Genomic DNA, 120023 nt, shown 5'->3' with positions numbered 1-120023 from the left:
TTTTGGCTATACGGTATTATTAAATTGTATACCGTTGGAAAGGCGTCCCCGACTTATGGTTTTCCGATAACGCCGGACCGTTTATATCCGAATTTTTAAATATTTTAAACGAGTTAACAGGAATAAAGTATAAATATGGAAACGCCCGCCACCTTTAAAATTAGGGCAGCGTCGAAATTACCAACGTTGAATTGGATTAGAAAATGCGTTTTTATATAGACAAATACCAAACGAACTGGCGACGGTATATTCCCGTTTTCGACTTCGGCCACAATTCGTCCGTTTACGCTTTTATCGGCATGGTACCGATCGAAGCAAAAATAGGAGTTCGCCTTCGAAACCCGCTTTTTCTACCTTTACACGAAGAAGATCTGGAGACCGGTTAGCAATATAAGGCGTTGGAAATGGTCCGCCAAGCCCGGTAAACCCAGGAATTGGCCCGCAATAATGGATTCGGAGCGCAGATAAAGCAATAAAAGCAGGTTAATAAAAAACGGCGACCGGTCGATTTTACGGTGGGAGATGCGGTTTACGTTAGTAAAAAGGGTCTTTCCACCGAAACTTTTACGACCAAATTGGATTCGCAAAATGTAGGACTATGGACGATTTTCGAGGAAAAGGGCTATAGCTTTATTTTCGATACCCCTGCCTGGTATAAAGGTAATAAATTGTTCCACGCCAGCCGATTGCGTAAGGCAGTAACGGATCTATTATTTTAACAGTATTAAAAACCGGAACCACCGGTCGAAATTAACGGAAAACCGGAATGGGAAGTGGAGCAAATATTGGCCTTACGTTTATTTGGACGAAAGAAGACGTTGCAATATTAGGTATCGTGGGTCGGATTCGACCCTAATAAAATATGGTATGAGGCCCGCGATTTGAAAAACTTACCAATATTGTTGGATACTTTTTACAGGGAGTATCCCGACGCAGCAGAACTTCCGGTAAATTTGCAACAGTGGATTAGGAGCGCAGCAGAGAATGTTTTTACGGAGGACGGACCCGAGGATAATGTTGCCGAGCACGATGCGAAAAAGACACGAAAGCGGAGGAAGGCCCCGAGGAGATATACGTAACAAATTTAAGATTTTGACCGCCTACGTCGATTAGGCTTTAAAGGGGGGTAATGTGAGGATTAGGCCCCTAGACCTACCTTTAGAATTACGATTCGGCTTTATACCGAGCCAGGGATCGGATAAGGATCCATTACCTCCGGATTTAAGCGCGTCTTTTGAGCGCGTCGTCGATTGTAATTTCTTTTTTCTCTTTAGTTTAGAATTTTCGTCGATAGCGCCTAATACACTGAGGTTCCCCAATGTATGCCTGGCCGTGACAATTTTTATATATAATTTTAAAATTTCTGCACGTAGGGAATAATATATACGTATATATTATATATATAAATTTTGGTTAATATATTACGTAATATAAGGTGTTAAATATTCGAATAGGTAAAATATTAAATATTTTTAATAAATTTTGCAATCGAAACGGGTTTATATTTTTACCAATTTTAACGGTATTAAAACCAGAATTTTAACGATTAAATAACCGGTATGAACAAACCTCCACGTGAGATTTTTTTTTAATATTGTTAAAATTGCGTATTTTATATATAAATTTAATATAATTTATATATTTTAAATTTTATTATATATTTATTTTAAATTAAATAAAAAAATAAACGTTGTTTTATTATTATATATAATTAATATAAAAAATTATTATTACCAAATTTGCTATTATATAACCTTTTATTAATAATTATATTAATTAATAAATATTTATATAAAATATTAAATTTAACGTATATTTATATAAATAAAAAAATAACGAACGATAATTTGGAAAAAAAACCGTATATTGGTGTTAATATAATTATATTTATTATTATATAAAAATAAAAAATTTATATATATTATTATTTATATATAAATTTTTAAATAGGGCGTTAAAAATAATAATATTACTATTTAATTTTATTTTCATTTTTGTATAACGTATATAAATATAAGGTTATAACCATTAAAAAGCCTTAATTCCAAACTTTATAAGGATATTTCTATTATACTTTTACCATTTTTATTTAATTAAATATTTATTAATAAATAAATACACAATGTTTTAACTATATCGCTAATGCGCATACAGTGCATACACAATACGTATACTGTGCGATAACCTCCATTTGCGCCGATAATCGACAACATGTCCTCAGACTAGAACGGGCGCGATCTTTTTGGCCAATTTGATTGGCCGAAAAGCCGTGTGGCTAAAAGGTACATGGAGCGCCCGGTCCACCCTGCAACGCAGGGGGGTCTAGTCTGAGCACTGAGACTACGAGCCCGCGGGCCCCCATTAACCCGCCAAAAAAACCCATGGGCCCTCACGGGCCCCCATCCCATTCCCATGGGTCAATGGGCCGGGCCGGGCCCCCAAGCTTTTCGGGCTTTGGCAGGCCTTAATTTTCTGTTCCACCGTCCAGAAGCTTGCTCTTTCCCAGTATGGAACACAACTCAGGTAGTGCGTGACATGGCTGGCGACGGACGCTGGGTGGTGATGTTCATCGCCGGGACACCAGACGTCAGGATTCAGGCAGTGCGCTCCAGGTCTCCGGCGAGCTCTTCCACCCCTTGGAGAAAAAAAGATTGGTTTCGAACATTGGTTGGTTGGTAAGGATTTGCGCAGAGATTTGACAGGATCCCTTTGCAGCTGAGCGTTGCGATCATCAAGTTGATTGAAAAGGAGGGGAATCGCGCGCGCAGGTTAACTGGTTGTGGAAGAGAGACAACGGTGAGTCCATATCGTCTATTGCATCAGTTCCAATGATGTGCGCAAGTGTTTGCTGCTTACCTCCATCCAATCGGGCTGTTTTGACGGGCGGGTGGCCCCTATGTGCACGGAATCATTGATTTTGGGAGGCAACGAGGGTGGTTGTTGCACCCATTTGGGGCTGTTCCCACGGGATCTGGACCTGGAAATGTTCTCTTGCAGATCAGCGTCGTAAAGATCAAAATACGACAAAAGCAAGCAAGGTTCTCGTAGGTAGAAGGAAAAATAACATCTCCCTTATGGGACCTTGACTTATTTATAAGCCGCTGTATGCGGATTATATGGGTAACTAACTACCCAAGGTAGCTTATCTACTGCCTTTTCTTCCAACCGATCACATCAGCTATCTACCTCTCTCGCCCGGGTATCTGTAGCCAACTCAATCTCCCACGTCTTATAGTCGAAACCCATTTCTAACGATAGCAACGTCACCTTGCTTTGGGCAGAAAAAAGTTCCATCAGGTGCATTTCCCAACATTGAAATGTGTGCCGTTGTCGTGTTGAGCCAGTCTTTGGGCAGGAAGAAGTGCTTTCGCAGTCCAAGTTGAGAGTGATTTGGAGTTGGACTTCCATTGGTTTCCGAGCTATTGCAAAACGATTCAATCTCGTCCGTCATCGAACTGATGGGGTTATAAGATAGTATCCAGCCGTCAAAGGCCAGAAAGACAAGGTTGTTACCGTTCGATCCGAGCAGTAACTTGACCTGGTCGCCTACGAAAGCTGGCAATCTTTTGGGATTATTAGGTTCGGCTTTGCATGAGGTGTCTAGAAGATAAAGATCCAGTCCGGCATGCGATGTTACCGCCCAAGGATTGTCGTTGGTCGACAGGGCTGCAAATCTGAACCTGCCGTTATCGATAGAGGCGGACCAGACTATCGCCTGGCTCTCTGTCGATTTTTGGAATTGCGAAAAATGGCGAGAGGTTGGCATGGACGGCGCATGAGGATGTAGAGGAGCGTCAGAGAAATCGGATGATTGCGACTGCTCGCGATGAGAATAGTCTCCCTGAACCTGATCAGTCAATGCTGTTACTTCAAGGCCAGTGCTCCAATCGTGCTCTCGGACAACCTTGCCATGCAGACAAAGCAGTCGATCAGGGTTTGTGGGGTGCAGCGCCCAGTGTCCCCTTTTTTGACCTTCCTTCCGTTCCAGCGGTGGGATGACTTCCTGCTTGGCCTTCAAATCCCAAATATGTTCTGCGTCATCTGTGCTCACCAGAAGTAGCCTCTCGTCGGGGCTGAACAGCACCTCCCTTGCAGGCTCCCTAAGACGACAGTCAAACACAGGGAAAACAGCCCATCTCCCAGTAAAACCTCGGGACTCATTGCGGGTGCGTTCCTTCTCGGGTGTGGGAGGTTTCAGATCCTTGATCTGCAGGCGCTTGCAGACTACATTCCCCGAGTCGTCACCAGAGATCATATACTTTCCAGATGGAGACCAGGACAAGAGATCAACGTTGGTATGCAAGGGGTGCGAATGCAACTTCCGTAGCCAGTTTCCCTCGTCAAGGGCATCATGGATCACGACGGAACCGTCCTCACGGGCGCAGGCAAAGAATTTATCCTCGGGCCCAATTGCGAGCGCAGTGATGGCTGCGTTCTCAACGGACGGAGTAGCTATAACCACGGGCTCTGTGACCGCGTAGCTGCCTGATGTGCTGGTGGCGTCATCGTTGTCGGGGTCCTCATCGGATCGCACCAGAGCATCCGGGCCCCAGACGTTACAAACTGAGCCTCGAATGTCGTAAAAACGTTGGCTGTCGGGGCTAAAGACAACACCGATGGACGGGTCGCCGCCGAGGCTGCAGCTTAGCCGGTACACGAGGTGCAGCTGGGGCAGAGTCCAAATGCTGATTGTACCTGTGTACTCTACCGTAAGAAGGAGGGATCCATCTTCAGAGAGCGAAATGTCCTTAGCTTTGACATTGGGATACTCTACAAGGTCATCGCTCGGCAGCCACCACTCCCAGAGTGAAGTGTCCTGGCAGAGAATCAGGAGTCGGTTATTGTCTGGATGCCACAGCAGCTGTTCTTGATACAGCAAGGGATCCTGCAGCGCTCGGGTTCGACAGCGCAGAGGCGCTCTGGTCAGGTTGCTCAGGTTCCAAACAATCGGTGGTCTCCCACGCCATGCCATTCCGACCTTGCTCAGATCAGCGCTGATGGCCTGTCTCCAGGGGCACCCCTGATAACTGGCATCCAGGCCCGCGAGGCTCATTTTAGAAATTTCTGAGGTACCGTCGTCGACTTGAATGATCTGGACAGTGCAGTTGTCAAAGGCAGCTACGATCTCGGCTTCTCCTGGTCCAAACCTCAGATGGCGCACGACGGCATCAGCTCCCTTGGGTATCTTGTGAAGCTTCTCTCCGGTGGCGACATCCCACACAACAAAGCAGCTGTATCCCACCACTGCGAGAGTCTGACCTCGACGACCAATCGCCATCATCGGGACGTACTCGTTATGCTTGAACCTGCGGACCTTTTCGCACGTCTGAACATTCCAGGCAGTGACGACGCCGGCGCTGCTAACCAGCGTGAAGAAGAGACCTTCAGCGGCAAGCACCTGGTTGCCAAACTCGTCATTGCCAACTAGCACGCTGGCTAGACAGTCGTCCCATGTCTCAGACCGAATACCACTGACAGAGAGACGTCTAAGATCCAGGCGAGCCGTCGGAAAGGAAGAGAAGTTAGACCCACCGGCACACTGTCCTCCGTAGACCTTGGCCACCATTGATGCACGGGGACACATCGGTGGCACATTGCGGTAGACCGCCGAGGGGCTGCTGACCAGGTTAGCGGCGAACTTGCCCGCGATGCGGATGAAGTCAACCGCCCAAGGTTGGATCCAGGCCAAAGAAATGCGAGACTCAGTGCCTATCGACCGGATCAGCTGCCGCGATTCTGACCTGGGCTGACGGGTCGATCTCTTAACAAACTTCTTGAGGTGCTTTGCTGTTTGAACTAGCTGTATCATGTTACCCGAGAGAGAAAGAGCCTCGATCCAGGATAGACAGTGGTTGAGCATGAATACCTCGAGGGCCTCTAGCAGTTCCAGGCTGTCCACAGGGGACTTTGATACGTGTTTGGCCCAGTGGTTGACTGCATAGCGTAAAAGGGGGAAGTCTCCACATATTTTCACCAGGTCATCACCCGTCGTCACCGGAATAGACGCAAATCTTGACTTCCACTGCTCGTCGCACAGGTATCTAAGGCATGTCTTGCCAATGGTTTCGTGTGCAAGCTGCTCGTCTATCCAACCCGAGCCATTGTCATCCTGACCCATGTCGTTGAGCAGAAACTCCCGAGCTGTCGTATGTATCAAAGAGATGCGCTGCTTTCCAGGCGGTGTTTGAATCTGTTCGATAGTGATGAAGTGGCCGCAGATCTGCGTCATTGACACGGCCAGGTTGAGAAACTCGCCAAATTCGGGTCTCAGCGCCGCCGCCATCTCGTCTACAAAGAGAGTGCGCACGCTGCATGTAACCCATTCCAGTACTCTCTTCGCTAATCTGCTATTCCTTGGGTTCTGCGTTTTGACGTTTTTGAGCATGTGTTTATACATTGCAGCCATGCCCCCCGGGACCTCTGTCAGTGCAACTAAAAGATCTGTCTTTATATGCCAGCTGTCTTGGATCAGGTCTAGAGCCAGCCGTGCCCAGAGAAAAGAGCCATGAGCCTTCTTGAGTATCTCGTCTCTGACAAAGGCCTGTGTCGGCGGGTCTCCCGGCACGACATTCTGCACCGCCCTGGTAATAAAGGCTCCCATATCGGCCTCGGTATCGGATGCCACCAAGAAGTAGGTGGTGCCCCTCGCCGGGTCCCACGTAGGGGCTGCCTTGAGGGGCCTGCTGGTCATCAAAACCTTGATTGGCGTCCGTGTAGATATTGAGGAGATGAGTGAAAGGATGATTCCGGGGCTATCAGATTCGTCCAGGCTGTCGAGGACCCAATATATAGGCCTTAATAGCTTTAACTTGAATAGGATGCCTTGAAAGTACCGCTCCCATAGTACTTCAAAGTCTAAAGTGGCAGCTGGCGAGCTCAAAGATTGGCCCGTCTTGTCTTCCAGTCGCAACACCGCGTCGCGGAACTCTGGAATAGACAAGGCCATTTGTGCCGCAAGTGCCCTAAGACAATAATGCTTTGTGCTCGTGAACTGGTTCGTGCGTTCAAAGAAATGATGCTGTACATCAAACCCCATTGACTGCAGTCTCCTGACGCTTAATCGAGATAGCACTGTTTTCCCAGTTCCAGGAAGTCCGACGAGCAGGAATCGGCGACAGTCAACCACCTGGCCAGTACTGCAGGACACCCATCGTTTAAATTCCTCTTTCTCAAAGAGCCAGCCTCCGGAGGATGTGTAGCTGATGTTATCGGCGTCAATAGGTGTAGTGATGTGTTGAGGAAGGTCCCTGATGCCAAAAATATCTCGAATTCTTTGGTCAATGTTTTCTTGACTCGGGTGTTCAGGCTCGTTTGAGAAATCTGCTTCCATTGAGGGAGGCCCTATAAAAAATCAGTATAACCGACAAAGCATGGCTTGTCTTATTCTTTATCTTCCCCGATGTTCAAAAACTCATAAAAACGCCTCGCAAACATAGGCATAAAATGGGGTTAGCATACCAATAGTAGTTAGTTCTGCCGCCCATGTTTTGAGGATACTCTTGACTTTTCTGAAATTTGGGTCTGATCTGTCCCTGAACTTGCAAATAGTATGATGGTCGGCGTCCATACCCGCCGATGTTTCCAGGGGAAACCCCAATACTGCGGATGACTTTTCCACAATCTGCAACTCGCGTCTCCAGTTGATGAGTTTCTATTACCCCAAAGCATGACTAAAAAATAGAACTGACCATTGCTTTTGTTAAACCTAGACTGGTCTTGAGCGTCTCAAAGAAAGAGCACAGTAATAGCCCGTCGCAATGCTGACGAAAGCTCTCATTGATGTCCTGTATTGTCTCCGAGTTGATGTCCAGGCCTGAGACATATGCCTTGGTCGTCCCTGTCGGAGTTGCCGCAAGGATGTTGTTGAGAGTCTTGGCGTATTGGGAGCCTCGATGTGGCGTAGCTAGGAAGAGGATTCCTCTGACCCTTGCCACCAGGTCCGCATATCGATCGTCATGCCTACCGAGGGTATAAGCCTTCTTTACCACCAGACCACCCATAGAGTGCACCACAAATATGATGGGACCGTGGGAGCCTCTGTCATCTTCGATGGCCGCCAGCAGCTGCATCAAAAGATCTTTGGCGAAGTCGAGAATTGTCAGGTTAGTGGCGGCACCCCGGAAGCTGGCATTGTAGCCAAAGGTCGAGATGCGAAACCTAGCCAGTGTAGGTTCCTCTTCAGGCAGCCAGTCCGGCCAAAAGAGCGCCGTGTCGCGGTTCCACGACCATGTCCTCCACGCGGAGCCGCCCAGTCCATGAACAAAAACTATGTCTCCAGCAGGCTCATCGACTGGTTGCACTATTTGTAGACCCAAGGGGTCCTCCGTAACACCGCTGCGGCTAGGTGCAGGACTTGTGGAAGACCGGGCCCCAAATGATGATGACGAGGTAAAGCTCCGGAACTGTGGTAGGAACCTTGACCGTGTTGGAAGATCGAGAGATTCTTGGACCTGGCCAAATGACTGCTCCATGTTTGCTGCCGTGCTGATGTTGCTAAATGAAGATGGCGAGGGCGACGCGTGGCGGGCGTCTGGGGATGCATAGTCGCCATCGAGGGAGTCCGAGGCCGAGGACTCTGATTTGAAACGGCCCCGGCGGAAGTTCTGTCCGGCTTTCAGTTTTGGATCGAAATCAGGAAAAATAATAGACAATACTCACCATCACGTCCTACGGAACTCTAAGGTGATACTTATTGCCAAGCTTTCGTTCAAGGCCCACTGTCGCAGTGTGTTGAGTAACCACAAGTGTGTGGGGGAAATCATTGCAACGGCCCCAAGCAAAATATTGGGGGACTAGATGAGTTAGGATGACGACTTTTGTTTCGTTTATTGACCCCGGACTCTCTTTGCAAGGGTTATACGCCGATGTTGCAATGGAATACCGCAGCTGCCAACGACATGGACTTGCAGCAAGAGGTGATCAATAATTGGCTTGGCCTGCAGATTGCAAGGATCAAAACCGTTGGTATGTTGATTGTGGATTCGCAGGCCAAGTAACTGTGACACACGTTCTTGAGCAGCCTGCCCGTTTCTGGTTGCGAAAAATGTCGAGCTGCCATGTCAGCAAAGATATAGCTTCGTACTGTTGACATCAGCCAATCGGTGCCAAGAGTTGAAGACGTTGACGCCCGGCGGGTTACCTGCAGACTTAGTGGTTCCCTAAGCGCCCCCCCCCCCCCCTCAAAAAAAGCTCAAATGGAGTTGGTTCCAGTCACTTTGCGTGTAAGCCCAAAAATAAACACCATTCGATGTCACCTAACCCCTGGACTTTGCATCAGCAGCGCCTATCACCCCGTTTCACGACACAAAAGGAAGCATTGTTGCACTCTGTGAGTCCAGCGCAACCGAGACAAGCAGATTTCACAAGATACCCTTCACGTATTCCTAAGAAACAGTCTGTCTCCGTCTTACAACGACGGTGTGCATATGATGGCCACCGCAGCAAGCTCCGTTGCGCCAGTAGTGATACTCAATCACGCCGACCAGGCAGCAGATTGCCCCTCAAACTCTACAAAATCCAAGTTCGTAATCAATAAGGACGATCAGGAATCACAACGCCACGAGAACAAACGTTCGGTGTCAGTCAGCATCAACCCCGCACAGAGCCAAGAAATCACCCCTACAGGTCCAATTCCGCCACCAGAGGTCACCAATACTATTCAAGTCGATGAAAATGTCATCAAGGGTGAGCAGTCAGATTGAAGTATATGTATCCTCTTGGTGCAACCATGTGACTAAAATCTTTTACTCGGAAAAAAACACAGTATTCCCTGATAAGGAAGCCAAAGTTTTGGGCGCGGTTGGATACGGGAAGTCGCTCTGGGGCATAACGGCAAAGATAGACGTTGAGCTTCCAGATGGACGGCAGCGAAGCTATTTCATGAAGGTATGGCGGGGATTTAATAACTTCAAGCCTCTCTCACTTTTCTTTCCAGCGATTAAGACTTCTAAAAAGCGCATCACTAAACATTTAATCGTACATAGGCCCTCAAACAGGGAGAGCTCAGCAGGGTGATTTGCGAAGGCGAGTTGAGAAGTCTGCAGGAAATCTACAAGACGACTCCTGGTTTTTGCCCTGAGCCATACGGCTGGGGAAACTTTGCCAGCGATCCCGAAATGTATTTTATACTGGTCGAATTCCGGAATATTGGAGCAAGTGTGAGTCGAACAAACTGTGTGGAAATGCTATCCAGGTCTTATTGCACGCAATCGGCCGCCTCTTATGCACATCGACAGCCACGGCTAATAATAGGTATTTTTGTCCGCCATGTCACCAGCCGGCCGAGCCTTCTAAGCTCGCAGCTAGCCTCGCCCGGCTTCACAGTAACTCTAGGTCTCCAACGGGCAAGTTTGGCTTCAGTATGCGGACTTGCCACACGCTGATCGACCAGGCTGTCGACTTTTGGTCCGATTCATGGGCAGCCGTATACGGAAGCCACCTAAGCCATGTCGTTGGATTGGCGAAGCCGTATCTCAAATGGCCCGAGTTTGACATCGTGGCCGACCTGACGGTCGAAAAAGTGGTGCCAAGGCTTTTGCTTCCACTACAAGCCGAAGGGCGGACTCTGAAGCCGTGTCTGGTTCATGGTGATTGCTGGGACGGAAACACTGCCATGGACGGCAGGACGGGGGAGGCCTTCATTTTTGATGTGTGCTCCTTCTACGCGCATAATGAGTACGATACGGGCAACTGGCGCACTCCCAGGCATCGCCTCAGTAATCCGGCCTACATCAAGGCTTACAAGAAGCTAATGCGACCCTCGGAGCCAGGTGAGCAACGATTTTTCCGCCCCTGCAGCTCTTTGCTATGCTGCCAATTCTCATATATACTGACTCGCTGACTTTCCTGTTCACAGTTGGGGAATGGGACGCTAGGAATATCCTTTATTCTCTACCTTTCAACCTTGGAAATGTCATGTTTGTACCTGGGTCCACTCAGAGACAAGTGTAAGTTCCTGCGTTCTCCGAACCTGCAACCGGTGACTCTGTTCTGTTCTCTGATACGGTATCTTGGTCATAGTGTCTATCAAGACATGATAAATCTCTGCAAGATGTTCTGTCCCCAAGATTTGGAGCAAGGTATGGCAAGTTTGGGGCTGGCAAATGAGTCCACCAATAGCCGTGACGGGGAAAATAACGCAAAAAGTTTGAGTCCATTCACGGTGGATTGCGAGGAAGATGAGGAAGAAGAAGAGGAAGAGGAGGAGGAAAAGTATGGAAGGAGGTTGTAAAGCCACCGCCACGGGGGCTTGATGAGATCCTCGGTGGTCTGGCGTTTAAATGCAGTGCAATTGAAAGCGCGGCTCCTCCATGTTGCTAACGGGCATTATGTTGCTCACCAACGAGCCACTCAAAGTTTTAGAATATATATTGATGAGCAGCCGGGACCACTATGACTGGATCAGGAGTAATACCAGATGATCAAAAGCAGATGTCGCTCACATGACTTTGTGATTTAATATATCTGAGATGGACCAACTATGGCAATAACAGATGCCGGTTTGACAGAACTGTCATCCTAGTCATGTCAGCATACGCTATGATGTTAATAAAGTGGTTCTGGTTCTAGACTAGACCTTGTACATATCACTACAGGCCGACCGATCGAGTAAGACAACCTGGGTGATGGATAAACAAGATTGATCATCACAGCACCCAACACGTCGAGGAAGGCCCGAGGTGACATTGACCCCAAGCATTTACTATGCGGTTGTTTTGCTCTTCGCCCCGAACCGTCGGGAAGTTTGCCTTTGCAGCAACTTGGTTTGGTTTGGGAGCAATTTTACTCGCTCTGTATTTGCCTGCAGCAGCAGCGGCCACCGAAGCGCCCCAGCAAAGCATGGCTCGCGACGCGGGAGCATACGCGGCCGAACCCGCGGTTCATGCCTGTGGAACATACCCCCTCTCACCTCAATAATTAATGGTGGGTTGATCAGCCTAGGATGGGGGCAATATTGAAAAAAAGGGGAAATAATAAGAGAGGCAGACAGATGTAGGTGTCGGTTCCGCGTAGAACACGATTGCGTTTGGATTTTTTTTCTTTTTCTTGCATCCGACACGCACAGACTAGGAATGCTGGCCTCCTCGGACCATGTAGATCAGATCACTTCTACTGGTGCGGTGAGGTAGATGAAAATAAAATAAAAAATGGGATGGGTTTTGGCGGCCATAAATCGGGCGAGGCGAAAACGAATTAAATTACCGTTTTGGGCGACGAGGAAGCTCGGCGTTCAAAAAACTCTGGGGTTGCGAGAGGGTAGGGCGATATTGGAGAATGTGATGTGACTCGATGTTCTCCTTGTTCTGTTGTTGGAGAGCATGGGTCAATCTTTCCAAGTCGCTTTGAAAACCAAATCTCATTCACATCTAATGAATTATAGTGTGCCAAGAAAACTAGTGTTTCCTCCCAACATGTCTCTCAAAAATAGCATCTGTCAAAGCCATGAGCACAGCACCACCACCACCACCACCACCACCATTTGTTTGTGACAGGTTCATTTGAAAAGAATTAAACTGCAAAGACAAGAAGAAGGGGAAGAAATGCATCAGCACAGCCAGGAGTTAGAAACTCGTTTCCAAAACAGTCCTGTCGCACTTGAATGTTCCTCCAACTGGGACAAGTCTTCAAACAAAAAAACAAACATCGGACGGTCGTCCTACACAATTAGTCGATTCGGTACGTACCAATCTTTCTTTTCCCACCCATCCAGGGTCGTAACACGCAAACCCAACGCGCGCAGAGACATCCTGGCAACCGATCCGAGCATATCCCCGATCATCATCAGCCAATTTTGACTCCAGTGATTATCGCCCAGCATCTGGAGAGTGGTGGGGTCTTCCACCAAGTACTGTGCTGTACGTCCACGAATAAGGTCGCTAGGTCACGTAGCCAAATCGTCCCAAGGTACAAACGCCTACTTTCTTTTCTTTTTCTTTTTTTTTTTTTTTTTTTTTCAGTTTGCTTGGGATTGTCCGGCAGTCGGAGCCCCGCCGTCCAAGCTTCCGACTCCAAAACATTTTAGGACTATTTGGGAGGGGGGCCTGCACAAAGGCAACACTTTCCAAGCTGGGAAGCATTTGGCAGCAGTAAACAAAATGATTTGGGACGACTGTGACAGGGACAAGAGGACATGCCCGTCCGTCCCGTCTCTTTTCTGTGCTTGGCTTCAGGGCCTCGACACAAGATGCCGTCATTCGCCGACTAGAGGCCTCAATAGGCTTTTTTCCGAGGCTTGTTTTTTTTTTTTCTTTACTCTTGTCCCGAGACTGGCATCTCTCTTTTTTTTTCTTTTCTTTTTTCGATTACTTCTTTTGGTGTTTTCCTTTGAACCTTTTTAGGTCATCATTACCCTTTACCCTGGATGTTTGACAATGTCCCCTGGTGCTCAGTAAAGGACTTGGTCAAAAGGACTTGGGTCACTACATCAAGTACCAAATGAGAAGAAAAAGATCACGCACAAATGCTCTTTCGCATACGGTGCTTGTGGCCGCCACCGGCCTGCTACTCTTGACTCTTCCGACGGGGGTTTTAAGCAGAAGGCTCTTTGAAGGAGATGCTAAGATCCCTGCCGACTTCAGAGAGGTGACAGGACCTTCTCCCTTGGGTGCGGCGTCCGCACCTCTCATCACACCGGCGCCGGTGGCGGTGACAGCGAAGGTGCGACGGGATGATGTCGACGACCTGGATGTTGACTACTACCAGGCAGCCTTTGGGCCGGGTCCTGGGCCTGGGCCTGGCCCTCCACGACCACGACCTCCAGGACAGCAGCAGCCACCACAGCAGCAACAGCCGCAACAACCAGGATCGCAACAGCCACCTTCACGGGGTCCAGATGATCAGATAGTCATGTCGCTATCTAGCGCGCTACTGGCCGCTCAGAGGAATCTCAGCCAGGCGTCTCAGACGTTTGAGCAGTCCATCAGCGAGCTTCAGGGATCCTTGGCCTTGGCGACGTCGGCAGCTCAGGCTGCCAGTTCAAACGCGGCTGAAGCGTCCACCTCGGCAGCCTCTGTTGCTGCATCGGCCTCTACCGCCCTGGCTGTCGCGAGGGCATCCATCAGCAACATTCAGGCGGCCGCATCTCAGTCATTGGCGGATGCAGAGACCCGGGCCAAGTTGGCTCAGGCGAGCGCCAACAGTGCCGAAGCAGATGCAAGGCAGGCAAGGGTAAGTCAAAGCCACTCCACTGGTTTATTTGCGTTGCTTTTTTTACTCTCTAGCGGCAAAAAAAAAGGAAAGAAGGAAGAGAAAAAAAAAGAGAATGTACACACGCAACGCCAAATACTCACATTAGAACTCTAGGCCGAGGCGGATAGCCGTGTATCACAAGCCCAGGGCGCCTCCGTATCCATCACTCAGGCCGCCATCGCCGTGGTCGCATCCGTCCTGGGCTCGGCTCTCATTACTTTGATAGTACTCTGGCTCCTCATGCGGTACCGGCGTAAGAAGAAAATAGAGAAGCTCGCCGAGGAGGAGGAAAAGGAGCAGATAGCGTTGGCTGCGGAGAAGCAGCGCCTGGCGGCCGAGGAGGCTAGGAGACGCGGACTGGAGCGGGGGGCAGCCGCCATGCTGATGCACTCCCGCCAACGGAACAGCGGGTCGTTTCAGTCACGGAACAGGGTGGGGAGTGTCGGCGTAGGGGGTGCGAACCGCAACTCTGTTGCGTCGCGTAGGGGCAGCATGGTCGGGCAGCGTGGCCCGGGGCCCGGGAGTGGCATCGGCGGACCCCCAACTAGGCCCCAATCTGGGTCGACCATGGCCAGCAGCAGCAGCCACACATACGTGAGCGACCATCCCATCAGCTTTCCCAGGGGGGCTGCACTGGCCGGGCCTCCTGGTTCTCGAAACAGAGATTCATTCAACAGTGAACATGGTTTGGTTGGCTATGCGATGAGCACAACGAGCGATCACACGTCGTCGAGGCCCGTCACGGCTGACATGTCGGCCGTGCCGGGAACGGGACGTTTCAACCTCGCCTTGGGGTCGCACCCAGTGGGCGGCGCGCCATCGTCCAACACGGATCTGAACCGGTCGTCATCCCATGGTTCGGACCGGAGCCGCCCTACGTCAAGGGCGCCATTCTTCCAGCAGCGACTTGGACGGTTGGAGGAGGAAGACCTACCCAGAACCAGTCTGGACCGACAACGACCTAGTCTCGACCGGCAACGAACCACCAGCCCAACTATTTTGCGGACAGCCGGGGACGAAACGGCAGCGACGGGATCGGGAAGGGTGGTGGATACTTCAAGCAGCGAAACTGCGGTGGATTCGGGGGTAGAAAGAAGGAGAGAAGATGGGAGCAAGGAGGATGGAGGGGGCAAATCAGAAGGACAGGAGCCACGAGGAGAAGCACAAGGGTAGGTGAGTGAGTAGGAACAAGCTGACCTTTCCAGTAGGTACAAGATAAATATTACAGTACAGTGGATAATGCAAATCAATACTAAAGCGACACATTGAATTAGAGATTGATGCCGTCACTGCACATGATTATGAAGCACTAACTACCTAAGCGAAGGGGGGAAATATCTCTGAAATGCTGAGACATATAAAAGGTCGAAAGATGTTGTTGGTTCGACAGAACACAACCATTCCAGAGACAAATTCAAAACGTGCCAATTTTTGTGTTGATTATTTTCGGGGGCTGGTGACCACCGGGAGAAATCATTCCCCAAAAGTAAAACGCAAGTGGGCGTGACAGCATGGTTGGACGGTATGTAAGCGGTCCAGGGTTTCTCAAACAAGGGCGAGATGCAAGGGAGCAAACAAGCACAGAAAAGAAGGCAAGAAAAGGCGAAGATGACAAAGAAAAAGAGTTGGGACTGTCACTTTTGCAAGCTCTTGGGACATTGGAGAAGTTTTGTTGTCCAACATTTTTCATCCTCATCAGAGACAAAAAAAAATCGATCGTCTGGTTCGAAACTTGCAACCAAGAATCATCATAAAAGACATGCATTTCTAATTCCCCAGATCACTACCAATCCAAAATTCCATTCATTTCTCAATCAAGCCAAGTCAAGCCAAGCCAAGCCAAGCCAACTTCCCTTACCGGCATATGTACAACCGGATGCTCCATAATATCCTGCACATTCTGCCAATCCCCATTCGCCTTTCCACCCTCACCAACTCCATCCCTCAGGCACGGCCGCATCGCCAAGCTGTCCATCAAACAGGGCAACGTCTCGGCCGTGTTTACGGCCCGGCTCATGGACCGATTCCTCCGCACCGCCCAAGCAAAGCTCCGGTGACATGCAGCGGCTAACGGTTAACCAAGGTAACTACGGTACCTACCGACCTAAACATCCCGTCCGAAAAAAAAGCCCACACGGCATTTCGTCACTCGACCTTCGCCATGCATGCATACTGTATTGAACATCCTAGCTGCTGTACCTGTCGATCGTCCCCATTCGTTCATTATGGGACGAACACCCCTTGAGCCCCTGTTCCAGAAGACATCTTTGCTCCGGCTACCTAGCCCATGATCTGCGCGCTGCCAACTCCGTACGTGATGATTCCAGCTCTCTTGTCAGTGTCAACGTCCCCAACGGCGCTTGGAACTGCCGCGAGAGGTGCGGTGGTTGTCTCTTCCCGTCTTGGGCCCCTGATCAATGACAGTTGTGCCCTAATGGGGCATTGATCTGGACCTTGGGAGCTGGCCTAACGTGAATATAAAAACTCGGTGGCTTCTTCCTGTTCCTTTCAAGTCATCTCTGAAGAAGTATCCCATTCAAGCCCTTCGCTGCTCTTTTAGAAACCGTTCCATTCTTTGAGTTGATCTCAGTCGTTATTTGACACCAAGTTAAAGAGTTCTGTGAACTTTGTTTAATTCGCTTCAGCCTCTTTAATTGCCTTTTATATTTCACTTATTCTTCTTGCTCTTCTACAACCGCCAAAATGCGCGCCGGAATTGTTGCTCTTCTCCTGACTGCGGCCACTGCCGTTGCTGCCATTCCAGTTCCGCAAAACGGCCAACATCAGATCTCGGTTCGCCAAAACAACAACCAGAACCAGAACAACCAGAACCAAAACAACCAAAACCAGAACAACAACAACCAGAACAATAACAACCAGAACAATAACAACCAGAACAACAACAACCAGAACAATAACAACCAGAACAACAACAACCAGAACAACAACAACCAGAACAACAACAACCAGAACAACAACAACCAGAACAACCAGGACCAAAACAACCAGGACCAAAACAACAACAATAACAACCAGAACCAGAACCAGGGCAACAATAACCAAAACAACCAGGACCAAAACAACAACAATCAGAACCAGGGCAACCAAAATCAGAACAACAACAATAACAACAACCAGAACCAAAACAACGGTGACAACAGCGGCAACAACAACAACAACAACCAGGGCAACGGCAACGCCGACAACGCCGACGCCGGTGGCGCAGCAGACTTTGGCACCTGCGTTCCCACCATCTCCTTCGAGTTCGGCCGTGGCAACAGGGATGCCGACGAGGGTACCTTCTTGCCTCTCGACCCGGCCATCCTCCAGGGACAGTCCGACGCCCTGAACCCCAACATCATCACCAACCGCGTCTGCGACCAGCTCGGTGCCCAGACTTGCGGTGCCAACCAGGCCGCCGTCGACCTCTGCCTCGACGCCAAGGCCCAGGTGGCCGCCGCCGGCACCAAGGATGCCACGACCGCCGACCTGTTCAACGGTCTGCTGGGCTTCTAGGCTCTAGGCTGACCTGTTACTTGCTGTCTTGAGCTGTTGTGGGCCCCACATTAAAAAAAAAAAAAAAAAAAGCCAGCAAAACACCAAAACTTGACGGCGACGACCTTCATGATAGCCTCACGCCATCCCACGCCTTATCATGGAGTTGGCCGGGTTCGAACCGACGACCCCATGCACCATGCACGTCGTTGAGCCATCCTGACGACCGGAATCATGTCCGAATCATGACAGACTCGATGCAAAGCATATGCGCTACCACTGCGCTACAACCCCATAGAAACGCTTGGATGATATGCATGTATCATCGTGAGGTTATGAGCAAGAGTCTAACTCGAAAACGGTGCGTTTGTGTGGGGTGGTTGGGCGTCTAGGGCTTTTAGGCTTGGCGAGAGGCGTCTTACTTAGTCAGGCAACGAATGAATGAAACTACCCTTGATTATTTGACAAGCATGACCATGCATCTACTCTATCTAGTTCGTATGTCTAGTGAAAGGCTTAATTACCATACGTAATACTATGTACTCTGTGCAAAATGTGCGCCTTGTGTCATGTCTAGTAACTTGATCAAGACCAGGCCGCTCACCCCGTACTCTTTCCTATTCCACCCCATACCACCGCTAGCTCTCCCCTTCTTGGAAATATCACCTCGCCCTTGTTTCCAACCCTTGCCTGCACATTGTGATTCCCACCGAGGTACTCGTGGGGGATGAAAAAGTGCTTCCGCCGCAGAGATTTGGCCCCGTACGCGAGGTGGTGCAGGTCCACCGTCCTGACCCACAACTGCGGGCCCAAATATACGGCCTTGCCGTTCCACACGCCGAGGAACATGCGGATTTGGTGCGGCCGGAGGTGTTCCAGCATGCGGAAAGAGTCCGACCAGCTACCGGCAGATCCCCGGCGGTCCAGGGGCGATGCTGGTTCCGAGGGCGATGGCGGGGAATTGATTGGAAATTGCGGCGGCGCCAGCAGGCCCGGCGACATGGATTGAACGTCGACGGCGACAGGAGTGGCTTGCTCGGCCAGCGCGGCAGAAGATGTTCGCTCGAGAATGACCAGTTGCGTTGTCGCCCTGGCGCCGGCGTACTCGACGACGACGTAGCCCGTGTCTGGATCCGTGAGGACACGTCGAACGCGTGAGCTTCCATTCTTGCTTTGTGCACTAACGGCGCTGTCGTCCGTGTTTGAACGCTTCAGTCTTTCACTCGGTCGGCTATTACCGTACCCGGGGCCTACTCTGAGATCATTCCCGCTGTTTCCCTTTGCGTTGATGAATGCCTCTATCGGCTTGTCGACAAGCTGGAACTGATCCTGATTGTCTTCACACGGTGTGAATCGCCAGCATAGGTCCGCGGGAGAAGCCCCTGAAGATGTGAGCTCCATGGTCCCGTCCTCTTTCAAGATCCAGATCTGGGTTGTCTTGCGGTTCGCGACGACAAGGCCTCGGCCAGAGTTGTTAAAGACAAGCTGTACCATCGGCACGGCCGTGTTGGGTTCCGTGGACGGAGGGTTGAGCCACTGCAGCTTGCCGATATGCACTGTGTCGATTTCCGTGGACCTCGCTTTGAGCGTTACCGCTATCTTGGCCACGGCGACAGCACCAGTCGAATCTCCACATGCTAGCAGATCCGTGTTGCCAAATGCAAGATGCGTAATGGCTCGGCCAGACTGTAAAGCGACTAGGTCTTGTATTTTCCGTCCTCCGATCAGGTCATACAGTCGTACGCCTCCATCCTCCTTGCCGACAAATGCCACACTTATATCGGGATGCAGCGCAGTGGCCGTGATCTCCCTTGGATCCTCCAAGTTTGACACCGCGGTTGGCTGTGGTAGTGCCACCGATGTGCCAGATGTTGAAGCGTCATCCTCCTCGTCGTGGTTTCGAACCAGAACTGCAGGTTCCCATACTACCGAATGGGTCTGTCGGAGGTCCAGAAGCCGCTTACCATCGTGGCTAAAGGCTAGCTCACGTACGGCAAACGAGTTGTACTTGATGACGTATAGCTGGGTGAGCGACTCGAAGTCCCAGATTTGAATATTACCGCGTCTGTCTCCAGTGGCCAACGTTTGACCATCTGGCGTTGCCGACAGTGCGTATGGCTCTGCCGTGACGGACCGTACCTCTGCCAACTCCATCCTGCTGTAGTCATACAAAACCAGCTGTCCCTCGCTGGTTTCGCTTCTGTAGGTGGCTACCATGAACTCTAGGTCTGGATTTGGATTAAACAGCATCGCCTCCACCTCTTGTGGACTTTTTTCTGGAGAGGAATCACGTTCCCATGTGCCTACATAATCTGCCGGTTCATCCCCTTCGATTTGCCATAGACTGATTTTACCCCCGTGCGCCAAGGCTACAAGAAGTCCATCCGGCGAGAAACTGCTACACGTGGGTGGGCCTGTGACGCAGAGGCTTTTGTCCTGATCCTGGTTGGCGGCATCACCAAAACCCAGAGTCACCTCGCAGTCATCATCATCCTCGTCTTCTCCATCGGCTCGCCATACGAGCAAGGAGTTATTGGAAGTTGTGGCCAGAATTTGGTCTTGGTCATCAAAAGAAAACTTTGTGCATGGATGCTCTAGGGTCCTGGTCCAGATCGGCTCCCACTCGTCGAGTTCAGTCATAGCCCAGAACCGGGTCAATGTGTTTCCTGACGTGATGAGATGATCTCCAACCGAGTTGAAAGAAACTGCAGTAACTTCTTCGCCGTGCTGAAGGGTGAAAAGTTCGATGTATGTAGTCGCACTGAATATTCTCACCATTCCTGAGGATTTCCCAATGGCCACAAATTTGGCGCCGACGGCTATTGCAGACGCTGTTGCTTGCGTGTGCTCAATATACGAGATGGCGTCAAACCAAAACTCGTCACTCAACCCTACCACTCGCAAATCGGATGCCCGCTCCGAGTAGTACTGCCGTCGAATACTAGAGGTCGTAGGACAGACGGCCGGAAGCAAGGTGGCTATGCTCTCCGGGGCGAACAAAAGATGATGTCCAAACTTGGCCACGATGCGGATCAGATCGATTCCCCAGTTCTGTACAAGACTGTACTCTGGTCCGACAGGAGCAACATGTTTTGATCGGCGTTCTACGAAGCGACGAATATTTGCCCCCGCCTCCTTGACGTAATCCAGCGAGTTGAACCTTCGGGCGATGTACTCGATCCAGGTCAAGACGTTGTTTCCTGCTAGAAATGTATGAATAGCTTCAAACACCTCGTCATTTTCGGGTCGACAGTTGACCAGATGCACCGAGAAGTTGGTGGTAGCGTAAGCCGCAAACGCAGACGTCCTTTCCACCAGAGTTCCTTTCCTTTTGGACATCTTGTTGCCACGCGCAGGCTGCATCTCCTTCCCTGCCAAGTACTTCAAACACACTTTGGCCAACCTGAGGTGTCCCTCCTCCTTGCGGATGGCAAACTCGGATGTAGTCGTTCTTGACAGTAGGAACTCTCGGACAGTTGAGTGTACCACCTGGACTGCCCCTTGCTTGTTGACCATCAGCAGCTGTCCACACAGTTTCTCGACGGTCCGGGAGATGGAGCCGACAATGCCACTAAGCTTGCTGTCTGTGTCGAGTGGCAGCCCCGCTTGCAACTCAGCTTCGGTGAGAGGTCTCACACAGCACACAGCCCAGGTGAGAAAGGCTTTGATCTGCGCCTTTCGCCTGTCGTCGGTTGTCTGCATGCTCATATTCTCCAGGATTGACTGGTACTGTGGCATCATGTCGGATGGCACCTCGGCAAGAATGTTATCGATTTCTTCCGAGTCGATTGCCTTTTCCATCTCCTTCAAGACGACCTTGGCCCAGAGAAAAGATCCTTGAGAGTCGCGTGCGATTCGACGAAGGAGCTCGTTTTTCAAGTCTGCATCATCTACCGGAAGTGCATCCCTATGTGTTTTGAGCAACTGTTCAATGTCTGAATTTGTGTCCTCGGGCGAGATCCCATCCTCAAAGGTTCGGAAATTGGGACCTGATAGTGATCTAATCTCACTGCGTATCTCGGGCGACGGGCGACTGGTCAAGAATATTCGAAGTGTTGGCCAGTTGGAGCTAGCAATCTTGAGCAGGGGAAAGAGTTTTCCAAAGTCAGAGCATTCGTCCAGAGCATCGATGACCCAGAATTGAGGGGCCGCCAAGGGGACTTTGAAGATGCAGTTGACAAATAGCTTTCTCCAGACCAGCTTCTCGTCGGTATCGTCAAGCTGTATGCTATTCCGCTGCAGCTCCCTCAGGGCATTCTTGACTCCTGGGTGCTTTCGTGCCATCTGTAATGCTATAGTACGAAGCATCCCAGACACAGTGTTCCTTTTCTTGTTTCCGTTCACGAAGAAGAAGCAGAAAACATTTTCTTGGCTGAGCATGCGAAAGACGGAGGCCGATAGGACCGACTTGCCAGTTCCAGGCGGGGCGTGCATCCAGTACAACCAGTGTTGTCGGGAGGTGTCTTGCCGCCATTGGTTGAAGTCTTCATGGGACTCTATCCAGCGACATGACCCTTGAACTTTGGGAGCCAGCACCGTTTCTAGCATCTCGTCTCTCGAATCCTCACAGTCCAAGTAGGTCTCTATCGGTGCAAGATCGTTCGGAGTCGGCTCCATTTCTAATGACTGACGTATTAGCAAAAATCACAGAGCTCTAAATAGTTGTGTCTTCAACATATCAACTAGCCAAAGTCTTCATTCACGACATACCACGTCCAAACAGCTCGTCCAGAACCATGATCAGATGATCTTTGAACGTTCTGAAGCAAGAATCATCTTCCGACTCAAATTTGCATATGCTGCGATGGTCAGCAGTCATCATGACGGTATTTTCATGTTTTGGACCACCTGAGAGCTCAGTATCAGCCGAGGCCAAAGATAGTAAGTATATAGATCTTTGGTGCAAAAAGCCACAACAATCTCACCTATGCAGGCCGCATCAATATCAACAATCAATCCCAGCTGATTCATCGGCCTAGTTTCGTAGAAGGAGTACAACATATATCTGTCGGCTATAAACTTGAAGCCGGCATTTATAGTCTGGTTGGATAAGGCGCCCTTTTTCAGGTCTTTGAGGTAGTCTTTAGCGCCAACGGGTCCCGCGCCGGCACGGAGTATTTTGTCAAGCCTCTCGGCCGAATCGGAGCCATGATGCGGTGTAGCCAAAAACATTAGGCACTTGATCCTATGAGCAAAGGCGTTGGGGTCGTCCTCCTCTAGAGCATCCTTGAAGGCAAGGCAGGCTTTCTTAATCACAAGGCCTCCCATAGAATGCCCTACCAGCACGATTGGTGTCCTGGCACCTCTGTTGAGGTGCGTGGACGATAGCAAGTGAGACCGAAGCGACTCTCCAAAGTTGCTAACACTAAGTTGCGACTCTTGAAAATCGGTCCAGTTGGCAGGATAGCCAAAGGTGTGTATTCTGACGTATTTGAACTCTGGATCCTGAGGTAGCCACTCCCCGGGCCAGAAATACCCTGGCTCGGGTTTTGCGCGCCATGTCTTGAGCGACCCACCATGTAGACCATGAACAAATATCAGGTCGACGAGCGCCTCAGGGGGGTCGTATACGCAAGTTAACCCTAAATTTCCTACACCATTGTGAAAGGAGTTGCGTCTCGGCCGATTTCCCGTTGTTCCAGAAGAGCTTGGTGGTGTACAAGGTTGAAGAGGTTGAGTGTGTTGATGGAATGTGAGTTTTCGGACGAACTGGCTCGCGAACGATCTTGTCCTTTGTGATGAGATCGCATCGTGATCTTGTTCATCGTCACCAGTCGATGCTGCCTAGACAAGGACTGTAATTAGCTGTAGTTTGACAACTTATTTATGAATAACATGAGTAAAACTCACAGAAGGACGTCGTTCTATCGGGCCACTGTTTGTCGGATTCTTCGGCCTGCTCACCTTGTATTCCATGGTGTCGCGGAGACACAAGGGATAAAGAACTTCAGCCCAGATGGAGAAAGTAGATGAGCAATACAATGAGAGGTTGAAACCAAGCGTTCAAAGAAAAGAAAGGTATGCATCTCAGTTGACTTCTCAATTCTTGTTCATTGCATGCCTAAACGTGGCTCAGCCTTGCCCACTCGGGCATTGGGACTAGCTACCTTGCCTACCTACGTACCTAATCGACAGAACGCCTACATACCTATTGTAGCAACCACTCCATCAACAAACCAGGAGTTGGTTTTCTCATCGTTCGGTAAAGGCCCCTGTGCATGATAGGGGCGGGGTAAGAGACCTCAGCTTGAAAGCAGACTGTTGTCGTCAGGCAACCCATCGAATCAAACCAACTAATGCAGGCTGGGGAACAAATTCTCGAGATAGAAACACATGGGCATAGACACGTTTGGCTTGGGGCCGCGATTTCGAGCGTGGTTAACGAGATGCAGGTCGTCTTGATTGGTCTACCCCGCATCGGGTGTAGACGAAATGACCCAAAGTACTGAATGCAGATGCAACGCGTAAGCAGTGGTCTCCTTCCGTGGCACAGCAGCTCTACCGACCGAGTTTCTTTTCTTTGTCGGTCGCGGTCGACGGCCAAGTTGCGTCCAGACAAATGACAAGCAGCGACTGGGAAAACAAAAGGAAGCATGAAGCAATCTCCCAGGTCTCGCGGATCTCGCGAGAGCGCTTAACGCTCCGAGGCCCTAGGCAACCAACCACTTGGCATTCGGTCTTCGTAAGAGTTGACCGAGCAGGGAATTAATTACCCATTGCATCCAACAACCCGAGGTTTTATCATTCAGACTGGGCAGAAGAAAATAAGAAGCATAGATAAAGACCAAAGACGAACATAAGCGATGGTAAACTGGTAAACCCTATGCATATACTGGTAAAGATTTTGATAAATATGAATCCAGCTTTCGCAAAACACGCGATGCACAATAGGAATACGCGCAACTCAAAAAACCGAAAGTGGAAGCGAGAGAATCAGTGAAGACCCACCCAAGCCACCGACCGTGGGCTCCACATAAATCGAGAGAGACCCTTTGACCTCCACTACGGTTCAGCGTAGTAATCCTGACAATCGATCATTCAAAGAAGCTCATTTTACTCGTCGCATTTTCAAGCCTAGACCAGAGTTAGTAATCTAGGTAGGTATCTAGCAGCCTTGCTTTTGGTTCACCTCTTTTTTTTTCAGTCAGATATAATTACTGTTATTCCTTCCTTGGCCTGCGTCTCTTCGCTGCGTTGCAGGTACAGTATGTTTCCCCCGGCCAGGTACATACAGTACCACATGTCGACTCTCAGCAAACTTTAAAACAACCCACCACCATAGACAAGTAAGTGTCTTGGGTCGCTGGGCAGATACCTATCACGCTTCCATGTAAACATTCAGAAGATACTCGGGAATGGAGGGAACTCAATCCTAGGAATTAAATTGAATAATTACTATACTAAACGAGCTAGAACCCCTACCTGGTTGGTTACGGAAATGTCGGCTCAGCGGGATGCAGATCAACTCTTGATTGGGAGCTGGGGTGTGGGTGTGGTCTTGTCGTAATAGACAAATCACCAGCCATTCTACTCATCCGGCGCAGCGGTCACCACCAAAGGGCATTTTCTGAGGGGAAGTTTTTTGAGCCTGCGATTTCGTGGGGGAAATGACATCACAGATCATCCCTTACGGTCAAGCTATGATGACGATACACAATAATGCTTGCTACGTTTGCACAGGTGGTGCAACAGAGAAAAAAAAACCAGGACTTGCCCGCCTGACAGCTCAATTCTGGAAGCCTTTCAATCAATTATTGTTGTCTTCCATTCCTATCTGACACCTCAGTCGTCATCAGGCCTGATAATAACTAATACGACGAAACCATGATCGCAACTCAACCTGAATACCGGCGTCAGGACTCCATGGGTGCGGGTCGTAAATTGGTCAAGAAACAGCCATCACCATCCCGCAGAAGGTCAAATTCTTTGTCGGGGCAAACTTCACCAATGGAGCCTGACAAGGAGAAGAAGTCCAAATTTAGGCTCTCCAACCCATTTTCATTCTCCTCTTCGACCAAGGAAAAGGAAAAAGAGAGGTTCGAGGACAAGACTAGCAGCAATCCAGCAGAACAGTTTGTATCTACTGATTCGGCATACGGGAGCGGAGGGAGTCTAACAAACCCGGCAACATCCACAACTGTTGCTCCGCCCAACAACACCTCTTTGACCTCGGACACTACACCTAGTACTAGCGCCGGCACTATCCCCACGCGGGGGAACGGCCTACTCAAGCCGCCTTCGACTCTCATTACTCCCCCAACACCTCCTGCACAGCCTGTCGCCCAGGTCGCCCCGGCGGCACCGTACACCACGGCCGCTAGTCAAGGCGAGCCCATCACTCAGCAGACTTACCACGATGCGAGGACTGGAAACACGGTCACAACGACTACTACAACCACAACCACAACCACCACTACTACGGGACCCAGCGGGTCTACAACAGTCCAGATGCCTTCCGTCCAGGCGAGTAGTAGTCCGTCACCTCCACCTGCGCATATCACTAGCCGTACAGGCTCGGACCCTCCTGCACCTGCACCACCGCAACCGGGGATGCAGGCTCCAGTGCCTCTTCCACCGCCTCCGGTCGGTCAAGGTCCAGCCGAGTCGTCGTCAGCATCCTCGACCTCTGCGGCAGCTGTCACATCTGTCGGTCACGAGAGGGAGAGTAGTGAACTGTCCCCGCCCGTACCAAACAGGAGCAACATCCGGAATCGAGTGGAGCTGTCTGCATCGCCGGGCCATGAGAAGAAGAACCCATTGACGGTGTCACCAATCGAGGAGGAAGCCACAATCTCAACCAACGAATCGTCACCTGAATCCGGTACCAAGACAGGGCTGCAGCCCAGACCCCTTTTTAATACACAGGGGCCTTTAACCCCGGAACAGCCCCCGCCCCTGCCGCCCAAGAAGCCTTTGCAGCAAAAGTCAACTTTGAGCAACCTGAAGAATGCAGCGGTTGGCATCCATGTAAGAAATTTACTTTTTTTTTCTTTTTTTTTCCCAAGTGAAGCACGCACATAAATGCTGATCAGGTATCTACAGGGAGTGGCTGAGACTCTCCGCGGCACCATAAATGACGCTGTAGACAGACGCTTTGGTGACGATGACTTTTCAAGGAACAAAAATCAGGCTGCTATCGAGGCGGGGCGGGCTGAGATGGCAGCTGCGAGGGAAAGGGGACGGTTACGACAACTACAAGAGACGCAGCAGCAACAGCAGGGCCAATCTCCCTATGGACATCAACACCAACAGCAAGATGACAACAGCGCATTTGTCCACGTCGAGCCCGACGCTAATGAAGATTACTACCATCCGTCAAGCCACGCCGGCCGACAAGGCTCGTTCGGAGAGGCCGGGGCCATGAGCAGCAGCACCCCTAGTGGTGGCACCCCCAGCAGCATGGGCAGTGCAAGCAGTGGCGGATATCCTCCGGCTGGTCAGGGTGCGGCGTCCGGTGCGTACGACAACGGTAGCGGGGGAACTGGCTCCCAAGGGGGTCTGGAGAGGGGCAAGGGGAGACTGGGGAGCTTTGTCAAGATGATGAGGCATGGGCCTATGAGTGCAGAGGTGATGCCAGAAAGACGAGACAGGGACGCCAGGTTGAGTGTGGTGAATGAGTAACGCCAAGGTGTTCTGGCTTGGGAGTTTCTGGGGCTTCATTTTGATGTTGGGTAAAACTTCCTTTGGTTTTTTTGGGTTTTCTTTTTTTTTGGGTTAATAATCTGGGCAAAACGGAACCCCATGTGAAATGAATTTCATAGAGAACATGAACCCTTGCTTTAAGACTGCTTATCACGGTGGAAATGCAGAGTAGCAGTTTACGAGGCTGGCCAAGACTGTGCCGAGGGATATGGGGTGTTGGTTAATATTTAAAAATTACCAGGTCGACTGCATTACTCCAAGAAGCCGAATAAGAATGTGGCCGATAATGGCCGAAAGGTGATTTCATGCTCAGAATATTTCCTACGAACCCAAGCGCTATCTTACTCAGTATCTAGACCAGAAATGCAATCAACATTTGCTACTGTCAGTTGGGTGCTGGTTATCTCTTGTTGCTGACTGTAAAAGTGATGCAACCCACTCGAGAGAGGAAGACATGGTTCTCACGCAAGAACTAAAAGCTGCCTGGGGGAAGGGGCACAAGGGGGTTGCAAGTCATGGGAAAAAAAAAAAAAAAAAAAAAAAAAAAAAGTTGTAAATCAAGGTAACAAACCCTGTCGCGAACGCTGCAGTCAGGCTGTGAGTTGTGAACTGCAAATTCTTTCCCATGCCAACAAACAATAGCCCCTTCCTTCATCCAACAATGTCGGGGAGATTCTTGGTTCCGACGCCAGCAGAAAATAACTTGTACCGTACATCTACCTCTCTTCGAATCGGTTGACCAGGCGAATGAGAGCAATCGTTCTTTGCGCTGCGCCGCAACACAAGAACCACGAGCAAACACGTCCTGGCTGAAAGCTGCTCCCTGCAGCGTTCAGGTGGGCCCCGATTTGCCCTATGAGCGGAGGCCAGGGGAGGCTGGTGGGCTAAATCGAGCCCGCCAAGGGTTTTATCGGCAGCGCTGTTGTAGTAATCTTAGCCCCGGCTCAGCCTGCCTGGCGCCCCCCTCCACGGCAGTCACGCATGAATCCACTCTAAACCATCACCAACAGCAAATCCTCTTTGAGGCACAGCTTCTGCAGAGTAAACAAGGGGCGCTTCGCTGCGGTAAGCAAAGGGACCGGCCTGGTTTTGATATTAAAGATGTCGCCTTCTTCGTCTTTTGGGGTCTGGAAATGTTTTCTATCATTATCCAACATTTTCTCAAATTATATCTTATTCTTGGGATATTCTCAAGACTTTTCTTGTGTTGACATATATTTTGACCCTTGAGGTGTTATTCGCAGCTTGAAGCGTGCCGATTTCTTTACTTTCTCTCTCTAGTCTTCTTTCCCTTTCAAATCTTGTACAACCCTTGAGGTATTTTTTTCTTTGCTTCCATTCCTGAAAAAGAAGATTCATCACCATCACCATGGACGGGGCGTACTCTTTCAAGCCAGGAGGTCCACGACCTGGAGCCCGGCCTCTTTCTAGGGTGCTTCGCGTTATCACCGTGCTTTTCACCATCTTTACATTCCTCGCCGTTTTGTTGATCTTTATATCAGGAGTTTCTACCCGTGAGGAAAACAACAAGATCTTGATCAACATGTCTGAGCTCTCTCTGGTAGAGGTAAGCAGTTTAATTTTACCACGTTGAAAATCTTTCTTTTGCTATTACTAAACAATATCCATTCCCTCTTTACAGTTCAGCGGCATTATCCCCAAGAACGGCGGGAACGGCACCGATGCTTATCAGGTCAAGATGTACCACTTCCTAGCCGGCTTTGGCTGGGAGTATGCAAACGCGACCAAGAAGGAACAAACTGGTGGCTTGATCTACACCGGCGCCGACAACCTCAAGGTACCCGAGGATTTCCGCAGAGTCGCTGAGAAGCTCGACCTGCCCAAGTCGGACTATCAATGCCTCGGCCGTAGCACCGTGGACTGCACCAACCCCTTCTTCCAGCCGTGGAAGTTCAAGAGCGGCAACGACGAGTACTCGACCACGGTGCACTGGATCTTTTGCTTCATGGTCTTCCTGACCATCTTCATCACCCTCGTCAAGGAGCTCTTCATCAGCTGTGCCAAGAGCACCATGGGCTGCCACTGTCCCTTTGGCAAGTCGCTCTGCCCGGCCCCCAAGTGCTCCCGCGATCGCCTCAAGTACCTGGCCCCCTCGGTTTGGGACAGCTACCGATGCTACTGGTACACCTTCTCGGCCAGCATGACCATCGCCTGCGCCACCACTTTGACCGTTCGCTCCCACTTCCTGGCCAAGGATCTCAGGGACCGCAAGATCGCCTCTGCTCAGATCGGCCGCGGTTTTCTAATCATCATGTGGGGAGCCGCCATCGTCATGACCGTTGGCGCGCTGCTCATGTACATCAGCAGGGCCCTCAACAGGCGTTCCGAGCGCGGCCTGACTTTCCCCTCTCCAGAAAAGAGCCCTGCCTTTGTCCCCGTCACGCAATTCCAGCCCACCCATGGCTACCCGCCGCAGCCACAGGTCTTCAACCAGGCCCAGCCCGTCCAGCAGCCGGTGTACAGCCATCAGCCCCAGTGGAAGCAGACGTCGCATGTGAATGTTCATTAGGCGTCACACGGTACCTGCAAGAGTCAAACTGTGCTCGGTTGACGTGTTGTTCAAGATATGTACGCATATCGAGGAGAGCTCCGACTTTGCAGAGGTTTGAATGGCTCTAGCATCATTCTGCAAAGATACAGCAATCTTCAAAAATTTCTCCTTCATTCTTGGCCTGGTCAAGCGTTTCGTTGTTTTTGACGCAAAAAGTTTCGGGCATGGGTTCAGGGTAGATTCTTTTATATGGCGTCTCAGAATGTTCATTTGATGAGCTTTGTGTTGTCGTTACAGTTTTGATTCGGATGGCGGTTCGCTATCATGCCCTATACCCCCAAGTCGGTGTTCTCGTATTTTATAGCTTTAGTTGAACAGTTCACTTCGGTTTCAATGCATTGCTTTACTTTGACTGAAATACGATCATCTCCGTTGTAATGACCTACCATTTACACCATCGTTTTCAGTCTTGAGGCTTTCCTAAATACGAAAGAGCTCCTTTAGGAACGGCGCATATATTTGAGTATCATTTTTACTGGGGCTCTGGGGTGATTTGCTATAGAGCTTATGTAAATCTTCTTCCTTCCATCTTTACATAGCAGAGCAATCCTACCTCCCCGAGGGATAAATGATAACCTGTCTCTAATGCATCACGGCTTATTTCATGTCTAGTCAGCAACATTCAACTGTCCACAATCATCTTACTGGCTTGAAGGAGCTGTGATGAGACAAAGAGAGAAAGATTCGATTGTCTAATCAAGCTATAAAAGGTGTCCTATTCCTCCAGTCATTATAACAGCAGCGTACTGCAGACCCAACCTGGATTTAAGTGCTCCTGCAGCCCTGACTTGCCATATAGATTAGCTATATTGTGTCGGTTCAAGATGGTGGTCGTCAAGGTTGGAGTTCAAATCCAATTTTTGGTGCCTTTTTACTGGAGCGAAGGGGGACAAAATAACCAAGGGCCCAGCGACACAGCCGAAAGCTTTGCCAGAAGGCTCCCTCCGCTGACCAAAATCCCCTTCTGGGTTGTTCAAGATCCATCAAAAGATGATGCTGCCGCAATACGCCGACGACATGTAGCGCTAAAAGTCAGGAACACCATGTAGGTCCTCTGTAAAAACCCAAGACATTCCGAGTATGCTGCAGCCTGGTCAGGAGCAACCACTCTGATAAACAGTAGCCTCACCCCAAACCTCAATGACAATGGCAAGGGGCCCCTAGTCAAGACAGCGAGATCAAATCCCATCCCAGGACCGAACAGCACCCGGGACAGATGGTGCATCCATCAGGAAGAAAACTGCATACGAGAAGCGAAGACAAACGCCGACGTCAGCAATAGCCAGTACCTGCATGACTGGTGCGGCCTGCAGATATGCTCACCACTGATGCAGATAGACTCGCTGCCTGACTTTGGAGACATGACCACTGCCCTAGTGAACCTGCGCGAAAACTTCTGCATCCGGCTCAACTCGAGCTGCGGTACACACCTACACGTCAGCATCGGCAGCGACGGGTGGCGAAACGATCTGGTGGCGCTCAAGAAGATGGCTACGCTACTCTGGCTGGGCGAGGCGCACCTCGAGGTTCTCATCCACCCGGTCCGTCGCAGGACCAACGCCGACCTCCGCCGCATCACCGAGTCCTCGACCCTGGCAGGCCTGCGCATGCGCAAGCGCCACTGGAATGTGGGAAAGGTGGGTGGGCCAAGCAACAGGTGGTTCCAACATCTCCGTACCAGCCACAGGCTCCTCTGCTCAGACCAATGGGCGCGCATCGCCTTCATCTGGAAGCAGACGACGGCCGATAAGCTGCAATCGCTACTCCAGGTGCCGGCCAGGGGGAGCCAGGCCAAGGCCAATTTCGTCTTTGACATGAAGAAAGAGAGTAGGGGAGGCAAGGGCACTGTCGAGTTCCGCCAGATGGAAAGCACAATTCACCCGGAGATCATCGAGAAATGGGGCATCGTCGTGACTTGTCTCGCTCGTACGGCAGTCGACGGTAACAACTTTGGCCTGTTTGTTGACATCTGCGAGGGACTGGCCTGCGATGGGCATGCCGATTATCACCACGTCAAGTTCTTGAGTGACGTTGGTGTTGACCATTCCACCCTGAGTGCTTTGGCTATCAAGGAGACAATAGCCGAAGAGGAGCACAAAGTCGTCAACGCCCTCTTCACGAGGGGTGCATTCGGCACCAACGACCCTAGTATCCCGCTGCCCTACCGTGTGAAACAAGGTGCTGAGTCCGAACTGATGCACGACAAAACCTTTTTTGGCAATGAACCCTGTCTGTCAGAGGACGGGGTGAGAATGTATAGCATATAGGTAAGGGTACCAATAGGCCATGCTAGCGTGTAATACAGATTCGCATTGTGATGGGAAAACATACTGGATTAAAGTCAAGACTAGATAGTCAGCTCATAGTCTCAAATAACTTGTGTGATTTTGACCTTTTGTCACTTGATTCTCATTGAAGTTATCAGTTCCTTATATTACGACCAAATGAAGCTGCATTTCTCATGCTCTGTGGAACAGAGGGTTTCTCTGGCATGATGAAAGATAATCTGACATCAACAGATTTTTTTGCGCTGTGTTCCCCATCGTTTGACCTGAAAAAAGATTTGATGCATTGATGATTGGGGGTATCATACTTTGTCGCCAAGCTGAAAAAGAAAATATGCAGTCGTACAAAAATGTCAGACATAGCTGGAGCCCAGAGCTGAAATCATCGTCATCTTTCAATCATGAGCTTGTGGTTAGGCATCTCCAATGGCATCAGAGTCATGATCTTGAGCATCTTCCAACAGTGACAGTCTGTTTCATCCACAGATTGCCGCTCACATATCCCCGAAGGCCTATCACGGCCTTTCCCGAGTAATCCCATGAGTACCGTGTCACTAGGGACGGTCAGTCACGGTCCATCGTCGCTTGGAGGCGCTAGTGTCGCGCACCACGTCCGGCCTTTCCGCCGTGGATGGAAGCTGTGGAACCACGTCCTTTTCATCATCTTCGCCCTCGCCCGCCATACTAATCTTCTCATTGTTTTTCCCATGGATGGTACCACCGTTTCCAATATCCGCTCTCCGCAGATCAATCAACTCCGCTTCCTCGTCATCAATGCACTCGTCGTCTACCTTCTGAGAAGGTTTCGGAGACCACAAACCAAGTGACGGCGTGCGAGAGAGACCTGAGGGTGTGAAGGAGGGCGAGACTGTATCTTGGCGGCCCGCAGATTTCTGCAAACCTTCCCTGAAGGATGCGATGGAACGACCAGAAGATACCTTCCTGCTCATGCCACCACTACCTGAGTTCCAGTCACTCCCGTTGCTAGCAGTTCCGGAAGAGAAGGAGTGGTGGTTCGCACGAGCCCTGCTATTGCTATTACCATCAAACATGCCTCCCGGCGGCGGTGAGCGTAACGAGTTCGCGGGTGCCAATGGTCGCAGGTGTTCCACATTTGCTTTCAGCTTTAGATCGTACCTGTGGTGCATTCGAGCACCCTCGTGATTACTCGATGGCGAGCTGCTCTTCGACTTCAGGGTTGCAAGCGAAATCGACGACAAGGACACGTCCATCAACGCAGGCTTGTGCTCGATGGCCCCGATCATGGCATTGCAACCGGCACCATGAGAGACGAGAATCACCACCGTCTCAATGTCGTCCTCATTACCGCCCTCAACCCTCGTCTCACTTGCATTTGCCGCATTTGGTCTGATGGCTTCGCTGGTCACTGCTGTTGCCGGTTCCTCCTCAACGGTGTACCAATCCACCAATTTCTGCAACCCCTTGCTGAAACGCTTGTGCATATCGGACCATTCCTCGGGCAGTTCGCCACCATCACCCCAGTCGTAAGGGGGGCGCATCGAATCCCACTGGTAGTCAACAACCACGCAAGCGTCTTTGGCATGGTTCACATATCCCTCCGGGATGGGCGCATTCTTGGATATAGAGAACGAGGGCACGGGTGGGTCGTAAGCTCCAACCTCAGCATCGGAAGCAGCCGGCGGCGCTGTTGAAGGCCTCTGAGTCTCAATCGTCCCCCGATGACTGTGAACCCAATCGACTCCCTGCCGTGATTCGAGCTGCGGTAAGGCCTTCTCCATGTTATCCATGTTCTCCAGTGGCGCTGAAGTGGACCCATTCCCAGCCGCACTTATTGGCGCCGCCGACAACGGACTCGGGCCGACCCGTGCGCCAGCTGAACCCCAGAGATGGCCACTGCTCGTGTTTTGGACCAAAGAATTTGAGTGTGCTCGAGTCTGGATGTGCGGGTAACTGTGGTAGTTCTCGGGCTTTAGCAGGGTTGCCTTGGCGCTTGCCAGCATCATGACAGATCCAGGTGGTGGGGTTATGAGCTCAAAGTAGGTTGGTGATAACCACTCGCCGAGCCAGGCGTCTATACGCAAGATAGCCTTCTTGCCCACAGGTCTCGACTTTTGTGGCTTGTTTCCTGTGGCACCCGCGTCCTGGCCGATCTGGCTTAGTTGCAACGGCGACAAGGCCCTTCTAGCCTCGGCCAGCAACGACGGCCTCGATGCCAACCCTGAACTGATGGCTATCGAAGTCTGTATACAACGAAGGAACGGCGATGTGTGGATGACAACTCGAAAGCATTTTTTGCGGCGCGTCTTCTTTTCCGGTTCCGAGGCATCGTGCTCTTGGGCACGCTTACGCAGGATGGCTGCGATTTGCTCGCCGGTGATTCTTGACTGTGTCCATCCGGTATATGTGAGAGGAGGGTCGTATGGTGTTGGAGATGTGAGGTGCCATTGTTTATCTGCGGCATCGAGTCGATGACCGTGTCTAGTGGCGGGGGGATTGTCAGCTGATGCCTATGCTGCAAACCGAGTTTCGACGACACATGTGACTGCAAATGCATACCGGACGACAAAGATGCAGGAAGGCTGAGGCATGATGGTGTTTTTGCGACTAAATTTGGCACACAAGAATCTGAGTTTGCTGTCAGATCAGGGATGGCAGCGGGGAGAAGGATGCCGCTTCTGGGTTGCGGTGGGATAGTCGAGCTTTGTATAGAGGGCCAGGTTGAATGGCTCCTCTGGGTGAAGGTTGCAGGCAGCTCTATTTGGACTTGAATGCAAGCTGTGTAATGCGTTGTAAAGTAAACAAACGACCGTGTATCTACCTATTGGTAGTCAGTCGCGCTATCAAATTTCAGACAGTTCAACACGGAACTGGGGCGGGGATTCGTCTGTGATCAAGGTGGGCATGGATGAGGGATGATGGGGAAGTTGTCTGTGAATCAGCAGACAAAAAAGATTGAAACGTCATGGGCGGGCACAAAACAATATTCTGGGGCTGCCTACCTAGGTACGGCAAGCTAATTTTCTGGGATGAGTATTTAGTGACGGAAGAATTAACCCCACCAACAACTTGGAACAGAAGGAGCCCACATGGAGCTTTGTTTGGTCACAAAATTCCTGTAGCGGCTACTACTATAGCTGCACATTCTCCTCTTCGAGGGGAAATGCAATTCTGCAGCGGGCTCTTCTCTTGAATCTCGAGCATGTGATTGATGTGGGCTGTGAGGGAGCCCAGGTTACATTAGCTCGGTACGTCGGAGCTGGACTTTCGGTAAGCAACGTTGTTATATGCACGGCAGCTTACAATTAGACTAGGAAACTCATGTCAAAGAACGACCGGTATTGGTAGATGTCGCCAAAAGAAAAAAAAAACAGATACATACATGGTAGGCTTGATAGGGTACCTAATATTACTTTCGCCCAGTTAAACATCCTCTACAAAAGTTCAGCAAAAGAGCAGTACCTCGAAGTGGCTTGGGGCTTGCTTGCTAAGCTGCAAGGATCAAAGTTAAGGTCCATACCAGCTGCCAGCCAACCCCTGGCTTGTGGGGCGAGCTACTCTCGGGACGGTACCTTGAGGGTATGGTGTAGTCTCAATGCTCAGACTAGACCACCCCTGCTTCGCAATGGTGGACCGAGCGCTCCATGTACCTTTCAGCCACATGGCTTTTCGGCCGATTTGATTGGCTGAAAAGCCATGTGACTGAAAGGTATATGGAGCGCCCGGTCCACCCTGCAACGTAGGGGGGTCTAGTCTGAGCACTGAGACTACATAGTATCACTTTTTCTGCCCAGGTTCGCCAGGCAAGTTGAGGCTGCTTGATATCGCAACATTTAATCGTTTCGCACACCATAGTAGATTCGAATGGAAGACAATCCCATAATTATGGGCAATGGCTACAATGCAAGGGGTAAGTATTGGGCACGTTCCTATTCACGTCTGTACCATTACATCTTTTCTGCAGTTACAACATCTGCAGATAGTTACAGAAGCATCCAATAAGAGCCATTAGAAGAGAGTATAGCCTTTCAGATCCTGTGGCACTAGCGAAGATTTTCCTAGCTACAATCCCGATGCGCCAGCCAAGGATCTGGTTCCTCACGAAGCCGAAAGCGAGTAGCGAATAGCTCAAGAGGTTTCTTCCAGCCTAGTCTTCCTTCTTTCGTTTTCACAATACGCAGCCACAACTCTCTCTTGTTGACCAGTCCAGTCGGCGCCATGCAACCCAGGGTTCTCATGTCTTTTGGGCCTTTTGCCATGGTAAGAACGGTAGCGTTCATCGCCGCGATCCATTCTGCGTCATTTGTACCTTCCAAAAACAGATTGTTACCCCATTCTTCCGACAAGTTAGCGCCATCGACAAGGTCAGCGAGGTTCATCCGATCGTTCCTTTCGAGGAGGCTCTGCACCAAAATTGGAAGTTTTGGGTATGGAAGGTCGTTGGTGCTCCTAACAATATTCTCTGGCGTGATTTCGATATGCATATCGAAAGAAGGGAGCAGAACGAAACGAACGTCGATGCCAACCCTTTTAAGTCGAGGATAGGTGTGAATAAGGGACATTGGTTGCGGCATGATCGGGTTGGCAGGTTCGTAGTCGGGAGATCTCTCGAAAATAAGTTTGGCTTGCTCCATCTGCTCCGTAGGCACGCAGATTTCCCAGTCCTAAAAGAGTTAAATTAAAGCTTGGCCTCTTTGTAAATTTGTGAATAACATACATCCCTAACCCTTCCAGCGCCGTAAAAAATGAGCGCAGAGACCCCAAGGACGCAACACGGAATCCCTTGAGCTTCTAAAGTCCGGGTAAACTCCAAAGCCTCGAGAGTTCCATGGCCGCCAAATGAGGCGAGGTCATCTGTGTCCTCGGGATAGGTGTCTTCTGTTTCCGTATTCTCTGGGGAAAGGCTGCGCCGCTGGAGGAAAGGAGGCGGCCATGTTGCCATTTTTTCTTCCCCTGTCATTTGAATGACGTGGGCCTGGTGCGCGCTTAATCGTGGGAAGCAAGGAGAGGATATGGGGTTTAATAGTCTCAATGTTCAGACTAGACCACCCCTGCTTCGCAGTGGTGGACCGGACGCTCCATGTACTTTTCAGCCACACGGTTTTTCGACCAATCAAATTGGCCGAAAAGATCGCACCTCTGAACCAGAGTGATCTTTGGTTGGACCCACAGGTACAAGCAAAGCCACGAATTGAGCCACGGCTCAATTAGTGGAGCTCGCGTTCAGGGATGAGCCCTGAGACTAGGAAATGGGGGCAATCCATTATTAATCCAATCAATTAATCGCGACGTAGACATACATCATTACGATCGTTGTTCCAGTTACGATTGCCCGCGACATGCTTTTACCGATACTGCACTAGCACCAGAATGCCTCGATAGAACTTTCGCTCCCATCTAGAGCACCTAACGCCGTTTTACAGCTCGATTCTCCAACCGATCGATCACTTTGGGCGACCTGAAGATGCAGCTCTCTCGTCTACTAGAATTGCCAACGCTGTTGGCCGCGGCTCTCCTCGCCGCCGCGCCTCCCGTCACAGCAGAACACACTAGCAACTGGGCCGTCCTCGTTTGCACTTCGCGTTTCTGGTTCAACTATCGCCATCTGGCAAATGTTTTGTCCATGTATCGCACCGTCAAACGCCTTGGAATTCCCGACTCGCAAATCATCCTTATGCTGCCTGATGACATGGCATGCAACCCACGGAACGCCTTCCCCGGAACCGTCTACTCTAACGCCGAACGCGCCGTCGACTTGTATGGCGACAATATTGAGGTTGACTACCGCGGGTACGAGGTCACGGTTGAGAATTTCATCAGGCTGTTGACAGATAGGGTGGGCGACGAGATGCCGCGGAGTAAGCGGCTCTTGACCGATGACCGCAGCAATATCCTAGTCTATATGACGGGCCACGGCGGCAACGAGTTTCTCAAGTTCCAGGACGCAGAGGAAATAGGGGCCTTTGATCTTGCAGATGCCTTTGAGCAAATGTGGGAAAAGAAGAGGTAGGAAAACTGGTCTTCTTCTATCATTGCCATGACATTACATACATACCCTCGCTAAAAGGCCACCCCTGACTGACATGAGTTCTACGCCAGATATAACGAGATACTTTTCATGATCGACACTTGCCAAGCCAACACAATGCTTACCAAGCTCTACTCGCCAAACATCATTGCGACCGGATCCTCTGAACTGGACCAGTCCTCATACTCGCATCACGCCGATAATGATGTTGGTGTTGCCGTTATCGACCGCTATACATATTACAACCTCGACTTTCTTGAGAATGAAGTCAAGGACATCAACAGCAAGAAGACGATTGGTGACCTTTTCGACAGTTATACTTTTGAAAAGATCCACTCACACGCTGGCATGCGCTACGACCTCTTCCCAGGCGGAGCGGACGCAGCACGAGCAAAGCTGCTGACCGACTTCTTTGGGAATGTGCAAAACGTAGAGGTTGATGGGAACGTAACCACGGGCTTGGACGAGGACTTGATTGCCTTGAGCAAGAAAATCGCTGCGCTCAAAGCCAAGGCTGAATCCGAGGAATCTGCTGCCGTCGCGGAGAATCGTGAGGCTTCGGCCGCTGCTGCGCCAAAAGACAACCAGTCTCTTCCCAAGAGGTCTCAGATCACCAAGCCTCTTACTGATGACAACTATTGGACCAAGAAGATTATCAGCGCTACTGCAATTTCTGGGTGCGCTTTGCTCTGGGGCTTGAGCTCTTATTTGTAGATCCAGCTTACAGAATTTCAGCGACAACATTTGATCACTTCCTGGGCATGGTATGACGAACTTAGTTCTACTGCATGAGGAAACGGATCGCATTTAGAGTATGGTGTGCCAAGTTACATTTGGTAACACCGTCATGCTCACATCTAGTCGTGCCCCAAGACTTTCGAGAAAGCCACCACTACGAAGAGTATCTGAAACAAACAAGTCTCCTTTGACATAAGTGCGAGGCGATGGAGAGCGAGCTCTGCTGGATTGGTTCAGTTCGAGAAGCACAGGGTCGCGGCAGTCAACAACAGACTGGGCCGACGGGTCTTGAAGTGAGTACTCAGGGTAGGGCAGGCTTGAGATTATCAGTGGCATGCGCGCACCTTTTTCTTTCAAGATGTCATGGATGCATCTACTACTGTACCTTGTTTGGACAATCCTATGCAGCTGGCCAACACCTCAAGAAAGGAAGGCTGAGGAGACGGGAAACGAAGAGTTGATGAACTAAAAGAGCCTTTTTTTTCGTATGCAACGAATAAGCTTTTTTGTAAATATTATCAAATTAAGTATTCACATTCATGTTCGTTTTGAGAACATTGACCCTTCAGCAGTCAAGAAGGCTGGTAGACAAAATACTCAGATTGCCAAATTTAAGGGGAGGATCGTTGCAGGGTTTGACTTCGAATCGCAACTACGACATTTTCCCCCCGCATTTGTCAATTTTTTTTTTTTTTTTAGCAGTGGGTGAACGAACAACAGAGAAGGAAAAAAAAAAAAAAGGTACATGCACAACTAGCACCCAGAAGTCAAACATTTTGACCACCAATCATGACAAACAAATCAATAATCAAATTTTGAATGCCCCCTGATCCGAAAGGACCAGTGAATTATTGACTATGGATACGGAGGTAAGTTAGTGTTTGGCTATGGACTCATTGATCAAGAACTCTCGAGTCTATCTACTTTCAAGCAGATGGAGAAAAAGATATTATTTGAGCTCCCAGGCAAAGAAAGAAAGAAAGTGATAAAGGCACGAGAAGATATCAGGAGATTTTTATCCTCATCATCTGCACTTGCAAATTCTCATACAAAACCAACGTCGGCGATATTGGCAACCCAACCACGGGTCTGGCGCGTGGCATTCTCTTCCGTCAGTTTTAGACTGACTTTCCCATCACCCAGGCACTCCAGCTCAAAACCATCGAGTTACGCAGTAGGCCTTTTAACAAGCGCGCAATTGCATGGTCTGCTGATGCTGAGCTGGCTGTGGCGGCCGACGACTCGGTCTTGGTGTTTATGCCCCAATTCCCACGGTTCCATGTCGACTTTGCCGAACAGAGGCGCAAGCAGGCTGCCGCCGCTGGCTCCTCATGGCTCGAGGGAATCGACAAGATCCAGCCACTGAAGCCCCAATACGCCGATGGCCAACGCAGGATACCCATATCGCTGCCAAGGGTAAGTCCACGGGTGAACTTTCACCTGTTTGCCACGTCGGGCGTCGACAGCCCCTACGACGGCTGGGTCGATCATGGTACCGAGGACAGCTCTGGCGCAGGTAATGGGGAGGGTAGTGGAAGCGAGGATGACTTTGAAGAAGATGCGTTGCCCGATGACGAGATACCCAAGAACGCCTGGAGAAAGATGCCAAATTTGAGGAATCGAAACAATCCTTTCAATGTCACGGGCGCGGGATCGGGCTTGTTCACCAGCGTCGGCTCGTCACTTAATCAAGTTCTCTCCCTCGCTTGGTCTCCCCCAATAGGCCGCAACGATCGCTGTCTACTGGCAGTCCACAGCGCTGCGGGCTACATAGCCGTGTATGGCGAGCCCTTGGTCGCTGCAGAAGACGAACATCGTGGCCACCATCTCGGGAGCATGTACAGCACGGAGGGCTGGGAGGTCCTTTGGGGCGTGGGCGAGCGCCTATCGGTTCCAAAGCAGGCAACCTGGGGAGAGTGTTATCGGTCATTCACCTGGAGCCAAGAGATATGGCCTGGAAAAGCCTTGATGGCCGTTATGACGGATGATTTGGAGATTGCAATCTTGGCGGTGCACGCGCGCGTATCCGTAGATCAGGAAGACGGAGTCGTGGGAGCCGGGTGGCAGATCGAAGAGGTGACAAGATTCGACGCCAAGGGCCCTCATCCTCCGGGCCATGTCCACGACCTCGACTATGTCCCTGACAAGTCGACAGTGGGATTGAGCTTCGGACCCAGCTCTAGCAGTGGTGAGGATACACAGGAACTATTGCTGGGATATATCTCGCGAGGTTACGTTGGCTTCCGCAAGGTCGCAGTCAGACGACAATGGTTCAGGGAAACCGATGAGTCTTTTGTCAAAGTTGCCGAGAATGATTCGGATGGGAGATGCATGTTCCTGGCCCCGGATGCATTTTTGTCATTTGAGGATAAGGTGAGGATGATCTTGTCCTTGTTCTATTCATTGCATCGGATGTCAAAATTGCACCTCCTATATGTGCTAACATTTATACCTGGTCCAAAAGGCGTGGACAGTTCAAGGTCAAAAGATCTGCCGAGGCGTTATCGCCACTCCAATGGTACCAAAGCTCTTCGAGGTTAACATGTCGATTGAAACATCACGAATTCAACCACATGCCCTGACGCAGTGCGGTTGTCTGTATCCTGGGCCTCAAGAAATATCAAAAAGCCCAATACAAGGTAGCTACTCTCCCGGGTCTGGTTTCCTTTTTCATTTTTTTGCTAGCCTGATCGTGTAAATCGTTAACGAACCACAGACCTTGTTGTGCACCCGAATCTGCAAGGAAGCAGTATAGATCAGCCACCAGCCTACACCCTGGTTCGTCTCTCGGCGACACAAGCGTCCAAGGGCTGGTTTGAGACGACACTTTCGTCAACGCGCAGCACGGCTGGTCCCAATCCAAAATGGGCTGGGGCCATCTCCCGTATCCTCGACATATCCATGCCCAAACACATGTTGGGCAAAACAGGAGCCGAGGGCTTGGGTATTGGCGATGGTGACGATGACGAAGACGAAGACAAGAACGACGAAAATGACAACGACATGGACGATGATGATGAAGATGAGGACGCAGAGGGCGAGGAGGACGTCGACGTGATGCAGAACCATCTCAAGCAGATGGATGCTCCGGCCTCATCAGCGGATGATGACAGCATCCCCATCTGGCGCGCCCGTCTGTACGGCATCGCCCTATCTCCCGGAGGTGGTTGTAGCGCGGTCGTTTGGGCCAAGATGGCGGCCGCGGTCGTGGAGCGTGGAGCCTGGCATCAGGCACGCAGCACACTCTCGTTTCACTGTCATGCTATGCCTTGGGCCGAGGAAGAGGACAAGGTCGAGGTCAACAGTGGCCCACACATCGCAAGGCTATCGACAGAGGCCAAGATGTTTGAGTGGATGTATGGACGTGGACCAGACGTTGTTGGAGTAACCAGACCAAACGAGGGTGATGAAGGTATTCCTGTCATCAAAAGGGCGTGCGAGGGCATCGTCAGTTCGTGTGCGTATTGCCGGCAGCCGTTGGTACGCGAGGGGCTCTTTTTTGTGTGTCCCAAGAGACACAGCTTCGGTACGTCTATCCAATTACACTCTTGTCAGTCTTAGGAAACCGATTCGGCTCGATACTGACACAAAGCTCGCAGAGATCTGCACTATCAGCAGTTTGCCGATCCTTAAACACGGTTCATCTCGGGTTTGTGGCGTCTGTGGAAAGCGTAGCCTGAGGGCCGAGGCGATAACAAGCTTATTACCTGATCATCATGATGCTAATCTTACGGATGCGCTGCTATCTGTAGTCAGATGTGTGATGTGTGGTGGGAAGTTTGTGGACTGATGAGTCGGACGAGTTGTAAATGACATCTGAGCAATGCAATACACGGAGCCGTAGGGATTCTTGGGCTTGTATGAGAGACGAACCCCCTCCCCAGGACTTTGAGGGAGAGCACTGGCTTGATAAACACAACATAATGAACAAAAGCTCTGGTCAGGTAATCTAAGGCCGTGTCTATGTGCTAAACAATCGATCTATTAGACATTCAATCCAAAAAAAAATAATAAAAGAAATATCGGGATCTTTTATCCGTAGGTTACGCTGTAACCGAAAACGAGGATGAGTCCCACACCCTATATTCCCCACACGCCAGAACATGCCGGAATCCCCTTAGTGCCAACGTCCAACCCCATTATGTAAACAAGAGACCTGGCTTGTTTCAATCAAACACCTTGTTCATGGCTTGGTGAGCCAGCTCAACACCCAAAAACGTCGCAGCATTGGCCGGGACGGCCCTCGCCAGAGCCGGTCCAAAGCCGGGGAAGAAAGCCTTGTAGCCACCCTTAGCATACAAGCCCTTGATGACACCACCGATCGTGACATTGCCCTCGGCAGTCTGCAGCCTGCTCTTGACCGTGTCGACAGGGAAGACCGGGATCCACATGGCGATTCCAGCCGCAGCACCGGCACATGTAATGGCCATCAGGCTCAGCTCCCCGCTCGGCTTGCCGGTGACAGGGTCGACGGGTGACAGCTTCCTCTTGATGTACTCGTACGCAGCAAAGTATGCCGCCGACCCGGGACCGTCACGCGCCAGCGTCGCTACGCTGCCGCGGAAGACAGACCGTACACCACCTTCCTTGTACAGCTGCCGTACGACATCCACGCCACCGCTGTAGCGCGGCTTCTCGCCGGGCGCGAGCTGCTTCTGGCCCTGAACCTGCAGGATCACCTTGACGCGCTCAAAGGGCGCCGTGATGGCAGTCATTGGTATGGCGGAGAAGAAGCCGGCGGCGGAGATTTGCGCTATGGAGAGGGGCCCGTCCCGGTTGGACGTCGCGCTGCGCACCAGAGTCTTGCCAAGGTCGTAACCCCAGAATGAGACGGCGACTGTGAGATAAGGCAACCAGGTACCTCGTTAGTCTTTTCTCTTCAGGTTGAGGTATTCTCCAGCTCTTCGAAGGCGTTGGGGAAACGTAAAACTTACACATTGGGGTGACACCAACGAGCGGCGCACTGACGCCCGCGTACAAGCCTCTCATACCATCGCGCGCAACGCTCTTCCGGACAACATCGATGGCAGACGAGTAAACGCCCTTCTCGGCCGTTTGCAGGCGGACCTTGACGAGGTCAAAGGGATGACCGACAACGACGGCGCAGACACCTCCGAAGCCACCAGCGGCAAACGAGCGCAGTTGTGCAGCACCCGCCGAGGCCACAGCCTTGGCCTCGGTCTTGAGCTCCTCCTTGGACTCTGGGATGTGGGGGATCGTGCCGCCGAGAGGCTTAGAGGTAGAGTCCCGCACCGTGTCTTTGACGGCGGCAAGATCGCCCTGTTGCGAGGATGCTGACATGGCTGGGCCTGGCGGATGTGTGATAGGTATCGGCTGTAAAAAGGGTGGGTGAATCGTCGTTGAAGTAGAGGGAGTCGACGACTGGGGGGGACAGGAAGAGGCCTGGAGCTGTGATTCTTTCCGATTGAGGGCTCAGATGTTTGCGCCTGTTTTCGTTCGCGCCAAGCTAAGAAAGAAACAAGCTTCGTGCTCGGTTCGTTTGGCCACGAAATGCCACCGCAAGAGCAAGCAATAACCGACTGCTGCTCTGGGATCGAGATTAATAGTTGATCTATTTATCGTAGCGTGAAGGAAACAGAAATCAAAACCAGACACGACGGCTACTTGCGGGAAAAGGAAAGCTGATTTTGAGTTCGGGATAATGGAGGACTTTTCTACGGAGAGATGGGCTTTTGCTGCAAGTAAGCTAAGAAATCCCACCCGCGGCCGACGTCACCTCCAGAGAGCATGAATGGATCCAATTGAATGTCGAGGTGGTGCGGTGCCTCGGCAAATGGGGGGTGGGTTCCCCAGTACCCCAAATCCAAAATCCACCGTACCACAACGCGGTTTTTAGGTAGGTGTTCGCGACGACCTCCACTCTGCTGACCCTTGTGTGGGGGGTTCTACCTTCCATGTAACAGCATGCCCAGTGGTTGATACCGCACTATCACATGCGTGACAAACAGGAACGGAATGAACACATGACGTTCTTTGACAAGTCTTACTGCCCTCCTGATATAACATTCTTCCCATAAGCAACTAAGGTAGGTAGGGAGGTACTAATTTGAGCCTGACACCTATCTAGGTATTCAAGTGCAGAATTTGAAAGATCCGAACATGCACCCATTTATTTTCATCATCCCATGTGTCATTACCAACTGAAAAAAACAACGGACTAATTAATTGCCTACCGTACGTGCAACGGTTACCCACCCACCTTTGAGCGGAACAGCGCCGCACTCGATCGCACAGAATCTGTTGTGGTACAAACCTCGGCAGCCATGGGATGACAAGACAGACAGACACAGACAGACTGTTTAAGTAATTAGACCAAGTGCTTGACTTTTGACCCCTGCGTTGCCCACTTTTCACGGGTAGTTCCACCAACAAAACCTCCTCCCTTTCCATTTACAATGAACAATCTGAACGGCAAAAGGTCTAATTCTGTCAAATAACCTGGACATTATACATCTAACCTAATGAGCCATGTTTTTCTACAAATGAAATATTTTCATACATCAGATGGTCCTCCTTCCTTGCCCGGACCCAGCAATATCCCTCTATCTTGCGCAAACAAATGGCTGGCTACAGCACCATCCACATCAGATACGCATATGGCATCTATACTGTCTAAATCACACTGTAGCTCGACTTGTGTCCACCTGCAGGCCCTTGGCCGGGCATTGTCCTGTTCAAGCCGCACCAGCAGCTTGGGTCGCCTTCTCTTTCGACTTGCACGGTAATATCGATCCCCTTCGCCGCAAGATATGACCGAACACGCTTTCCAACATCTTCCATGTCTGCCCCACGAACTGCTGTCACATGCATGACGCCCAACAGATGGTCCCCGGGAGCTGCATGATTATCGCCGCCGCTGCGGTCATCCATCCAGAATTTTGGAACCGCGTAGTTGGCAACCCCACGCAGACCTGTTATACCGGACAGTGTATCTCGCAGACCGTACTCGACCCGATCAGGGACCGTGAGGAGCAGTCGACGTGCTGAAGAGCTAACCAGCGGCATTGCCGAGCCGAGGATCAGCACTGCAATTAAGAAAGATGCAAGCGGATCCCATCCGGACCAGGGCCAATAGTATGTCAGGGCCGTCGAAACGATAACAGCCGCGCTGCCTAGTGTGTCAGCCATAACATGGAGGTAGATGCCCATCATGTTCTCATTGTCGTGCGAATGGCCTCCACAGCCCCCGTGGCTATGGCCATGACCATGGCTATGATCATGTGAATGTGAGTGGCCATGGCCATGTCCGTGATCGTGGTCGTGTGCATGATCATGCGAGTGTCCATGGGAGTGGTGGCCATGATCATCGCCGCCATGATGATGGTGATGGCCAAATGCCCACATGCCTATCAAGTTTACTGCCAGACCCGCCGAGCTCACAACGAATAGTTCTGCAAGTCTCTTAGTAGCGCGGCCCTCCATAATTCTCTCGAACGATTCGAATATAATCTCAACGCTGATCAAACTGTAGTTGAATATTTGTTAGTAGCTTTTCCCCGACTCTGCCGTATATGCTCTAAATAATAATAAAAAAATAAAAGAAAACTCACATGAGAAAAACACCGTTTGCAAACCCGCTCAACGTCTCAATCTTGCCGAACCCATAAGGAAACCTCTCATTGGGTGCCCATTTGCTAGCAACAGATGCAAACAGACCAACGGCGAGCGCCACACAATCAAAGAGCATGTGTATGCTGTCACTCAGAAGACCAAGCGAGTCGGTCGCGTAACCGTAAAACGCCTGTACCATCATGAAGGAGAAGTTGATACTGGAAAGTCCGTGTTAGTCCCTAGCATCCAACAAACACAGCAATCAACACTTCAGACACCGCCAATGCGTACCTCATGAAGTAAAATATTCTCCTCGAGTCCTTTTCCGTTACAATGGCATGTAAAAAAGGCCATTTTGCCGTAAATGGCAGTATGAAGTTGGTGAATCTCGATCGCTCAGCTGAAGACCCATGATCATGGACATGCGTCACGCCTTGCGCCGGGGCATCGTATTTGATATCAAAGCTCGCCTGCGATGGCGTGAGTACGTGCTTCCCTCCGCGGGTAGAAGATGACACAAAGCCCTGGTTGGTCGAAATTGACATTGAAGAGTTTGCTCGGGCGTTTGTGTGCTCCGGGGAGCTGTGATGATGGTTGTCTTGCGAGTGTGAATGAGAGTGCGAACAGCTATTTGTGTGGGTGTGTCCATGATCGTGGGAATGCGAATGAGAGTTCGAATGGCTGTGACCGCTGTGATCGTGGCCGTGGTCGTGACCGTGGTCATGGTCGTGATTGTGGCCGTGATTGTGGTCGTGATTGTGGTCGTTGTTGTGGCCGTGAGTGTGGTTGTAATCATGGTAATCGTCGTCGTCGCTATTTGTGAGTGGCTGCTCGCAGAGGCTCGATCTCTTTCGTGTGGCACGCTGGCCTAAGTGACCAAAAGAAGGCGGAGAGCCCGAGTGCGAATGCATATGGCCTGGTGCATGGTGAGAGTGTGGAATGCTAGTCGGTAACGCATACGAGGCCATTGTTAATGGCAGCTGAGAGAGGTAGGTAGTGTTTGTTTGCCAGGTGCACCTCTGGAAAGCAAGGACTGAGAGTCGAGTGTTTTCGAGAGAAAGGCCTGCCGAATCCAAGGAGCTACAATGCCCCTGCAATGTGTTTCCTTCTTATCATGAAGTTCAAGTCCTTAACAACGTATGTAGGTAAGCAGACTGACTACACTTTTGTCCCGTCCAGGTTTGCGGCGAGCCTCAGGGGACGAGATCAGCCAATGATATACGACTCGCTCAGCTCTATCTGTCGCAAGTGAGGGGGATTGACTTTGTGGTAGAGTTACGACCGAGACCTTATGGGTTGTGGTGCTGGGCTAGACTGTCGGCGCAACGGGCAAAAAGAATGATGGGTAGTAATCGTGGCGATTTCAGCGCCAACACAACAAAGTGGGAACTTTCGACAAAGTGAAGAGGGGAGGCTGATGATCAGCGGGCGCAGAAGGTTTAACTTTGGATCGCCTAACCGTCCAGAAAGGTCAAAAGCTATAGCACGAATAGCCAAGGGAAAGAAATTGGTACGAAATGCATAGACAGTCACAGAAAAAAAGTATCAATCTGTCGATATGCTTCATGCAAATGCGAACGAATCAACAAAAGAAGGGGTCGACGCGGGCGCGGCAGCATCTCAAGTCCATCCAATCCCAGAGTTGATTCGCCTCGGCGCTGGGCAGGCTTGGCAGGCTACATGCACTCACAGGTGGGCGTCCTGATTGTGCCGCCTTCCTCTTCTAGCACTCTATCCCCCTGAGTTCAAGTGGGGCCCTCACTTACCGTAACGAGTTAGGCAGTCCTGTGCTTGTCCAATGTCCCGACATCGGGCGTGGTGGGGCAAATATGAGATTAGTGTCTATCGCGTTTGACTGATTGGCTGTACTTGACAGTTTTTCTTTCTTTTCTTGATGGATGTGTTGTGCATTCCAGTACTGGAATTCCCACATGATGAAACCAATATCTGAAGCACCATAGTTTGCTTCAATCAATCCCAGTACGAAGGAACTTGGTGAAATACAAAGTAAGACCCGCAGCCCGCCAGGCGGTTCATACATAGGCAAGTATTTTGCAGCTACCTATCTTACCTTAGATAGGTAGGTAAGGTAGGTACTAACCTCAATTGTTCTGCAACCTTTCACATAAAATACCAAGCTGTACTTAAGTGCGAGGTTACTGACTCCTTTGGAGAAGCTACAACCAGCGTGTGGCCAAAACTTCGATGCTACAAGGTTCCCCGGTATCCTTGACATCACTCTCCACATCCGACAGTCCCAGCTCCCTGAGAGAAGCTCCCCACTAGTGAAGTTGCCCATGTCGTACTACTGGGTGTGCGCACCGGTTGCCAGCCATATCTTCCAAGATCTCGTGGTGCAGCTTGGTTAACGATTTCTCGCTAGTCTCATCTGAAGAGCAAGAGCTTCGTTGAAAAGAAGGTCTCGTGGCAGTTGATTGTGACGACTCTGTCCTACGTCAAGCGCACAAGATTATTTTTGTTTGGTTTGTTTTCCAGCTTCTTGTCACTTGCCCTTTTTATTAAAGGACAGATCTTGCGCTCCTCACCCCTCCCCACATCACAGGCACAACTTTTATGTTGATAGAAACAACCACGATGGAATTGCACCTATAGACTTTTGAATGACCGCTACTGCTGCTGCGACTTGATAATACTTACTTGCCCTGAGTTTCGTGGTCAACCATTCAGTCGCAGTACCTCATATTTTCACGACTGCCGCCAAAATGTTGTCCTTCTTCATACTATGCGCAATTTTGTTCTGCGGTGCTCTTTTGATCATTTTACCTTCTAGGTACCTGCGCTCTTCATCCAAGACGGGCTCAAATTCGGATGTGTCGGTTCAGGTTCTAGTGCTCGGAGACATCGGAAGGAGTCCAAGAGTGCAGTACCATGCCATGAGCATCGCTAAGCATGGGGGCCGGGTTGATCTCATCGGCTACCAAGGTAAGTCCCTTTTATGGGAATGGTTATGCGCAAAAAGTTACCGCGGCACTTGAGCTCCAGTTTCTGATCGTTCCCAGAAACTCCTCTTCATCCCGATCTACTCAAGTACCCTAAGGTCAGCGTGCGCCCACTGGACCCTCCCCCGCGTGTGCTGCGCTCAAAATCGATCCCCTTCATCATATCGGGTCCCCTCAAGGTTATTTGGCAGGTTTTTACTCTTATTCATGTCCTGGGATACGAAACATCGCCGGCACAATGGCTACTCATTCAAAACCCGCCATCGATTCCGACCATGGCCATTGCCACACTCATTTCCAAGTGCCGCAACACTCGCCTCCTCATCGACTGGCATAACTATGGCTGGACCATTCTTTCAGGCACCCGTGGCGCCCGTCACCCATTTGTGCGAATCTCCAAGCTTTACGAGTGCCTGTTCGGCCGCTTCGGCAGCGCCAACCTGACCGTCACGCACGCCATGGCAAGACAGCTCAAGCGTGCGCCGTACGGCATCAAATCGCCCATAGTACCCATGCACGATCGGCCCGCGGCAATCTTCAAGCCCCTAAGCGATCCCATGGCGAAGCTGGAAATTCTCAGTCGCATCCTCGAATCCCGCGACCTGGCGGCTGCCATAGTTGATAGGCGCATGCGCCTCATCGTAAGCAGCACGTCCTGGACCCCTGACGAGGACTTCAACCTGCTCCTCAGCGCCCTCGTGCAGTATGCAAACAGCATGCAAGACGACAGCCAGACCGTTGTGCCTGTCGTGGCTGTCATCACGGGCAAGGGGCCGCAGAAAGCCATGTACGAAGCAAAGATTAACAAGATGACTGAGGACGGACTGGTACCCAACGTCACGATCCGAACTGCGTTCCTATCATTTGAGGACTATGCCGCTCTCTTGGCTTCTGCGGACTTGGGTGTATGTCTACACATGTCGAGCTCGGGCGTTGATTTGCCCATGAAGGTTGTGGACATGTTCGGGGCAGGGCTCCCAGTGGTGGCCTACTCGTCCTACGAGAGTTTCTCGGAGCTCGTTCGCGAGGGTGAGAATGGTCGCGGTTTCGAGACCGCTGGCGAACTGGCTGCTGAGCTTACACGTCTGCTCAGCGTCGAGGGCCAGGACGAATTGAAGCATCTCCGTCAAGGTGCCGTGTTGGAAGGCAGCAGGCGATGGGATGAAGAATGGGATGCATCGGTCGCGCGTGTCCTGGGTCTTATCGATGGATAAAGGACTTGTTGGCACGAATGACTTTTACAGCATTGCGATGGGCGTTGGTTTCTGATCTATTAAGTTCTGATTCTTCCGAAGGACGAGAGGCTGAATTACACTGAGGCGCAAAACGGGGCCCTGGTAAACAGTGGCGAATATTCGAAACTTGTGGAATTATCAATATTGAAAAATGACACGCTGAAACGTGAACTGTTCTCTCGGAGACGTGAAATCACGATATTGAACAAAGTCACAGAGCCTACCAACCCATAACCTCCATAACGCCGTGCCCGGTCAATCATGCTGCCCATGTGATACCACCAGACCATGCTTCAAGAAACGTCGCCTCCTGCTGCGTGCCCTATAAGTCCTCTCCCGTACTCTCACGAACACATTTCCTTACGATTTTCCTGAACTCTTTTGGGTCTTCCCTGAGCAACCTTGCCGCCTCGACGTTGGCCGGGCTTTCAACGTTCAAATCAGAAAACAAACTGATGACGCTCAGCAGTATTGTCTCGGGAGTTTGTACAGGGCTCCAGCGCTCCGATGCTGCCTCGTAACCATACTTATCTTCTTCGGGCGGGTGGAGGATGCTGATGCAGAGCACACCGTTATCGTAAATGTTTGGGTGGAAAGGTATCGGCTTCTGAAACGTCATGCTCGGTGGAAGATGAGGGTATGTCGGGGGAAAGGAGAGACGGGCTCGGAAGTTGGCGCCTGGCGAGATAGTTTTAGTGTCATGGTCAGCGGACTGCTTCAGGATGCGACTGGGCTTGCCAGTTGAAGTCTTGGGCTTTCCATACCACCGTAGAATTTTACATCGTCGTCGATCATAAGCATGACATTCCATTCGAAAAGGTTGGAGTCGTTGACTAGACCAACTGAGAACCTTGGATTGTTGTCTCTCTGCATCTGTTTAAGCTGCCGGCCTAAGAGTAGGGCGGCTGCTGATGTTGACTGAGATGAAGACGAGGCGCCGTTGTAAGACATGACTGCGAGAGTATGGCGGCAGGCGCACCCCCTAGATTACACCGGTACTCCACGAGGGCTTTTTCGTTCCAGTCCAGGGGCCTGATGTGATTCGCGGGTAGAGAGGTACCTAAGATAAGGTAAGGTAGGTAAGATATATATGTATACTCTATGGCAACTGCAGACCGAGCGCTTCTTGAAGGTAGGTATTCCCAAAGCACAGAAAGAGACGACGGTATAGACCAGTCTAGTCTGTATATGTGTAGTATGGTGCAGAGCGGAAGTTGCCTGGCGGTCACGCGGCCTTTGGTGGACTAGAATCTTCAACCAGCGGCTTAGTACCTTAGTCGAGGCGGCGACAAGCGGCGACCAGGGTTAAAATGTGTCGGGCGGGGTAGTGACAAATCGGGTGCAGGTGGTTGAGTTTTGCGACGCTTGATGCAGGATCGGGTATGTATATCATGAAAGTGTCCTGGCAATAAATTAAAAAATGGACCAACAGGATCGTCCAAGTATGATCTCATCTACCTAGTCACAAACAACGAGGTTGAAAGACAGAAGCGTTCCAAATTGCAGTTGCACAGCATGAATGGACTCGAGATAATCCTACAGGCGCGAACTTTCCGGTGACAATTGTGAGTCGAGGGGAAATGGTGGGGGCGACGTTGCTGACTTACAAGGGGCACCCCTGGACCGAGGCCGCGGGAACTGCCCGTGCTGAATAGAAACCACGGCCGGGCTGGACCAAGCGTTTAAGTTAACTCCTCTGTTCATAATCAGCAAAGTTGGATCCTTCCACGAATGATGCGCATAATCGTGGGAATTCATTCTCACACAACATATTATAAGCTCCGTGAAATAGCCTGCGAAAGCCAATGTTGGCTGTCTGCCTGGGTATCAGTTCAAAACCAATTGTACCTATACAATGCCACCAAGGAACGCCAAAACCACAGGGTCGTCGTCCGCCGTCTCGGCAGTAAAACCGACTAGAATAGTCAAACATCACACTCCATGGGACTCCGAAATCAGTCCATGCCACTATTTTTGCTTCGAGGTTCCAAACCCGGCTATTCCCATCATGGCCATCATATCGTCCTCTTCATGCTCTCCTTCTATCCTCACATCATCGCCGTACTCGGTCTTAACTTGGCTGGCGGCTTCTTTCTCGGCTCGTTTGCGCTCCGCCAGCTCGTGCCGCTTCCTCCTCTTTTCCTCCCTCTCCTTCTCCTCCTCTTCTTTTCGCAGCTCAAGCCTCTCGTCGAGCTTGAACACCGTTTGCTTTTTCCTATTCTCTTGTCTCCTCCACAACTTCTCGATTCGCTCATGGACCTCCTCAGCCGTGGCTGCCTGCACGTTCATGTTCCGCCCAGTCGCGATCTGGTGCTGTGGCGTGTTGATGTGCTCCAGCATCTGAATGTTGTCCTTGAATGTGAGATCGCACGCCTCGCAGTAGAAGCCCGCGCCGCGTCCACGCTTGCCCTGGCCAGCCCCGGCCGGCACCAGCATTGTCTTGCCGACCTGCGCACTAAAGTCCATCACCTCGGAACGCGCCGACGTGAATTCTTCGTCGCCCGTCATCGGCTTGTGGTACTTCTTTCCCGCCAGCTTTGCCTCGTAGCGGGCTTTGCGCTCGGCCGCCTCGGATTCGTCGCGCTCTTTGGCCCTTGCTGCGTACTCTTCAGGGTTGCGCGTCTTGCGAAATGATGTGTCCCCCGCCGGGGTGCCATATGCGGAGCTGTTTTTCGACATGTTTGCAGATATTTGAGCCGAACAGACTGCTGATTTTTTTCCTTATGTCCGGGAACAGGTGTATTATTGTCGGCAGTGGTATGTGTTCTTTAAGCTTCAATCAGGGTGTGACGAATACCGAACTTGGCGGCAGGCAATGCAAGGTAAGAAGATTGTCGACAGCAAGGTGTTGGCGAAAGCTTTCTTCAGTCGCGCTGGTTATGTTTCGGCCGAACAAGACGCTGCTTGACCTTGACCCATCAGGCAATTCCGACAGTGGATTCCTTCTACTGCATGAGAGGTACCATACCCACCTTTTCCACAGTGCCACTACCTACCCTAGACCATATAAATTTCCTGCCATGGTGGGGTAGCTCCGACTGCGGCGGGGCGGTTTTCGCAATATTTTTGGTGGTCCTATCGCATTGTACGTTCTCAAACGCCGTCTTGCGTCGCAAGATCTTGTCGAGTTGTGATCACCATTGACAAGGATTGTTATTCTGCGCAATGCTCTATCTCATCGGCCTGGGTCTCTCTGACGAGACCGATATCACAGTCAAGGGTCTTGAGGTCGTCAAGAAGGCGTCTCGAGTGTACCTCGAAGCATACACAAGCATCCTACTTGTTGACCAGAAAGTTTTGGTGCGTTGCGTCGCATGCTCGCATAGCTTGATGTTGATCAACCTACCAGTACCTGGTAGATGTAGCCCTAACAATCCCTGGTGAACAGTAGGAATCCTACTATGGCCGCTCTATAGAAGTTGCGGACCGCGAGATGGTCGAGTCCAACAGCGACGAAATCCTACGGAATGCCGCGACAGAAGATGTAGCGTTTCTTGTTGTCGGGGATCCATTCGGGTAAGCAGTACCAAAACTCGGCTCTAAAGAGTTAGCTGTGTTCGGGCGCCGTATCTAATAATACCATCACTTCAGTGCAACGACACATACCGACCTGGTTATCCGCGCACGTCAGCTCCAGATTCCAATCCGCACAATCCCCAACGCCTCCATCATGTCTGCCATCGGCGCCTGTGGCCTACAACTGTACAACTTTGGACAGACGGTTAGCATGGTTTTCTTCACCGATAACTGGCGACCATCCAGTTTCTACGACCGCGTGGCCGAGAATCGTGCTCTGGGCCTACACACGCTGGTTTTGCTGGATATCAAGGTCAAGGAGCCCAACTTTGAGAGTTTGGCCAGGGGGAAGTTGGTGTACGAGCCTCCGAGGTTTATGACTGTGGGAACATGCGCGAGACAAATGCTCGAGGTTGAAGAGGAGAGGGTCAAGGATGGAGCCAAGGGCGGCGTCTGTGGAGGCGAGGCTTTAGCCATTGGCGCTGCGAGGGTCGGCGGCAAGACAGAAAAGTTTGTTGCGGGCACGCTTAGGGAACTTGCCGACGGCGCCGATGAACTGCTTGGTGCACCATTGCACAGCCTTGTGCTATTGGGGAAGAAAACACATGAACTCGAGCACGACTTTGTGCGAGAGTTTGCGCTGAACCAGGATAACTGGGATCGCATTTGGAAAGCAGAATATCAAATCCAACCGTGAGGTAAGGAGCCTCAAAACTTGAATGACAAGATTCAGATTGGGAGGCGGCATGGTTGATTGTATGGAACTAGCTAACTACGGTTTGCTGCTCCCTTCCCAGTCTCCGGGCTGTACCTAGCTCGAACTTTGTTGCTCATCCGAACAATCATGGTCCCAACTCTGGTGACCAGTCCGCCATCATCCCCCGTCTAAGTTGAGGATGATATTCTTTGCAACTCATGACTGCCGCCATCTTAGTTGGCCTTTCTCCAAGTCAGAACCTCGTCCTCGCTAATCTCCCTCAACTTCTGGATAGTTGGTGCCTTGCCCGTGACGGCACCTTGGGCGATATCGGCGGCTCTGCTGATGAAATTCTTGTTCACGACCGAATACACGGCCGAGTGCATCTTGACACGGATGATACCGATCCTAGGGTCCTCGGCGCTACCATCGTGCTTGCCGTCACCCAGGTCGCCGACCCACGCTTTGAGGTCCTGCGAATAATACTTCCTGACCAAGGAGCGGTCCGTCTCGATGCTGGCCTTTCCTGAGATGGAAGCCCACTCCCCTGAGGTGTTGATGAAGGAAATGTTGATGTGTGGGTCTGAAGCGAGCTCGTCCGTCTTGCCAGACTCGGTGTTGGTGTGGAACAGTAGATCAATGCCTCCCGTCTCCTGTGATCATGGTAGATACCTTAGGTTAGCGGCTTGTTTTGTGACAGCTTTGGGGACCCTCGTAGCTCCTAGCAGTGCAATGATATGTTTGTCAAAGACATGGGAGGGGTAGATAGGCAGGCATATAAGTACCTTGGCAGCCAGCGCCATGCAACGGGAGTGTAAGTAGCTGGTTGTGCTGTCGCGAGTGGTCATCATGCCGAACTTGCAGGAGTCCATGAACTTGGCGAGATCGTCAATCTTCTCCTTGGTGGTCGCAGCAGTGTCGAGGTTCTTGGCCTTGTAAGGATCCTCGGGCTTGTCGCCGGTGTTTGTGTTTGAAAAGGTGTTGGATGACATTTTGATGATTGTTTACTTCTGTAGAGTATTAGAGAGGAGGGGTGGTTTTGTTGATACTATTTGACGTTGAAGAAGATCAAATCAAGGTGAGATTCAGTAATAAACCATCAGCAGAGAATGAAGGTAATTAATTGGTGAGGAGAAGCTGAGCTGGGAAGGTAGGAAGGTAATTATTTATTATGGCTTGTTTGCTCTTCTACCCCGTAAAATTGATGTCATTATGTGATGTTTGACATGTTTCGTGCGTACCTGCCGCCCAGAGGGTGTCTTAAGTCCAATCGTGCGTTGATCAAGTCGTGACGTCAACAAATCCGTTGCGCACTGCCCGATCCGGTGCATGCTGTTTGTGTAAGTCGATTTGATTGACACCACCCGACCGACAAATCCTCATCGAGCCTCATCGAGCATCATTGCGCGGGCCAACACGCCACCAAAACAAGCTCTTCTCAGCAATATACTTTAGTTACATTAGTTACCTAATGTAAAGTATCTAGGGGATGTAGGTAAACACCTAATAATCAAAATCTAATCAAGTAATAGGCTTGTCCCCCGACTCCAACGCCAAAACCATGATCAATGCCCAGAAATACCAGATGCCTGTGTCTAGCTAGCCCAGTCTAGCTCAACAAGCAAAATCCATCCAGTAGACTGCTTACAAGGGAAAAGAAAATATATAGAAAAAAGCAAAAGAAGAGAATTATTACTGCATAGTAGGTAACGTATACCGGCAAGCCCCAAAGATATATATATAAAACACTGATGAGTAAACTTGTTAATGAGTAAAGAGAAGTGAAGAAAAGCTGAAAATGAAACCCATCTTTTTAGGCAAAGTACTCTCTTGCGTAAACTATGGAGCCCATCAATGCCGCCCCGTGTGCTGCCAGGGCGCGACGTCCTTGGTTGGGGTCAACTGCTACGTTGATTGCCATGAGATATACGCCATCTTCATGCTCACCGGCTGTGAAGATTGGTCCACCTGACTGCCCGCTGGCTGTGTCGGCCTGGTGGCTTATGGGGGTCTGTCTGTCCTTTGGGCAATCCAAGTCCTGCTCGTGGTCCAGCTTGGCTGTGAATCCCCCCTGCGAGTATGGCACACCAGGCTTGAGGTCCCCCGGGTAGCCATAGTTGTGAAGGCTCTCGTGGTTGAGCACGTCGTCGTCAAACTCGCGCACTCCGATGTAGCCGCTCGTTTCGCTCAGATCCTTGTCCAACACCATAATTGCCCAGTCGTCGACATAGTCGCAGTGTGTCCATGTCTCTGGGTAGGCAATATAGATGACATGCGTCACGTTCGCGCCGGGCAGCCTATCGACAGTGTCGAAGGCCGGGTGAAACGTGTAGGTGCCCTTGCCGTCGTCGTCGAGGCAGTGCCGTGCCGTGGCTACCAGACGAGGCCCCACCAGCGCGCCACTGCACCTGGAACCTCTGCCGTCGTCTTGCACGATTTTGATGTAACCCATAGCCGAGAAAGGGTACGCCAGGCGTTTCTCCTCGACCCTGTCATCCATTCCAGATATATATTTTGCGATGCGATTCTGGCGGCTTTTCAGGCTGCTGTCTTTTTGGTTCTTCTCCTCCACTGCAGGACCCTTGGTAGGTTCCTTGCCCTCAAGCTTAACCGAAAGGTCGAGGACAAATGAGCGGAAACCAGTATCCGACATGGTGATCTCCTCTGCCCATCGGGAATCATCGCTTGACGGGGCCACTGCGGCAATCTCCAGTGACTGCTCCTCGGTGAGGTATCCGGGTGGGATTGGAGAGAAATTCGGGAGATCTCTCGGCGCAAAAGCCTTGAAGGCGGCAGTACTGCACAAGGTGGCAGTTCCAAGTAGCTGCAGAAGAACTGAAGGCAAATACATCTTGCAGAACTGTTTGTTTTGGCAAGGTATTGGCTGATGAGGTGGGAGTAAAATAAGAAGAGTAAGTCCGCCGGCGGTGACAAAGTAATACTAATGTAATCTAGACGTATATTGCTCTAATTTGAAATAATGACTAGAAACGAAGGGGGAAAAGTAGAAAATAAGAAGAAGAAAAAAAGACTGATGATGATGGCTGAACGGTAAGACAAGAGGTCCATCATCAAGGGTCTGGAAGTTATTTACATTATATCTGTCAGACCATGGACTCGACGGGTTCATCCTTCTGACAGCCAACATCAGGCCTCTTCATCTGGCCATTGCGCCTCTCATGCTTCTGTCGATGCGGGTAGCCGGTATCCGCAGGTGTAGGTAGTTTCCCAAGGCCGAAAGGTCAGTCACCACACAAGAGGCTTTCCCAAAGCATCTCACTGACGGCCAAGACTTTCTTGACCGGGGTAACAAACACAAGCCTCCGCAGCGGGCAGGTGTTAGCCAATACAGATGGTTCCTTGGCCCTTTCAGCGTCACGCCGATGCAACCTTGGGCGGCAGCATTTGGCGCATCAAGGTGCCAATTTGGGTTACCCAAAAATGCACGAAACACTTGTTGCACTAAAACATCGTCAAAAACGAAGGCCTCCGTCTATGACTAATGCCAGTGACTTCGGTAAATATAGCCTGCAACACACCCCCCAGCCCGCTGGCGGCACCACTTTTTATCACTACCTTTGGTGCGGCAGCGGGATGCATTTGTACAATTCCAGTGGATCCAATTGGGTGGACAAATCCAATCCCATTTTATTATTTGTATTTTTTCACAAATATACCATATGCCTGCCCGTGGATTTGTTTACGAAGCTCGTTTTTAGGGGTATTTTTTTTTTTTTTAGGCTAGCAATTTTCAAGGGAAATTACAAATTTTCCCTTCCCAGGATTCGAACCCAGGCGCAATTGATCGAATCTCGGTAAGGTACTTCCTTCCCGGGCTCATAACTGTTGCACTAAAACATCGTCAAAAACGAAGGCCTCCGTCTATGACTAATGCCAGTGACTTCGGTAAATATAGCCTGCAACAACACTCACCTAACTTGGACTCCCGGCGCTTTCTTAATTCTCTTAAGATACTTACCTTACCTACCTAGGTGCCTACCTACTCATTAAAAGAAAGAAGGGAAACAAACCGTGTAGAAAGGCTTTGCGGTTTGCTTCGGTCGCAATTTCTTGGACGCCATTGGTTGAAATCGACCTTTGGAGGCAGGAGCGTGGAATGGAATGGTTCCTAGACTAGTTCTTAGTTCTAGAACTGGACTCAGTTCTGAGCTGACCATCTGCCCTGCCGTGTTAACGATTGCCTGTCCAGCCAGCCAAGGTACATATGCGTCCCAGCTAGGTAGGTAGGTACCTAGGTACAGTAGGTAGTACCTAGCACTTACCCCTACGCATGCAAAGAAAATACATGGCTAATAAACCAGCAGTTCTAGACTAGAATATTTCTAGACTTATCGGTTGTTTCGAGCCAAAGTTGCTGCATCCTGAATCCGATCGAATACACACGGAGGGGGTTTCCGCCATCGAACCGAACTTTAGTTACTCCGCACGACACTGGGCTATATACATTGCGGGGAAGGCTGACTGAGAATTGGGGGACGTATTTCCCAAGTTCTATAAAATAGAGGTAAACATGGTGACGACATAAATGTACCAAAATGCCTACCAGTTCTGTCTACCAAACCATACTTGACTGTGTACCTAGAAATGAGAAAATGGCTCCCATCAAGGTCGGTCTAGTTGGCTACGGCTTCAGCACCAAGTGTTTTCACCTCCCGTACATCCTACCCAACCCTGATCTCCAAGTTTATGCCTTTCTTCAGCGAGCCGAGGCGCCGCCAAAGGGCTCAGTAGTTGAGGCAGAGCATGCACACGGCAAGATGACCATCAGAGGCGGGCACTGCACCGTCGAATTTCCTGACTCCAAGCATTACAGGACCGCCGACGACTTCTTTGGTGACCAAAATATTGAGCTCGTGGTGATTTGCACACCTAAGCATGAAGAGTTCGTCGAAGGTGCTCTGAACTCTGGGAAGCATGGTAAGTCAGTCAGCCAGTTTGCTTTGCGTCTTACCTACTGATGCCAGTCCAAAACCAGTCGTCGTCGAGAAGCCATTTGTCACTACCAGCGAAGGGGCAGACAGACTGATCAAGCTCGCCAGGGAGAAAAAGCGGATCCTGACCGTCTTTCATAGTGAGTGGGTGTCTATTCAAACCAGGCCGCTACTCCATCATCTATCATGTTGGCGCTGAGTAGGGGACCATGGGCCTGTCGGCTGATAACGCCCTCAAACTCCCAGACCGCAGGTTCGACAGTGACTTTCTTACCTTGAAGCACCTCTTGGCCGAGGACGCCCTTGGCCATGTTCGAGATGCGCAGATTCACTTTGATTTTCCTGATCCCAGCTGGATCGGGGGTTGGACTCAAAAGGAGTACGTGCCTGGGGAAGGAATGGCCTTCGGACTAGGTGAGACGGATCTAGACCAGACCCCTTACTTTCAACATGCACGGAAAGCCATTTTCTAGTGACTGATCTAACCTCATCCTCACCATTCGTTTGTTCTTGGTACCCGCTCACTCGATAGGATCGCACACTATCGACCAGGCTCTCATCTTGTTTGGCACTCCTTCCTTCGTCACCGGCTTCTTTGCCTCAAACAGGGGCGTCGAAAGTGATGTGGATGACACTTTCACTATTTTGATGCAGTACTCGGGAAACAGTACCAGGAAAAACCTGCTCGTGACTATCAAGACGTCAATTATCACACCCATGCGGGACCAGCTCAAGTTCTTCGTCAGGGGCACCAAGGGCACATATCTCAAGTTCGGCTACTGTCCGCAAGAAGCCCGCGCCATTGCGAATCCAGGAATGCCTGCCCCCGACGACCACGGAATTGAGGACGAACGAGCGTGGGGTGAGTTGTCAACCAGGGCCCAGTTCGACGCTGCATCACAGGCATTTGACGAGGAAAGTAAGCTGTGGATTGGTAAATACCCCAGCTTGCCGGGCTACTGTCGTGGTTACTATGAGAATGTGGTTCATGCCATTCGCGGCAGTGCAGATGTCGAAGTGAGGCCCGAGACGGCTCGAGATGGGCTGAGAGTCATCGAGTTGGCAAGACACTCGCATGAGAAAGGAGTCAAGGTGCCATGGTCGTAAAGCTGGTCCAGATTCCTTTTTGACTGCTTACTACTGTAGCCCTTTTTTGAAGATTCTAAACAAAACACGGTGTGTATATTCGGATTCTCTTCTCTTGCTTTTGTTGGCCATGGTCTCCTTTACATGCCCCATAGTCGTCAATATCTAGCACCATGTACACTCGTGTCCGTATTTGCATCGCCCCCTACCGCCCCAACTCCAGCTGGGCCACGTAGAGCTGATCCCTGGTCCGTCGGATGGGCCGTGACTATCAATGAGTTTCCTTCTCTAACCATGACTGCTCCAGGCGGACTATAGTGGCTACAGTTCTGGCGAAAATGGCCCCGCCGCATGTTGTAAAACCTAGTGCCCTCTGTGTTGAGCAGTATCACATTTGAATGATGCCCAAAGAGCCCGGCTATAAAGCCACTGTTGATAACGGCTGCTTGAAGTCGCCACAAGGCCGCCAAGGTGGCAGCACCACAAGGTCCATTTGGGACTCCTGATCTCCCCATTTCTCTGCAGGCTTCGTCGGCACGTCTCACACAGACAGTGACGCAGGCGTCGACTGTGTGCAGCAGCTCCGGGAAGGCAATCTTGGACACGACGCCGCAGTTAATGCCGTGCATATTTGTGAATCCCGGCTTGACCTCAGTGGCTTGTTCGTCCCGTATGCTCAAGTACAGACAGTCGGCATCCTCTGGCTCCACCGTCACGATGGCGCACCGGTGGGCAGGAAGGCGCCTCTCCGTCTTGTAGTGCCTCACCGCGGCCTGTGCCAGCGAACCGACGCCGACAGGGACGAGTATCAGGGTTGGCTCAACTCCCAGTGCCTTGAGCTGCTCGTCTAGCTCCGTGAATATGGTAGAGTAGTCCTCGACGATGAACCTTGGTATCTGTTCGTACCCTTCTATGGCACAATCTGAAATGAGCAGACCGTTAGCGTCTCGAAGGGAGTCATTCCTGGCCTCGCTTAGCGCCTGGTCGAGGTTGTTCCCAGCCGGTACCAACGTGGCCTGGTCTCCCACCGCTAGCTTGTCCTGCAGGGGGCAGTCACTCGGCATGTAAATCTTTGCCTCGATGCCCAGCTGCTCTGCCATGTAGGCCACTGCGTGCCCATGCATGATTTCCCCCGAAGCATACAGCACCACCGCATTATCCCTGGCCGCAGCCGCCACCTCTTGCATCGAAGCCTCCTCTGACAGCCCGAGCTTTCCAACCACTGCACGGTATATAGCCCATGACGTGCCCAGTATCTTGAAGGATCCGTGCCCGGCACGTCTGCTTTCGTCTTTGACGAAAATTTGTGCATCGACCTCGGGCTGTACTAGCTGCATTAGGGGAGTTGGCTCGAAGTCGATTAATTGGCGATGAAACTCCCGAACTCGCTTTAGAGTGTCGGCCGGGACTTCCGGGGCTGTTCCAGTTGCTGCGCGATTGACAAAGATTGCACGCTCGTGAAACATTTCGCTCAAAGGCGCCTGGGAGTCCAGCTGATGTCGTTCGGGAACTCCTTCCTGAGAAGATGACATTATGTATGCGGGGCGAATAGACCAAGGTATGAAGCTGACAGTCCGGTATGGTGAGATTGTTTCCATAAAACGTTGAACTGAGCTATGAAAATGTGGGCATTGAGTATCAAGAAGCTATAAGTAGAGGCTTCGTATATCTAAAAAGGGGAAATAGTAGGTAGGGAAAAAATGAGTATTTTCATGCTGGAATGTTATGAGCTGTTGCCAGTCATCAAAAGCATCCAATCCCAGTCATGATAGGTAGCTGCCCAGACTGGTTATGTTAACTTCTTCATTGGGTACTTTCCCTGTCCCGTCTTGTATTGTCTACCAGGTATTGTATTTATCAAGACCAAGGAAGTCGTTTGTTGGTGGCTAAATAGGCAGGCAGGCACCTAGGTACCTACTTTTCTATCCACCTAATTAAAGTAATCATGCAAGATAAAATCTCGTAAAAGGTCACTTATTCACTTGCTCGTCAGATTTTGGAGGAGGTCCTACGCACTGCCAGTCGCAGCTTGATTCGGCAGTATACCACGAGTACTCTTTGCGCGCCCAGCCTCACTCAGCACAAGCGGGTTTGGCGGGATGAACAAAGAATTTACTATGGATTGCTTGCTTTTTTATTGTGGCCAATCTTTCGATCTGGGCGCATCTCTTTCCGTTATTAAGTTTCTGATGTTCACAGCTTATCAATGCCGACGTTAGTTGGTTTGTTTACCTATCACACACCACTAATCCTGTAGCTGCCCTCCTTCACCCCTTTTCACCATGAAAATACATACATAAGAGGGCCTAAAGATGTATGTCTCCATATGTTTATGCCTACCAAGGGTTGGTTTATGAATTTTCAAGCTTCAGACCCTGAATCAGTTACAAAGACAGATGAAAATATTGAAAAATTGCAGTGCAGTTCTCCTATCAGCTTGCTGTTTCATGACATCCACTGGTCCTCGCACCCGTGCCTGCATGTACTAAATACACAGGAAACCATATTACTTGGTTTACCGAGGCATTGTACAGAAGCTTTTACTCACTCTTGGACTGGACCCGGCGCGAGTATCTCGGGGTTCGTCTCCTTCCGTAAGACTTGGAGGTTTTTCGTGGTTCCTTGCTCTTCTAGGGCTGGGAGGAGCCACCTCCGTTTTCGCTCGGCTCCTGATTGGGGTTTTGCTCCTGCAATGGCTGCTTCTCGCGGATAATATTTTGATCATCATTGGATGGTGACTTGCCTGCTGCCTCTGGAGACTTTGACAAGCAGGCGTGTGCGTCTGCGGCACGAGGGGTAAATGTAGGGGCGTCTGGGTTGAGCTTGGATCCCTATACAGGTTAACTTTCGTCAGCATGATATCCGACTGGTTGTCCTGGAAGTGGTACTCGAGAGCTCTAGGAACACAGATGCATACCTCCCTGCGATGTCCCGATGGGGTGTGGACCGCCGTATCATCGCTGCCATCCTGACTGCTGGAGTTGCAGTTGGCCTTTCCCTTGGATGTTTCAATAGTGTGCCGCTGTGGTGTGACATCGATGCCATCTACCAGGTCGAGGTCGACTGAAAGCTTGGGTCTGGGCTTTGCAAAGAACTGCTTTGACCACAGTTCAGAATATTTGCCCCCTTTGGCAATCAGCGTGTCATGACTGCCGTGCTCAATGATCTCACCGCCAGAAACGACCATTATGACATGAGCGTTCATCACCGTCGACAATCGATGGCTGTACAGGTATCGGGTGCGCGGGTCAGTCAGTCACTACACCTCAGAAGGAATCTCATCGGGAAATCTGAATACGTACGCCACAATAAACGTTGTGCGACCGGCACAGAGTGAACCAAACGCCTCTTGAATTCTTTGCTCCGTCTCGGTATCCACGGAGCTGGTAGCTTCGTCTAGGAGCACAATCGAGGGCTGCTTCAGGATGGCTCGCGCAATCGCCAGACGCTGCAATTCTCCACCGGACACCTTGACGCCTCGTTCGCCCACTCGAGTCTCATATCCTGATGTGAGAATTGATTAGTCTCCCAGCCAAATTCGCAACAGGGTATCGGAGTTCGTTCAGCCTACCATCTGTGAATCCCATAACCTGATCGTGAATACATGCTGCCTTGCATGCGTCGAAGACCTCGTCGTCAGTCGCCGAGAGTCTAGCGTATCTCACGTTGTTCATTATGGTGTCGTCAAAGAGTACAGGAGCCTGTGGTACGATGCCTATCTGGTCCCGCAAGCTGAAGTAAATGCGGGTGTATGGTCAGCCAGCTCTGCATAAATGTAGCAAAAAGACAAGAAGGCCCAGTGACTGACCTGCATAGGTCGACATCACGGACGTCTTGTCCGTCTACAGTGATGGAGCCGTCATTTACGTCGTAGAAACGGCCTAGAAGCTTGAGAATTGTTGACTTGCCAGCTCCAGTAGCCCCAACAAAGGCCACAGTCGTGCCCGGTAGTGCATCAAAGCTGACGTTGTTGAGTATCTTCTTCTTGCCGTCATACGAGAATCCCACCTTGTCGAACTTGACGCTGGCGCCAGAGAGCTTCAGTGCAGGGGCTCCATTCTTGCTCAGTACAGTAGGACTTTGTTGCATTATCTCCAAAAGCTGTTCGGCTTGAACAAAATTTCGTGAGATTGTCTTGCCGAGTCCAGCAAAATAATTGAGCGGGGATACCAGCTGGCCCCAATACGTAAGGAGCATTATAAACTGTCCTGCCGTGGCTTGCTTTGATGCTACTTGGTACACTGCCAAAAAGGAACCTGCCAGGAGACCAGCTAGAAGGACAAGGTATTGAAAGGCGTATGCGAACAGATATCCTATGTACACCGTCTCGGACTTCCGAACTCTGTCCTTGACGGCTTCAGCGTAGCGGTTCTCCTCGTATGGTACCTGGTTGAAGCAGGTGACTGTTGACCAACCCTGGATTCCGGCCTGAAGAACGTAGTGCTCGTGAAACCATGCGCTGACCTCACTCTTCCGTGGTTCCCTGAGCTTCGCGAGCATCCGGGTCGCAATATGAAAAAATACGACCGCAGTAGCCACGGTGATGAGCCCCTCATAGGGCCCGAAAGTAGTTGACAGGTAGACGAAGGCGAGACACAAGTCGATCATCATAGGCATCGCGTGAAAGCAGATTGAGTCTAGCAGGCCAGACAGGCTTTGGCCCGACTGAATGGCCATGCTGAGTTCGGAGATACCCTTGGAGTCGTGGAAGTCCGCCGACAAATTGAGAACGTGCGAGTAGGCTGCCGAACTCAATGCAATAGTCGAATAGTTCTCGACGGGTATCCAGAGCCACTGACGGGCAAGGGAGAGGCCAGCTTCAGAAGCCATCAAGCGAAGGGCGGCAAAGATAACGACTTGAACCCATGGGTTCTCATCGTTGGCACCACTCAAGCTATCGGTCAGGACGCCCATCTGCCGCGGTATGAGCACGTTGAGAGCGTTGTTAGCAAGTAGACACACACCTACAAGCACCGCGTGCAGTTGTAGGACTCGATTGCCGGTAGGCCAGATGTATGGCAGGAATACCTGTAGAAAACCCCGTCAAAATTAGTAACCCGTATTAGGGTTGACAGCTCCAGTGCTCTGACAAGTACGAGACTTATGAGTGAGGGGCACATGTGACGAGCATAATCTTACGGCGAAACTCTTCATGTACAAAAACCAGTTCCCCTCTTGCCGAAGTCGTTTTTCCATTCTCTCCTTAGCCTCGCGTCTTCTTCGTTCATACGGTGACTCTGCATTGTCCTTGAATCTGGACTTGGCCTTGACGGTAGAGCTATCTCCGATTTGCTGCTCCTCTGATCGTGTTCCCTCGTTCGAATCGTCGGCCTCTGTAGATCCATAGCGTCCAGCGTTGCCTTGAATGTCAGTGTTGTCTGTCTTCTGTAGAAGTGGCTGCCTCTCGGTATCGTCGGGTGAGGACGGTGCCTCGGCCCTCGGACGCCCGATTGCATACAGCACCAAGATCGATACTGCCAAGGCTTCGCGGATCGCCACTGCTCCTAGTGCTGTGTACTCCGACCAGTGCCAGCTTGATGGGCTGTCAGCAGCTTGATTGAGTGTGACAAGCAGTGGTTCGACCAGAGCAGCTAGGGCATATGGACCAATATATGTACGCCACACGGGAGCCTCAGCTCCGAAGAGATCAGCCACCAGCACTCCAAATATGAGAATCGGGGAGAGGAGGCCAATGACTAAGTCTGGGCGTATTTGATCGAGACAACCTCCAAGTATGGAGACAGTTAGGAGCCCACCTAGCTCCACGACAAATGTGAAGATGAAGGCAACCATTAGACTGGCCATAGTGCCGAGATACATATGCCTGGCCCGGCCAACCGAAGATTGCAAGGTGCAGACATTTACGGCTGAGGAAGCTATGTAGTAGATGAAGACAGCTGCCGGGTATGCATAATGCAGTGCCGTGATCAGCAGTATAAGCTGTGTGGGCCTGAACGATGGGAACCCCATTCTCTTGCGAACTGGCAGACCTGGGTAAGGTGAATCCAGAGGATCTTTGCTGTTGTTAGAGATAGACAGCGCTGGAATGGTTATGCAGACAGGTGAATGTACCCAAGGTCCAAGTGAGTGTGGTATCGCTCTGGTCTTTGTGGGCTTCGGTATTGACAGGTCAGTAACAGCTATCTGTGTATGATGTGTGAATGTATGGGCGAGGGAATCGCGGGCAACAAAAAGAAAAGCGGTGGGATGATGAGCGAACGGTAGACAGCTCGAGCAGTCTGCAATGGGTGAGTAAAAACAAAAACAAAACAAAAAATAGACCAACGGTCCTCTCGGGTCTGTCAATTTCAAGTTACCTTGGCTAGGGAGGCAGAGAATTTTCCCGTGTAAATGGCGGTGGGAGAAGACGGCAGGTTGAGTCTTTGTTTGCCTGTCACCAACCCATCCAGCTGCAGTGTGGACATGGGCGACACCGCAGCTGAATGAATACCTACCTTACATACTTATTAGGTAGGTACCTACCACCTTTACATTACAGAGTGGACATCAATCACCTTTGGCTTTCAAGGAAATTATGTGAAGGTACCTATGGTCAAGCGGAGGAAAGGAAGGAAGGTAAGAATGTGGGTACTGGCAGCCCAGATATGGCAGGAACGTTGTAGGTATCAACTGTACTGTTGCTGTTTTCAGAGCGGCAGGACCTTGCACCAACCAGTCTAGGTAACTCCTACCTTACCTACTTGATACCCAAGGTATCTAAGGTATCTCAGTTGGTCGTGCAAGTCAAATTTCCCAACGAACTGTGAGTTTATTTGCTAGGCACCCGCCTCACTTTCATCCGTGGTGCTCCATTCAGGGCAAACCACCGATGATTCGGGTAGGTCAATTGAAGGCAGTGACACCAGATGCCTCCGACTGCGGCGTCTGCAGCAATTGGAGAATAAGCAATGTACCTGCTGCACACCTACCTAAGTAGGTACCCAAGTACCTGGTAGGTGGCTATCCGTTCTTCAGATGGCACAACCTTTTGTAATGCCTCTACGCAGGTATTCTGAGAGTCACTGCTACATAATTCCTTGTGCGCTTGCTTCCTTGCTTCAGTTGTTGGTAGGAACCGACAGATATTGTCTTTGGGAGAAGAAAACCCAAACGTATAAGGTACATGAGCTATTGGAGTGTCTTCTATGGTAAAAGAGGCGCTGTAGCTTGCTGGGAGGTATGTGTGATGGAGCTGCTCCCAATAAGTCAAGGCACAGACAGACATTTACCCCGTCTTCTTCGTAACTCGCTTTTACGTCTTTATCGGTCCTACCTAGCAAACGCCTACTTTTTCCTTGACCAATCCTTTCAATCCTGGTCACGAAAAGTAAGCCGGTGTGCAGGTACCTACCCCTCCCCTAGCTGTCCAATAATATGCCAAATGTTCACCCAAAGGCTCCCTAACCTGAGGTAGGTGAAGTACCTCTTACCTTGCTACCAAGCTTGCCTACCCGGAATAAATAATACCTTAGGTATGTATACCTAGGCAACCTACCACGTTCTTACAATCTACTGACGTTTCAATATCATGATTCCAACATTTACAGCCATTATTGGCTTTTTTTTCGCTCGGAATTAATCGATCGCCACCATCTGGTTTAAACCCATTTCTTCGACTATCTAGAACTAGTCCAGTGCCAGGTGCTCTTTAGCCTGCAAATTGAAACAAATACCAACGCCAAACTTCCGGCAACAGTACCATCAATTGCTCCTTGCTTGTCTTCTCTGTAGAGTTGCTTGTTCAAGCAACAGGTTCAAGGTTGCCCTTGGCAGGGCCTTCAACACACAATCCATCTTTGGAAAACCTGCTACCATGGACAGGACAATCCCATGACTTCTCTACCCCGTTCCAGCATACAACGCCCTTCATATGAGGACATAAAGCGCTGACCTTGGTGATGTTGCCATTCTCGTCCTTGTACACGGCAATTGGCTTCTGCGTCTTCGGGTTCATTACGCCGCCGGATCCAGGAACCAGATCCTCGATATCTGTAATGTCCGTCTGGAGAAACCGTTTGTACTGTGAGTTTATTTGCATATCGTGCGCCAGCATTGTTGTCGCCGATTTGATAATCGACATCTTGCGCTTTGGTGAGTACAAGTCGGCCCAGCTGTTGTGCTGACCATCAATCTCGTCTGCGATGAGCCTGCCAGCAATCACACCATGGGTCAGACCATTCCCCGAGTCACCCGTGACAATGAAGGTGCGTTTGCAGGCTTGGTTGAGACCGATGAATGCCATGTAATCCACAGGTTCGAAGACCTGACCACTCCACCTGTAATCGACGGCACCAGCTTGCGGGAAGCGTTCTCTTGCCCACGTCTCCAACTCCTCAAACCGACCGGCCGTGTTTTCCTGGCCGACTTTGTGATCCATGCCACCGACAATCAGATAGTCGTCACTCTCGTCGCATCCAGACAGCCTCACGTACTTGTATTCCTCGGCCGTATCGTAGATGAGGCAGTCTTCGACGGAACCTTTGGGCACCCGAATGGCGATGCAGTACGTGCGATCGTACTCCATCTCGGCGATAACGCTGAGCTTTTGTAGCGGAACATTCGTGGCCTCGACTGCATAGCCGCAACTCACGGTGTGCCCGTGCTGAGTCTTGACCTCAACATGCTTGTTGCCAACCCCAAGGATTTCGATACCTGGCTCGTTGATCGACATAACCCTCGTCTGCTTGAAGCACTTAAAGTTGTGCTGCTTTAAGAGAAATTCCAGGACACCGTTGACATACTTTGTTGGGTGAAATGTTGCTTGACTGCGCCAAACTGCACCGTCGCGCTGATCCGGTCTGCCAGACTCGGAGGACCAACCTCCGATTTGCAGGCCTTCGTTAAACTCGACGTCGATCCCCAGTTGCTGCGCCAGCTGAACCTCTTTCTTGATCTCCTCCAAATCCTCGGCGTGCTTTGGGTCGCTGCGCGAGTACTGAGATATGGTGTAAGCAGGTACTTGGCGGTACTCGCAATCAATGCCCAGCTGTCTCGCGATCTCTCCGACGTAGTTCAGAGCCCAAGTGTGGCTCTCGGCAGCTGCCTTTGCTCCTTCCATCCCGTGTTTCTTCTGGATTTCAAGATAACCATCGTCGAGGGCGTTGGACAAGTGACCGCTCGTTCGTCCCGTCTCTCCCGACAAGACCTCGCGGGCCTCGAGCAAAACAACATGTTTTCCCCGAGTCACGAGTTCGTACGCGATAGATACACCGGCGATTCCTGAGCCTACAATGCAGACGTCGGCCTCGATGTCTCCATCCAATGCCTTGAGATTGTGTCCAGATCTGTTGGCGTATGTGTCGTTGTGTATCCACACGGCATTGGTGACGCCTGAGGTGGCCTCGAACTGTTGCTCGAATTGTTGACGATGGTTGGTCGTAACGGACATGTTTCTTCTCCTAGGTGGGACTTAGGGTCTGTATGTAGATTCGATATTTCGTACTGTATGGGGGAATGAAGTGATTGAAGCTCTAGTTCCAGGCGCAAGAGGTAATAGAAGGCGGTAATGGAATCGAAGCGGTTGCAAAAAGGCGCGAATCATCTTTTCCTGGTGTGTATAGCATACCAATATGAGAACCGAGTGGTAGTTCTCCGATCGAACATTTCAGTCGTATTCTGAGCTGTGATGTTTGGTTACCAGCGTCTTGATTGGCCTTGACAGCTGGAAAGTGACACAAGTGTGAAATCATAGGTTCATAATGACGCCATGACAGCGACATGTAATGGTAGCCCATGGCAGCTGTCGCGTAATGAAGGATATTCTCAGGTCGCTGACGCAATGTGCTTGTTCACTCGATATGATTTGTCTTGGCTTCTGGGGCAAAAGCTCCGGGCTTTAGGCTTATTCCTGTCACAGTCTGCCCGGCGATAATAACAGATAGACAGCCCAATGGATTAAAAGACCCCGGAGTACCTGCGCTTGCAAACACCTCATCCGGCCTTTATTGTAAGGCGCATCACTTTTACCCTTGCCGATTCCGGAACTGCTGGTAAATAAGAATATGTAAAAGGGTTAATATTAAATTAGTAAAACTTGAATCCGAATTCTAAAGTAAATTGAAAAGAGAAACTGGTAAGTAATTACCGAATTAATTGATATTTTTAAACTTTACAAAATAACAATTAAATTTTTAGGGCTTTTAATCTTACCAATTTAGAAAAGACCCTTGTAAATTAAAAAAGTCAGTGGTTTTATAAAACCATTAACGGGTATTTACTTAAATTTTGAATATTTTGAAACTATTTACACATTTACAATTAACTGCCGTATATAATTAAACTCTAATAACATGTATTTAATACGTTAATAAATACATAAAATTATATATTTTATGTATAAAATTAATATTATTTTAAAAAATAATAATAAAGTTTTTACAAGTAGTTAAACATTTATAAACAGAAGTTTAAAATATTATATTTTACGCAATATTTCCGTTAAAGTTATAATATTACATTCTTTTATATTTCCACGTTATAAACCCCTAAATTAAATATATAAATATCCGTAAAAAGATTTAAGATTTCTTTTAACCTTGTTAAAATCCTTTTTAAAAAACAATATATTCTGGGTTTTTAAAAACCCTAAGTAATAAATTAAATTATATTTTAACTTTAATATTATTAATTCCGTAATTAAATATTTGGTATTTACTATTAATTATATTATATAAGGGTTTTACAAGGTTATTATAAAAAATATTATAATTTCTGTTAAGAATAGAATTATAATTTTATGAAACTAAGATTTAAACGGGTTAAATTATTAAATATTCGTAAAAGCCGCTAATATATTATAAAAGTCCGGGTTTAAATTTTACGGGTTTATTTAGAATATACTTTAATATACCAGGTTATAATATTATAAAAGTAAACTTGGAATTAATTAATTTAAATGCTGTAAATATTTTTTTTACATATTAATATAATAAAAATTAAAACAGGCGATTAAATTTATTATTTATAAATTTAACATTTAAATAATAAATTACAGGGCCCTTATTTTATAGCGCAAATATTTTACTAAAGTAATCTTTTACGTTTTAAATATATTATAATTTAAAATTTATTAGCAAATAATAACTTGAGTTATAATAATAAACTAGATTGGGCGGGCCTGAAGTGGTTAGGGCCCTAAAGTGGTCAGCGTGGGCCCGGCATAACTGGAATAACAAAACAAACAATTTATTTAAAATTTCAGCCATTTTACGGTAAAAATATATTAAATTATAACTATTAATTGGGTTGCTGTTTTTAATAATTTTAAACAAAAAATAAAGCCGGAAAATCGACGTTATAATTTTAAATTTGGTGTTTTCGCAATACCGTAATTTTTAAAACCGGCCTTTTTTTTTACCTCGTTTTAAACCCTATAAATATCCTTTATATTTGCAACCCGATTTTATTAGCTTTTTTTAATTATTTTACGCGGTACAGGTTTATATTTTTTAATTTTTTCGGCAAAACGTACGTTTTCGGCCTAAAAATTAACGATTTAAATAATTTAAAAATCCATTTTTTTAACAATTTTACAAAAAAATAACAATAAATTTCGTTAAATTTTATTAAAATATTTTTATATTTGTTAAACCTTTACGCGTATATTTTGCAACGTTTTTAAAATATTAAAAATAATAATATCGCTAATAATATTAATGGTAAAAAAGCCCACGGATGGGAAAACGGATGGACGATCGGTATCGACAATTTTTTTAAATATAACCGTTTTATTCGAAAAAAACGGCCAAATTCCGGTTTTTTTAAAATTTGCAATTATATTTCGGTCAAAAATCCCTACGTTAAAAATTCATTCGTATATTTGGATAAATCTTTTTTTATTCCGGTATAATAATATTTATATTAGCGAAAAATTTCGTATTTTAACGATAATATTTTTTTTATAACGTTAAATACCAATACGTCGAACGGTTAAATAAAATATAAAAAATAAAAAAATAAATATTTAATTATAACGCGATTGTAATAAATATTATATATAAATTTTATTAACGTGTACGTTATATATTCGTTAAACATTAATAACCGGTATTTTAACGGATTTTCCGGTTTTATTTCCGGTAAATAAACCTCGTTTAACCATTTAAAAACGATTTTAAATAAATTTTAATTTATTAGGGTTAAATCGAATTTTCAAATCGGAAATAAAACCGGAAACCATTATTTTTATAACGTTAGGTTTTTTAATATTACGACCGGAATTAAATTTTTATTTATAACGGTTACGGTTTCGATAATTAACGCCCAAATTAAATTGTTTAAACTTTTTATTTTAATTTTAAATTGTAAATAAAATCCTAATACCGTTTCCGTTTTATATCGTTTTATTAAAATCCGTATTCGTCCATATTTATAATATTTTGTTAATAAATTAAATAATGCTCGATAAAACGTCGATATTACGTTTGGAATTTATAAATAATTTTACCAATAATTTTTTCGGTTTTCGTTTTTTTTAATAAACGTCCAATTTTAATGCGGATCGTTAAATAATACCGTAAAAAAACCCTAAATTAACGCCGGCCAAAAACGTATATTCGTTATTCGGCTAAAAATATTAAAAAAGCGAATTTTTTAACGATTTAATACGTCGGCACCCTTTTTATTTATTTTTCGGTTTTAATCCAACCACAAAAAAACAATTTCTATTTTGGAAATAAAATTTAATATTATTTATGGGTTTATTACCGGATTATTTTTCCTTTAACGCGTCGTTTTAACGTAATTCGCAATATTGACCAATTTTTGGCGGTTTGCGCCTTAAATACGCCCGTTTGTACCAAAATTACGGCCTTTAATAAGCGATATTCCAAATTTAAAAATATTACGGCTTTTTTACGGCTTGAAAACAACGTTGTGGTGGGTATATTTACGCGTCAAATTTGTTATTGTGTTAATTGTAGCTACGATCGTATATAAATTTGGTGGGGTGCGTGCTGACCACTTCAGGGCCCTAACCATTTCAGGCCCGCCCAGTCTACTTTTTTTATGTTATAAAAAATAGCAGAAACACCACATTAATGACATTAATTTGTTTTATTTCCCAATTTTATACAGTAATTACAGCCGATATTAAACGCCAAATAAGCGGTATATTAACATTAATAAAATGTTTAAATCATTTAAAACTTTTATACGTAAAACCTTCTAATAATAAATTTAATTATATATTTTATAGGTTTATTATTTTTGTTCTTTTTTATTGTAATGCCGTTCGGGCCACAACAAGTTTTTAATTAGGGGGTAATTTAATTTTAATAATAAAGCCGAAGGTTTTACAATTATAATCTATTCGAATGAGAATAGTGGAATTAGTAATTATTTAATTAATTTAAAGCTTTTTAAAGCCTTTCGATAATTATTTTATTCGGTGTTAGCAATGGTTTTTATTTATTTGTATTTTAATATAAGATATATAATATATATAAGTAATATATATTAAATTAAGTACTTAACTTTATATTTTATATTTATAATATGAAAAACACCGGAATTTCTATTATTTTAAATATTGGATTATATATTATTAGTATTATAAGTTTTTAAAAGCAAATGTTAACTTATATAATCCTAAAAATATTAAAATTATAAAAGAGTAAGCGGGGATTATCTATTAAATTTAAACTTTAATATTGTTAATTTCGGTTTTAAATTTATAATTAAAATTCCCCTTTAAATTTGGATTATTTCGTTTTACAATTTAAAATATTTATATTAAAATAACTAAATATTTTACGCGTATACCCTTACAGATTTTTATAAAAGAAATTTTATATATAGCCCATATTATACACGTGTATACAATTATTATAAATTTAACAGGTATACTAACAGCTTTATTATCTCGGGGTGGAGGATTAATTAATTAAACTCAATAAACTTATATATATAACTTTAAATAAGAGATATTAATAAGTTAAAATACTATTATATTAAACCTTAATCATTGATATTATTATATTAATAGTATATTAACACGAATAATATTATTATAGCTTACTTTATATTATAAAAATAATAAATAAGTTAATACGTATTATTATTATATAACTTATTATAAAACGCATTAAATAATCTGTAAATAAGTAAAAACTTAAAAAATGAATTATATGAATAATAACGTGTTAAAAATAAATATGTTTTACAATATATAAAAGGCGCAATAATCCGTTTATAACGTTAAAAGATTTACTCTAAGTTTATTAATATTGGTAGCCAGTTTATAATATAAATTATTTTATTAACTGTTTAAACTCTCACCAACTCGCATCCTGTTAACTTTTAAATCTTCCTTTTAATTTACTCTCTTATCACCCTTATAACTATTATAAAGGTTTGGCGTATTTCTAATGGCTTTATAATATATTTTAAAGTGTTAATAATTTTTAAATGACTTAATTTAAGCTTATATAATAACCAGCTTAAATTTCATAGTAAACTTCCTCGTAAAATATTGAGATTCTTTATTAATTGCTATTACATAATTTATTAAATTAATCACGGTAAATAATATGTAATAATATAAGCTTAATAATAAATTTGCTGTAAAGATAATAAATTTAAGTTTATTTAAAATACTTTTAACGGTGCTATTTATTACCCCGGTTTGGCCGTGGTTACAGTAATTAAAAATATTAAAAGTACTGTTTTATTTGCGAATTAGTTTTAACGTTATATATTAATTTAATTACCCCCCCCCCCCAGTAACATAAAATATAATCGGGTAATACTATAATTAATTTCAAAACTTTGAAGAAAAGGCTTAATAATTACCAAGCCCGTAAAATATACTTTATTACAAAATAAAGTCGATTATCAAACCTTTAATTTTCGTCTTATTAATAGTAAAAATACCGGTTTGTTATTACGGATTCGTGCTAGTTACCCGTATTATATAATACGCGGCAAACGTCAAAGGAATACGTAACCTTATTATATATTAACACTTTTTGTGGCGGACATACAAGAATTTCTCACGTTTACTTTTTAATTTTAATAATAACTCCATTCGAATACCTACTAATTCGCTAGCCGCTGCCTGCCCGTTTACATTTTCTATTATAAAAATTTAATCAAATATATATATTATTACCTTTTATAAAACTCAAAATAATAGAGGGTGTAGGGAATATGCCATTATTAACACGATTAATAATTATAATTTTAAAAGGTTGTTTAAATAATAATAATTTTATATACCTTTAACGTTTATATTATAGTGAATATTTCTAAATTAGGATATTATTACAATTATCTATAAGTTTATTTGTTGAGTAATAATGCAATTAATAGTAATTATATTCAAATTTAACAAAGGTAATTTACCGACATGTACATTAGGTTTGGTGATAATATAAATTTTAATACAGGACTTTATATAAAGCAAATCCCTTTCGTTAAATTTAACTTCTCTTATACTTGGTTGCGTAAAAGAATTCTTTAACGTTTACTGTTTTTATAGGGCTGAAATGTATATAAATGTTTAAAATTTGTCATTTAAGTTTTTATATTATAGTAAAACTTGCGGTTGAATTTTTATATAGTTGGGAGCTTAATATGTTTATCAACGTGATGCTTCCGGTTTTAAATCGGTGTGAATTTTATAAATCTTTTGGGTTTTAAAGTTTAAATTATTTAAATTTACCTTTAACGGGCCTGCGTAATTCTTATAAGCTCATGTGCTAGTTATATATATTATCTCATATGTAATAAACTTATTTTTATCTGTATGTAATTTAAAATATAAATCCTAAAATAGGGTTGGTGAATTGTCCGTTAATTTTGTAATTATAGGAGTTGCAAATTAAAAATTCAAGAAATTAGATTACCTTATACCAGATTTAATATTTGCCCTGGACCGACAAGTTAATAACCCTGTATCGGGTGTAAAATTTCACCAAATGAACATTTGTGTGCGGACCCAAAAATGGTTAATTAATAAATAAAGGTCTTTTTTAAAAGTCGATATATATTAATTTCTCGGAAAGTTATTTGCGGCTCCGGAATTATTAAGCGTACGGATCCGCATTTTAAGGTTGGAGGGTGTGTTAAAAAAAGCAAAATTACCTTAACAAATATAATTTATTCACCCAGCTTTATAATTTACTTAATTTACCATTACAACGTTTTTAATACTGGTTATTAACCCCACCGTATTAAAACTTACTCTAATGTCCCGTGTTAGTAATAATTATAATAACCAAAGTATAAGCCCGGAAAAATTCGTAATTATATATAAAAACATATTTTACACCGTTAAATAATTTAAGTTTTAAACTTTATCCTCGTTATTATTTTATTATTATAACACGTGAATTAGCGAAAACATTTACAATTTTTGTGGAAATTATTACTTGTAAGTATTATATCAATATTTATTTATACAATTAAAGTTTATTAATTTAGAAAATGAAATCTTATTTATTAGGTACGTTTAAGTTCGTATAAATACCAAGGCATTAATTATTTATAAATTTTAAAAATTCTAACCTTATATTTCCAATACACTTAGTTTTTTTGAAAATAATAATAAACATTAATCTTATTAATATATATTTATATTTGTTAGAAATAAATAATTATAAAAATTTAAAACTGGAACATTTATTTTTAAATAATTAAGTTATTCAAACATTAATTTTATTTTAATTTATTTTACACAATAAATAATAACTTTATATTACGCCAGTTAAATTTATTTCCACCAAATAGGAAAGATAAACGCAATCTTAACAAAACTTTCACCGTTAAACGCCAAACCTTTAATTTGTAGTTAAAAATATTAGTTATATAAATGGATTACCTTTAAAATATAATTTAACAATCAATAACTTTATTAACGTTGAAAGATAATATGTTTATTAATTTAGATAATATAACGGGTATTAATAGCCCTAATAACGGTAGTTTAAAGACTAGTTTGAATGATTTTCACGTTAATAAGATTACCTTACCATTTAATCTACCTGGTAGTTTAATTTTAACGGACGGGATGAATAACAAATTATTAAAACGGATATTTATTTCCTTCAAAACTGCAGATTAATATAAGCAAGTGATTATATTTCAAGTAAAATAAGTTTAAATAATTTAATTTAAAAGTAAACATATTACGGGGTTTATTTTCAATTTCAAAATTAACTACAACTTACTGGAATACAAATATTTAATCCTATTATTATTTACAAAAAGTTATTTCACCAAAAAAGCGTTGAAGAACTATTAAATAATATTAAACCCTTATAATAATATTTAAAACCTTGGAAAATAATTAGTCCGTTATTATGAAGGGGTAGGCCAACGGCCCTGTAATTGTTGGGTTCCCAAATGGAATTATTATTAAAGCTGAAAGGTAAAGGTGTAAAACCGTTATTTGTTCGTATTGGGAGGGTATTTATATAAAGGAAGGTTACGTATATCCCCGTCGTTTTAACACGTTATATAATACGTATATTTAGTACGAATCCGTTATATAGCCTTTTTGGGCGCCTTTTTTAAACGGGGCGGGTCGGCCCGGGCCCAGGATATCGCGTTCCGTAATCCGTATTGCCTCCTTTTTAACCTCGATATTATATTAGCCGGTTTCGCCCAATTATTTGGGCTATTATTCCTATAATACTGGTTGGGATCGTGGTCCGTATTCCCCACCCGTTTCTTTTTCGCGTACCTTCCTTTTTTATAAACCTTTCCTATCCTTTTTTTATTCCGTTTTTATTTTGTCTTTATTTCGTTTTTATTTTATTTTTAATCCGCGGTTATATTTGGGCGCGCCTTGGATTAACCCGGGGCGCGGATTTCCTTTTATCGCCCCGTTTACGGTTTAATAATAAGCAGGTTTTTTTATTTGCCCGCCCGTTATTTGTTTTTTTTCGTATTTTTTATTTATTATTACAATTACGAATAAATTTTTTACCCTATTTATTTTTTCCGCGTTTTCGTTTTTTTTTCGGTTAATTTTTTTTCCACTATTTTTTTTTTTTTTTTTAAATTAAGATTTTTTATTTTCGCGTAATTTCGCCGCTACGTTTCGTTTTTCGCAATTTATTTTTTGGCTCGTCGTTAATTTTTTTTTCGGTTTCGATTTTATTTTTGCCCATTTTTTATACGTTTTTTGCCTATATTCGTTATTATACCGCCGTTTATTTTTATCGCGTTGTATTTATTACCAAATCGAATAATATAATAACCGGTATTTTTGGAAAAAAAAGCAAATTTTTTTAACGTTTTTTCGGTTTATCGGATAATTATAACGACCCTAATATTTCCGTAATAAATTTGTACCGGTATTTTTTGTTTATTTACTTTTTTCCGTTAATATATCGTATAAAAACCCCGCCGCGTTATAAACGTAATCGTCGTTAAAAATAATTTTAACGATAAATCGTTTATTACGTTTAAATAGCAATTTCCGCCCTATTTCCTATATATTAACGCGGCGAAAATTATTAATATTTTCGATTACGCCCCCCGTTTTAACGGTACGGTTTATAATAAATACCGTAAAAATAAAAAATCGGTTTACGATTATAAAAAATTTTTATACGCCAAAAACCCGTTTTTCCGCCGCAAATTTTATAAATTGTAAAAAATTATATATCGTAATTAATATATCGCCGCCGTTATTATATTTTACGAAAAAAAAAGGCCGTATTATAAAATCGGGCCGTTATATCCGTATAACGGACGAATTTTACGTCGTTTACGCGGCGTATTTAAAAAAATATTATTATTTACGTAATACCGAAAACGTAATTGTTTCGGGCGGTAACCGTAATAATAATAATATAATTATTATTTATAATAATAATAATAATAATAAAATTACGTAATAATTTGCCCGTAAATTCGTTTAAAATATAAATTATTTCGAAATAAATCCCGTTTTTTTTTTAATTTTTATCCCGCCGCGTTAATATATTAGCGCCCAAAAACGTAATTAATAATATTATTTTAAAATTTTTAAAATATACGCGCGTTACGTACGTAAAATTATCGCCGTCCAACGTAAAATTAACGTAACCATTTTCGTTTTCGCCGTTATTTAATAATAAAATTAAACGCCGGTTTTTATCCGGTAATTACAACCCGTTTCGCGTTCGTTAATCCGTTTCCGCGATTTTTTCCAACGTTACCGTTATATTAAAATTTTCGAATCCGTTAAAAATAATTTCGACCGTATTTTTTTCCGCCGCCCTAATACCGGCGCGTTCGGCGATTTTCGTCGTCGCGGTTTTTATAACCGATTTAACGTTTTCCGCAACCGTTTTACCGCGGTTTTTTCCTATTTTTAACAAATTTCCGCCCCGAAAACGGGTTTTTTTTAAAATAATTTTTTGGATAATTTTAAATTTAATTCGCCCCCGAATTATTATTTAAACGACCGGAAATTGGATCGAAAAATGGATAAATACGGCCGTCGTTAATATATACCCGTAATAGGGTTTTTATAATAATTTAAATACCGGATAAATAAATAGGCTTTTTTCCGTCCCGTAAATGGGTAAATAAATGGAATTTATTTTTTTATTATACCTCGTACGTTTTTATATCGTTACCAATTTTGAATGGGGGATTTTCCCCGGTTTTCGGGCTAATATAATATATATTCGCCCCGTTAAAAATTTAAAATTTTTTTTATTTTTTTTAATATTTATATTACGAAACGCGCAATCCGCGTAATTTTAATATTATAAATATATTTTTAAATTCTTTAACCTTTTATAATAATTTATCGGAATTATTTACCCCCCGGACCGTTATTTATATATATATCGCCCTATTATATTTTAGATCGGTTAATAATTTGTACGTTTTCGAAATATTTTAGGGGTTTTTATATAAAATTATCGTAATTTACCCATCTAATTAATATTATACGGCCGTAACCTTTCCTTTTACGGTTTTTTGCGGATAAAATTTCCTTTATTTCTTATTTGTTTTTTTTATTTTTTTTTTTTCGTCCGCCGTTATTACCGGCCCCGGTTTAATATCGGTACGTAATTAAAAAAAAAACGGGTCGGTAATTGCGTATTCGACCAATTTTACGTAAAAAATCGGGTAAATACCCCCCGATACGTTTAACGTAATTATTAATAACGTAAATACCGCGGTTATTATATATTTCCTATAAACGTAATCGAATTTGCGGTACGGGCGGTTATTACGAATATTACGGAAATTAAAATATATTTTATCGTTTATTTTAAATATTTTTATTAGGCGCCGAAACGAATTTGCCCCAACTTTTTATCGTTATTATATATATATTATAATAATTTGGGCGATATCCGTATTTTAGCGTAAATATTCGATAAAGTAGGTCGCGCGTTTTTTTAAATTCGTAAAAGGAACGGACGACGGGGGTTATTAAAACGGGGTAATTTCGATATCGAATTTTAATAATAATTTATTCGGGCTAATACCCGTAATTAAAAAATTCCTATTATTAAAGGCCAATTAGGTTACGTCCAAATATTCGGGCCAATCCCTTTAATCGAACGTTACGTAAATTTGCAAATAATATTATATTTTTTAATTTATTCGTTTTATACCGTTATCGGTTTCGGGGTAATATATTATAAAAAATAATTATTGGATTTTTATTTATTTATATAATTTCGGCCAAAATCCGTTTACCCAATTTAACCCTTTATTTAAAATAATTTGGTCGGAAAAACCCCGGAATCGCCATTATACCGTTTTAAACCTAATTACGCAATTTTTTATTTTTATCGAATATATTATTTTTAATTATACGTATTTGGATAATTTATCGGTTATAATTATTAAATACCGGGGGGCGGTTTCGTTATATCCGGTTAAATCCGTTATAAAGTTTATGGAAATTTGTTTCCAATATTTGTCCGGCGTTAGTAAAAGTTATAATAACCTTTATCGAAGGCGTCGGAAAGGTTTCGATTTTCGGTATATATTATAATTACGGACGAATCGCCTTACGTATTTTACTATCCCGTTTTAATAATAATTTTTTATTAAAACGGCGAAAATATTATTCCGGTTTATATGGTTTACGATAGGGAATTTATAAATTTTTTGGAAAATAACGGTAATTAGGGGTTTTTAATTTGGTAATTATAAACGTTTCCGGTATAAAAATATATTTAACGCGTTAACCGCGTAATCCGTAATTTACGCCTTCGTTTCGGTTTTTGGGGGAAAACGTCGCGCGTCGTTATTAACCGTTTTTAAACGTACGTAATATATATAATTTTTCCGCAACGTTTTTTACCAAAAAACGGCCAAATACGGTTATAAAAACGGGGTAATAGGTAATATATTAATTTAAATCCGGGGGTTGGTTTAATTCGGTATTAATATTATTACCGGGTAGGAAAAACGTAATACGGTAATTAGCTTTAATTCGTAATATTTATCCTATTTTTTCCTGGTAAACGCGTCGGAAATTATCGTTAATCGCCTAAAACGGAAACGGAAATGGTAATAAAATTTAACAAATATTTTTATTTACCGTATTTGTTTTTTAAATATTTTTTTTGGTTTGGAAAAATATTTTAATATTTTATAATTCGTTAAAATTAAAAACGGTTAACGGATATTTTACAATTTCGCGTTTTAAATTTTTAAATATATTATTACCGTTAAAAATCTTTTATCGTAAATTATATAATTTTTTTATATTGGGGATAATTTCGCCGAATAAAAGGTTATTAATTTTTATAATCCGTTCGTTTTTTTTTAAAATAAATAACCGTTTAAAACCGAACCGGAATAATCCGTTTCGATTTTAATTTTTATTACGTCGTTTTATTGGACGAAAATTGGAATTTGGAAAAAAGCTTTTTTTAATTTTTCGAATACGTTATTAATTTTTGGGATTTAACGGAAAAATATCCCTTTTTTTATTAACGATAATAATAATTCGGTTAAAACGGAATAATTTTGGATAAAATTTCGGTAAATATTAGCAAATTTTAAAAATTTTCGCAGGTTTTTTAACCGGGTAAATATTTTTTATTTCCGTATCGTTCGGACTTTTTCCGGATCCGTTTGGATTCCTTTTTTTATTTTAATAATAAATCCCAGGTATTTTACCTTTTTTACCGCAAATACGTTTTTTTTTAAATTTAAATTTAATCCGGCGTCGTTTAATTGTTGGAAAATTAGGCGGATTTTTCGCCAATAGTCGTTCTTGGAATTTAATAAATAAATTAATATATCGTCCAAATACGCCGACGTAAAATCGCCCAAAATAGTTTTTAATATTCCGTTAATATAATATTAAAAAGTTACGGATGCCCCGATTAGGTTAAAAAAATATATCAATTATTCGAAAAACCCGAACCGTATCCGGAACGCCGTTAGGTATTTATCGTTTTTTGCCATTTTTATTTTGTAAAAAGCGGCGCGTACGTCCATTTTTATAAATTATTTGGCTTTTATTAAAAAACGGATAATTCTTTTAATTAATAATAACGGGTAACGGTTTTATATTGTAATATTATTAAATATCCGGTAATTAACGTAAAAACGCTATTTTCCCGACGTTTTGCGGATTATTAATATTAATACCGCCGCCGAGGAAAAATTTGTTCGAATCCAATTTTTATCTATTATATTTACCAATTATTTCCGTAATTTTAATAATTAATTTTTGGGTATATAATATAACCGTTTTTAAAATAACGCCGGAATACGCTTTTAATCGTCTTTTCGTAATTGGATATAATAATTAAATTACCTTTTATATAAGGGAAATCCGGACGTTTTAATTTGGTCGAATAGGTTTTTAAAACCGGCCAATTTTTTAGGTAATTCGGTCGGTCCGAAATTACCCGTGGTAATAATATTTATTTTTAAAATTTGGGCCATTTCGCGTAAAAAAATCGTTATAAATTTTATTTATCCGGGGGTATTTTATTTTATTTTTTTATAGGCCGTTAAAAATATATTACCGATAATTACGGTAAATTTATTTTTAATTCGTTACGCCGATAATTTACGGACTAATATTCCTTTTATTACCCCGATACGGAATTTATTATGGTCGGTTTCGAAAAAAAGAATTTTATATATTATCCAGGAAAAGCCCAATATTATATTCCGGAATAAACCCGGGATAATATAAAATAATATCGGTATTATTTATTTATTTACGTTTATTTCGTATTTCGCAATTTTTTATATTATTGGGAACGCGTAACCTAATACGGTACCCAATTAACGCGGGGTAGGTAACGGAAATTTATCGACCCGTAACCGAACCGCGTATTTTTCGTTTATCGCCGCGTAATATTCGTAATTTAAATTTATTTATATATTAACGAATTGTAAATTATTTAAAAAAACGGGGATAAAAAAAGGTAAATTATTTATAATTTGGTAAATTTTTTTTTCGCCGCCGTCGGTTATTATTTTTACCGTTTTTACGGTTCCCATTTTTTTTATATTACCCGGTTTAAACCCCTAATTAAATTTCGTATTAAAAATTATTTATTTTTTTATTAAAAATTTTTAAATAATATCGCGGTAACCGTTATATTCGGGCGTAATACCGTTACGAATTTATAATTTGTTATTTGGTAAATAACGTTTCCGTAACGGAAATACGTTTTTAATTTGCGCCGCCGTTGGTATTTTTCCTGTAAAATTTAGGGGACGCGTTATTTTATTTCGCCCCCTATTATCGTTAAAACCGAAAAACGTCCGTACCGGCGTTTATTTTTAAATAAATTATATTTGTTTATTTTTAAAACGTTAACGCCCGTTATTGGAATATTTCCGTCGTTTACAGGTTTTAAAATCGTGATTATTTGGATACGGTATTAACCATACCGTTTTTCCAAATTAAAAATTTTTAAATTTTGGGTTATTTGGCGATAAATTATTACGGCGTTAAAATATAAATTATTTACGGTATTCCGTCCCACGTATATTTTTTTAATTCGGGTTAAAACCCTAAAACGTAAAAAATTTATCCGTATTTCGTTCGATTAAAAAAACCCGCCCGCCGTTATTAAAATTTTTTCGAAAATCGTAATAAATTGGGCGAAAAATTGGTTTAATTTTATTTTTAACGATTCGAATTCGGCGAAAACCTGGGTACGTTTATAAAGGTTATTATATATACGTTTTAAATATTTTAAAAAATCGACGTAATTATAAGCCTTATTTTTACCGCCGACCTCGTAATAGGAACGGACGATTTTTTGGACGGTAAATTTTAAATTTACCCAAAAATATTCGTATTAATTTTAATAATTACCGATAAAATTCGCGTTCCGCCGTAATTTATATTTTATAACGTAATACCAGGCCGTAAATAACGTTGGTAAACCGTCGTATAATAGGGGGTTTCGAAAAGGTTTTCGTCGAAACGGTAACGCGGTTTAAAAAATTTTAACCGCAATTAACGTTATTGGAACGCCTAATTAAAAAAATTGGATTTTTTTTTGTAATTTGTTAATTGTCCGCTACATTTTTTGGAAAGCGATTCCCGTTATTGGGGCGGTATTTTTAATTATTAATAATAAATTTATAAATGATTGAAAAAAGGAAACGAATTTTAATAAATGTAAAAGGGTAGGCTAACGGCCCTATAATTGTTGGGTTTCCAAATGGAGTTATTATTAAAGTTCAAGGGTAAAGGTATAAAACCGTTGTTTGTTCGTGCTGGGAGGGTGTTTATATAAGGGAGGGTTACGTGTGTTCCCGTCGTTTTAATACGTTATATGATACGTGCATTCAGCACGAATCCGTTACAGTTATAACCAAATTTAATTAAAATTCGTGATGTTGAAAATTCCACTCCTTGAATTTTCCGAACTTTAAAAAGTCGTTTCCAGGAATTTAACAACCAATTAAATTTTTAAAATAATTAAATTAACGAATATTATCTTGTAAATTAACCTTTTTAATATCCGAGATTAATAATCACGGGTATTAAAGAGTATATTTTTATTTCAACCAAATATTAGCATAAATACCTTATAAGTCCTGCAAATTATAACCCAGAATCGAATTAATTAAAATTATAATAATTTGCAACGGATTATATATTCGAAAGCTTGATTATAAGTTCCACAATAATTAAGACTATTAATTATAAAGTTGAAAATCGGTTCAAAAATTAAAGAATGTTAAAAAGTCGTTAAAAAATATTAGGCACGAAAACACCTCCAAATTACATAAGAAAGTTAATGTTTTTCATTCGAATGTGGCTATTATAAATAATATTAAGTCCTCCAATTTTAACAAATCGAACTTTAAACTTTTTACCGTTATAATAAGTTTTAAATTGTTTACCGGTTTGATTTTAAATAATATTAATGTATACGCAGCATATAGTAACTTTACATTAATAAACGAGTGGCATGGTAAAATACCGAGCCGAATATTATAATAAAAAGTTAAATCCGTTATTATTAAGATTATAATTATATTGGGAATCGTATTCAAAAGTTATTTATACCGGTAAATATTAAAATTAAAACGCAATTTAAGAACGGCGTAAATAAAGCCCATAAATCCCAGAGTTTAAATTACCCAATTTTATATAGTTAAAATAATACGCGTTACATTCTTTGGAAATAAGCAAGTTTTTACCGTATATCTCCTCTTCCATTATTAACTTCGGTATAAAAGGTATTTTTTATTAAGTTAACTAGTGTTAACATAATTAAAATATAAATGCGTTACAGTTTTAATATTAGCGAATTTAAAACAACTACGTTAAATAATATATTATATATTTTTTGCGTTAAAATAAATGTTATTTATAAAGGTATTTTATAATGTTAAGGGCAATTTGTTAAAAACCACCCCATATATTTAAAATCGCAAAACGTGGGAACGTTTAAACACCGCTAAAAATTTAATTTATTTAAAGGTAAACAAATATAATATTCTTATTCGAAGCTTTATATTTAAGGTTTTGAAATTGCCTTATATAATTAATAAATATAACACGGCTCTTATTTTAATTTATTAACAGTTAAAAAATGTAATGTAATTCCGTTCAAAGAAAATTAAATAATATAGGATTTAAAATATTAAAAGATTTTATAATTTTCCCCGATTTAAAACCGGAAAGGTATACGGTAAATAAAGAATTGTTTAATTTATTTATAATATAACAGTTAAGGTAATATTAAATTACGTAAACTCGGTAAATTATTAAACAACCCTTTTACATAGTTTAATATAAAAAGGCTTAGTGTAAAAAACGGTTTCTCATACAAAAAATTTATTATTTAAACCTCCTTTAATACCGAAATTACTATAAACGTTTAGAAAAGAAATCTTGACGTTATATAATATTATTAATATATGGATTTTAATTTAAAAACACGGAGTTACAGGCGATTATAACGAAATCCAGGCCCAAAAAACCCATATTATGGTATAAACGGTTAAAATTACAAAATTATTATTATATATAAAATCCGTTGAAAACATAAACAGTTAATTTAATTTCGACAGAATTAAAATAATTATATATATTATTCGTATTAAATTATTTTTAACAACTTACGAATAAGATTATATTTTTTACAACCCATTATATTTTCGATTTATTAAGAATTATATAATAATTTTAAGTTTAACCTATATATAAAAAACCTGTGTTCTTATTATTAACGGATTGAAAATTATATTTTCGGTGGTAAATATTAATTGTAATAAGACCTGATTTACGGTTTTAACAATTATTAAACAGCTTTAAAACTTTAAAATCTACGTTAAAACATTACATTAATAATTTTTTTATTTTAATAGGGGGTATAAAATTAATCCAAAAGTTTAAAATTAGTTTGTAAATAAGAATGTTAATATAAATATTTCCAGCCTTAATAATTATGGTTAAAACGGATTTATAAAACGGACCGTTAAATTGTCAATAAATGAAATTTACCATTATTATAGTTAAATTCTTTTTTATTATTGAAAGTATTTAATATAATTAACTAATAAATAATAACTAACAAGAAATAAATATTTAACCAATTGTTTTATTTTAAACTTGGACTTAAATTATTATATACCTTGAATTAAAACCATATTTAAGCTCTTAATACCGTATGTTAATTTATTATACCGCTGGAAAATGTTCAAGGTTTAATAAACTGGCTGCCCGAGCCAAAACGGGTAGCTTTTAAACACATTTATTTAATTTTATAACGTTATTATATGCGTCCGTTAAACGACGGGTATAGAAAGTCTTTTAACGTAAGAATTTCAAAATATATATCCCTTAAAAGGTTGGGACTTTGAAAAGAAATATTAAAGGTTTTAAACGAATATTAAAATTTAAAAACGAAATTAACAATTAATAACGCCGAAAGTTTATATCCAGTAAAAAATAAATCCCTATTTTCTATAGTTGTTTTTTAAATTTCTACAATTTATTATTTATTTTCCCAAGCTTATAATAACAATAATAATACTTAATCGAATATTTAAAATAACGGAAATTTCGGCGTTTTTAATATTCAAATAAAAAGTTTAAAATTTAAATTACAATTCGAAACCACAAGTTAAATAAATATTAACTACATATATTTTTACTATTATTATTATTATTATTATTATTATTATTATTGGAATGAAAGGAAATCGCCGATTAAACACGGTAAACCAAATAATTATTAACAAATTCAAAAGATCTTCAAAAGCATCAAGTGGTTAACAGTTTTAAAGTGGAAATTTGACTAAATTATTTTGGTGAAAAATTAATAGGCCGTAAGTTTATTTTTACTTAACTGGGATTTTAACCGAAAAATAAATAAAATCAAAAGAACACATTTGTAATATATAACCAACTGTGTTTTTTTGGGCTTTTACGGGATAAAGTTTAAATTATAATAAGAGTTTTAGTAATATTTATAATTTACCTTTTACTTGGCGTATATTACTGGTTATACTTAATATATGAAATTCGAAAAATGAAATATGTTAATTTTATGGGTGCGTTCTTAAATAATATATTTACCGACGTAAATATTTATTTGTAAATTTTAAAAACTTTTAATAATTGGGTTAAATTTTTTAATTTCACGACCATGAAAATTTTAACGGTAAATAAACTATAATTTTAAAACAATTTTATAAGGTTAATAATAAAGCTCCAAAAATTATGAAAATAAATTAAAAGATTTATTACTTACACAAAAGTTTAAATCCCCAGTTTATAATTGCCTTATTTATTATAATATTATAATATTGTATTTAAATATTATATTATTACTTTTATAAGCTAATATTTGCTAATATATTTTAAATTGCAATATGTTTAAAATTTGAATACCACTCTTAATAAAATATACGTCTTGGAATATAGGGATTTTACAACGTATTTTTTAAGCAGTTAAACTATAAAATGGAAACCTTACCGCTTATTTAAACTTTATTAAAATTAATATGTAAAAATAATAAACGACGTTTAATTTAAAAATTTAGGTTGAATTATTTTTACAGCCGGATATATTACAATATAGCGGGGGGAAACCTAAAATACGTTAAGATTATATTTTTACAGCGTATTATCGGTATTTTATATATTTAATATTATCAACGTGCCCGGATATTAATTTGCGCTTTAATAATTATCTTACTATTAATAAAGCCATTTTAATCCACTTAACGGTAATTAAAAGCTTTTTACGCTATTGAACTAGTATTAAACTTATAAGTTTTTATTGCGGAAATAAGATATTTAAATTTATTTTATTTAATTTACTGCGATTTTACCGGGGTAAGGAAATTTTTAACCCTAATTTACGGATATTTATGTATTCTATTTACGGGCCTTATAGCGTTAAAATGAACGAGAAAATAATATTACGATTTGAAATATTTTAACAATTAATATTAACATTTTAACGGCAATTTGCGTAAGATATAATAATGTTTAAATTTGTATACAAATATTGGACTATTTTTAATATATTTTATTCCACATAATATTTTTAAAGATATAAGCTTTGTAATTAACGTATATAATTCTACGCACTAATAATATATTAAGTATTCGCTATTAAAACTCTATTATTTACGGTAATTAGTGACACAATAAATTAATAACTCTTATTTATTTAAAGTTTTAAACATATACCCGCTAACGGGATTATAAGCCCCTAGCATTTTTAAGCTACAAAGGTTAATCTAATATTTATAAACTTAAAGCCCTTTTACATATAACTTGTTTACTAATTTTTAAACCAATTTTAATTAAATCGTTCATAAATAATTATTATAACCCTTATTTTATAATTTTAACTTGGATTTTAACTAAGTTAATATTAATTGTCTTACTCGAACTTACACCGTATAAGTTAATTATTAACCCGTGTATACCATTTACTTAAAAGCTGATCCCAATCCACATTATAATTGTTTTAAACAATTTACTAATTTGAAAAAATTTTATGTATTAAACATTTTTAGCATCGGTAATAATAACAGCCAAATTAATTATTTGGCCTAATAATTAATTCCGTGGGTTGTAATTTGTAAGTCGGGGGTTTGGGTGTTATTATAATTCTGGGCTTTCTTCCCAATTCGATGGTTTATTTAATTTAGGGTTTATTTTATTACGGGGCTGGGTACCGAGGGCTTAATTATCCAAGGGTCCGTTTCGGAGGTTCGAATTGGATTAAAATTCAAAGGGGATTTTTCTTTGTTGTTTTTTATATTCTTTCTTAAATGTTCTCTTTTAATTTTACTTTGGATAAAATAATAAAAAAGGGGTAAATTACATGTATTATTTTGCATGTAATAAATGCATTTTTACTTGGATTTAATCCAAAATATATAATGCCGAAATGAGGTTGGTGAATTATTCATGAATTTAATAATTATTAAAGTTGCAAATTAAAATTTTAGCGAATTAGGTTACCTTATACCGGGTGTAAAATCTTACCAAACTAACATTTACGTGCGAACCCAAAAATGTTTTATTAATAAATAAGGGTGTTTTTTTAAAAGCCCTTACACATTTATTTTTCGGAAACTCACCTGCGGTTCCGGAACCCTCTTGGGCGTGGGGACCCCTATTTCGAGATCGGGGGGTAAATAAGGAAAATAGCAAATTCTCCCTAATAAATACAGTTTATTTCCCCAATTTTACAGTGCATTTAATTTATTATTACAGCGCTTTTAACATTGGCTATTAACCACGCCGCCCCTAAGTTAACCCCCAAATCTCCTGCTAGCAAGAGCCATTATTAACATCCTGTAAAGTTAAATTAAAAACAATGTTATATTTATTAATTATATCAACGTAATTCGCCGTAAGATTATTCTTAGCATTTTTTTATTACCAAACAAACGAATTTTGGGTGGTATTAAAACGGTCTTAAGTTATACAATTTTAATAATGTAATGCTTATTTTAAATAATACGCCCTTTATATCTTTATATATGAGGTTAATAAGAATATCCACTCCAGTTAAAGGAACATATACTGCGTTATTAAATATAATTTCTTTAAGTATGTTAATTTTGTGGCCGGAAAAGATTTATATTTTAAAGACTTTATTATTTATAAAGGTAATTTAATTATATAATAGGGGTATAATCGGTAAAAAGTGCCTTGTTGGTAAAAATATAATACGTATTATTTATATCGTATAAAATCGCGTAATTTAAGCCACGGTGTTCAAAGTTTAAATTTACATCGTTTCCCAAGTTTGTTTTGATTTTAAAATTAAATGTTAATATTAGTAGTAACTTCAACGTTTTACCGGTATAATCGGGTTTTAAAATCCATTTCAAAAATAATAATATAAAATTTTTAATAACGTAATTATCCTTTTATTTTAATATTTGGTACGGTGTATTACTGCTGAAATTACCTCCGATTTCTCAAGTTTTATACGCTGAGTATACGCTAACGTTACCTGGAGTCGAATTGGTTAATATTTTGAAAATTCTAATTATTCCGACTTTTAATTCACTTAAATTAAAAACATTTACATTTTTTACATTAATAAGTTAAATTTCAAGTTATCTTTTATTTAATTTAGGAATTATATTTTGCCCGTTTTTTGATCATTTTTTAAACGTGTTCCTTTTTATCCTTATATTGTTTACTACCCGTGGAATTACGGACTTTAATTATAATAAAACTTGAAATTAGTTCATTGTATGTAAGGTCCGTTATAAAATCTCAATTAAATTTATCAAAATTCAAGCTTATAACTTGCAAGACCCGATAAATATTACGTTAACGTTTAATATAAATAAGAATTAAATTCTAATATTTTAAATATTATTTTCAAATAATAAGAAAGTTATTTTCCACGTTAATATATGTAAACAGGATTAGTAAAGAAAATAATTATTAAATTTTGGAGTAATTCCTTTATAACTTGAAATATTTAAAACGTGGAATTTCTAGTGTAATAAAAAGATTATCATTAAGGGTTTTATAAATAATTGCGTGATATAAATACCATATTATAGCTTTTAATAATTCGTTAATTAAACTACTATTTATAGATAATATTAATATTAATTTCATATATTTAGCCAAATTATAATGAATTTTAAAAGTGGAAAAAAGTTCCTCAGTTTTTATATATTTTAATTTTACTATATATACTTATTTTCATAAGTGGTGATTATTAATTTTTATTAAGTTACAATTTATATGGAAAGAAATACCGATTTTAATATTTTTTACTTGTCCCGCTCTTAACAATTAAATTAGCGGGTGGGTTAAATATTAAAATATTGTAATTAACTTTCAAAATCTGTGGATTAACCTCCGAATTACAGTTTTTAATTATTTAATATATATAATACTTAAAAGCTTAATAATTGTTAGAATATAAATTAAAGCTAATTTAATTATGTAATTAACGTGTTTAATTACAGATTTTAAACTTGAAATTAAGCGTTGAATTTTGGTTAAGATTAAGTTTTATTTTTTGATTTATCAAGATTGGGTTTACAAAATTAAATATATACATATTACGTCTTATTAAATAACTTTAACATTATTATAAACATTTGAGTTAATTGTTTACAGGGCAAATTACCCAAAATATGGAATTTTTACAACCGGATACCTTTTAACACTTATAAGTTTATCCGTACTAAAATATAAAATTTATTGCTACTTTTAATAGTGGAGTTAACTGGAAGTATAAGGTTTAAACTTACAAAATCCGCAATTATTAACAATATTAATATTTATACTAATTTAAATATATTTATAAATAAAACTTAGGTTATTAAATAAATATAAACTGAATTGCGAGGTAAAATACGGGTGATAAAAATTAGTTTATTATAATAATTAGCGGGCTTCTTATTAAGTTTAAACCCGTTAATAAATATTTGTAAGGATATATTAGCGGATTACAATGATTTTATATTTTAATTCTAAACCGCAGGTTTTAAAGATGCATTAAAAATAGCGCCCAATTAAAATAAAATATATAATTTAAAAAAGCTACATTAAAACTTTTGGAAAATATAATATAAACGAACGTTATAATATTTGAGAATTAAATCTGGGTTAAATGTTAATTTTACAATCCTTTTTTATAAATATATGAGTGATAAATATTAATTATATGTTTATAATTAATAAGTTGCATGGTATTAATTATATTATAACAAATATACGTGTTATAAATGTATTATAAATTCTAATATAAATAAAAATATTGGTTTGGCAATGCTCTGTTTTATTTTTTAATATATTTTCCAATGTTAAAATGGGGGTCCGCACGCTTAAAGCGTTCCGGTACCGCAAATAAAGTTTTGATAAATTATTTTATATATTCGCTTTAAAAAAATGTTTATTTATTAACGGACCATTTTTAAATTCGCGCGGAACCGTTAATTTGGCAAAATTCTACACCCGGTATAGGATAATATTATTCGTTTAATTTTCGTTTCGAAATTCTTATAATAAATAAATAACGGATAATTTAAAAGTCTAATTTTGCACATGTATAATTATGGCTGAATTATACATACAATTAAATTTATTACATGTAAAATAGCCTATAAAATTAGGGTCACGTTATTAAATCTTTACAATCCGTTATTTAACCTATAAATTAAACCCATATAATAATTATCAGCACTAAATATTTTTTAGGTGGAGTTTCTGGCCAAGTTAAATATAACGCATAAATTAATTATAACGTATAAAGTTATAAAAACCACAATAATGGTGAAGGTTAGGGGGTATTACGTGGTTTGATTTAATTAGCAAGATTTTAGCGATAATGGTATCGTCGTTTTTAAATCACGTTGGGTAACGAATAGCAAATAACGACGTTAAATCCATTAAAATAAACGTGCGTTTTAAAGGCGATTTGGGCCTTTTTAAAGGTCGCCAAATAAAAGTAGGTAGCGATTTAATTATAATGCGGTGCGTGGTGCGGTGCGTGGGTTAGGAATAGCTTTATACAACGGGCGGTCGTTATTGGGTGGTAATAACGGTTTTACCCCCCTCGGCAAAATTTTCACCGTTTAGCGGCAAAATTTGGGATTATATAAGCAACATGGGCCCCAACGTATTTAGGTGGGGTTTTGGTGGGTAAAAGTCACGAAACGGGATCTTTTTTATGTGAATATTATGTGGAGTTAATTTGTAGGTTAAATAACGGATCGCGAGGGTTAATAACGTAGCCCTAACATTAACTGGTTTAAACCCGTGTACATTGTACATATAATTTTATACATTTATATATTAAAGCTTATAATATTTAATTAAATAACCACGGAGATGTATGTTTAGAATATATATAATAATTAATTATTTAAAATACTGTATATACTTATAGAAAACATATTCAAATTATTTTATTTTATTGTAAAAGAGGTAAAATATTATTATAGTGGATTATACATAAAACACTTATTAAATGGTTATATATTTTCTCAATATAAGCTTAAAATATAAAATAAACATTAATTTAAAGGGTTAAGTGACTTATAATTACCGTAACAGGCTTAACACGCCGGTTTTTATATATACTTATAAATCCAAGTTTAATAATACTAGATGTTTAAATTTAACGTGGAAGGGCCCGTAATGTTTAAATTTTAATTCGCAATTTGTAAATCAAACGCCTTTTAATATTTAATAACTTAAATATATTATTACTTTATTTTTCTCCCTGTGACGAGCATTTTATATACTGCCGCGGAATTATTAAATATCCTTATATGGTTATTAGTCAAGTTCCTTTCCGAAAAAGAGGGTGATATGTATAATTTTACAAAGGCAAATTTGTAAACATAAACAGAAATTTAAAATATCTGGTAAAACTTGCATATATTTATATACCACGCTTTAACTCTTTAAATTAATAAACTAATATTATACTTAACATATATTAAAATACACTTTTCACTTTTTAATAATAAACAAAAAAATAACGTAAAGTTATAACCATTAATATTATACGAACAGGCCAGAATTTAATATTAATTCTTAAGGTTATGGTGGTAAAAGTAAAATAATGTTTCATATAATAAAATGGCGTAATACCCTACTAATTACAACTAGGGCTACCTTAGCATTATTAATTTTAATAATTACTTTTGAAATATAATTATCTTTCAATAATTAAAAAACAACTTAACTTACAACCATTTAATATTTGAAGCTTTTCCTTTTAATTTAAAAGTAGAATTAATAGTAATCGTGGAAAAACTTTTTTTAGCGGAAATATCCTCGACGTTTTCAAATTAAGCCCGAATAGCAAATCCGCGGTTTAATTTTACACGTTGCTTTTCATACAATCTTTAAAATGAACAGGGCACGAGCGTTTAAATAATTAAAATATAAACATAAAACTTATTAACAGTATTTTATTTTCCTGCTATTTTATAATAAATAGTCCCAAATAAATAATTATAAGCATTTTAATTCTTTTTTAAATGAAAATGTGTAAATTATTATTATTAATTTAAAAATAATAAAGTTTAATTTCCAAAACCTTTCAATTTTAAAACTAAATAATCAATACTTATAAATTTCTTTTAAATTGCTTATTATTATAGAATTTCTAACATTATAATATACACGCCATATTTAATAATAAAGCTTTTTTGTCCACCCTAAAATATTATTTTACAACATTTAATCGCCCAAACCTTAAAATTTAGGCGAATTTCTTTAAAATAATAATAACGCTTTAATAATTATTTATATTTTAAAAATATTGATTTTTAGAAAGTTAATAAGTAAATAGGTAAAATAAGAAGACTTTATTTACTTATATTTAAACAAGTGACGAAAATTAAATAACCAAATTCTCGTCGGAAATTATATTATAATTTGACCAAATCTTCCTCATTTGCTGTAATTCCCTTTTCACGAGGTAGTTTTAGGTATTTTTTACGCTATTTTTTAAAACTAATTAAACCCGTACTTAAAGAATTAAATATATTTAAAATAAGTAAGTATAATAATTGAAAAGGTTTAAACACGAATTAAACGGTTATTAGGCTTCCCATTGGGATAAACGTTTGGAATTTCTTTCAACTCCTTTATATATTATATTCCTTATTTTGATTTGTTAATTTGGTAAAAGCGGGATAATATTTCGCTTTTAAATTAACGACTGCGGTAAAATTATATAAAACGGAGCGCTACATATATAATGGAAAATATATTTAAATAATAAAATTAACAATTAATTATTTTACTATTTTTTAACGTTAGATATTTTTACAAAATCGTTATATTTTTTTGAATTAGTTTTAATTATACTACTTTTATTATTAATATAAGGATTCCTTTTTATATTACCCGCTTTACGGATTAATATTTTCCGGCTTTTAATATTAATCTCTTATTTAAATCGATAATAATTTTAACAGCGTGTATTAACCCGATATATAAATTAAATTGTATTAGTCTTTTATCAGGCCTTTTTGTATAATATTGTTATATATTATATCAAGTAGCAATAGTTTTAAAAAGTGTTTTAAACCATTTTTTCTTGCTCGTTAACCTTTTATACATGTAATATTTTTCCTCCTCCTTAAATTGTTTTTTAAACTCTAATTTAACATTAATAGATATATATATTATATTACAGCCTATTGTTATTAAACTAAATCCGCAATAACTTTAATAATAAAATATATTTAAAAGCTGGTAAGTATATAACTTAATGTGAGTAAAAATATTTTATTCGGTTATTATATAATTATATTATGCGTTTTCAACGGCTAATAATATATTAATCTCATAATTTTTGAAGTATTTTAAATAAATTATCGTATGAACTTGGTAATCTTCTTAAATTTACAGGGCTTTAATAATTTGTAATATTATTTAAATTAGTCTTATTTTATATTTGGTTTTCCTGCGGCTAATAAATAAAAGGAAGTTTATTATTAAAATTAAATACTTGATTATTAAAGCCGTTTACACAGGTTTATTTTACGCACCGGAAAAGTATATAATTAAATTGCAACTGTATAAAATATAATTTCACCGGTTGTACTTTATTTTTGAAAAAAACGGTGTTAATATTATAAAGCTTTAGCAATAACCATGCTTTAAAGTAAACTAGTTTTAAAAATAAATTAGAGCTATTATCAATAATATAAATAAGATAATATAATAAGAAAAGGGGTGTATATATTTATGTATAAAAAGGTCTGTGTTACTTTTTCTAGTTAGTGGTTAAATAACGTTTTCTATAAAGGAATATAAAATGAGAAAAGATATTAATGGCGGGCCAATTTATTCGTACACTTATAACCTTAATATTCTTATTATAAAAAGGAACGGGTAATAATATATTGTGAGTATATATTGCAAATAACAAAAGTCTTAAAAGGGTAGAGCTTATTTAAAGTTTACGTTATATATTGGAAAACGATCTCCTATTATATGTAAACCATATTCATTATATACACGGTTTCCACCGGCTTATATAATTGAATAATTTAACAGCAACTTGAATATAAAACCTTAATTTCATTACGAATTTGTGTTGGTGGCACGTATTATATAATACGCGAGAACGTAGGGGGGGAGGATATATAACCTTACTAATATTAATATCTTACCGTCGCGGTTATATAACGATTTCTTATTTTATTTTTTAGCTTTAATAATAACTCCATTTAAATACCCTTCTTTTGCAACTACGGTTTATAGCCCTTTTCCTTTTCACATGAACCGAGTTTAATCTTTTGTACTTTCCCTTACAGATAAAAGAAAATTATCGTGACACGGTTATTATTTTTAAAAATACATGTTATAATTCTTTGGTAATTTATTCAGAATAAATTATTTTTCACCGTCAAACCTCTTTATATTTTAAAGTTTATAAAATTTGCAATAAGGTCTTCGTACCCGTGTGAAATTTAAGTTTCATACTATTTTAATCCGAATCTTTAACGATAATTTAAATTAAATAAATATTTCCCCAAATTATAAATCACTGGCTTTACTTATCGCTGGTAAATCCCGTATTATTACCGGTTAATGGCTTTTTATTAACTTTGTATTTCTCGTGTTAATTTTGCTATTAATCCTTGCTGTAATTATGTGAAATACATCCGTTATAATTACGCTTATTTTATTATAATTCAAACTAATTATACCGGTTTATATTTGGTAAAATATTAAAAACCGTCGAAAAAAGTCCGTATCCGGGTTGTAAAAACGCTTAATTTATTACCGCTGTGCCTAATAAATCAACCAACGTTTCTCCTAATTAGCAAGTATAATTAACAATATACACAATATAATAACTTGTGAAAAAAATAATCGATTTTGCCTTTTTCCGCCGGTTTTCTCCAATCCAGCAACTATAAGTTTCGAAAATTATACTTCCGCGTGTATAAATACGTTCGAAACTCGCTTAAATTTCCCGTTTACTATATTAGTGCGGATAATACCCTAATTGGGGTTTAATAAAAGCGGCCACAATTCAAATTTTTAAAAGCCACCGGGCCGCTTTTAAAACCAATCAGGGTAATATTAGTATTATAAAATAAATTGGAAAGGTTATTAAAACTACGGTTCTTAAAGTTTAAAAAGGAGGTAACGATAATTTATAATTTTAACATCAGGCTTTTTAAATAATCTTATTGCCGGTATTAATTTAATATTAATCAACTGTTCTAATTTTAATTTAATATACCGGCTACGTATTTTTACAATATGGTAAAACTTCTTATAATAATTGGTATTTCGGTTGTATTAATTAATTTTATCGGTTTTCAAATTAAATATATACTTTGATTTTGTTAATATTTTATATACCCGACAGCGCTTTTACGGATTTATAAATACGGGCTGCATCGACCTTTTTAAAATCACTCTTTTCCCTTATTAACTGTGGTTAACACATATTTAAACTTATTGATTAAAAGATATAATATAATAATTTAGCCCGTATTTTCCAATATATTAGTATTAATATATATTTATACATATAAATGCTTTTTATATTTATTATATTTGAACTTATTATTTTAGACTTATATTATTATTTATTAGCGAATGTAATTTATTAACGCCAGGGAAGTTTTAATAATTAAAACTTAAATATATTTTAATATTTATATAAAATTGGTTTATTACCCGTCCGTTTTAATACAGGTAACCCCTCTTATTTTGCTAGGCCGTACATTTAATTATTTGGTATAATTAAGTAATTTAAATTATGTTAACAATAAATGTTAAAGCCATTTAATCTTGGCAGTACCCTTAATTTATATTTATTTCGCAGCCGTACGTATTAAAAAACAAATAAACTTTTGTTTTATAACAAGTGTGGTTTTATTAATAATATTATATAGGTTAAAATTGAACAAAATTTACGTCACGGCTATTTAATTGTTTTAATAAATTAAATTATAATAAGCACGTGTTTTATTATAATTAAAGCGTTGATCCTTAATCTTATATACCTCATTAAGCGTATATATTTTTGGATTTATTTAATTACCGTAAAACGTTTACAAACTTATACAATATATTCTAACCTTATAAAATTCTATTCACTCTTTAATTTGGCAGGATAAATTTAAACCAACCTTATATTTTAACCTATTAATTAATATATAATCCCAGGCACGTTGCAACCTTTGCAAACCATATAAACTCTTATATAACCGTGTCCAATAATTAATATTTTATATTTTAAAAACAAACATTATTATAAATTTTAAAATAATATCCTACAAATTCCAGCTAAATTAATATAATATAATATTCCGGTATTAATTTAAATTAAACATGTTTAACGTAAATCTGCTTACATTTAATACCGCTTATAAACGTCAAAAGTTTATAATAAACGATGATTTAATTTATATATTAAAACCCAGTAAATTCCGCGTAAAATTGCGGTTTTACCCCTTTTTAACCCGGGTGAAATTATAACGTCATATTTTTAATTTTATATTTTAATTATTATTAATCGGGTACCCATATATATATGTGTGTGTATATTTTAATTTAATAAACCATGTACTTATAATTATGTATTATATTTAAATTCCCCGCGTTTTTTATGGTTAATATTCGCAAAACTTAATTTTATTATTATAAATTTGGTTTCCACTTTCGGGGACTTTTATTATACTGCGCATTATATAATTTAATAAACAGCGCTCCGTTCTTTTTAATATTATTATTATTACAAATACTTTAATATAGAAGCTTTTATACAGGGGACATTTTTAATATATTTGGCCCTATTTTGTTTAAACGCCTTCAATTTTGAAAATATTAACTTTAGCATTATTTGCTATTATTTTCCGTGGCGTACCAAGTTAAACTTTAGGGTAATTTGGTGGCGATTCAAAATAAACGGTGGTATTTCCACAATTACCTAGTAAGAAATTAATATATTATGAAATTTGTTTAAATTTTATTCCCATCGTGTAAAATTTCTTGTTAATTATTGTTTCTTTAGGAAGTAGAAAAGGTTTTTATGGTCCGTAAATATTATAAATCCCGTTGTATTTCTAATATAATTTATCAATTGATTTTTAAATTGTTTTTCGCCTAATGTCCCTAATTGTGCGCCAGGTAATTACGTTTTAATATTATATAACTTTATAACTTTAAAAGATACCGCGGTTCTCACCTTGTTTCTTTTTAACACAGTATTGGGTTTAACGCGGATTTGTCATAATATATTTTATATAATATATTATTTGTCCTCGTCCAATTTTGGGAATATTACCGCGTTAATAAGAGTTTTTTTCTCCAGCACAGCACATTTTTTAAAAATAGTTTCAAATTAAAACAGCCCATTTTCCCCATTAATATAATTGAGCGATTTATAATATTTAAAAATATATTAATAAATATGCAGCAAAAGTTTAACAGGGTTTATACCCTACAGGCCCCCTCTCCACGGAAAAGGAGGTTATAAATTCCTGAAAACTTTTCAAAAGTGAAAATATTTCAACAATTTAACTTGTATATAATAGCATTTAATAATTTATAAATAAATACATAATTATAACACTATATTAATAAGTTAATCTCTCGTAATAAAAGTATTCTAAAATAATTAGGCTAGGTTTTAATGGCTGTTTTTGGTATAAAGCCCAGGCTAATAAATTAACGGTTCTTTTGCAAATATAACGTAAGCAATAACGGCGTGCCCCTTGTTTAAAGTGGTAAATCGACCGTAATTAAAAGTAAAACCCCATATAAAAGAAATGAAAAAATACAGGGTAGTTTTTTAAACTCTTTTATTATTATGCATAAAAAATAAATTCGCTATAATATTTACGTTATTATTATTATAATAAATATCCTATTATTAATGCAGCGGTTTGAAAAGCTTTACGCTTGTTATATAAAACGCATATTAAAATGTTTTTTTTATCTTAATTACCACGTTTTATAACGGTATTAAGAATTATATAAAACTTTATTAAACTAAAAATACAAATATCGAGCAGAGTTTACGCGTTAATTCGCGTATTTTTAACCGTCCATCCGCCAAACTATTAATATGTCATTTCTTTTACAAATAACTTTAATCGCAACTTAATATATTATTCTCAATATTACCTCTTATAATAACAGCCTACTCGAAATATTTGTTAAAAGCTTAATGAATAAAATATAATTTGTTCAAGTTAAAAGTGTTAATTTTTTCCATAATAAATTAACAAATTTAAATTAATAAGTCAATTTAAACTTTTGGACCCCCTATTAAAGGCCCGCAAAAAGGAGCCTCCGGATCATGTAAAAAAGGTCCGGAATATATAATAATTTTAACAATTATAAACTAAACAGGACCTAAACTATAAAAATATATATATATAATTATATAATAAAAACCTGGAAACTTAAATTAAAATTAAAAATCGGGTGTTTTAATTTACGAATATAAGACGATTACAAACGGGTAATTAAATGGAAAAATAGGCGTATATTACCGAATATATAAGGTAACGAATCCGGATCTAACGAGCGTGGAATATACTAAATATCCGCGTTTAAATTTCACAATTCCCGAAAAAACCCAAATCTCGCACCCGTAATTTATACGAAATACTTATCAATTTTAAATAAAATAATTAATGCGCCGTTTCCCAGGGAATCCCGACGTTTTTCATGGGCTAATATGAAAAAATACAAATAAATTTACTTAAGCTTTTACTAATTTCGGAACTTTATATTAAATATATAAAATGGACTTTATAACGGATTTCTATTACGGCTAACGGTGAAAATATAGTTAAAATAATCAAATACACATTCGTAAAAATAATCGTGTTAAAACTCATAATATTTTCTAATTACTACCATTAACCAACGAAATCTGTAAATAGTAAAATTAAATATATAAACGGTTTAAATTAATTTTAAAGTAAATAAAAGTGTTATTTTACAACCATGGACGAAATTATTAAAATTTACAAGTATTTAAAAGGGAATGTACTCGAACTTACTATTAATGCTTTTAATAAAAATTAAAGGAGCAAATAAAAACATATAATTAATAATGTTATAATTAAAGTCTATTATTATAATATATAATATTATTAATTAAAGTTTTGTTTAATAAAATGTAAGTATTATCCCCGTTTTATATTTATATTTTGTCGATTAATAATACATTCTTTCGATAATATTACCGGGTTTAAAAATTTAAAGATTATACTATGGATTATTCAAATCATGTAATTTTACTATATATTTATAAATACAGCCCCACAAAATTGGAAATATTACGCGAATAAAAGCTGACGGCCTATAAAGAAAAAAAACGTGGGTATTAAAACATGTTTAAATTTGAAAATATTAAACCCATTTGTTTAAAATAAAAATTAAGCTGTTGAAAAATCAAATACACGGTTTTTATAAATATTATATAAAAATATTATATAATTGGAAAACTCACTTATAGATTTTATGCGTAATTTTGCTTTAATAAAATTTAAAATACGGAAAAGTTCTTTATCTCTGGCCAGTAAATTTAAAATATATAATTATTACAAATATTAATTAGCGGAAAAATAATAATATAAACTAATAAAAACGAGCCGTATTTATCAATGTGAAAGTTTATTTTCGGGCGAATGTAATATTAATATAATATATATAAAAATATTATTTTAAACACGCTTAAGTGACTTGGGGGCTGTACGTTGTAGGACGCTTTAAAAAGGGAGTTGCAAAATTATAATTTTCGACAAAATCGTGAAGCAAATAATATAATGGCGGAATAACGCGCTAACCCGTAAACAAATGTGGAGTAAATTTTACTTTTTTAAACAATAACTAATCCAATAATCTCGCTAAAGAACACTTGGTAAACGCTTTTATAAATTATTTTGTATAAAAAATTTAATATATTTAAATTATATTTATAAACCTATTATTTATAAAAACTTACATATAAGATCTTAATTTTTATTATTGCTTTAAAATGGTTCTTTTTTGAATAAAACCTAACATTTATATAGGAAATATTATAAATATTATAGTAAAAAAAATATAAAAATTATAATAAGATTCTCTATTTAAAATAATATATAATGTTTGTTACAGTTTATTTTAAATTAAATTGGTACGACCGTTATTGTTAAAAAAATCAAAATACACTCCGTTTTTATTAGTGGGTTGGCGCGCCATCACATATTATACACTATCTGGCTTACGGTTTTGTCGAAAATTATAATTTTGTAACCCCCTCTTTAAGGGGGCCCACAATGTACAGCCCCCAAATAATTATTAGTATTGGAATATTTAAACATCATAAAAATAAATATAGCGACGCTGTAAATAATAAAAAAACATTTATAAAAAAAACGAAATAAACCCATCCCATTATAATAAAAAGATAATATACAAGTAAACAAATTTTAATATTAAAATTACCACCTTTATAAAATGGTTATAATTATTAATATATATTATCACCTTTTACCCAATCGACCGTATTTCCGTCAACAATTTTATCTATTATATTATCATTTTTTTTATTTAAAAATTTCGCTGGTTAAATATAGTAAATTTTGGGCCACGTTAAAGATCACCCACGATTCCTTATCCAGCACCCTTTTTTGATCCACACAGCGTGAACACTGGTAGATACGGTTTCGAGACTTTTACCCACCCAAAACCCACCCAACCCCGTCCGACCCCATGTTGCACCTGTGGATTAAATTCTGCCACTAGGCGGTGAAACTTTTGCCAAAGGCGGTAAACCCGTTTTTTCGGCCAACAATTACATGAAGCTATTCCCAACTCCCAAACCACACCATTTATTACACCCACCTATTGCAATACCTACCACCTACCACCTACCGCAATACCTACCACCTACCACCTACTGCAATACCTACCATCTACCGCAATACCTACCACCTACCGCAATACCTACCATCTACCGCAATATCTACCACCTACCGTAATACCTACCACCTACCGCAATACCTACCACTTACCGCACCATTTACCCCTTTAAAATTCTGCCTGCCAAGTGATTCAAATCACGTAACCACCCTAATTTTAACCCTTGATTTTGATTTTAATCCCTGTTGGCCAGGCCCACTGTTGTTAATTCATGCACTCTGTCCAATTTGGCCGAAAACCCCACCCAAAACGTACCCAGTGCAGACATCTGCTGTGTGGATCAAAAAAGGGTGCTGGCTAAGGAATCGTGGGTGATCTTTAACGTGGCCCTAAATTTTACACCTGTTTCAAATAGGCAATTATAATTTAGTTTGTTTAAACCTATTAAAAGCCAAAATAGTATAAAACCCGAGCGTACTTTCGATGGTTAAAATATAATATTTAAACTAAATAATTACAAAGTCGGTGGAAATTGGTAATAGAATAAAGTTGACAGTTTTTCGAAATATATAAAATAATTATTAATTTTATAGAAAATTGTAACAAATAAAAGAGGCTAATTTGTAGAAATATAGCCCCGAATTAATTCGCGGTAAATGCTTTAAAGGTAAGTTATATTAGACAGCCATGTACATAATTAATTTTCTTCAACCGGCTTTCCGTCTTTTACAAATTATAAACCAATACATTAATTTGAATAAAGGCAAAATTAGCGCGGTTTTAAAAAAAGTATTTAAAACCAATAATGTTATTACCTGTTGCAAGATTAATCCATTTATAAAAGGAATTAGCGTAATATTTATAAAACAAATTATAAAAGACCTTGAAGGATTTGTAATTATTGTTTTTATGGTAGTAATATACGGAACGGAGGGCTGGTAGGCGAAAAGAAACGGTTACATTTATAGGAAATAATAAAATGTCTATTTAACGTATCAAGTATTATTGAAAACACGTTAATAAAAGCGAGATTAAATAAGTTAATAATATTAAAGTTAAAATAAATAAAGCCATATTACGTAAGGAATAATTAAAGTTATAAAATTAGCTTGTATAATCACGGTATTTAAAGAGAATTAAATATTAGAGTTTACAAATAAATATACATTGAAAATAAATGATAAAATGGGGAAATGGTTAAAATATTATATTTGAAAATTGTATTCGCACTATCCGGGATTAGTAATAATATTTACCGTAGGAATAACCGATTAATACGAAAGTATTAATTAATAATGTAAGAAAACCTGGTAATAAGAATTTGGATGGTTAATATATTATTATGAAAAGATTAGTAATAATAGCGGATTATAAAATATTTTCATTTCAAATAATTATATACGTTAAAGTAAACTCGCATACGCAGGTTTAAATATAAATTTTAACAGTTTAATACACCGTAAAGGATTTTAACGGTAAATAAAGTAATATATTACCGGAGGATAAGAGTTAATATGTAACGGATTCGTGCTAAATGCACGTATCACATAACGTGTTAAAACGACGGGGATATACGTAACCCTCCTTTATATAAACACCCTCCCAATACGAACAAATAACGGTTTTATACTTTTACCTTTTATTTTTAATAATAATTCCATTTGGAAATCCAATAATTACAGGGCCGTTGGCCTACCTTTTTATATTTATTAAAATTCGTTTCCTTTTTTCGATTATTTATAAATTTACCACCAATAATTAAAAATATCGCCCAAATAACGGGAATTATTTTTTAAAAAATATAACGGATAATTAACGAATTATAAAAAAAAATCCAATTTTTTTAATTAGGCGTTTTAATAACGTTAACCGCGGCCGAAATTTTTTAAACCGCGTTACCGTTTTAACGGAAGTTTTTTCGAAATTTTTTATCGTACGACGGTTTATTAACGTTATTTACGGTTTAATATTACGTTATAAAATATAAATTACGGCGGAACGCGGATTTTATCGATAATTATTAAAATTAATATAAATATTTTTGGGTAAATTTAAAATTTACCGTTTAAAAAATCGTCCGTTTTTATTATAAAATCGGCGGTAAAAATAGGGTTTATAATTACGTCGATTTTTTAAAATATTTAAAACGTATATATAATAATTTTTATAAACGTACCCAAATTTTCGCCGAATTTAAATTGTTAAAAATAAAATTAAACCAATTTTTCGCCCAATTTATTATAATTTTCGAAAAAATTTTAATAACGGCGGACAGGTTTTTTTGGTCGGATAAAATATAAATAAATTTTTTACGTTTTAAAATTTTGGTCCGAAATAAAAAAATATACGTAAAACGGGGTACCGTAAATAATTTATATTTTAACGCGGTAATAATTTATCGCTAAATAACCCAAAATTTGGAAATTTTTGATTTGGAAAAACGGTATAATTAATACCGTATTTAAATAATTATAATTCCGAAATTTATAAACGACCGGAATATTTTAATAACGGACGTTAACGTTTTGGGGATAAATAAATATAATTTACCCAAAAATAAACGCCGATACGAACGTTTTCCGGTTTTAATAATAACGGGGGACGAAATAAAATAACGCGTTTTTTAAATTTTATAAAAAAAATATTAACGGCGGCGTAAATTAAAGGCGTATTTCCGTTACGGAAATATTATTTACTAAATAGTAAATTATAAATTTATAACGGTATTACGCCCGAATATAACGGTTACCGTAATATTATTTAAAAATTTTTAATAAAAAAACGAATAATTTTTAATATAAAATTTAATTAGGGATTTAAACCGGGTAATATAAAAAAAATAAAAACCGTAAAAACGGTAAAAATAATAACCGACGGCGGCGAAAAAAAAATTTACCAAATTATAAATGGTTTATTTTTTTTTATCCCCGTTTTTTTAAATAATTTATAATTTATTAATATATAAATAAATTTAAATTACGAATATTACGCGGCGATAAACGAAAAATACGCGGTTTGGTTATAAATTAATAAATTTCCGTTATTTACCCCGCGTTAATTGGATACCGTATTGGATTACGCGTTTTTAATAATACGGAAAATTACGAAATACGAAATAAATATGGATAAATAAATAATACCGATACTATTTTATATTATCCCGGATTTAACCCGGAACGTAATATTAGGTTTTTTTTGGATAATATATAAAGGGATTTTTTTTAAAACCGATTATAATAAATTTCGTATCGGGGTAATAAAAAAAATATTGGTCCGTAAATTATTAACGCGATAAATTTAAAATAAATTTACCGTAATTCTCGGTAACGTATTTTTAACGGTTTATAAAAAGGTAAAACGGAATATTTCCGGATAAATAAAATTTATAACGATTTTTTTACGCGAAATGGCCCAGGTTTTAAAAATAAATGCCATTATTACGGATAATTTCGAACCGACCAAATTATTTAAAAAATTGGCCGGTTTCGAAAACCTATTCGATTAAATTAAAACGTCCGGATTTTTTTTATATAAAAAATAATTTGATTATTATATCCAATTACGAAAAAACGATTAAAAACGTACCCCGGTATTATTTTGGAAACGGTTATATTATATATTTAAAAACCAATTATTAAAATTACGGAAATAATTGGTAAATATAATAAATAAAAATTAAACTCGAATAAATTTTTTTCGGCGGCGGTATTAATATTAATAATCCGTAAAACGTTGGAAAAATAACGTTTTTACGTTAATTACCGGGTATTTAATAATATTACGATATAGAACCGTTACCCGTTACCGTTAATTAAAAAAATAATCCGTTTTTTAATAAAAATTAAATAATTTATAAAAATAAATATACGCGCCGTTTTTTACAAAATAAAAATAGCAAAAAACGACGAATATTTAACGGTATTCCGAATACGGTTTAGGTTTTTCGAATAATTGGTATATTTTTTTAATTTAACCGGGGTACCCGTAATTTTTTAACGTTACGTTAACGGAATATTAAAAATTATTTTGGGCGATTTTACGTCGGCGTATTTGGATAATATATTAATTTATTCGTTAAATTTTAAAAACGATTATTGGCGGAAAATCCGTTTAATTTTCCAAAAATTAAACGACGCCGGATTAAATTTAAATTTAAAAAAAAACGTATTTGCGGTAAAAAAGGTAAAATATTTGGAATTTATTATTAAAATAAAAAAAAAACCTAAACGGACCCGGAAAAAATCCGAATAATACGGAAATAGAAAATATTTACCCGGTTAAAAAATTTATAAAAATTTTTAAAATTCGCCAATTTTTACCGAAATTCTATCCAAAATTATTCCGTTTTAACCAAATTATTATTATCGTTAATAAAAAAAAGGATATTTTTCCGTTAAATTTTAAAAATTAATAATATATTCGAAAAATTAAAAAAAAAATTTTCCAAATTTTAATTTTCGTTTAATAAAACAATATAATAAAAATTAAAATCGAAACGGATTATTTCGGTTCGGTTTTGGGCGGTTATTTGTTCCAAAAAAAACGGACGGATTATAAAAATTAATGGTTTTTTATTCGGCGAAATTATCCCCAATATAAAAAAATTATATAATTTATAATAAAAAATTTTTAATAATAATAATATATTTAAAAATTTGGAACGCGAAATTGCGAAATATTTATTAACCGTTTTTAATTTTAACGGATTATAAAATATTAAATTATTTTTCCAAACCGAAAAAAGTATTTAAAAAATAAATACGGTAGATAAAAATATTTGCCAAATTCCATTACCATTTCCGTTTCCGTTTTGGGCGATTAACGATGATTTCCGACGCGTTTATTAAAAAAAAATAAATTAAATATTATAAATTAAAATTAATTACCGTATTACGTTTTTTTTATCCGGTAATAATATTGGTACCGAATTAAATTAATTTCCGGATTTAAATTAATATATTATTTATTACCCCGTTTTTATAACCGTATTTGGCCGTTTTTTAATAAAAAACGCTGTAGGAAAATTATATATATTACGTATATTTAAAAACGGTTAATAACGACGCGCGACATTTTCCCCTAAAAACCGAAACGAAAATGTAAATTATAAATTACGCGGTTAACGCGTTAAATATATTTTTATACCGGAAATATTTATAATTACCAAATTGGAAATTTTTAATTACCGTTATTTTCCAAAAAATTTATAAATTTTTTATTATAAACCATATAAATCGGAATAATATTTTCGCCGTTTTGGTAAAAAATTACCATTAAAACGGAATAGTAAAATACGTAAAATAATTCGTCCGTAATTATAATATATACCGAAAATCAAACTTTTTCCGACATTTTCGATAAAAATTATTATAATTTTTATTAATATCGGATAAATATTGGAAACAAATTTTTATAAATTTTATAATAAATTTACCCGGATACGACGAAACCGTTCCCCGGTATTTAATAATTATAATCGATAAATTATCCAAATATATATAATTAAAAATAATATATTTAATAAAAATAAAAAATTGCGTAATTAAATTTAAAACGGTATAATAGTAATTTCGGGGTTTTTCCGACCAAATTATTTTAAATAAAAAATTAAATTAAATAGGCGGATTTTGGACGAAATTATATAAATAAATAAAAATTTAATAATTATTTTTTATAATATATTACCCCAAAACCGATAACGGTATAAAACGAACGAATTAAAAAATATAATATTATTTATAAATTTACGTAACGTTCGATTAAAAAAATTGGCCCGAATATTTGGACGTAACCTAATTAATTTTTAATAATAGGAATTTTTTAATTACGGGTACTAACCCGAATAAATTATTATTAGGGTTTAATATCGAAATTACCCCGTTCCGGTAATCCCTATCGCCCGTTTTTTTTACAAATTTAAAAAAACGCGTAACCCATTTTATCGAATATTTATATTAAAATACGAATATTATTTAAATTATTATAATATATATATAATAACGATAAAAAATTGGGACGAATTTATTTCGACATTAAATAAAAATATTTAAAATAAACGACGAAATATATTTTAATTTCCGTAATATCCGCAATAATTACCCGTACCGTAAATTCGATTACATTTATAAAAAATATATAATAACCGCGGTATTTACGTTATTAATAATTACGTTAAACGTACCGGGGGATATTTACCCGATTTTTTACGTAAAATTGGTCGAACGCGTAATTACCGACCCGTTTTTTTTTAATTACGTACCGATATTAAACCGGGGCCGATAATAACGGCGGATAAAAAAAAGGAAAATAAAAAAAATAAATGGAAAATAAAAAAAATCTTATCCGTAAAAAACCGTAAAAAACCGTAAAAAAAAAGGTTACGGCCGTATAATATTAATTAAATAAATAAATTACGATAATTTTATATAGGAATTTTTAAAATATTTCGAAAACGTATAAATTATTAACCGATTCAAAATATAATAAAATAATATATATATATAAATAACGGTCCGGGGGGTAAATAATTCCGATAAATTACCATAAAAAGCTAAAAAACCCGAAAATATATTTATAATATAAAAATTACGCAAATTACGCGTTTCGTAATATAAATATTAAAAAAAATAAAAAAAATTTTAAACTTTTGGCGGGGCGAATATATATTATATTGGCCCGAAAACCGGGGAAAATCCCCTATTAAAAACTGGCAATAATATAAAAACGTATAAAACGTAATAAAAAAATAAATTCCACCTACCCACCTACGGGACGGAAAAAAACCTACTTATTTATCCGGTAATTAAACCATTATAAAAATTCCATTACGGGTATATATTAACGACGGCCGTATTTATTCATTTTTCGGTCCAATTTCCGGTCGTTTAAATAATAATTCGGGGGCAAATCGAATTTAAAATTATTTAAAAAATCGCTTTAAAAAAAACCCGTTTTCGGGGCGGAAATTTGCCAAAAATAAAACAAAACCGCGGTAAAATAGTTACGGAAAACGTTAAATCGGTTATAAAAACCGCGACGACGAAAATCGCCGGACGTACCGGTATTAAAACGGCGGAAAAAAATACGGCCGAAATTATTTTTAACGGATTCGGAAATTTTAATATAATAATAACGTTGGAAAAAATCGCGGAAACGGATTAATAAACGCGAAACGGATTATAATTACCGGATAAAAACCGGCGTTTAATTTTATTATTAAATAACGGCGAAAACGAAAATAATTATATTAATTTCGCGTTGGACGGCGATAATTTTACGCGCGTAACGCGTATATATTTTGAAAATTTCGAAATAATATTATTAATTATATTTTTAAACGCCGATACGTTAATACGGCGGAATAAAAATTAAAAAAAAACGGGATTTATTTCGAAATAATTTATATTTTAGGTAAATTTACGGGCAAATTATTACGTAATTTTATTATTACCGTTATTATTATAAATAATAATTATATTATTATTATTATAATTACCGTCCAAAATGGTTATATTTTCGGTATTACGTAAACGATAATATTTTTTTAAATACGCCGCGTAAATAACGTAAAATTCGTCCGTTATACGGACGCGACGGCCCAATTTTATAATACGGCCTTTTTTTTCGTAAAATATAATAATAACGGCGATATATTAATTATAATATATAATTTTTTGCAATTTACGAAATTTACGGCGGAAAAACGGATTTTTAACGTATAAAGATTTTTTATAATCGTAGGCCGATTTTTTATTTTTACGGTATTTATTATAAACCGTACCGTTAAAACGGGGGACGTAATCGAAAATATTAATAATTTTCGCCGCGTTAATATATAAAAAATAAAACGAAAATTACTATTTAAATATAATAAACGATTTATCGTTAAAATTATTTTTAACGATAATTATATTTATAACGCGGCGGGGTTTTTATACGATATATTAACGGAAAAAAATAAACGAAAAAAAAATACCGGTATAAATTTATTATAAAAATATTAAAATCGTTATAATTACCCGATAAACCGAAAAAATGTTAAAAAAATTTACCTTTTTTTTTAAAAATACCGGCCATTATATTATTCGATTTGGTAATAAATATAACGTAATAAAAATAAACGGCGGTATAATAACGGATATAAATAGAAAACGTATAAAAAATGGGTAAAAATTAAATTAAAACCGAAAAAAAAATTAACGACGAATTAAAAAATAAATTGCGAAAAACGAAACGTAACGGCGAAATTACGCGAAAATAAAAAATCGTAATTTAAAAAAAAAGAAATAATAAAAAAAAAATTAACCGAAAAAAAAACGAAAACGCGGAAAAAATAAATAAAATAAAAAATTTATTCGCAATTATAATAATAAATAAAAAATACGAAAAAAAATAAATAACGGGCGGGTAAATAAAAAAATTTTTTTATTACCAAACCGTAAACGGGGCGATAAAAAAAATCCGCGCCCCGGATTAATTTAAAACGCGCCCAAATATAACCGCGGATTTAAAATAAAATAAAAACGAAATAAAAATAAAATAAAAATAAAATAAAAACGGAATAAAAAAAAAATAAAAAAAATTTATAAAAAAAAAAAATACGCGAAAAGGGAACGGGTAAAAAATACGGACCACGGTCCTAACCAATATTATAAAAATAATAACCCAAATAATTGGGCAAAACCGGCTAATATAATATCGAAATAAAAAAAAAGCAATACGGACCACGGGGCGCGACGTTTTAAACCCGGACCGACCCGCCCCGATTAAAAAAAACGCCCAAAAAAATTATATAACGGATTTATATTAAATACACGTATTATATAACGTATTAAAACGACGGGGACACACGTAACCCTCCCTTATATAAACACCCTCCCAGTACGAACAAACAACGGTTTTATACTTTGACCCTTTAATTTTAATAATAACTCCATTTGGGAACCCAACAGTCACAGGGCCGTTGGCCTACCCCTTTACATAATGTAAATAAAGGTTAGGATAAAAATTGTAAGTTGTGGTGGTTTTATTAGTGACGTGAACGTGGTAGAGAAAATAAACTCGAACAGGGAAAAAGGAAGTAAACTTTTTTACGGCCAGCCGAAAAATATTATCCGAAAATGTTATTAAAAATTTTATTTGATATTTCGCGAACCTGTAACTAAAAGTGCGAACCCGGAATATAAAAGGGTTGAATTTAAGCTATTAGTTTTTAAAACAAGAGAAAATAGCGTGTTAATAATAGTAGGTAAACAAAGATTAATTATATATATATATATATATATATATATATATATATACATATATAACGGCCGTTATATATATAACGGGGGCGTATTTTATAATAAGTAATATTCACCGTAAAAAGTCTTTACCCCTAGAAAGGTTTAAACTTGATTTGCTTTACAGTTAAAATATATTATTAGGGTATTATTCTTTTATTGTTAATTCTTTCGAAATATAAGTATATGTTAAACGCCGCTATACATATATATTATTATATTATATATGTGCTCGCATTTAGTGTCGGGTCCGTATTATTTATAACTTTATCCCAAATCTTACATTTATTTTATATTTAGTGTATTTTTCCAAACGTTTTAAAACAGCATAATGAGGGTTTTTAAAATTGCCTAATATATTCCGGTTGTAAAAATAACGGCGTACGTTAATATTATATATATTTAAGATTCGAAAGATTATTATTAACCAACATAAATACGGTTATATAATATAGAAAGATATTTGATTTTTAACTATAAGTTTATTTACGTTTTATGTAAAATAAGGGGATTCGGAGGAAGTAGGGGCGGCTTTGCAGTTATATATTTTCTTTCCTGGTAGTTTTTTATAATAAGAGATGGGTAATAAATACCCCTTTTCGGGATTAATTTATTTTAAATATTAGTTCAATTATTAACAGTTTTTGTAATTTTATAACATTTGGGTATATTATTTTGAGAATTGTACATTTAGCTATTTTATATGTTAACCATTTTATCGGGAGCCGGTTTTATTTTTTTAAAGCCAAATATAATTTATTGCCCATGCAAAGTTATTTTACTAGCCGTCTGGTTTTATTAATTCACCGTTGTTAATATCAATTAAGCCGTATTAATAATAATGGACAAAATTAAAAAATCCTAACATTTTTAATTTACGGAAGTTTTTTATATTTTAAACCACCGTGACTTGAATACATAATACAATTTACGGGATTTTAACTATCTTCAAAATTATGCCAGTATATTATAAATGGAAACGTATACTAATGATAATATAAATTTGGGAATAAAATGGAAGGTAGTTTAAATGATTATTTATTTTAATATTTAGTTTACGATATATATTTGTTTTTAGCACTGTATATGCTGTTAGATGTATTTTTTTATAACGCCCTTGTTTTATAATTAAGAATTTGAGGTTTGTTAACATTAACGTCTCACCGGATGTTAATATTGGGTTTAAAACCGTAAAATCTAATGTGGTCATTTTAATTAAAATTAATAAATATAAGTCGACCGTGTATTTTAAGCAATTAATTTAATAATTGTTTCACGCACGTTTAAACCCGAGTAAGTAATATATTTTTCTATGTAAGTTGCTGTTATAATTAACATTTTACAAAATACATTAAAATATTACCATAATTTGCAAAATAATCTCCTATAAACCCTATTTAAATATATGTAAAGATTAATATATTAGTATTTATGAGGGCTAAAATTATGTTTGCTTATATTCTCCTTATATTTTCATAATTTATTAACGTGATTACTATTTGTTAAACGGCTTAGGAATTAATATTTTAAAGGGTGATGAAGGTCACGTGAAATTAAGTTTGTTACCCTTTTTTCCATTCGTAATTTATAATATGAAATTTTTCACTTGGTAATATACCGCCCCTTTTATTTATTTTATTCGTTAATTTATAATCGTATAATATATATTTGCTTTATTTTATCATGTGGTCAACCCGGTATATGAAATTTGTACAACATTTAAACTTCTCGTCCTCGTTAATATAATAGTCGTAAGCTGAAGTATATAAGTATATATCCAGGCTTTAATTAAGGCCTTTTATTTTACCGTTTAATATATTATTTTTTAATAGAGTTCCGGTTTCGTATTTATTACGACAATTATAATTATTCCATTTTCCCGCATATATAATCCTTTATAAATAATCAGCCCCGCTATTATATACGCTTTTTATTTCCTTGAACTTAAATACCGAAGTAATTATGCGTTTTTTCCAACCTGTTTTATTTTGCTGGGTTATTTTGATCGCTGCAATTTTAAATATTTAATAATCTTTTTTTCGCCGCCACACGATGTATTTATACAAAATTGTATTATTTTCGAGTCTTAAACCTACCGCGCCTTCCGTTTAATTGATTTTCCTTAATTCTTCACATATTAAACGTGTTTAAAATTTGTAATTTGTGGAAATTTTACCAGTGTTTTTACGATTATTTTTAAGTAATCCAAACAACTTTTTTTAATAACCGCCTATATTCGCTTATAATAAATTGGATAATTGTAATTATATAATTTATATAAACACAGGGTTTTAATTAATTAATAAAAGCATTTGAAAATCTTAAACTAAAGTGTAGCATATAGAGGAACGAAGTGCCCCGCCTATAATCCCGTTTAAAACATTTGTCAGGAGTTTAACCCCCTGCGCGTTACTTAAATACGTTTAATAAAGTCGATCGGCAGCCATGATATATTAGACGCGCGGTAATATTATTTCTCCCCGCCCTGTCGGCAAAGATTAATTTATAATTAAATTCGAGTGTAAGCGCTTTTTAAATAAAGAAACAATATATTCGGGTGTTTTTAATGTTATTTCACCCAAGGGTTTTAATTTTGTGGTTTTACAATATAATATTTTGCGTGTATTGTAATCCAATGTAGCGGCATATTATATTTGTTAGGATTGTTTTTAAAATACGTTTTAACTATAATGAATTATTTTTAGAAATTATATGATTTTACTTCCGTTAATATGCCATCCATTTTTTACCTCCGCCATGTTTATTTCGTGCGATTACAAGATTTTATAATTAGTAATCCATTTTCCCAATATTTTAGCCTTTCCGGTGGTTTAATTTTAATTGCACGGTTAATATGGAATTTGATCAACATTATCGGGGATTTATATAGTGTTTTAACGTGGAAATAAACTGGGTTTACACCCTTTTTTTATTGTATTTAAATTTGCAATTTGTTAGAATAAGGACGCGAAAATATTATGTATTCGAACTTTTATTTTTTATATTCCCCGTTTGCGGGTTTATTGTTATTCCTTGGGGTGAAAGGTTTTATATGCTTTAAAATGAATTATTATTTGATCCTTTTATTTTTTAATGCAAAATACCCCAAATCTCACTTAATCGTCTCGTATTTTAAATTTGTAAACATCTTTTTAAATTTGGGTTTTTTTTTAAAGATTATTTTGTTGTTAATAGATCGAATTTCTCGTTTGGCTGGTTTGGAAATTAAACCCTTTAAGGATATATACGCGGTTATTTATTCCGTAGTTTATGTTTTTTTATTAATTTGTTAAACCATATAGGCTTATAGGTTGTAACGACCCCCCCCCCCCCTCCGCGGATATTTATCATATTTTTTATCATTATTTTTGCCAGGCTGTATATCTTTTACAAAAGTTTTCTTTTTGTGCCGGTATTTTTTCCCGGCGCGGTTCGTCGAAATCAATTTTAATATTTCCATATTTGAAAACTTTATAAAACCTTTAAATAAGCTTAATCCTTTGATATTTCGTGGGGCATTGTAATTTGTATAAAATGCAAAAGCGGTATTTTATCAAGGATTTGCCCTCGCCCTGGTCACGTCCATTGGAAGCAAAAGGAATAAAATTAAGGTTTTGTAAGGGTAAAAATTATTTAAAAAAACGTTTTACGTAAAAAAAAGGCGCTCGTTATATATTACGGCCGCCACATATATATAGCTGGTACAGAGTAATTTAACAAAACCGGTGCGCCATTGGCTCCACCTTTTAATAACCGACCCCCTAATATTACCCCTCTTCACTGTTTGGAGTTTAAGTTTTAATTTTAGGCTTAAAATAATTGTTACAGTGGGGTTAATGAGAATATGTCGGTAATATTTTCTTATTACCATCTATAATTTTTTCCTTTTTTTAATTTTCGAGCTTTTTTTTTAAGTTATATTTTCACTCGTGATAAAACTGCCATAATTATATACTTTTAAAACTATATGTTTATACCATTTATTATTGTTTATTGCAAATATATTTGACGTAATTATTATTTATAATAAGTCTTTTTTAAAGTTAAGAATTAGTAAGTTTGTATTTAATATCTTATATTTTCACGTTGTTTAATTCGTTACTTTATTTAAATTCAAGGTTTAAAATCAATCACGACTTAATTACAGTAATTTTATTATAATATATTATTTACGCAAGTTACCGTTAACAGGGCCTATATTATTCCGGGTAATAATCTTTTATTGCTTTATTGGTTCCAAGCTTGTTTTTACTGTTAATTTCAAGTGTTTAACTATAGTTTTCTAATTTGAAATTGGAACATTTTTCCTTGAATAATATAATGTTTCTTACTACGATTTTCAATTACATATTCTACTAAATTAGCCGCGACTATAATAATTAATCTTAGAATTGTAAATACATTCCGTGAAATTTATTTTAGCTTTAGTCTGTTAGTTAAATTATATTATTTGTTTTTATTATTATTAACCCGAGTTCCATAACATCAAGTACGACCGGGGAACTTTTTAATAATATTAATTGCAGTTTATATTTCTCGTTTATTTTCAAGGTTTAATCAGCCTTCAATAATAATAAGTACTAAAAGAAGGATAATAATCATAATAAAATCTTCGTGTGTTTTATCATTATTTATATTATAAATGCGTGAATTCCTTTGTAAGCTATGTGAAATAACTTGTGTAAAAGCTCGCTCCGCTTATATTCACTCTTTTCTTAATAACTGCGCTTATTCCATTGCCACGCAAACTATTATATTAGTTTATCATTGGTAAATTATAAGCAGTCGCACCGGTAAAGTTAATCCTGGAGCTGGGTTTACGAACTGTTTAATTTTAAAATTCTTTCACCCAAGCAGAGCTAACTGAGGTTATAATAAATTCGGTTTCTTCATTTTTTTATGCGTACGTTAATTTATAATATTAACAATAATATAATACTTTTTCAGAAATGGCTTATTGTTTTTACCGGTTTCCGCTAATTTGGAATTATATGTAATGAGAATTATATTTTCTGAAGTGAAAATACGTTTGCGTTCGCATAAATTTGGTTTAGAAACGGTGCGGCTTGCGCCGCTATCGCCATTTAAAAGAACAGTGAAAAATAATATCGTCCAATCTGTGGGAGCGCGTTTTCAAATAAACCGGGTGGGGGTAGTGAAAGAAGAATCGGAAATATTCTTACAAGTACGATTATTCAATTTAAAGCATGGATGGCGATGGTTTATTTTTATAATTATATGTAAATTAGTTTCGGTAACTTATTTTAAGTTTTATATAATATTATTTAATTATAATCTTTCTGGTATTATGGATTAATACTGCTTTTAAAAGCGCTATATAACTTTAAATAATAATTGTGTAGTTTTTAGCAGTATTTATATATTTTCGTAGTAATAAACCAGCTGTATTAAAGTGTAAACTAAATTAAACACTTTTATTTGTATTTTATTTACCGGAAATTCTTTTTCGTGGTCTATATATTTAAATCGCGTCGAAGTTTTTAAATTTGAATATTTTCCCTCTTATTATTTATTGGATAAAATTGAATTATAACCTTATTAACCCGGCCTTTCTACGTATATTTCTCTTTTAATTATTATGTACTTTTACAATTATATTCCCCAGGTTCATTACAAGTGGGTTTAATATATTAAAGATATTAACTTGGGTTTTAAATATTCCAATTTCTTTCGGACGCGTGGTTTCAATTTTTAGCTTGGCGTTTATTTTATTTTCCATATATAATCATTTTAAGGCCCGTTGATTTTTATTTTTAGCCCGTCTTCAAATTTATTAAGCCACATAAGATGCTGTTTGGCAAGATTAAATGATGTGAATTATTCGAACCATAAAGAATTATATTTATTGGGCCGGTAATATTCCCATAAGTAGTATAAATTACAAAACTGTAATTATTTAAACAGTATTATATTTATAGATGACGAAGAAAAGGTTATTTTAACAACGTTATAAGCTGTCAAATTAAACATTAAGTAAAGTACAAATAATAGCAGGTCCAAATGCCATTAATG

At 40.5% G+C, this 120023-nt stretch overlaps 25 protein-coding genes across 25 annotated transcripts; 11 read left to right on the top strand and 14 right to left on the bottom strand.

Annotated features, from left to right (window-relative positions):
- Nucleotides 1-3229: 3229 nt before the first annotated feature.
- On the bottom strand, nucleotides 3230-8743 carry PgNI_05043 (uncharacterized protein; the record flags this gene model as incomplete). Its single annotated transcript, XM_031125084.1, has 4 exons — nucleotides 8659-8743; nucleotides 7689-8603; nucleotides 7459-7621; nucleotides 3230-7341 (listed from the first exon to the last, which is right to left on the bottom strand). Exons 1-4 carry the CDS (start codon nucleotides 8659-8661, stop codon nucleotides 3230-3232), a joined length of 5193 nt encoding a protein of 1730 aa, XP_030985693.1. The 5' UTR covers nucleotides 8662-8743.
- A 609-nt stretch (nucleotides 8744-9352) lies between these two features.
- Nucleotides 9353-11416, top strand: PgNI_05042 (uncharacterized protein). Its single transcript, XM_031125083.1, has 6 exons — nucleotides 9353-9684; nucleotides 9764-9885; nucleotides 9984-10157; nucleotides 10277-10769; nucleotides 10856-10946; nucleotides 11020-11416. The coding sequence occupies exons 1-6, from the start codon at nucleotides 9426-9428 to the stop codon at nucleotides 11228-11230; spliced, it is 1350 nt and encodes a 449-aa protein (XP_030985691.1). The 5' UTR covers nucleotides 9353-9425; the 3' UTR covers nucleotides 11231-11416.
- A 1790-nt stretch (nucleotides 11417-13206) lies between these two features.
- On the top strand, nucleotides 13207-16351 carry PgNI_05041 (uncharacterized protein). Its single transcript, XM_031125082.1, has 3 exons — nucleotides 13207-14166; nucleotides 14302-15356; nucleotides 16136-16351. Exons 1-3 carry the CDS (start codon nucleotides 13435-13437, stop codon nucleotides 16242-16244), a joined length of 1896 nt encoding a protein of 631 aa, XP_030985690.1. The 5' UTR covers nucleotides 13207-13434; the 3' UTR covers nucleotides 16245-16351.
- Nucleotides 16352-16890: 539 nt separating this feature from the next.
- PgNI_05040 (uncharacterized protein) lies at nucleotides 16891-17703 on the top strand (the record flags this gene model as incomplete). Its single annotated transcript, XM_031125081.1, has 1 exon — nucleotides 16891-17703. One exon carries the CDS (start codon nucleotides 16891-16893, stop codon nucleotides 17701-17703), a length of 813 nt encoding a protein of 270 aa, XP_030985689.1.
- A 433-nt stretch (nucleotides 17704-18136) lies between these two features.
- Nucleotides 18137-23972, bottom strand: PgNI_05039 (uncharacterized protein). The gene is made up of 4 exons (XM_031125080.1): nucleotides 23533-23972; nucleotides 22608-23466; nucleotides 22393-22530; nucleotides 18137-22301 (listed from the first exon to the last, which is right to left on the bottom strand). Exons 1-4 carry the CDS (start codon nucleotides 23596-23598, stop codon nucleotides 18283-18285), a joined length of 5082 nt encoding a protein of 1693 aa, XP_030985063.1. The 5' UTR covers nucleotides 23599-23972; the 3' UTR covers nucleotides 18137-18282.
- A 1193-nt stretch (nucleotides 23973-25165) lies between these two features.
- PgNI_05038 (uncharacterized protein) lies at nucleotides 25166-27303 on the top strand (the record flags this gene model as incomplete). The annotated part of the gene is made up of 2 exons (XM_031125079.1): nucleotides 25166-26649; nucleotides 26725-27303. The coding sequence occupies exons 1-2, from the start codon at nucleotides 25507-25509 to the stop codon at nucleotides 27301-27303; spliced, it is 1722 nt and encodes a 573-aa protein (XP_030985064.1). The 5' UTR covers nucleotides 25166-25506.
- A 1084-nt stretch (nucleotides 27304-28387) lies between these two features.
- PgNI_05037 (uncharacterized protein) lies at nucleotides 28388-30456 on the top strand. The gene is made up of 2 exons (XM_031125078.1): nucleotides 28388-28891; nucleotides 28967-30456. The coding sequence occupies exons 1-2, from the start codon at nucleotides 28694-28696 to the stop codon at nucleotides 29852-29854; spliced, it is 1086 nt and encodes a 361-aa protein (XP_030984302.1). The 5' UTR covers nucleotides 28388-28693; the 3' UTR covers nucleotides 29855-30456.
- A 264-nt stretch (nucleotides 30457-30720) lies between these two features.
- On the top strand, nucleotides 30721-32142 carry PgNI_05035 (uncharacterized protein; the record flags this gene model as incomplete). The annotated part of the gene is made up of 2 exons (XM_031125076.1): nucleotides 30721-30941; nucleotides 31020-32142. Coding segments are annotated over 2 exons (1344 nt in total), but the record flags the coding sequence as incomplete, so codon positions are not given.
- On the bottom strand, nucleotides 30870-31517 carry PgNI_05036 (uncharacterized protein; the record flags this gene model as incomplete). The annotated part of the gene is made up of 3 exons (XM_031125077.1): nucleotides 30870-31056; nucleotides 31094-31136; nucleotides 31220-31517. Coding segments are annotated over 3 exons (528 nt in total), but the record flags the coding sequence as incomplete, so codon positions are not given.
- A 143-nt stretch (nucleotides 32143-32285) lies between the features above and the next one.
- On the bottom strand, nucleotides 32286-35217 carry PgNI_05034 (uncharacterized protein). The gene is made up of 2 exons (XM_031125075.1): nucleotides 34720-35217; nucleotides 32286-34641 (listed from the first exon to the last, which is right to left on the bottom strand). Exons 1-2 carry the CDS (start codon nucleotides 34749-34751, stop codon nucleotides 32736-32738), a joined length of 1938 nt encoding a protein of 645 aa, XP_030985062.1. The 5' UTR covers nucleotides 34752-35217; the 3' UTR covers nucleotides 32286-32735.
- A 714-nt stretch (nucleotides 35218-35931) lies between these two features.
- Nucleotides 35932-37182, bottom strand: PgNI_05033 (uncharacterized protein). The gene is made up of 2 exons (XM_031125074.1): nucleotides 36878-37182; nucleotides 35932-36824 (listed from the first exon to the last, which is right to left on the bottom strand). The coding sequence occupies exons 1-2, from the start codon at nucleotides 37118-37120 to the stop codon at nucleotides 36219-36221; spliced, it is 849 nt and encodes a 282-aa protein (XP_030984298.1). The 5' UTR covers nucleotides 37121-37182; the 3' UTR covers nucleotides 35932-36218.
- A 288-nt stretch (nucleotides 37183-37470) lies between these two features.
- Nucleotides 37471-39495, top strand: PgNI_05032 (uncharacterized protein). Its single transcript, XM_031125073.1, has 2 exons — nucleotides 37471-38166; nucleotides 38260-39495. Exons 1-2 carry the CDS (start codon nucleotides 37625-37627, stop codon nucleotides 38900-38902), a joined length of 1185 nt encoding a protein of 394 aa, XP_030985061.1. The 5' UTR covers nucleotides 37471-37624; the 3' UTR covers nucleotides 38903-39495.
- Nucleotides 39496-39658: 163 nt separating this feature from the next.
- Nucleotides 39659-42716, top strand: PgNI_05031 (uncharacterized protein; the record flags this gene model as incomplete). Its single annotated transcript, XM_031125072.1, has 5 exons — nucleotides 39659-39795; nucleotides 40070-41299; nucleotides 41391-41565; nucleotides 41643-42452; nucleotides 42526-42716. The coding sequence occupies exons 1-5, from the start codon at nucleotides 39784-39786 to the stop codon at nucleotides 42714-42716; spliced, it is 2418 nt and encodes an 805-aa protein (XP_030985060.1). The 5' UTR covers nucleotides 39659-39783.
- Nucleotides 42717-43092: 376 nt separating this feature from the next.
- On the bottom strand, nucleotides 43093-44227 carry PgNI_05030 (uncharacterized protein; the record flags this gene model as incomplete). Its single annotated transcript, XM_031125071.1, has 2 exons — nucleotides 43093-43763; nucleotides 43861-44227. The coding sequence occupies 2 exons, from the start codon at nucleotides 44225-44227 to the stop codon at nucleotides 43093-43095; spliced, it is 1038 nt and encodes a 345-aa protein (XP_030984297.1).
- Nucleotides 44228-44958: 731 nt separating this feature from the next.
- Nucleotides 44959-48055, bottom strand: PgNI_05029 (uncharacterized protein). Its single transcript, XM_031125070.1, has 3 exons — nucleotides 46790-48055; nucleotides 46498-46716; nucleotides 44959-46412 (listed from the first exon to the last, which is right to left on the bottom strand). Exons 1-3 carry the CDS (start codon nucleotides 47464-47466, stop codon nucleotides 45560-45562), a joined length of 1749 nt encoding a protein of 582 aa, XP_030985764.1. The 5' UTR covers nucleotides 47467-48055; the 3' UTR covers nucleotides 44959-45559.
- A 398-nt stretch (nucleotides 48056-48453) lies between these two features.
- PgNI_05027 (uncharacterized protein) lies at nucleotides 48454-52202 on the top strand. Its single transcript, XM_031125068.1, has 5 exons — nucleotides 48454-48587; nucleotides 48673-48812; nucleotides 48882-49441; nucleotides 49519-51371; nucleotides 51458-52202. The coding sequence occupies exons 3-4, from the start codon at nucleotides 49222-49224 to the stop codon at nucleotides 50670-50672; spliced, it is 1374 nt and encodes a 457-aa protein (XP_030985732.1). The 5' UTR covers nucleotides 48454-48587; nucleotides 48673-48812; nucleotides 48882-49221; the 3' UTR covers nucleotides 50673-51371; nucleotides 51458-52202.
- Nucleotides 51016-51644, bottom strand: PgNI_05028 (uncharacterized protein; the record flags this gene model as incomplete). Its single annotated transcript, XM_031125069.1, has 2 exons — nucleotides 51016-51371; nucleotides 51458-51644. 2 exons carry the CDS (start codon nucleotides 51642-51644, stop codon nucleotides 51016-51018), a joined length of 543 nt encoding a protein of 180 aa, XP_030985753.1.
- Nucleotides 52203-52661: 459 nt separating the features above from the next.
- PgNI_05026 (uncharacterized protein) lies at nucleotides 52662-53372 on the bottom strand (the record flags this gene model as incomplete). The annotated part of the gene is made up of 1 exon (XM_031125067.1): nucleotides 52662-53372. One exon carries the CDS (start codon nucleotides 53370-53372, stop codon nucleotides 52662-52664), a length of 711 nt encoding a protein of 236 aa, XP_030984045.1.
- Nucleotides 53373-53858: 486 nt separating this feature from the next.
- Nucleotides 53859-54906, top strand: PgNI_05025 (uncharacterized protein; the record flags this gene model as incomplete). The annotated part of the gene is made up of 3 exons (XM_031125066.1): nucleotides 53859-53993; nucleotides 54085-54209; nucleotides 54285-54906. The coding sequence occupies 3 exons, from the start codon at nucleotides 53859-53861 to the stop codon at nucleotides 54904-54906; spliced, it is 882 nt and encodes a 293-aa protein (XP_030983820.1).
- A 233-nt stretch (nucleotides 54907-55139) lies between these two features.
- On the bottom strand, nucleotides 55140-55898 carry PgNI_05024 (uncharacterized protein; the record flags this gene model as incomplete). The annotated part of the gene is made up of 2 exons (XM_031125065.1): nucleotides 55140-55559; nucleotides 55692-55898. 2 exons carry the CDS (start codon nucleotides 55896-55898, stop codon nucleotides 55140-55142), a joined length of 627 nt encoding a protein of 208 aa, XP_030983819.1.
- Nucleotides 55899-56719: 821 nt separating this feature from the next.
- PgNI_05023 (uncharacterized protein) lies at nucleotides 56720-57757 on the bottom strand (the record flags this gene model as incomplete). Its single annotated transcript, XM_031125064.1, has 1 exon — nucleotides 56720-57757. One exon carries the CDS (start codon nucleotides 57755-57757, stop codon nucleotides 56720-56722), a length of 1038 nt encoding a protein of 345 aa, XP_030983818.1.
- A 1726-nt stretch (nucleotides 57758-59483) lies between these two features.
- On the top strand, nucleotides 59484-61480 carry PgNI_05022 (uncharacterized protein). The gene is made up of 4 exons (XM_031125063.1): nucleotides 59484-59844; nucleotides 59903-59998; nucleotides 60105-60272; nucleotides 60391-61480. The coding sequence occupies exons 1-4, from the start codon at nucleotides 59520-59522 to the stop codon at nucleotides 60963-60965; spliced, it is 1164 nt and encodes a 387-aa protein (XP_030984043.1). The 5' UTR covers nucleotides 59484-59519; the 3' UTR covers nucleotides 60966-61480.
- PgNI_05021 (uncharacterized protein) lies at nucleotides 61103-62476 on the bottom strand (the record flags this gene model as incomplete). The annotated part of the gene is made up of 1 exon (XM_031125062.1): nucleotides 61103-62476. One exon carries the CDS (start codon nucleotides 62474-62476, stop codon nucleotides 61103-61105), a length of 1374 nt encoding a protein of 457 aa, XP_030985731.1.
- A 1098-nt stretch (nucleotides 62477-63574) lies between these two features.
- Nucleotides 63575-66914, bottom strand: PgNI_05020 (uncharacterized protein; the record flags this gene model as incomplete). The annotated part of the gene is made up of 6 exons (XM_031125061.1): nucleotides 63575-63775; nucleotides 63862-64168; nucleotides 64247-64448; nucleotides 64516-64676; nucleotides 64753-65972; nucleotides 66084-66914. 6 exons carry the CDS (start codon nucleotides 66912-66914, stop codon nucleotides 63575-63577), a joined length of 2922 nt encoding a protein of 973 aa, XP_030984044.1.
- Nucleotides 66915-68685: 1771 nt separating this feature from the next.
- Nucleotides 68686-70332, bottom strand: PgNI_05019 (uncharacterized protein; the record flags this gene model as incomplete). The annotated part of the gene is made up of 1 exon (XM_031125060.1): nucleotides 68686-70332. The coding sequence occupies one exon, from the start codon at nucleotides 70330-70332 to the stop codon at nucleotides 68686-68688; it is 1647 nt and encodes a 548-aa protein (XP_030985159.1).
- Nucleotides 70333-120023: the final 49691 nt, after the last annotated feature.

This window comes from Pyricularia grisea, assembly GCF_004355905.1.
Source record: "Pyricularia grisea strain NI907 chromosome Unknown Pyricularia_grisea_NI907_Scaffold_2, whole genome shotgun sequence".
NCBI classification, from domain to species: Eukaryota; Fungi; Ascomycota; class Sordariomycetes; order Magnaporthales; family Pyriculariaceae; genus Pyricularia; species Pyricularia grisea.
The sequence above is the reverse complement of the archived record's forward strand: the minus strand, read 5'-3'. Positions and strand labels throughout refer to the sequence as shown.

Coding starts and splice junctions, on each gene's coding strand:
- PgNI_05042 (XM_031125083.1), top strand. CDS start 9,426: ATGATGGCCACCGCAGCAAGCTCCGTTGCGCCAGTAGTGATACTCAAT. Junction 10,158..10,276: donor TCCGGAATATTGGAGCAAGT/GTGAGTCGAACA, acceptor CCATGTCACCAG/CCGGCCGAGCCTTCTAAGCT. Junction 10,947..11,019: donor GGGTCCACTCAGAGACAAGT/GTAAGTTCCTGC, acceptor TCTTGGTCATAG/TGTCTATCAAGACATGATAA.
- PgNI_05041 (XM_031125082.1), top strand. CDS start 13,435: ATGAGAAGAAAAAGATCACGCACAAATGCTCTTTCGCATACGGTGCTT. Junction 14,167..14,301: donor CAGATGCAAGGCAGGCAAGG/GTAAGTCAAAGC, acceptor TTAGAACTCTAG/GCCGAGGCGGATAGCCGTGT. Junction 15,357..16,135: donor CCACGAGGAGAAGCACAAGG/GTAGGTGAGTGA, acceptor TCCATCCCTCAG/GCACGGCCGCATCGCCAAGC.
- PgNI_05039 (XM_031125080.1), bottom strand. CDS start 23,598: ATGGAATACAAGGTGAGCAGGCCGAAGAATCCGACAAACAGTGGCCCG. Junction 23,467..23,532: donor CGATAGAACGACGTCCTTCT/GTGAGTTTTACT, acceptor GTCCTTGTCTAG/GCAGCATCGACTGGTGACGA. Junction 22,302..22,392: donor GGACGAGCTGTTTGGACGTG/GTATGTCGTGAA, acceptor GTCAGTCATTAG/AAATGGAGCCGACTCCGAAC.
- PgNI_05037 (XM_031125078.1), top strand. CDS start 28,694: ATGGACGGGGCGTACTCTTTCAAGCCAGGAGGTCCACGACCTGGAGCC. Junction 28,892..28,966: donor CTGAGCTCTCTCTGGTAGAG/GTAAGCAGTTTA, acceptor CCCTCTTTACAG/TTCAGCGGCATTATCCCCAA.
- PgNI_05034 (XM_031125075.1), bottom strand. CDS start 34,751: ATGCCTCAGCCTTCCTGCATCTTTGTCGTCCG. Junction 34,642..34,719: donor TCCTGCATCTTTGTCGTCCG/GTATGCATTTGC, acceptor CCCCGCCACTAG/ACACGGTCATCGACTCGATG.
- PgNI_05033 (XM_031125074.1), bottom strand. CDS start 37,120: ATGACAGGGGAAGAAAAAATGGCAACATGGCCGCCTCCTTTCCTCCAG. Junction 36,825..36,877: donor GCGCTGGAAGGGTTAGGGAT/GTATGTTATTCA, acceptor TAACTCTTTTAG/GACTGGGAAATCTGCGTGCC.
- PgNI_05032 (XM_031125073.1), top strand. CDS start 37,625: ATGCAGCTCTCTCGTCTACTAGAATTGCCAACGCTGTTGGCCGCGGCT. Junction 38,167..38,259: donor CAAATGTGGGAAAAGAAGAG/GTAGGAAAACTG, acceptor GTTCTACGCCAG/ATATAACGAGATACTTTTCA.
- PgNI_05029 (XM_031125070.1), bottom strand. CDS start 47,466: ATGGCCTCGTATGCGTTACCGACTAGCATTCCACACTCTCACCATGCA. Junction 46,717..46,789: donor AGAATATTTTACTTCATGAG/GTACGCATTGGC, acceptor CGGACTTTCCAG/TATCAACTTCTCCTTCATGA. Junction 46,413..46,497: donor GCAAACGGTGTTTTTCTCAT/GTGAGTTTTCTT, acceptor ATTCAACTACAG/TTTGATCAGCGTTGAGATTA.
- PgNI_05027 (XM_031125068.1), top strand. CDS start 49,222: ATGTTGTCCTTCTTCATACTATGCGCAATTTTGTTCTGCGGTGCTCTT. Junction 49,442..49,518: donor TGATCTCATCGGCTACCAAG/GTAAGTCCCTTT, acceptor GATCGTTCCCAG/AAACTCCTCTTCATCCCGAT.
- PgNI_05022 (XM_031125063.1), top strand. CDS start 59,520: ATGGCTCCCATCAAGGTCGGTCTAGTTGGCTACGGCTTCAGCACCAAG. Junction 59,845..59,902: donor TCTGAACTCTGGGAAGCATG/GTAAGTCAGTCA, acceptor GTCCAAAACCAG/TCGTCGTCGAGAAGCCATTT. Junction 60,273..60,390: donor AGGAATGGCCTTCGGACTAG/GTGAGACGGATC, acceptor CTCACTCGATAG/GATCGCACACTATCGACCAG.